The sequence below is a fragment of the Panthera pardus genome, unplaced genomic scaffold, assembly GCF_024362965.1.
Source record: "Panthera pardus isolate Hobbes unplaced genomic scaffold, ASM2436296v1 HiC_scaffold_1, whole genome shotgun sequence".
NCBI lineage: Eukaryota > Metazoa > Chordata > Mammalia > Carnivora > Felidae > Panthera > Panthera pardus.
Window position 1 is genome coordinate 18,112,832 of NW_026526654.1, and position 144,179 is coordinate 18,257,010.

At 42.4% G+C, this 144,179-nt stretch overlaps 2 protein-coding genes across 8 annotated transcripts; one reads left to right on the plus strand and one right to left on the minus strand.

Moving 5' to 3' along the window:
* The first annotated feature begins 31,943 nt into the window (after window positions 1-31,943).
* Window positions 31,944-41,913, plus strand: METTL21C (methyltransferase 21C, AARS1 lysine). Its single transcript, XM_019443938.2, has 5 exons — window positions 31,944-32,118; window positions 32,347-32,481; window positions 35,791-35,942; window positions 38,899-39,016; window positions 40,029-41,913. The coding sequence occupies exons 1-5, from the start codon at window positions 32,040-32,042 to the stop codon at window positions 40,421-40,423; spliced, it is 879 nt and encodes a 292-aa protein (XP_019299483.2). The 5' UTR covers window positions 31,944-32,039; the 3' UTR covers window positions 40,424-41,913.
* A 4,874-nt stretch (window positions 41,914-46,787) lies between these two features.
* On the minus strand, window positions 46,788-114,581 carry TPP2 (tripeptidyl peptidase 2). 7 transcript variants are annotated; one of them, XM_019443942.2, is made up of 31 exons: window positions 114,335-114,581; window positions 107,036-107,164; window positions 98,313-98,408; window positions 96,456-96,560; window positions 94,408-94,532; window positions 91,334-91,497; window positions 88,079-88,233; window positions 87,382-87,458; window positions 85,281-85,408; window positions 83,083-83,182; window positions 79,643-79,791; window positions 77,763-77,878; window positions 77,087-77,255; window positions 76,246-76,403; window positions 75,887-75,963; window positions 73,818-73,924; window positions 71,692-71,846; window positions 70,465-70,581; window positions 70,123-70,223; window positions 69,409-69,505; window positions 68,249-68,386; window positions 66,698-66,942; window positions 66,363-66,441; window positions 64,139-64,177; window positions 58,530-58,681; window positions 57,325-57,421; window positions 56,142-56,272; window positions 51,703-51,865; window positions 51,538-51,609; window positions 49,860-49,979; window positions 46,788-47,761 (listed from the first exon to the last, which is right to left on the minus strand). In XM_019443942.2, exons 1-31 carry the CDS (start codon window positions 114,497-114,499, stop codon window positions 47,672-47,674), a joined length of 3,816 nt encoding a protein of 1,271 aa, XP_019299487.1. In that variant the 5' UTR covers window positions 114,500-114,581; the 3' UTR covers window positions 46,788-47,671. The 7 variants fall into 7 exon arrangements, with proteins under 7 accessions (XP_019299487.1, XP_019299484.1, XP_019299486.1 ...); XM_019443939.2 differs by having other exon boundaries at window positions 51,703-51,910; window positions 114,335-114,580; XM_019443941.2 differs by lacking the exon at window positions 64,139-64,177 and having other exon boundaries at window positions 51,703-51,910; window positions 114,335-114,580.
* Window positions 114,582-144,179: the final 29,598 nt, after the last annotated feature.

A 144,179-nucleotide genomic window follows, 5' to 3' on the forward strand; every position in this document is an offset into this window, starting at 1 on the left:
TTTCTTTTAGATACACAAAACTCTGGGGGAGCTGAGACTCGTGTATTTCCTTTTGGATTTAAATACCCGAGTTATAACAGATGCTGATGGTGCATTGACATGCCGCTACAACTGGGGGGAGAAATTTAAGCTCAAGTTTTAAGGGAATGAGGAAGCTTGAAAGGACAGGGTGGAAGAAGGGTTTTTCATAAGCTATCCTGTGCAAGATTTAGACTTAGTTCTGAGAAGTTCCTAGTCCTACTGCACACCTACATCCCTCGAGGGCCTTGACCCATTACACGGAAGAACTAGAGGAAACAACAGGAATTCATCCTTAAGTCAGAAGTTCCCAAACTTTCTCAGTGCCCTCAGTGTCTCTGATTGTAAACCTAGACCAAAATAAATAGCCAATAATTCTTCATATTAAGTAGCTTAGGTTCAAACAACTTAATTATTATTCATATCTTAAAAACTTAGCAGTTGTTTGAAAAAACAATATAAGTTTACATTTTATTAATATTTATTTTTTGAGAGAGAGAGAGTGCACACAAGTGGGGAAGAGAGAGAGAGAGAGAGAGAGAACGCCAAGCAGGTTCTGTGATGTCGGTGCAGAGCCTGATGCGGGGGCTCAAACCCGCTAACCGTGAGATCCCAACTTGAGCCAAAATGAAGAGTCGGACACTTAACCAACTCAGGCAGCCATGTGCCCCAAAACAATATAAGTTTAAAAATGCTTTATTTTAGAGGTGCCCGGGTGGCTCAGGCTTCAGTTAAGTGTCTGGCTTCAGTTCAGATCATGATCTCATGGTTCCTGGGTTCCAGCCCCACATCAGACTCTGTGCTGACAGTACAGAGCCTGCTTGGGATTCCCTCTCTTCCTCTCTCTCTCTGCTCCTCTCCTACTCACGTTTGCTTGCTCTCTCTCTCTCTCTCTCCAAATAAATAAATAAACTTTAAAAAATGTTTTATTTTATTTTTAAATAACCACAATTACTTGCCAAGGGGATGTGTGCCTATTGGGTGCTGAACAACTTTGCAATCTTTACAATCAGATTGGAAATGCCACACTGATTTTTGTGCAGTGTTTTCTTTTAATTCAGCAAGAGCTAGAAAATCAGCTTCACAATACATCGAGGAACGGAGAGGAATGTAGCACCATCTGATAATGTAACTGTGCACCACCTTGAGCTAGTAGTTCACACAGTGTCCAACAGGTGTCGCCATGTTTCCCTCACGACAAAAATATTTCATGCGGCCACAGGGCACATGGTTGGAACTGCCACCTCAAGTTTGTTGCAAGGCTCTATTTTTCTAGTTTGTTCAAAAGCAGGTCTCCAAGAATAATAGGACAATGAGGGCAGTGTGAATGGGGCAAAGGAACAGAGTCATGAGACACTAAACCTGGATGGATTCATTTCTTTCTCCAAGCAGATAACCGTACATGCACATAGTGGCTCCAATTTGTGTCATCTTACTTTTTCGGCAAGAAAACTCTGGTGGGCCTTAGAACATTCCATAATCCATTCACTCCCACCTCTCCTAGCTATTTCATACCTTTACTTCTCTCCTCAAACCTCTAATACCTCCTACTCCATCCTCACAAGCAGATGAACTTGCTTCATACTTCACTGAGAAGAGAAGAGAGACCTTTCACTGACTCTCTTCCCATCTGTACCTGCCATGGATGGACAGTCCTCGCTGCCATTTCAAGCCAGTGCCTCTGCACTGATCCCAGTCCTCATCTACTCAAGGAATCATTTTAACATTCTCCCCTCTCTGTACTACATCATCACTTTTTCTCTCTCTACTGGATCATTCCCAATAGCATATATGCTATTATTTCTTGATCTAAAAACAAAATACTAACAGATAAAAGTCCCCAAGTTATCCTTTAACCTCTCTTCTGCTGCCAGCTACTTCCCCATCTAGTTTTTTCTCCTTGTAAGAAAAATCCTCAAAGAATTCTTCACTCGCTTTCCCATTCCTCTTTTCCATTGTCTTATAAATCCACACCAATCCTTTTCCCCACCACCCCCACCACCTAAACTTTTCTTACAAAAGCCATGGGTAACCTCTGCACAGTGAAATATAATATTTTAAATCTAAATCAAAAACCATCTTCAATTAGCAATATCTGACCTAGGTGAGCTCTCCCTGTTTCTTCAAGCAGTTTTCTTCTCTTGGCTTCCATGATACCACAGACTTTTGGTTTTCTCCTTGCCTCACTGGCTTCTACTTCTCAGTTGCATCTGCTGGTTCTTCCTCACTTCCCTGATCTCTTAACGTACTTGGTTTCCTTCCCACTCCCACCATGTCTTGGAAGAACATCTATATGTTTGATTACTCCAAACTTACATCACCAACTCAAATATCTCTCCTAAACTCTAGGTGTAGATCTCTAATTGCCCTCTCAGTTTCTCCACTTGTTTGAGTAGTAGATGTTTCAAACTCAATATAACCAAAACCGAAGTACTGATCTTCATGCACAAACTTGTTCTGTCCATAGCCTTCCCCATCTCAGTTGATGTCACTCTATTCTTCTAGTTGTTCAGATAAAAACCTAGGGTTCATGTCTTCTGGTTCCAGATAAGATGCTATAACACCTGCCACCCCGTTTCTTCCTTTGGCTGTAGATAAAAACTCTGGGCAAAACATATAAAATAAATATGAGAAGGCTCTGAAAGGTAGACAAAATAATGCAAATTAGCCAAGGACTTCAGGACACAAAAAAGGGGGGGGGGGAGGTGAGTTCCCTGTTTTATATTTCTGCTTATATATCCTCTTCTGGGGACTAGAGAATGTCAGAACCCTGAAACAAGGAGCAGACAAAATAAAGACCTTAAGAAGAGACTTCTTCCTGTAACCAAAGGACCAGGAGAGGGGAAGCTGAGCAGGACAGAACCCTTTGGAGAGTACCCATCCTACTCCTCACAAATACCACAAAAACCCTAGACCCACTCCACTCTCTGTTGAGTACGATGGTCAGCACTGGTGCCGTGAGCCCCGACTTCCTTCCTGTCCTCTGGTAATGGGGTGTCACACCTTCCCCTTCCTACCAGTTAGGGGTAAGTTTTCCATGGAGACTGGGTGGCATCTTGGCTTTCATTGCCACCTTGCAATAATGAGGTGGTGCTTCTCTCAAGCAGAAAGTGGGGAAATGATTACTTAGAGAAAGGAGCATGAGAAAAGAATTCCTTACCTTTGCATATGAAGTACTGGGGAGACTCTCAAGCAACCTAGGCATGAAACAGACCAGAATCAAACAGCAAAGGTTTTAGAAGTGAATTACAGTGTGAAATGCTAACTAGGATGCAGATTGGCCTCTAAATAGCACAAAAATGGGGCAGACCAGTATAATGCAGCAAAAGCTTTGAAGACTAAGTTGACATTTCCACAAAAATGTAAGGGGGGGGGGGGAAGCAAAAATGGGCCAGGATGTATGTTCTAAAGCCAAATAGGGTAACTACCTGCCAACATAGAAGAGTTAAAGAACTGGGTTCTCACAATATCCAAAAAGTCCAGAGTGCAATCAAATACTATTCACCACATCAAGAACCAGAAACATCTCATCTCAGTGAAAAAAGAATCTGCCCAAGACTTTAAAGTATTCATCCCCAAAATGCTTCAATAAGCAATTAGAAACAAATGGAAAAAATGAAGTCTCAGAAAAGAAATAGAAGATATAAAGAGCCAATTGAAATTTTCTAAGCTGGAAAATTAAATGAAGTTAGCAAATGCATTGAATGCCCTCAATAGCAGAATGGAAATGATATACAGAACAATCAGTGAACTTGAAGGTAGGTCAGAAATCTGAGAATTCCCAAAGAAATTCATGCCAAGATACATCACCATAAAAATTTTGAAAATGAAAGACAAAAATATTGAAAGCATTCAATTCAGAGAGAGATGAAACATTTCCTTTGGGGAAGAACAATTAGAATAGCAGTGTATTTCTCATCAGAAATCGTGGAGCCTGAAGGTAATGGCACCACATTGCCTAAGAAGTGAAGAAAAAAAGAGCTTTTAATAGAGAAGTCTATATTTAACAATGTTTTTTTTTAGAAATGAAGGTGAAATACATTCTCAGGTAAAGGAAAATGAAAATAATTTGTCACCAGTAAACCTTCCCTAAAATAATTGCCAAAGGAAATTCTCCAAACAGAAAGGAAATGATAACAGAAGGGAACTTGGAACATTGGAATGAACAAAGAACAACAGAAGAGATGAGTATATGAGAAACATAAGAGACTAGCCTTTGATGGTTGAAAGCAAGATGTGATTCTTACAAGTGGATTTTAAAAGGGGGATTTGTAAAGGGACCTAAATGGTAAGCATTCTATAGTCCACTGTTAACTACTATTTAAATATGTTTGTGAAGTTCCAGGAAGACTCCTGAATGACCAATGCATGAAACCAACCAGCATGAGCACCAAAAATGTTTTAGAAGTGAACTATGATGTTGCAAACACCCAGAATCAGATCCTGAAATCTGTGTGTGTGTGTTTAAAAATTATATATACAATAATATATTTTTAAATTATATATGTGTCTATGCATACACAACCACACACATATATTATATATTCAAAGTCATCTTCAGAGAAATCAAAACTGATTACCAAATATCTTGCAGGCAATTCCCCAGGGGAATGCAAGAAAAGGGAAGCTGGAACAAAACACAGAGGGAATAAACATTTAAAAAATATAATAAAATGGTAGACTTCCATCCTAACATATTATCTCAGCCATAAAAAAGAATCAAATCTTATCATTTGTTATAACACAAATGGATCTTGAGGGCATCATGCTAAGGAAATTAAGTCCAACAGAAAAAGACATTGAATGGTCTTACTTATATGTGGAATCTTTTTTTTAAGTGTTTTCATTTATTTTGAGAAAGACAGAGACAGAGCGAGTGGGGGGGTGGGAAGCAGAGAGAGAGAGAGAGGCGGGGGGGGGGGGGGAGAAAGAGACCCCCAAGCAGGCTCTGAGCCTCATGTGGGGCTTGAACTCATGAGATCATGACCTGACCTGAAACCAAGGGTCAGATGCTTAACCGACTGAGCCACCCAGGTGCCCCTATATGTAGAATCTAAAAACAAACCCCCATCCCCCCCAAAAGGAGCTCACATTGGTGGTCGTCTGAGGCATGAGGCGGACATGGGCAACATGGGAAGAGGGAGTCAAATGAAATCCCACAGGGGGAGGGAGATGCCAGCACATGAACTGTGTCCTGCAACACCCAGTAATATCTCTATGCGATTTGCCATGCCATTTCTTCTAGAATTTACCACGCCATTTCTTCTAGAATTCACTACCACCAAAGGTACATCCCTATATTTTCCCCAATTTCATTTTAAGATGTGTATAAATTTCATAGTTAAGATGTTTGCTGGTTTTCTTAAAACACTATCAAATATCTATTCCCAATCCCTCCTGCACAACATATAAATAATTCCATGGCTTTTCTAGCAACTCAGATACGCTCCCAAAACACCCAGAAAAGCATAACACCACATCTCAGCCGGTTCATTAGTAGATTTAGAACAAGCACATCATCATAGGATTACAAGGATTATTACAAAATAAGCCATATCACCTCTCCCTGCTGACAAAAATAGACTGGAACTCTGGAAAGGAAAGCTTGCCCTTCATCCAAGAGTCTCAACTGATTGTGAACTACCGCATGGTTCATTTACCGGGCCTCAGCATTCCTCTGTGTTCATTCTAAGGTAACATGTCATGAATTCTTCAAAACTCAGCTGTTGCTGGCATATCGCTTTCCAAAGGGAGTAAATAAGTTGCAACATACATTCTAAACACCAAATAATACTGCCCTGATGGACAAAGCAAAGCCATGGACCATATCGTGAGTGGCCATTCCATTAGGGAAGTTCTGTTCGCACACAAGCCAGGGAGAGCTCATCAGCCAACACTTATGAAGCACCAGGGACACTTGATACACATCGGATCATGTACTTTTCACACAGACCTCGTAGTACGACTCTTCCCATTGTACAGATGTGGAAACTGAGGCCCAAAGTATCAATAACGTGCCCAAACTTACCAAGGAAGGGACAGAGAATATACAATTCACAACATTTTTAAAGATCAGGTTTGAGATTTCAAAGGTGGCCACTTCAGGCTGGGGAGGCATTCATTTGCATCTGGTTAGAAAAGTTCGGGGAGCTCTGGCCTTCTCTCTGCCTCTCCCTGAACCCCATCCCCCGGCCTCTACACTCGTGTTTTTCCAAAGCTGCTGTTCCTCCCAGGCCAGCTGGAGTGAACAGGAAAGTGGAGAAGCATGGAGTTGACAGCCAGGAGACGTGGGGTCGGGCCCAGTTCTGTTACTATCTGCAGAACCCCCATGGGCTTTCCTTTATAAAATAAGCCAGATTTGTGATCTTCCCTGTCTCTGTCCAAGAGCCCTCTCCAACCCCAAAAAAAGATACTTGACTTTTTAGTTAGCATAATGTCAGCTGTCTCCTTTCGGTCTAATATTCCATGATTTGCCGCGAATTCTCATGAAGCTTTGCTTGGCAGCTCATACCATCCCAAGTGATTTCTCTCTTCTCTGAATGCAGGGCTCATCATTTGCCAGATGAGTGCTGTCCTGACATTATTCTTGCCCCAGGACCTGAGAAGAATTCAAAAGGAGACCCAAATACCATTTGTCTAAATATATAAAAGTTATAAATCAAACTAACAAGCTGTTATAAAAAATATGTTCTATCCTTCTGCTGTGACAAATAAATCTTCATAATACCCTGGAAGCCCCGGCTCAAATTTAGAATTCTCAGACTTCTTGGAGATCTGCTCTGGAAGGTGACAGTGCAGGGAGGGTGACGCTTGGTCTAGGATGCTGGCCCCCAGCCCACCCCCCTTCCTTCTCAACCTGGCTCCATGCCCACAAAGAGCATCATGCTTGTGGGTGTGGACACATCAGCACACATGTACAAGCTTCATCAACCATTCCCAACACACACACACACACACACACACACACACACACACACACACACAGAGCTGTCCCTTGCCCCACCACTGAGTCCTGCCTTCTGTGATCATTCCCTAGGGAACAGACTTGGAAAAAAACATGTTCAGACCTCAGGAGTTGGCTCAGGTCTGTTTGGACGAGATATTGTACAGTCCCAGGAACCCAGAGCACAGTCCAGAAGGAAGTGGGTGGGCATGACCCTTACTCCCCACCCTCCTCCTCCTCCCAGTACACACACCGGGTACTCCTTGCCTGGAAGGTGGGCTCTGCATGGAACAAAGTTGGGGGCTCTAAGACCTGGACGCAGAGCACGGGACCCTCCTATGGGCATCTAAGGGTGGTACTAACTTTGTGACATTGCTTTTATCTGTTCTTTTATCTCCCTTATTGTCTTCTTGTTAGATAAGATCTTCAGACAGCTTTGCTTCCTGTGGATCCCAGACTTTTCCTAACTATCATTTAGGTAAGGTAATTGGATCTTTTACTTCCAGCCTATTGACAGGGTTTTCTTTGCACAATACCTTTTCTGTTCCGAGATTCTTTATTGAGCATTTGTGCAGAATTCTAGAAATCTAAACAATGAACCATTTGGAGTTAACCACATATCTCTAGAGTCCTGGTTCAAAAGCATTTCTTCTACACTTCATGTTTCTCCATCTTAAAGTCAGGTTTTTTTTTAATGTTTATTTATTTTTGAGAGAGAGAGAGAGACAGACAGACAGAGCATGAGCAGGGGAGGGGCAGAGAGAGAGGGAGACACAGAATCAGAAGCAGCCTCCAGGCTCTGAGCTGTCAGCACAGAACCCAAAGTGAGGCTCAAACTCACGAACTGTGAGACCGTGACTGAGCCGAAGTCAGACGCTCAACCGCAGAGCCACCCAGGTGCCCCATAAAGTCAATTTTCTAATTTATTTGTCATTTATGGTAACTAGCTTTCTCTAGTATATTCATCACATGGACTATGACCATCATGGCCTCGAAACCATGCGTGTCCCCATATGTGTTTCTGTTGCCACCTGGTTAAATGCTACTTTGGCTGGATATGGATTCTTGGGTTGCAACCTTTTTTTAGCCGCAATTCATAAGCACTATCTGTTTCCTAGCCTGAAGTGATGACAGAGGAGACATTCAGTACTATTCTAAGTCTTTTTCTTCAGTAGGTTTATTTTTTAGTTTGGAAGCTTTTCAGTTTTGTCATTAGCCTTGGAGTTCAGAAATTTTCCAGGATATGGCTGTGTCTAGGTCCTCGGTCTTCTCTGGAGTAGCACGGCCCTCTCAATTCACAATCTGGGTCTCTCTCTCATTTAAGGGTATCAATGTATAGTCTATTGTTTTTTTTTTTTAATTTTGTAATGTTAATTTATTTTTGAGACAGACAGAGACAGAGCATGAGTGGTGGTGGTGGGGGGGTGTGGCAGAGAGAGAGGAAGACACAGAATCCAAAGCAGGCTCCAGGCCCTGAGCTGTCAGCACAGAGCCCCATGTGGGGCTCAAACTCACGGACCATGAGATCATGACCTGAGCAAAAGTCAGACACTCAACCAACTGAGCCACCCAGGAGCCCCATTGTATAGTCTATTATTGCCCTGCTATTTGTTTTTTGTCTCTTCTGGAGCACTTGTTATCTGCACAGAATGGTTTTGAGATGTGTTCTTCCACATTTCTCATCCTTCCCTTCATGCTTTATATTTGTTTTTGAGATTATCTTCCACTTGATCTCCTGGGCCACAAATTTGTGTCTTAGCAATGAATAACCTCTCCTTCAATGCATCCATTGATATATTTTTTTTTTGTAAAGGAATGGTTATTTTTATTTGGATTTTATAACATTTTAATTGAAGGATCACACATAAACATGCACAGATTATAAGTGTCCGACTGAAACATTTTTCCAAGAACACTCTCATTTAACCATCATCCAAATCAAGATATAGGAAGCTGCCAGCACCTCATGGAGATATAGAAAGGGGTCTTCATGACCCCTTCCAGAAATTACCACCCCTACACAGAATCAGTCTTCTGACTTTCATCACTATAGATTTGTTTTGGCTTCTTTTGAACTTTATACAAATGGAGTCATAGAATATGTACTTTTTTAAAAAAAGCAATCTCTACACACAACGTGGGACTTGAACTCACTACTCCAAGAGCAAGAGCTGTGTGGTCTACCTACTGAGTCAGCCAGGACCCCCATAGAATATGTACTTTTTGTGGGAGGCTTCTCTTGTTCAACATGTTGTTGTGACCTTCATCCATTTAGAACTGGGTGGTTTACTCTCATTGTTGTATAATATTCCATTGTCTGAAGGCACCCCGATTTATTTATCCATTCTACTACTGATAGACAAACAGGTTGTTTGCATTTGTTGGCTATTTCACTCCTGTGAAATATGCTGTTATATGCATTTGTGGAGGGGTACATATTTGTGCACGTCTGTAGCGCATACTCAGGAATGGAGTTGCGGGCGCAAAGGGTACACGTAGGCTCAGTTTCCCTAGATACTGCTAACCGATTGTTCAAAGTAGTTGTACCAGTTCATCCTCCCACAACAGTTATGAGAAATCCAGTTGCTTCACAGCGCTGCTAGCCTTTATATGATCATGTTTGTCCCATTTTACCCTCCCGATGGTTTATGCGAGATATTATGACTTTAACTTGCATTTCCACGATTGTTGTTTACTTAATAAACTGGTATCCAGTAAACTTACTAAATTCAGTTATTAATTCTAACACTCTGCCTGTAAATTCTTTTGTTCCCCGCCCCCCACATACACAACCATATCTGAAAATAATGGTAGTTTTATTTCCTCCTTTCAACGCTATATATTTTTTATTTATTCTTGCTAGAACTCCTAGTGCAATGATGATAGGAGTGGTGATAGTTGGTCTCATTGCCTCATTCTCAATAGCAGAAGGAAAGCCTTCAGTATTTTACTGGGAAGTATGATGGGTGCTGGAGGCTTTTTGTAGACGCTTTCATTGGGATGAAGAAGCGTCATTCTATTCCTAGTTTCCAGTAGTGTGTTTAAATCACGAACAAGTGTTACGTGTTATCAAATGTGCTTTTCTACATCTATGAGATGATCATACAACTTTTCTCCTCCCCACCCACCCCCGCTCCGTTACTGTAATTTTGAGTATTAAACCACCCTTACATTCCTGGAATAAAACCCATTCGGCATAATGTACGCTCTTGTCATGCATACCTTGATATGTTATCATTTCGTTTCCTTCAATACACTACTGATTGTTTTAAATTTGAAAACAGCATTTTTTGGGTTTTGTTTCTTAGTTCCGCCGTGAATCTGTATGCTATATTCGAATCTCTCTGAATGTTCTTTTTATGCACTTATGTCAGCATTACCATCTGTGCCCCTTTAGAAATAGCTCTCTGTCACTAGGCGCTGCGGGCTCAGTGTGTTCTCCTGGTTCTTCCCATCTTCGGCTGCTGCACCCATAGCATTTTCTTTTGCTCCCCTGTGGCTCTGGTCATCCCGGGGGACTCCGATCCAGCGCCCGATGTGCCCTGAGCAACAGTTCTGTATGTAGCGGGAAGTGGAGTAGCTTCATTCCCAGTGGCAACTTGGCCATTCCCTGCTGAGATGGAGAAGTCTATCGTCTCCTACTCTTCTCAGCTACAAGGCCAAGGCTCTCCAGCCTGGGAATTTGGGAGGGTTCAGCCCAGCTCTGCTCTTCCTCTGCAGGTCCCCAGCGGCAGAAGCACAAGCAGGTAATCCTACGAAAAGTAATCTTCCCCTCTCAGATCTGTAGATCTGCACCAGCCATGCTTTTTCCATGAGCCCGTTCATCTAGACCATCTTGCACTCTCCCTGCTAGTCCTCAGGCTCTCTTGTAGACCAGTGAGGGGGGAAGCTAGCAAGGTCCCTCCCCCTCTGCACCCTGGCAGGTCCCAAGTCCTCTTCAGCATATCAAGGCAAACCATGGAGTCTGGATGCCCAGCAGCTACTTTGCTCAAAAGACGTAGTTGGTGGGGCACCTGGGTGGCTCAGTAAGTTAAGCGTCAGACTCTCGGTTTTGGCTCAGGTCGTGATCTCACAGTTCGTGAGTTCAAGTCCCTCATCAGGCTCCGTGCTGTCAGTGTAGAGTCTGCTTGGGATTCTCTCTCTCTTCCTCTCTTGCTGGTCCTCCCCCACTTCTCTCTCTCTCTTTCTCTTTCTCTGTCAAAATAAATGGACTTAAAAAAAAGAAGTGGTTGGAAGAGGAAGGTGGCAGGGCTGCATGTAGGTCGCCACCTTCCCAGAAAGCCCCCTACCAGCACTTTTTTAATGAACCTACTAAATCTTGAAGGATTTGCATGAATCACTCCCCCAAATACCGTTCTCTATTCATGTACCATAAACAATATATGGTAGTGTTTTCTTTCACACCCTCGCAATTATCACATACCATCAAATCTCTTAAAATTTTTCCATATTAAAAAAAATTTTTTTTAAATGTTAAAAAAATGTTTATTTATTTTTGAGAGAGAATGAGGGGAGTGGGGCGGCACAGAGAGAGAGGGAGACAGTTTCCGAAGCAGGCTCTAAGCTGCCAGCAGAGAGCCCATGTGGGGCTTGAACACACTGCGAGATCATGATCTGAGCTGAAGTCGGACACTCAACCGACTGAGCCACTCAGGCACCCCTTAAATTTTTTCTATCTAATGAATGTTAAATGGTATCTCATTGTTGTTCCTTAAATAGCTTTACTGAGGTATAGTTGAAGACACTAAACTACATAATCTTAAAGTATAACATTTTCTAAGTTTGACCTATTTATGCACCATGGGCCATCCTCACAAACAAGGTAATGAATATATGTGTCACTACCTAAGTTCCCTTGTGCTCCCGTCTAGAACCCCACCGTGCCCTCCTCAGCCACCCGCCCCCATTCTGCAGGGAACCAGTGATCTGCTCCCTGGCACCATAGATTAGTCTGGGTTTTGTAGAATTTTATGTAAATGGCATAATTATTCATCCATGATGTGGCAGGTATCAATCACTCACTCCTGCTTATTGCTAAGCTGTACTCTGTTGTATGGATATACCATAATTTGTTTATCCATACCTATTTCTAGATACGAAGTTATGTTCATTTTTTGGTTACCATGAATAAAATTGAGCATTCATGTACAAATCTTTGTATTGACATATTTTTTTTAATTTCACTTATAGAAACACCTGAGAGAATGGCTGGGTCTTATGTCAGTCCTATTTTAACTTTTTAAGAAACTACCAAATTATTCTCTAAAGTAATTGTACCCTTTACGTTCACACCAGCAATGTATGAGAATTCCAGTTCTCCCACAGCCTCAGCAACACTTGGTAGTATCAATCTTTTCTATTTCAGCTGTTATAATACATGCTTAGTGGTATTCCTTGGTTTGAGTTTATAGTTAATTAGTGACCAATGATTTTGAGCAAATTCTCATGTGCTTATTTGCTATCGGTATATCTTCTTTGGTAAACTGTATTCAAATCTTTTGTGCATTTTTTACTTTGTTTTCTTCTTACTGAGTTTTGAGAGTTGCATTTTTTAGAATATTTTATAGAAGTGGATCTTCTATAGAAGTGGTCTTTTATCAGATGTTTGCTTTGCTCGTATGTTCTTTCATCCAAGGCTTGTATTTAATTATTTTACAGTGTCTTACAAAGAAGCGAATACCACTAGTCCTACCACTTAGAATTTTAACTTAACCTTTTGTCATAATCGTTCCCGGGTTTTATTCAAGATAGAAATACAAATAAAGGTCTTTTTCTTTAAAAAAAAAAAAGTTTATTTATGTATTTTAGAGAGAGAGAGAAAGAGAGACAAATCCCAAGCAACCTCCTCTGCACTGTTAACACAGAGCCCAATGAGGGGCTCAAACCCGCAAACTGTGAGATCATGACCTGAGCCAAAATCAAGGGTCTAGCGCTTAACCAACTGAGCCACCCAGGAGCCCCAGTTAAGGTCTCTTTGCACAGATATAGTATGGCAGTCTCGGGCTTTCTGCCTCTGAGCTCCAAATCAATCATTTCTTGAGTGCTTTGAAAATATATGTGGGTCCTTTATAAATCTTTCCTTCTGCAGCTGGAACAGTACTGAGCTTTGTCAGTAGAGAAGGCAGGAGGAAAGAGTTGTGCCTCCGAGTTCGGACGTGCCCAGCAGCTGTGGGGACCTCCCTGGGGCCCAGCCTGCCGCTTCCCCAGGGCTCTGCATACAGTGCACACACTGGAGCTCACAGCGAACACGCGGGTGGTTTTGTAGTTCGGCCCTTCCCCGCAAACAGCTTTCTGTGGCACCGCTCGGGGCAGATGTCCAACAATATGCCCAGCACAACAGTGGGGCCACTTTCCTGCCATCTAGCCACAGCCACCTGTGTCTTCTCATGAAAAGCTCTACCTCAGCGCTGTCGGTGCGTGTGGGCGAGCAGCGTGGGAGGGAGTTCTATCTCAGCCCTCGGTGTCTGGGCAGCTCCTTCCCTTTGCCATTTCTACATTCTTCAGAGTCGCCTTCTTGCTAGCCAATGCCTATTGTCCCACTCCCCTGTTACAGTTCTTAATTCCGTACGTTTAGCTTCCCTGTTAAAGTGCTGTGTGGTTTCTTTCTCTTTATTGCACCCAGCCCAACTAGGTACCAGCAAATGTCCTTTTCAACAAGAATCTTAAATTTTTCTTTTTCTTTTCTTTCTTTAATACTTATTTATTTTTGACAGAGAGAGAGCATGAGCAGGGGAGGGGCAGAGAGAGAGAGAGAGGGAGACACAGAACTCGAAGTGGGTTCCAGACTCTACGCTGTCAGCACAGAGCCCAACACGGGGCTCAAACTCACAAACTGAGAACACGACCTGAGCTGAAGTCGGACGCTCAACCGACTGAACCACCCAGATGCCCCTGTATTTTTCTAATAAGGTATCAAGCTAATTAATATTGCTGGTGTAGCTGCTTTACATCTGGATATCTGGTAGGAATTTATATGTTCTATGCTTGTATTTCCCATCCCGTCAGTGCCAAGGGGGATGATTCTGACCAGGAAGAGCTGACGTGGAGAAGTGACAGTACTCTTGGGGACTCGGCCTCCCAACTCCTCTGAGTTGTGTGTCACTGTGGCCAATGGTGATGCCCAATGGGCAAAGGGACACATCCCACTGCAATGCCCAACCTAGTGGTGTTGGACTTGTGGTTTCCCTGGTGTGACCACCAAGCACACCCCCTTTGAAAACCACTGATGACTTGCTCTGGGGCTCTGACTGAAGCTGCTCACCCGACTCATGGAGACCTTATGGCTCTCCAGCTTGAAATTCCCATCAGGGCGTGTGTAAACTCAGATTCGGTGACTAACAGGGTGGGAAAGACCCAACAAGCCTCGCTCGAGAAGCAGCATCCAGCCACCCTGGCTCCAGCAGCATCTTGACCTTGTCTTGATGGCTGCCGGCCCTCCGAGGGAAACGTTATCCCCCACTTCTGGAAGCAGGCCTCTGGCTCCATGGGGCTCTCAACTCACAAAGGGGCACAATTGTGGAACAGGCAACATATTCCTTCAATTCATTTAATGAATGAATATATGGGGGAGAGAGAGAGAGACCCAGCTCATTGGATATCTCTGGAAGTGCCAGGGTACCAGTTTCTTCCTCTGGAAATTGGCAGTTAAAAGGAAAGAATTGGGGCACCTGGGTAGCTCAGCTGGTTAAGCGCCTAACTCTTGATCTTAGCTCAGGTCTTGATCTCACAGTTCCTGGGATCAAGCCCCACATCAGGCTGTGCGCTGACAGTGCAGAGCCTGCTTGGGGTTCCCCCCCACTCCCCCTCTCTCTGCCTCTCTCCCCTCCACAAGATAAATAAATAAACTTTAAAAAAAAAGAAGGAAAAGAATTAAGCACTCACTTTGCCTTTTAGGATAATCCCTAGTTGAAGAGAGAAAGTTCTTATTTACAGAGGAGTTCCAGCTAATAATTATGTAAGGAATGACAGAAGGAGAAAAACATCACTTTGTCATCCCTAACGAAATAATTGAGTCATGCAACAATCATCAAAGGATAATAACACTTGACCAATAGTTGGTGGAAAGATATAATGGAGGGATCAGGCTGTCACCACCCAAACTCTTTGATCAATCTTAGCATCACTAAAAATAGAAACCAGGTGCCTCCTGATGTAATTCAATATGAAGAACACAGCACCAACTGTAACATATTCTTGCTGGAAAGAAAAAAAAGGTTAAAACTGAATCTAGTCAAGTCTCTAGGGTGAGCTAGAAGAAATACAGGGGATAGATAATAAAGTTAAGTAAAATCACAAGGAAGCAGAGAAACAAATCAGAATGTGGGACATTCTATGGGATGACTGATTGAGCTTACTGAACAAGCCAGTGGCAGGACAAAGCGTGGAGAGGAGCTCTGTTTGATTAAAAGAGACTTAAGAAAGCACAACAACCAAGTGTAATGAGTGGACCTTGATTCAATCCTAGTTTGAATACACCATGTGTACAAATATTTTTGAGACAACCGGGAGAAACTGACCATGGTCTGATTAGATGATGATTCTGAAGAATTATTGCTAATTCTGTCAAATGTGATAATGACATTATGGTTAAGGAAAGTAAGGTTCTTATATTTATGTGTTTGTTTGTTTGTTTGTTTGTTTATTTATATCCAAGTTAGCATATAGTGCAACAATGACTTCAAGAGTAGATTCCTTAATGCCCCTTACCTATTTAGCCCACCCCTCTTCCCACACCCCCTCCAGCAACTCTGCTTGTTTTCTATATTTAAGAGTCTCTTGTATTTTGTCTCCCTCCCTGTTTTTATATTATTTTTGTTTCCCTGCCTTTATGTTCATCTGTTTTATATCTTAAATTTCTCATATGAATGAAGTCATATGATTTTTTACTTTCTCTGACTAATTTCATTTAGCATAATACCCTCCAGTTCCATCCATATAGTTGCAAGTGGCAAGATTTCATTCTTTTTGATGGCCAAGTAACACTCCATTGTATGTATATGTATATATATATATATATATATATATATATATATATACACACACACATATATATATATATATATATACACACACACACACACCACATCTTCTTTATCCATTCATCCATCAATGGACATTTGGGTTTTTTCCATACCTTGGCTATTGTTGATAGTGCTGCTATAAACATGGGGGTGCATGTGTCCCTTCGAAACAGCACACCTGTATCCCGTGGATAAATGCCTAGTAGTGCAATTGCTGGGTCGTATGGTAGTTCTCTTTTTAATTTTTTGAGGAACCTCCATACCGTTTTCCAGAGTGGCTGCACCAGTTTGCATTCCCATCAGCAGTGCAAAAGAGATCCTCTTTCTCCACATCCTTGCCAATATCTGTTGTTGCCTGAGTTGTTAGTGTTAGCCATTCTGACAGGTGTGAGGTGGTATCTCATTGTAGTTTTAATTTGTATTTCCCTGATGATGAGTGATGTGGAGCATTTTTTCATGTGTCCATTGGCCATCTGGATGTCTTCTTTGGAGAAGTGTCTATTCATGTCTTTTGCCCATTTCTTCACTGGATTATTTGTTTTTCGGGTGTTGAGTTTGATAAGTTCTCTATAGATTTTGGATCCTAACCCTTTGTCTGATATGTCATTTGCAAGTATCTTCTCCCATTCTGTTGGTTGCCTTTTAGTTTTGCTGATTGTTTCCTTCGCTGTGCAGAAGATTTTATCTTGATGAGGTCCCATTTGTTCATTTTTGCTTTTGTTTCCCTTGCTTCCAGAGCCGTGTTGAGTATGAAGTTGCTGCAGTTGAGGTCAAAGAGGTTTTTGCCTGCTTTCTCCTGGAGGATTTTGATGGCTTCCTGTCTTATGCTTAGGTCTTTCATCCACTTTGAGTTTATTTTTGTGTATGGTATAAGAAAGTGGTCCAGGTTCATTCTTCATGTTGCTGTCAGTTTTCCCAGCACCATTTGTTGAAGAGACTGTCTCTATTCCATGGGATATCCTTTCCTGCTTTGTCAAAGATTATTTGGCCATACGTTTGTGGGTCCATTTCTGGGTTCTCCATTCTGTCCCATTGATCTGAGTGTCTGTTTTTGTACCAGTACCATACTGTCTTGATGATTATAGCTTTGTAATACATCTGGAGGTCTGGGATTCTGTTGCCTCCACCTTTGGTTTTCTTTTTCAGGATTACTTTGGTTATTTGGGGTCTTTTCTGGCTCCATACAAATTTTAGGATTGTTTGTTCCAGCTCTGTGAAGAATGCTGGTGTTATTTTGATAGGGATTGCAAGGAAGGTAAGGTTCATATATGTTCTGATATATCTGGGAGGGAAATGACACAATGTCCAGGATTTTCTTGAAAATAACAAAGAAAAAGAAAATAGAAATGAAACGGTGAAACAAATGTGGGAAAATCTTGATAACTTGAATCTGGAGGAACAGTATATAGGGATTCATTGCACTAGTCTCTGCAATTTTGTGCATATTTTATAATACAATGATTCAAAGCCTTTTAGGCAATCGATTAAGCAATATAACAGAATAGAAATTAGAAACTTTGAAAATGAATAACAAGGGAACCAGATATCAAAATTGGGGGGGAGGTGTGGAAAAAATCTTCACAGGAAAACTTGTAGCCTTAAATGTTTATATCAGGAAAAAAATAAAGAGTGAGAAAAATAAATAAGCATTTCAATTAAAAACTTAGGAAAAGGCATTCTTCTGCACCTCGCCCAGATGGAGTAATGGGAGCTGGACTTACCCTTCTGCCTGAAACAACAGACACTGGACAGCATACAGGACAGAGTGACCCCCCAAATACTGAGCATCAGGCCACAAGAGAAGTAATCCCGGATAGACAGCAAACAAAGAGGTGCTCAGTATGCTTAGCCCAGCTCACTTCCCGCATCAAATTGCCAGGCCGTAGGGAAGAGAGGGGAAACCAGGTGGAACACTACCTGCGCCCCCCACCGGTCTCCATGAGGTGAAGAGAATGGGAGTCACCAGAGGAGACAAGGCAGCTAAATCTCAAAGAACAGAGTCACAGAGAGAAGAGAGAGCTGCATGGAGCTGGCAGGGGACAAATAGACAAAGGGCCCACATCCATCCTCACAGAGCAAGTAAAGAGGGGTGAATTTGGAGCCGAGGGGCAGAAAGTCCATGATCTGCACAAGGTATCTGTTGAAAGGGACCTTTATTTGCATCTCTCTCTTGAACAGTGACTAGAAACAAATAGGATAAAAGGTAAAGTTAAAACTCTAAGTGGTGGGACTTTGGGTGTGTGTTATTTCAGCTTTGTAACTTTCTGTATATTTCAAGTGAAGCAAAGAAGTCTTTGAAAAAGGGATTGATCTATTAAGCTTGAGAAAAGCTGAGCTGGTAGTTCAATCCCCCTACATCTAAAGAAACTGATCTCCATCAACTTTTTACATTTGTATGACCTGATATCTGTTGGAGAAGTAAGATGTTCCCATGGTTCACTCACCGATCATTTATTCATTAAACATTTAATGAACATCTCCATTCCTGTAACCGTACCAGGTACAGGCTCTCTACCCTCAAGTTCCTCACAGCCCAGTCTTTGTGCAAGACGCAAACCTCAGACAGTTAAACTGGACCATAAGGGAAGAGAATGTAAGCGTGGTATTTGCTGGGAAGGCGTTCTGGAAGTCTTCCCGGCACAGGGACATCTGAACTGTGCTGAAAGAGATAATATGAATTATCCAGGTAAAGAGAGGCTGGAATGATTTTTTCAGAGGCAGCAGTTGTTTGAAAAAAATAGAAAGTCTAGCTCAATTTTCACCTATAAAATAATTAAACCAAGAGAGTGGAAAAAAATTGATCCTACATAAGAAATGTCTGGAAGAAAGAGCTAAATAAAATAATAATTTTGATGGAGTTAAGGCATTTATTAACGATCTCTGGTCCTACAGCTCTCATAATGCCAACAGAACTTTACAAAAGGTTGTATTTGGGGCACAGTCCATTTCTGGCTATCTGCGATGTTAGCAGTTTGAAGTGGTTCAGGTAACTCAGCATGCATTTCAGACTAGAAGCAAAGTATTCTGGGACAGGGGACACGGATCTCTTTCATGAAATATGCACTTTATCACATTCATCTCCTCAGTGAAAGTAATATGGCATTTGGCTGTTCTCCCCTGTTTATCCTGGGTTTTTCCAAGAGATACTGCAAGGGAAGATTGCTGTTTTCCATGGATGTGTAATTGAATATTTCTGATCTTATTGTCTATTTGTTAAGTCATGCTGCAAACCTTTCCCTTGGGAGAAGGCACTGTGTTGTTGTTCCAATACCTGAAGTGATTCATATGTCTGGAACGAAAACATGATCCCATACTGGTGCCACTGATAATGCCATCATTATTGCTGTGCTGGGCAGAGAACCAAGCCTGTAACTAAATCAGCTGATCTTTGACACATGTGTAAAGCACTTAAGCTACTGTGCAATTCAGGGTTTCAGCTTGCACTGACTTGACGATTGAATTCTGATTTCCACTCAGGGTTTTCTATTAACATTGTGAGACGGGATTGGAAAAGATTGACTTGTGACATGCTTTGCACAAAACAGAGATGGACCCCACCCTAGTTGTGGCAGTTACAGTCCCTTAACTAATGTTAAATCTTGAGGACTTTTGTTGCCATTTACTTTTTTAAATTAGTAATTGAATTTTTTAGGGTAGTTTTAGGTTCACAGCAGAATTGAGGGGCAAGGACATGGATTCTCACATACCCCCTGTCTCCACACATGCGCTGACTCCCCTACATCAACATCCCCATGGAGTGGTACATTTGTTACAACTAATGAACCCACATCAACACATCACTGTCACCCAAAGTCCATAGTTTACGTTAGGGTTCACTCTTGGTGTTGTACATCCTATGGGTCTCGACCAATGTACCCATCATTATAGTATCGTACAGAATAGTCTCACTGTCCTAAAAATCCTCTGTACTCAGCCTTTTCATCTCTAACTCTCCTGCAAACCCTCAAAACCATTGATTTTTATTTTTACTGTCTCCATAGTTTTGCCTTTTCGATAATGTCATATAGTTGGAATCATACAGTAGATAGTCTTTTCCGATGGGCTTCTTTTACTTAGTAATATACATTCAAGCTTCCTCCGTGCTTTTTCATGGCTTGAGTATAGTTCATTTCTTTTTTGTTGCCGAACAATATTTCATTGCCTGGATGTACCGCAGTTTATTTGTCCGTTCACTTACTTAGGGGCATTTTGGTTGCTTCCAAGTTTCAGCAGTTCTGAGTTTATGTGTAAAGCCGCGCTATGCGTGTGTAGGTTTTGTGCGACATGTTTTCAGCTCCTTTGGGTAAATACCAGGGGGTACAAATGATGGATCCCATGGTAAGAAGATGTTTTGTAAGAGACGCCAAACTGTCTTCCAAAGCGGCTGGACCATCTTGTGTCCCGAGGTCCTGTTGCTCTACCGTCTCCCCGGTGTGTGGTGTTACCACCGTCCTAGATCTGGCCGATTCTCATAGATGTGTAGTAATGTCTCGTGTGTAGTGATACCCATAGTTGTTCTACTCATCATTTCCCTGATGACAGATGGTGTGGAGCATCTTTTCATATGCTCGCTTGCTATCTGTAGATCTTCTTTGGTGAGGTGGCTGTTTAAGGTCTGTGGCTCATTCTTAATCAGGTTGTATTTTGGTTGTTAAGAGTTTTTTAAAAAACATTTTGAATACCAGTCCTTTACCGATATGTCTTTTGCAAATATTTACTTCTAATCTATGGCCTGTTTTATTTTTTGACCTATATTTGTCTTTTGCAGAGCAGATGTGTTTAATTTTAGGGAAGTCCAGCTTACCAATTGTTTCCTTCATGTTTGAAATCTGTTTTTTTGACTCATTGTTTTCCATTTCACTCTGCTAAAGATTGCCGTCCCCTAAGCATCCTGCTGCCTGGAAGAGGTGACTAATTGGAACTTCCCTCCTGTTCTTTCCCCTGGCATCGATGCCGATGCCTTTTCTATAGATCCCACCGAATTGCTATTAGCATTAAACAAGGTAATGTTTTTGAACAGATTTTGGAAACTGAAAGCAGCTGTACACGTCAGGTGGCATTACCAGTCTCTTGATAGTACACACACAGTCTCCTGCACATGCAAACACTTGCATGTTAAAAAGAGACTAATTTCCCATTACAGTTGATGCTAGTTAATTTCAGGATACTAGTTAAAAAGAGACAAATTTCTCATTACAATGGACAGTATTCTTTGGAATCTAAGAGATAAGAAGCAGCAAACATCATTTTTAATTCCAGAAGTTGTCAACCTTCACTATCTTAGGGAGAGTGTGGGTCTATTTCAGTGCCTTTGTCTCTGCAAGCACCAAGAATTATTTTGTGATTTTGCACGATTTCCCCAATTTATGTTGATCTCGTGCTCCAGGTTTTTCTCTCCATTTACTTTGACATAACTAAATAACACTGCAGTGTACTTGGAATAATTGAAAGCAACAAAAGAAAACAGAGAGAAATGGAGTGGGGGAGGGGAGAGGAAGAGGGGGAAAGGGGAGAGAAGGAGGAGGGGGAGAGAGGGAAAGGGGAGGAAGAGGGGAAGAGGGAGGGAGGGGAGAAGAGGGAGAGAGGAGGAGGGAGTTTTCTTGCTGCAGATGTGGTCAACAACTATAGAAAGGAAGGTATCATTATTGGCAACTGTCATAACCAGGTGGTTTGTGATATGTCACCTTTATCCCGTCATCATGGGAGTTTTGTTGAAGGTCAGAGCCAGTATTTCGGGGAAGTTGGGACAGTTTGAATCTTGTTTGAGTGACTATGAGTGTTTGGGAACTGTGGCCCCCTGTGTGTTTTTCCTTTAACAACATCTCCATTTCCAATATTTATACTCCTCATATACACGAGTATGTGTGCGTGTTCCCTGTGTCCATTCTCCCTTCGTCACACATGTCCCCTTAAGTGCATTAATGCCTTCTCTGCTTCCTAGAGTCCAAATGCACAAGTACCTGGGGTTCAAGTCCTTAGACATAATGCTCCTACCAGTCAACAAAAAGGAATAGACAAAGTGAACACATTGGGGGAAAAGATTAAACTTCTTTCTGTTTCATATGAAATACTGACGCTGAAGAAGGACAAAAGTAAAACTTACAGCACACTACAGAGACAAGGGCATTGATGACATCCAGCAGGTGATGGTCATCCATTCGAACAATATTTATGGCTCGTCTCAATAAGAAAAATTTAATGCCCTGTGACCTTACAACTCATAAGTGAAAAAAGCAACTTTTACAACAGTGCTGAAAACTCACATGGCATTGCCAGATATGGGTTGTAAAGATAAAAGAAACTTTATCGAAGTATCACTAATTACAATACACTTAAATAAACCATGACAGGAGAAAAAAAACCTTCTTTAATGGCTTATCTTTCCTATAGAAATAGGATGATATAGGGTCGCCTGGGTGGCTCAGTCGGTCATGCATTCGGCTCTTGACTTTGGCTCAGGTCATGATCCCACGGTGGTGAGGTCGAGCCCTGCGTAGGGCTCCACACTGAGCATGGCTCCTGCTTAAGATTCTGTCCCTCTCTCTGCCCTTTCCCCACAAGCACGTGTGCACTCTCTCTCTGTCTTCTCAAAAAAAAAAAAAAAAAAAAAAAGGATTATAAATTATTATCAAATAAAGTAATCAAAAGTAGGGAGTCAGAATTTTAGGAAATAATATTTTTAAAGTGTTGCAGAAAGTTAATTGATATAATGTTTAAAATACTATTAAGTAATAATTATATTGTCATAATAATTATGTTATATAGTTATACTGTTTATTTGGTAATATATTGTTAATATATTATTTTAAAACTACTTTGTTATTTTTCAGCTTTTAAAATTTTATTTTTGATGGCTTCTCATTTTAAATAAATATTAACTTTTGTATCAAATTCTGTGTTTGCAATTTTAATTTTTTTTTCTTAAAGAGGACACTCCCTATAGGTTTGTATAAACTTCAGGTTCCCAAAACCAGGATTTACTCCGCACCCAGATCTCATGTCCCGTCAGCCCAAGGACATATCTTTTGTCCGTCATATGCATCAAAACCCCAAAGCCTTTGGATTCCGGGGCCTACACCCAAATCTGATATACCCCAGGCTTGTGGTGGCATGAATTCATTCACTTACTAATGTGACTCTAATTCCCTCTGTGATGGTATCTAGGGCCTTCCTTCCCATCAAGGTTGGGCATGCATTTTTAACGCATATTTGAAAACAGCCTTTCTTCTTGGGGCACCTGGGTGGCTTGGTCGGTTGAGTGTCCGACTTTGGCTCAGGTCATGATCTCGTGGTCCGTGAGTTCGAGCCCCGCGTCGGGCTCCGTGCTGACAGCTTAGAGCCTGGAACCTGCTTCGGATTCTGTGTCTCCCTCTCTGCTCCTCCCTCACTTGTGCTCTGTCTCTCTCAAAAACAAAAATAAACATAAAAAATATTTTTAAAAAATAAAGCATATTTGAAAACACTTGATCCAGTGTCTTATGTGTTCAGAACGGGAAGGAATGTCTTGTATCAGCTTTGTCAGCTGCATGGCTGGAAGTGAACACTTATTTTCTTCTGTAACTTAATTGATGCTCACATATCATACATAGGGTCCAAATTCCTCTTGAATAAACTAATGACAACGCCTACACAGGTCCTGTAATTTCCAATATACTTTGTCTCACTTGACCTGTACAAGAACCTGGGGCATGTTAGAGGTGCCATCGTCCCAAACAGACGAAGGAAGCAGAGCCTGGAGATGTGGCTTCTCTGAGATGATGCAGCTGGAGCCTGGGAGGGCGAGGTTCCCAGGCAGCTGCCCATTCCTCTCTCGCTGCTTTCCACCTGGATAGCTACTGAAATAACTCGGTCTAATTCTCCCAATCCATGACCGCGCAGCCGCAGACCAAAACACGTGTTTCTCAAGCTGAGTCTGCCCTGGAATGGGGGGAAGGAATGAAAGGAATTCCCCCAGTATGGCACATCCCAGAATAGTCCCACCAGGTAAACATTCTTTCCTAATAGAAATCCGCTGGGGTGAAAAATTAGTACCTTCCCCAACGCGAGTCAACTGCTGTTGCTAAAATCAGAGCATGATGCGTTACCACTAAGCCCCTCTAAAAAGTGCCGTTTCCAAGCAGCTGATAGCTTGTGGAAAGGACAGATGGCACCGGAGGCATCCGCCTCTTGGGGAGGGCTCGAGGGCTGGTCGTGGTCACGGCTGCTTCATGGGTCTGGCAGGAGCCCTGGAACCCAGGGATCATCTCTCACCCTGAGTCTGGAAGCTGAGTAACTGAAGGGAGGTTTTTCCATACTGACAGTTTCGCTTGGTTCCATAAGCCATCATTTATTAAATTTTGAATTAGGAGGAATGTCAGAATCTCTTAGTAAACCTGTTTCCCAAGCACAACGTGTCTCCCTGTAATTAATATCACAGGCTTCTTGCTCGGCTCCACGGCCTTCTCGGCTGTGTTGCTGACATGAAGCCTGGCAATTACAGTTGTGATTTATACGCAGCTGCAGTTGAAGAGGCTTCTAAAATAAATACAATTTCTTTGAGGGGAAATCTGTTTTAGGAACTGGCTTTGGGGGGAGCCTGGGTGGCTCAGTCGATTAAGCATTCGACCCCTGATTTCGGCTCAGGTCATGATCTCACAGTTTTGTGGGTTCAAACCTCGTGCTGGGCTCTGTGCGCTGACCTCGAGGAGCCTGCTTGGAATTCTCTCTCTCTGCCCCTCCCTCACACTGTCTCTCTCTCTCAAAAAAAAAAAAAAAAAAAAAGGAACTGGCTTGGGGAAAACAGAGGGGTGCCTGGGAGAGGTTCAGTTGGTTAAGTATTCGACTTCCACGCAGGTCATGATCTCATGGCTTGTGGGTTCGAGCCCCGCGTCCGGCTCTGTGCTGACAGCTCAGAGCCTGGAACCTGCTTCAGATTCTGTGTCTCCCTCTCTCTCTGCCCCTCCCCCCGCTCAAGCTCTCTCTTTCTCGCTCAAAAATAAACATTAAAAAGTATATTAAAAATAAACATTTAAAAATTAAAACAAAATACAAAGCAATAAAAAACAGAAACAAACAACTATGTATCTCTCTTCTCCGAAATGCACGTAAGGCCATTGAGGCCACTCATGGGTTTGCAGTCAGAGCGACTCCACAAGGCAGATACTTTAGCAGAGCTGTGCCTTCAAATGTGGTTGAGAACAGCCTCAGGTGCTGGGGAGCAGATATGCACTTTTTTTAAGATGAAATGACTATCGCATCACTTGCTGGTTCCAAATGTATTGGATTCTTTCACTCATCCTCTTTCCCCTTCACTGGTAATGTTTGTCATTACTTAAAAGGCATTTAAAATGAAACAGAAGTAAATTCTTCTATGTCCACAAGCCCGGCGAAACAAGTGTTGCTGGAATGGATTTGGAACACCTGCTTCAAAATTTCTGACGGTGGTCTCGCTTTGGCACAAGGAAGCCACTGTCTTCGTGTCCCAGCCAAATCACAAGAAGAGTCCTGTTAATGTCTTGCCACACAGGCTTTCTGCGTCTGATGCTTCCACACTGCTGCGTGGTCTAAATCCTTCCATCCCCCCGGCAGCCTCGGTGGACCTTTTCCCCTGGTCTCTCAGGGCAGCTTTGAATCACTCCACAGAGAGGGTTATGGACTCAGAGCCACTGTGCTACCAGACAAAACGAGGGGGCAGAAATTATAGAATTACATTTCCCTTTGACCAGACATTTTATGCGTTGCACACTGAAAATCCCACACATTCTTGGGTGTTGGTTGGCAGGGTGTTCAGGGAACATCTAGTTCTGCAATGAAACCCCATCTCTCTGGAAGGGAGTCTCGCCGCCGTCTCCCCTGTAAGTGAGTATGGTGGGCATATCTTATATTTGTCTGGTCAGCAACCCTTCCTCTGCAGAATGTTGGCGAAGGGCATGTGCAAAGCAGCTGTGCCTGTTGCCTAGAAGGTCATCAATAAATAAATGTCTTGTATTAAATTGTATGCCATTGCAGCAGCCCATGGCAGGCAGTGATGAAATCGCCGATCAGGGTATTTTCCGGGAGCGCATGCCCGCTGAAGGAGAGGCATGGGACTAGTGAAGAAACGCACGTCATCTGGAGGTTTCCAGTTGGAGGGAAATGACTCTGTTCCCTCTGGACGCAATAGCCAGTGAGACTTAGGCTGTCCTCTGTTGTAGAGAAAAGGTGTCCAATTTGAAACTGTATTTCTGGAAATAAGAAAGTATGTACATGCAGGGTGGCCAGGAAGGGGAAGAGGGCCATCCATAACTCTTGCTTGTTACAGGGCCAGCATCCATGATTTTGTGAGACACTTCTCACATCACCCATCCCTAACTATAGGGAGAGCTTATGAGCAGGTTAGATCAATCAGAACTTTCCCCCAGATCTCGAAGCTCAGCCACAGCAAAGGCTGTGACTGCCGTTGGAAGCCCCCAACAGCACTATTTGTGGAGAAGGCCCCTGAATCCCTGCTGCTGAAATCTCTGGGGCCAAAGCAGCCCTGGGTCCTTATTTCTCAAGCCCCAAACTCAGTATTTGCATTTGATTCAGTGAGTGAATCCTTCCAAGGAACCCTGCTCATTCAACCCTCTGCTGCAATGGCATGTGATTAACACAAGACATTTATTTATTGATGACCTTCTAGGCACCAGGCCCTGCGCCAGGTTCTTCACATAGAAAATCCATCACCTTCTGCAGTTGTGGGAGGCCTCTCTCAGACACACCTGCAGCTGCTGGTTCCTGCATCCGGGCTGAGGTGCTGGTGTGGGAAGAGCCCAGAAGCCCTCTGAACCTGGAATGGAATCATTCTGAGCTGTGTGCTCTACATCATCTCCCAGCCTTTCCCCTCGGGCCGAAGCTTTGATTGCCCACCGCAGCAGCCAGCTTCATGGAACACCTTTTGCTGGCTGCCACCCTTTCCCTGAGTTATTCTTCCTCCCCCACCACCCCCACCACCCCCCCGTCCCAAATCCTTTCTCTCAAATCCTTGTCTCTAGGTCTGCTCCTGGGAGAAACCTGAGGAAGACAGAGGGTGTGATGTTAGATCTGTCTATTAGACAGTCTGCAAATGCTAATCGACCCCATTTTATAGGTGAGGACACTGGGGCTGAGGAGGCAGGGATCACTGGGCTGGTAGATGGGTGTGTGGAGGATGGAAATTAGAATCTGCCCTGTGGCTCCTGGCTGGCTCAGTCAAGAGTGTGACTCTTGATCTCAGGGTCATGAGTTCGAGCCCCACATTGGGGGTAGAGTTTCCTTAGAACAAAAAAAACATGCCTTGAGAATTTACCCTGCAACTCCAGCCCCCCACCGGGGCAAGGGGTTCTCAGCCTTGGCACTGGTGACATTTTGGGCAGGATTGCTCCTTGCTGTGAAGGGCTGTCCCACATGACACACAATGTTTGGCACCACCCGTGGCCTCTACGCACACCAGGAGCACCTGCCCTAGTTGTGACAAGCAAAAAGTCTCCAAATTGCCACACATCCCTGGGGGGGGGGGGTTCCTCCGTGGTGAGGACCACTTGGCTGAGAGAGTCAGCTTCAGCTGGAAAAACGCTGTGAGAGATCTGGGGTCTACACCATTGGAGAAAAGCGAGTGACAGCACACTCATGGCCTGTTTATTGACCCTGCGTAAACCTTTGGTCCAATCGCGCGCTTTCTGACTCCAGATCTGGCCCACTTTCCATCATGCTGGCTCCCTGAGATCAATTGTTCCACTGCTCTGCTTGTTAGAAAGTTCTTTCCTATTGAGACCAAATGCATTTGCCCGGCTCTTACTTCATCTGTGTGTCCTGCAGAGCCACGCCCAAGGCCTAATCCCCTGTCACGGGCTGACATCTCAGCTCTGTGAAATCACTCATGTGTCCTCTGCCCTATAGATCAGCACCGACCGTGTGCCAGGGGACAGCTGTGGACTCGGGCTTCAAACCTCTAGGCTCTTTCTCAACCTTTGAGCAGGAATTTCCAGGGGCCTAGAGTCTCTGTGTTTCAAAGCTTCCAGGTAATTCTGATGTAGACAGTATTTAGGGATAGTCCAGTATTTACAAACCTTGGACCTAACTCATTCCAGCTCTGGGCAATAGAATTCTGATTTGTTTCCTTAAAAAAAATTTTTTTCATGTTTACCTATTATTATTTTTTTTTTTTTTTGAGAGAGAGAGAGAGAGAGAGAGAGAGAGAGCATGAACAGGAAGGGAGAGAGAGAGAGAGAGAGCAGAGAGAGAGAGAGAGAGGGAATCCTAAACAGGCTCCACACTGTCAGCATGGAGCCTGACACAGGGCTCGATCCCATGAACTGTGAGATCATGACCTGAGCCTAGATCAAGAGTCAGAAACCCAAGAGTCAGAAACTCAACCAACTAAACCGCTCAGGTGCCCCCTGATTTGTTTCTTTTTAAATTTTTTGTTAATGTTTATTTTATTTTTGAGAGAGAGAGAGACAGAGTGTGAGTGGGGGAGGGGCAGAGAGAGAGAGAGAGAAAGAGAGACAGAATGTGAAGCAGGCTTCAGGCTCTGAGCTGTCAGCACGAAGCCTGATGGGGAGCTTGAATCCATGAGCCGTGAGATCATGACCTGAGCTGAAGTTGGATGCTTAATTGACTGAGGTAGGCAGGCATCCCCTCTCCTGTGATTTTTTTTAATGTTTTTATTTATTTTTGAGAGAGAGAGACAGCATGAGTGGGGGAAAGGCAGAGAGAGAGGGAAACACAGGATCCAAAGCAGGCTCCAGGCTCTGAGCTGTCAGCACAGAGCCTGATGTGGGCCTCGAACTCACAAACCATGAGATCATGACCAGAGCTGAAGTCAGATGCTCAACCGACTGAGCCACCCAGGTGCCCCTGCAATTTGTTTTTTAAAGCAGTGATGCAGTCGATGGTTTTTGAAAAAAGTATGAAAAGAAACTCTTAAAATAATAGGTTATTCCATACAAGGTCAAAGACGTACCTGTTTCTGTCCAGTTTCATTGTCAGTAAAACAGCTTTTATAAAGTTTATACAAAAAGAGCCTAGAAGTTGATATAAAAATTGTTATATCAGGCTTACTTCTCCAAATAGTGGGATTAAAAGAGATTTTAAAATATTTCTTCTTTGCCCTTTTCGTCATGTTAAAGCTTATCAAACGAGTATCTGTGTGCATACATATATATACATACACGTACGTGTATTCATATGTATTCCAATCAGTTTTTAAATGTTACTCACATAATTGTAAAGATGACCACCGTTTTGCTATTGGTCATACACAGGGGTGCTGACTCTTGGTGGAAACAAGTTACAGAAGGGCCGGGCACAGAGACCTGGACCACTCCAGGAATACGAAAGCATTGGAATGACCGATCTGGGCTAGACTCCAGGTCACCTCCCTCATTTCAGGGAGTGGGGAAGCACACCTAGCGGTCATGGGACCACAGCACATTCAGATGAAGACCTGAGTTAAAGAAAAAGTGATAGCAGGGAAGAGAGTACCAAGCCTGGGTGAAAAAATAAACATAGGCTGTTGTGTCCACTCAAGCCAAACCACCGTTCGTTCAGGTTGCCGGCTAAACGTCACCCCTCATAAATTGCGAGCGCTTGTTTGATTCCCATTTGCCCAAGGGTTTGATTTACATGCCCTGTATTCTATTTTAAGGGTTTGAGGCTTCCCAAATGAGCACACGATTTTCCTCTTTCCTTTGTAACTGCCCCCTTCCTTTTCAACGCAATATATTGCAATGGTTTGCGTTCTTCTTGGAAGAGTTTTTCCTGGTTTCCACTGGGGCCCCAACTAAATACCCCAAATGCAATGTTAAGGCCTTTAACTCACCTCCCTTCTAGTTAGATGTTCTGTCTTCTCTTGGTAGAGTCCTATGTTGTTTCCGGCTGCTGGAAGCAGGGTCCGGGACAGTTCACTCCTCAGCCACAGACGGGACTTTGGCTAATGAGCACAAAGAAAGTTTGCAGGTCTGTACAAAACCCCACCGACCCAACCCTCACTTCTTTTTAAAGTGAAATATGTCTACATTTCAAACTACATCACAGCAACTGGATACCATAGAAGACAGCTCTGTTCTGCTGGAGGCATTTTCTGGATCTTTTGAGGGTGATTCCATTTCATGTTGCAAGGAGTGTGTGTGTGTGTGTGTGTGTGTGTGTGTAGCACAGAGGGGGAGAGAGAGAGAGAGAGATTCAGAGATAGAGATGTGTCTGCGTGCTGGTGGGTCATGCTACCCTAAATAACTTGGGCTTCCACTGGCTGGCTTTTGTTCATAAAATGCTAATCCTTTCAGGTGCACATCTATATAAAACATTGGGGATTAAAGGGTGCACAGAAATCTCAAATCTCTTCTGCTACATAAGGTAATGTTTAAACTAACAGTTTGAAATGATTCTGAGGGTACTAACAAGAAGTCATTTTAAAAACTTCCCAAATCTTTATTAGATAACTAACACACGATACATACCACATGCTACGTCTGACTAATAACACTAGGTAGATTCCTGTAGTTATTTTCTAGAATAACTACAATGCATGGTGCGTTACTTTCAGTGCAGAGATGTCTGGGAAAAAATTAAATTCTCATGTGAACTACAATGATGGGGGAGGGAGTCATTTCCTTCCAAAAGGAAAAGTACAGCTGTCATTTGGAAATAATTCTCCCTCGCTTGCATGCAAAATGGGGAGATGTCTTAAATTTAATGCACAGAGTCCCATGGTGCTGGATGAGGGTGGTTTGCGTGGAGTGTTGGATTTATCGCACGACCACGCTCTGGCTTCGGACAAAACGGTTGCTGTTGTACGTGAGACGCTCTGCGTAGCTTACCTCTGTTAATTACCACAGCCTCCAGAAGAGGTAGGTACCCCCATCATGCACAGGGCAGAGCCAAGATTCAGATGCGGGCACCTCACCACGGTGCCAGGCTTCCTCCCTGAAGACGCTGTGTGTACTGATAAACAACCGGGCAGTATCTTTTAGGGGTAGGTTGAAAGGAATGAACAAGTAAGCACCCACAAGAGAAAGAACTTCTGCTCTGACGCACAGCCCGGTAGAGCACTGTGGCTGGCGTGGGGAGTTGGGAGAATTGGGGCAAATATTTGGTTATTTGATTGCAGAGCCAAGGAGCATGTTAAATTACTTTCACAGGAATCTCATTTGTCTGAAGCCCTGTGGCACACTGATGCGAGGCACACACAGCCTGTCCCGGGTGTGCGATGCAATGCCATTTGCTTCGGGGGCTGTGCTTTCTTGCATTTTGTCTGTTTGCTCACTGGAGTAAGCCGTTGCCCCCAGCTGGGATGACAGGACAGGGTAGCTCAGGTGTGCAGAGAGGAACTCAGGATGGTCAACGCAGATGAGGCAGACCGTTCACGTTTTGTGCAAAGGACTCGAAAGTGTCACTGTGACAGTTGAGTGTTATGAGTGATTTCAGGGCAGAGGGGGCAGGGAAACCCAAGCCAAGCCCGCTTGGTGGGGAAGCCCGTAGATTCTGCTGCACGACGTCCTGGGTTTGACTCTCGGATCTGCCCCTGCTCTTGGGCTGCCTCTCAATCCGGCTGTGCCTGGCCTGCTCGCATCTGAGAAGAGGCATAATAGCATCTACTTCACAGAGACTATTGCCAGGACTGGAAGAATCAATGCACTGCACCAGAGCAGGGCTTGGAACCAGTACACGTCCTGCAGTTACTATTTTGATGCCCATCAGTGATCGCAACAGCCAGCTCTCCTTTTCTAAACCTGGTAGTTTTCCTCTCCGGGCTCATCACTTTCACCCTCCTGCTTCTCACCTCGGCCCGAGGAAGCAGGCAGATACTATCATTGCTGATGAGGAAACGGCAGGCAGGGGGGTGGGTGGGCTGCCAAGCGCCCCAGCGGGGAGCCAGGTCAGGCGCCTGGCTCGGGCCCCCAGCGCTTTCTAGATCTGGCGATAAAGCCTCCGCTGAGAAGGGAGCAGCCCTGGGTTTGGTTCAAATCCTGCCTTCTCATCCGTGATGTCATTGAGCCCTCAACCCACACGGTACCCGTGACGGTACGATGCGCTGCTAGATCAGATTGTCTTCATGAAGATTCGGTTCCAAAAGCTATGAGATGTGGTTTAGAACCCAGCCACGTCGTGCGTGTCCGGCTACGCTCGCTCTGTGTTTGCGTTTCTTGATGCACGGAACAGGTGCGGGGTGATGTTTGAACGGTCCCCCTCTCCTTTGCTCTGCGAAACCAGGATGGCAGCGCCTTGGGGCAGCTGCTTTGCCGACGGGGGGAGCTAAAGCTGAAAAGCAGGGGTTCTTTGCGGCTCAGCAGATGCTAAGGCGATAAGCTGCACCTTTTAGAGCCTCTGGGAGGCTCAGCCAGCCTGGGCTGAGCGCGCGGGGGGCCTGTCCGCTTCTCTGGTCTCCAGCAGCTGCGGTCATGGACGCGTGTCTGAGCTCCGAGCAGCGGTCCCAGCACCTGCAGGAAGCACCATGCACCCCGGATGGCTGCTCCGCGCCGGAGGGGGCTCCCCGGGAGGAAGACACCGGTGGCCCTCCAGGAGGTAACCTCCTTCCAGACCGCAGCACCTTCTCAGCTGTCTCCCTGGCCACGGCATTTTCCAGCTAACTTCCGTGACAAGAGTTCCCGTTTCCTATTAACTCTAGATGGTTCCTATAGTGAAGCGTGGTAGAAAAGTGCCTTAACGCGAGCAGAAGCATAGCATTAAAAGCAATCCTTGTTTTTGTTTATTATGCACTTATCAAAGTCCACAAATTTGTTTTGGCGTGTCTGTAAATCTCAAATGGTTATATTTTTTGTTAATAAGAAATTTTATTTATTTATTAATATTTTTAAATGTTTATTTATTTTTGAGACAGAGAGAGACAGAGCATGAGCGAGGGAGGGGCAGAGAGAGAGGGAGACACAGAACCCGAAGCAGGCTCCAGGCTCTGAGCTGTCAGCACAGAGCCCGACGCAGGGGCTCGAACCCATCAACTGTGAGATCCTGACCTGAGCCAAAGTCGGACGCTCAACCGACTGAGCCACCCAGGAGCCCCTAGAACTTTTAAAAAGAAACAAAATCTTGATTCGCTTCGGCTTTTCGCCAGAATGTTCTCCCCGGCAACTGTATCATATGTGGGTTGCATTTCTGCACAGAGGGACTCAGTAGTAATAAATGGTAGACGTAATGATGAATGTCAGAAAAGCCAAGATACAGCATTTCAAACCTTTATAACCATTTAACATGGTAAAGTTATGTTCCAGCTCAACTAAATCAGGACTGTTTATTTTTGCTAAACTAGTTTACAGAGAAAGGCATTTGTATCTCTAAATCCTGATCTAACACTCTCAGACTAGCATCGATACAATAAGTGAAAATGTTTAATGTGCAACAAACACAAATTATCTTTGTAGGATGTGGAAGGGTTTTAGGGGACAATATTTGTACGCTCGTGTTACTGTCCAAGGTTGATTGGGAAAACAGGACTTATCAGCTCATTAGCCTATGAACCGGAGAGCTGTTCCCAATCAGCCCATTGACTTTTCCTGCGGTCAGTGAAAAGTAAGTCCCCAGCTGGTGAGATGCAGGAGGAAGGGAAGGAGCCATCTGAGCCACAGTGGCGGAGGGAAGCCTGCAGGAGCTGGCATGAGTCCCTGCTGGTCTGGCTGCTCTGAGTCACCTACTCCAGTGACGAAACCTCAGAGGAAAAAGGAGTTGCCCTGGACTGGCTCCTTGTACCGACTGGCCTGTACCAGCTCCTGAATTTCAGGGATTTTTTTGAGGGTGGTTGTTAAACATGGCCATTACTGAAATGTAAGTTATGAAAACTTACCACTCAATAGATCAGATAAAAGCCAAGGGTATATTTAAAGGCTAAGGTAATAAATACAACTCATCATGACCTATTTTGTTACATTATAAGATGATCGTTAAGATTATCTATGCGCTTGAGGTTATTGGTGTCCATCGCTCTGCGTGGTGGAAATACTCTGCCATGGTCAGCAGGTGCACAGCTTTCCCCAGGGCGTCTGCTGAAGGCTGGAAATGGCCACGGTGGGAGCATCGACACCATGGTAATCGTCAGACCCTAAAGTTGGTGCTTCCTCCCCTCGCCCCACACCGACTGTTAAGCATTTACCAGCAAACCACGGTCTAGTCCTCTGCCTCTTCATCGTCTCTGCAAAGCCCAGTCAGCCTCCGGTTCCCTGGGAGAAGCTAGGGCCTCTTTGGTCATTCACAGATAACGGGTTGGTGGTGTTAGATGTCAGGAGCTTCCCATAACAAGAGGCGGGTGAAGGCCATAAGTCTCCTTCCCCCACTACCAGGGTGCGGGACAGGAAAGGATGACGTCTCACGACTGACTTGGCCACTGTTTATTAGCAGGTTCTTGCTCGGTGAAGCCCCAGGTCTCTGGAAAGCTCACCTTTAGGTCAGGGCGCAGAATTCTCCCCTGGGGGCTGGAGCCCACGCTCCATCAGAACCGGGGGCCAAGAGCAGTGCTCCCAAAAGGGCTGTGGTCGCCCGTCATGCTAGTCTACAAACCAGTCCCCGTGCTCCGCTGGGCTCTGAGACCATTTCTCAGTCCGCTGCACGCTGACCCTTTTTGGTAAAATACCACAAAAATTAATTGCTAGAAAAACAAAATGAAAACACATGCGAAGACAAAACGCCAGCCCTGTTTTGGGAGGTTTTGTCAGTTTGCTTACAATTGGATTCAACAGGCGTGGTCACACGGTTGTAAACATTTGGAAGAGCTGACTCCAAATGTCTGTGGTCTTCTGTGAGCCTGTTCCAGTGAGCAGACCAGCAGCACAGATCTGCCCCGGTGCACCCGCTAATCAGGGACACCCCAAATCGCTTCCGTCCCCGCCTGCCTCAGAGGGTGCGCTCCTCACTGGGTTTCTCCAAAGACCCTTGACCCTTCACCTTGTATTCGCGCCCTGCCCTCACCTCCTCCTCTTTCGCCTCGAGTGCAGATTTCTGATGAGAGCAGCTCAAATGTGAACCAACCGCCCCTGTCATCTCCTTTCCAAAGCCCATCTTCCACCTGTGGTGACAAATGTCCCAGGCGAGCCTCAGGGAGCCAAGGCAGATTTCGTGGGGGTCTCCCCCCGGCTCCTTGCTGTTAACTCCTGCCCACCGCTGGCACTAGCAGCTTCCGTTCTGCTGTGCGTGTGCTTGGCATCCCCACTCCTGACATTTTCGCGCGCTGCTCTTTTTATTCTGGAACTCTGCAAAATCTGCACGACCTGTGCTTCCATGACGTTAGCCGCGATCAGGTGCTCTTTTCTGCTCATTTTATGTGATATTCGAGAGCTGCTCATGAGTTTAATGGGTATTTAAAGCAATAGTAACTTAATAGCCAGGGTTCATCTGACAACCACCCCAGGACCGTGGAGCTGGCTCGTCTTCGGGTGACCTGTACCTTTTGCAGAGGAGCCGTAGGAAGGATTTAAGGAACACGCTCCAGCCAACACGCGGGAATGTTACTTCACTTCGAGACCTAAAAATAGTCGGGTCCGTGTTTGCCTAGGTCCTCATGCAGACAGCTCGTCCGTGCCATTCTGCTGGTTGGCTACAGAGGGCCTCAGAACAGAGGGGTGGAGGGGAGCCACGCCTCTCTGTCCTCTGCTCCATGGAGGAGAGGACCCAGGGCATCCTCTGGCATCTCGTCGTGTCACAAACATGTCGCGTCCGAACTCGGTGTCCCTATCACCCCAGATCATTCGGGTTTGTGCCAGTTTAAAGCCACGGTCATTGCCAGCATCTGAGGGAAAACTGCCCAATCTGTTCCCGACTTATCAGCTCTACTTAGTATTTGTGCTGGATCCACAAATCACGGAACCTATTTTATTTTCTGCCCCACAGGCTCTAACAAGATAGAACCATCCCTTCACAGCCTCCAGCAGTTCGTTCCTACAGACTATGAGAGCTACACTCAGGAGCACTATCTGTTTGCAGGCACGAAGATTGTCATCCAGGAATCGATAGAGAGCTACGGCGCGGTGGTGTGGCCGGGGGTGAGACAGCCGTCACCTTCAGGATGGCGGGGTTTCTGGGGGCGACAGTGACAATCCCATACGTCAGGGTCACCTGGGACAATGTGCCAAGTGCTTTTGCATTCTGTGCTTCCCCAGTGGAGGGTCGCTTTGGGCCCCCAGGGGTGCGGGGGTGCGCCGGGACTCCGCAAAGGCACAGCATCTCCTGCAGGAGTCATCACTTCCCTCCAAGCCGTGTTTCTTGAAACAGTATTTTCTACATGAAGATAGGCTTGAACATGTCAGGAAGATGAAAAATTCATATGAACGTTGAGGGAAAAAAACCAAAACGATCAGAGCCCAGTGCTGGCTTCCCTTCCAGGCCGTGGGTGTTCCAGGGGAAGCGTGTGGAGGCCGGGCTCCCTGTCCTTCCTGCAGCAGCCTGCGAGGGCGGCATGGAAATGGGGCAGATGCTGTGCATTTCGAGTCAGGAGCCCCGCTAGTTCCTGCTGTGTGGTTGTGTATGCCCACTTACCTCCCTGATCTTCCTTCTGCACTGGGCATGCTGGGCGGAGTAAGGGGCACACTGGGCGGTGTACTGGGCATGCTGGGAGGTGCACTGGGCATGCTGGGCGGAGTATGGGGCACACTGGGCAGTGCATTGGGCATGCTGGGAGGTGCACTGGGCACAATGGGTGGTGCACGATCACTCTGGGAGGGTCCTGAGTACTCACTGAAGTAATTGCTAAGGCAACACTGTTTTCACCTGACAGCCAGGGAGCTGAGGGCTCGGAAATGTCGACCCGCTGGGGGAAGCTGTGCCACCGGGGCTCGGGACAGTGGCCCTCCAATGCCAGCTGGTTGTGCTCCGAGAGGCTCCGGATCCAAGCTGCTCTGTAGTTACTGGGGGATGGCACGGGGGTCTGGGTTCAAAGGCAGACCCGCATGCTGAGCTTTGTGTGGGTGGAGGCGCCATGGGGCTCCCTGGGGAGGGCATCCTGGGTCCTGGGGGGGGGCAGGTGAGGGGGGGCCAGGAGGGTGGTCCTGGAGCTGCTCTCCCCCAGATAAGGAAGCTCGGTGTTCATCCCCTGTGCATGGGAGCCCGATGTGCTTCCCAGGAAGCTTTGGCTTCATAACACGTTTGAAAACCGCCAACTCCCCGCAGCTTCCTGGTGTAATGGATGCGGCGAATGGACAGCTGGGGGGGAGGGGGGGAGACAGGAGGGCAGGGGGTTCGGGAGATCGGGGCTGGAGGAACATCTGCCCCCGGGGACTGTTTCATTCTCAGTAAGGCCTCCACCTTTCACACACAAGCCTGGCCTCTCTTGGCACCTGGGTTTCCTGAAAGCTGGGAAAGCAGGCTTTATGGGAGGTGGGAGATGCCTTGTGTGACGCCCAGTGCAGCTCTCTGCCCAAGAGCCCACATTTCGGAGTTTGCTAGCAGGGCTGGGAAGGGGGGTGTTCACCACACAGGGGTTCATCAAGCTGGGTCTCCGGATGGCACCCACAGGGGTCAGCTCCCAGGGCAGGGCACGGAGGGAAGCCTGCAGCTTCCTCTTCAGAGAACCCCTCCACAGCATGCCCTTGTGATGGCTCTGGGTGACACGTCCTCATGTCCTCCCTGCACCACAAATCATTATCCGTCTTCAGCCGGAGAGCTCCCTTCCCAAGTCCAGAACTCTGTGCCGTGTACCTGCGATGGTGCTGTTCCACCTGCCGCTCCTCGCTGGAGGCCCCCCCCCCCCCCGCCCCGTCCGTGCTCCCTCATCCTTCAGCACTGAGGTCACCTCTCACTGGACCCCTGGGTCCCTGGAGGGGGCCTCCTTTATACCCCTCACCTGTCTTAGGATCCGTTTACATGTCCTTCCCCCAGCCCCGCCGAGTCCCTAGAGAGGAGACACGGAGAGTCACATCTGTCTGTGCGTGTGACTATTCACTATGAACAGATGGGGGGGATGAGAGGGAGCAGCCTGTGGGGTAGGTTTCTGGGGCCCCTGCCCTGGCCACAGCGAGGGGCACGTCTCACACAGTCCGGGCCGCCCCCACTCCAGCCGGGCCCCAAACAAAAGTGGCATCATAACGAGCCCAGAGCAGCCACAGGAAGAAGAGAGCTAACACCGTGCACAAACTGGAGTTCAACTTGCTTCTTCATCCCAGGATTCACGTTCCTAACTCGGGGGACTTCCTCTGCGGAGGCTTCCTGATCTCTGGAGTCCGTGGTGTTGCTAACCGAGACCCCTCAGAGTAAACACCTCACCCGTCCATGCAGACCCAATACCCTTTATCTCTTCGTAGAAAGGTGGGGAGAAGGTGGAGGCAGAAGAGAATGAAGGAAGAGGGAAAGGACGTCTGAGCTGCGGTGTAAAAAGTCACATGCTTTCTAGAGTCTCGTTGCTGCGACTCAAGGCGTGGCCGTGGACCCGCAGGGCCGCCAGGGCCCCGAGGCTCGCAGACACGCAGTCTGGACGTGGGCACCCTGGCCGGGCCCCAGGTGGCTGTGGCACACACTGCAGCCAGACAAGCCCTGTTCTGGTGTCTGTCTCTTCGACGCCCGCTTACGGAATGAACACCTGCCCCGCCGTCCAGAGCAGCAGAGGAAGCCCCGAGCAGCCTGAACTCGCTGAGCCTGAGGCCGCTCACTATACAGCAGTTGCTCCTGAGTGGACGGCCCGGCCGGACCAGAGCGGTTCTGGAGGCTTCGTCTCCTGGACTTGAGAGCTGAGTTCATCTGCCCGTTGCTGGACACGGACTGACCCAGGGTCTTCTGAGAGAGGCAATCGAGAAAGTCTGTTTCCAGTTCCTGTGACACCTGTTGTACCTTTCAGGTTCCAGAGGTCCAGATATGGCATCGAATGTAGATTTCAATCCTTACGAACCCCTTCATAAACTGAAACTATTAATAACGTCTCTTTGGGTATTTCGCAGGGGTAGGGAGGGGAGGGGGGTTGCTACTGGTTTCCAACGCTCTGATGGTCAGGTGACAATTGTATTCTTTTAGGCTACGGCTTTGTGTCAGTATTTGGAAGAACATTCAGAGGAACTGAATCTCCAAGACGCTAAAATTCTTGAAATTGGTGCTGGACCAGGCCTTGTTTCCATTGTGGCCAGTATTTTAGGTTTGTCTGTTTATTGCTCACTTTGTTTCAGAAAGACCCTCACTTTGGCAGCAGTGATAGTGAGGGCCCCCTGTCCGGCCAGCTGCGATTCAGGTGCCGGGTCACGATTTCACTCACTGAGTCCCCCAAAATGTCACGAGCGAGGAGTGAAAGCTGTTAGCCCAGAGAAAAGATAACTGCATCTGAGAGAGGTTCGTTACCTCGCCCAGTCCACCGATTACCAGGTGATGAAGTTCAGATTCTGGAGGTATGACTGTCCAGCCCCTGTTGGGAACATGTCTCCTGTTTCTTGCCGGAAATGTTGTAACTAACCCTTTGAAGAGACACAAGTGAGATAATCCAAGGCGAAGACAGACTTATACCCCAAATGCGGGTTGTGAGTTCCTGAGCACTGAGCAGGGGGTGGGCACAAGTGCGGCATAATTCTGCCGACGCCTTTACAGTTCTCCTGTTCAAGCCAACCTGGGAAACGTGGCGGTCCGTTGTGGGGACTCCCGTCACTAGCTTAAGATGCCTAACAGTTAACTTAACAAGTTTAGGTTGGGGAGAGTCATACAACACAGAAAGAAAACTGGGTGCTGAATACTTCATATAGAAGAAAACACAAATCTTCAGATAAAGAGAATTGTAGAAGGAAAAGCACTATGAATTCTTCTATTAAGCAGCTCATTATCCTGAAATCTCCCAACACCACACCACTGTTTCTTAAAATGTGCTAACATTATTCTATTTCAGTGGTGATTTTGCCCCACAAATGTCTAGAGACGTTTCTGATCGCCAGGAGTTGGGCTTAGAGACCCGGGTGCTGCCAAACGTCCGGTGCTCAGCGCAGACCCCCCCACAGGCAAGAGTTACCGGTGGGACTGGGTCAACTACGTCCAGCCCGCATGTCAATGGGGACAAAGCTGAGAAGCCCAGTTACATTTCTTGTGTTCTCCCTGAGTGTACGTGTCTGCTGTGGCTGCCTGAACGTTTCTAGGTGATTCCTACAATTTTTCTCTTTGTCTCTTAGGAGCGCAAGTCACGGCAACGGATCTGCCCGACGTCCTAGGAAACCTTCAGTACAATCTCTTGAAGAACACGTTAAAACGTACAGCGCATCTGCCCGAAGTGAGAGAACTGGTTTGGGGGGAAAGTCTGGAGCAACGCTTCCCCAGGTCATCGTTTCATTACGACTACGTCCTGGCCTCGGATGTGGTTTATCACCACTACTTCCTGGACAAGCTGCTCGCCACCATGGCGCACCTCTGCCAGCCGGGGACGGTGCTGCTTTGGGCGAACAAATTCAGGTTCAGCACCGACTACGAATTTTTAGATAAATTCAAGCAAGTTTTTGATACAACGCTCTTGGCTGAATTTCCAGAGGCATCGGTCAAAATTTTCCAAGGAATACTAAAATGGGATTAGACAGAATGCCTTTCAAAACGTTAGTGTGTCTGTTGAGTGGTGGTAGAAATTGGACTGTCAGTAAAAGAGCTTTTATAAGACTGAGAAGCTAATGCATAAAACCGACCTGTATGCTTCGAATAATGGTGTAGCAGCTTTCTAAAAGAACCTATTTAAGATGAACTGGTTAATCTAAATATCTACAAAGGATAATATGAAAACGTAAAAGTACCTTTGTTGGCTTCCAAAAGGGCTCAATTGTTTAATACACTTCATACGAATACATTAGTTAAGCAGTGGATTTCCCCCTTGTTATTTCTACTGTGAATCTGTCAATGCACCTTTGTCACGTGCCTTTTGAAACTGAGCTTGACAGGGTCCTTCTAACTTAATTTTGAAGAATCTACTTATACAGATTTCAGCTGCAGTGAAGGGAGAGGATCTTGAGTGACAGTGAACTTAGGCTTAACATTAATTAAAAGTGAAAAATACTGGATCGTGGAAAGGGATATTATCTTAGGAACTTCATAAGATAATTTACTTTACAAATATCCTGCTCCTGTGCCAATTAATTGCCTGCAACCATTTCAAGTTAGATTTCTGGATTGTCTGCTTTTTTCCCCCCTCAACTTTGATTTATGATTAAAATTCCTAGAAGGGGCACCTGGGTGGCTCAGCCGGTTAAGCGTCCGACTTCTGCTCAGGTCATGATCTCACCGTCCATGAGCGCGAGCCCCACGTTGGGCCCTGTGCTGATTAGCTCGGGGCCTGGAGCCTACTTCGGATTCTGTGTCTCCCTCTCTCTCTGCCCCTCCCCCGCTCCTGCTCTGTCTCTCTCACTCTCAAAAATGAATGTTAAAAAAAAATTTAAAAAATAAAATTCCTAGAAAAGTAGGAAAGAATGGGATTTTTGTTTGTTCTGATAAAGGAAGGCTACGAAAAATCTAAAACAAACATCACGACTATAAAATGTTAAAAGCTTCTTCTCTGAGATGGGGGAAAAATGAAAAATTCAGCTACCACCATTTCTCAGCATTATACTGGAGGTTTTAGCCAATGTAATAAAGGAGAGGAATAAAACATGCACATTTAGAATGGAAGAAAGAAAAGGGACCCTATTCGTGGGTGATATGATTGTTGATAGAGGCCAGGAGCAGCAAACATTTCTCTGTAAAGGCCAGCTAATAAATATCTTCAGGCTACATACCATGTCTACGGAATATACACATACATATTTTACAACCATTTATAAAAATTCAAGACTCACTCCTGGCTTGTGGACCCTGTGAAAAACAGGCTATGGATTAAACTTGTGTAGGCCATGGTTTGCTGGCCCTGGAACGACAGATAACCTACAGTGGAACAATTGGAATTTATAAGAGTTTAGGAGGGGCACCTGGGTGGCTCAGTCGGTTAAGCGTCTGACTTTGGCTCAGGTCATGATCTCACAGTTCCTGAGTTCCAGCCCCACGGACAGCTCAGAGCCTGGAACCTGCTTCCGATTCTGCGTCTCCCTCTCTCTCTGCTCCTCCCCCACTCACACTCTGTCTCTCTCTCAAAAGTAAATAAACATTAAAAAAAAATTAAAAAAAAAAAAAGAAAGAATCATGAACCCGCATCCCCACATGGATTTCAACTCCTGGCAAACCTTGTTTCATCTCCACTTCTGTGTTAATTTGAAGCAAATAGCAGATCTCCTTTCTTCTATATATTTGGTTCATATACACACACACACACACACACACGTATATATACATATACATGTACTTCTATATATACATGAATATATATACACGTATATATGACACACAACCACAGGACTTTATCACATCCAAAAATATATTCGATGTAATATAAAATTTTATACTAAATAATTTAGTACTGTATATTCACATGTTGAAAAACCCAGTGTTCCAATTTCCAGTTGTTTGCTAAATGCCATGACCTTTACTTTTAGAGTTTGTTTGAAGCGGGACCCAGCCAAGGTCCACAAATTTGATTCACTGACTGGCATGTACCTGAAGTCTCTTTCCACCTGTGGCTTGAACCTCTTGCTTTTTCCTTGTGCCACGTATCTGCTGAGGAATCTGAGCTGTGTGTCCCGTAGCATCTCTACCCCCCCGCATGATGCTGACAGCACCACCAAGGTATCCCTTCCGTACGTCCCTCTATCCGGTTCTTTGTGTAAATTGTGCATTTTAATGGCTCCGGTGTGGAACCATCCAGGCCAAGCGCGGCTTGGATCGAACTCCAGCCGAGTCCTACTCATGAGTGAAAAGAGAGGATCGCTGCCTGGATGCTGAGTTTTGAGGTAGCTCAGTACACGGAATCATTGAGATATAGGGGAGGGACTTTAAAAATCACACGTAAAAGGAGAACTATGGAAGACAGGTCCAGTCACTTGATATTCTAGCCCCATCTTGGATAGGGCTTGGCGTGGTCAAGATTCTAGAATCACTTCCCTTTCAGGACTGGAAATGCAGGTGGTCCTAACTGCATCGTGGAAACTGACATCTGCCCTTCCTTGCTTCTGGAACTGAAATTCTTCACGTGTGACCCTCGAGCGGACACGGCTTGTGTAAATTATACATTTGCTGGTTAATTCTTTGGAATCCTCTCAGAAAAGCAGGGGTTCTAAAGGAAACTAAAACGATACCTTTGCAGGAGCGTGCAGGGGGTTCGTGCCGCATGGCGCAGGGGACCGTGTCTGCTCCTGCCTGCTGTCTGTGGGCTCTCCGGAAGGCTGCTCCTGCCGGTGACACCCTCCACCCCCCGGCCCTTTACCTTGGAGCTGTACGCCCACTGCCCTCTTCGTTCCTGGCTCCCTCGTTCACTTATCACTAATGTGGTTTTCTCCTCCGGTTAATTATGTTCAGACCAATGAAGGCCAGCGCTTATTCTTTACTTTCTTATTCCTTAAGAAATTCTCTCTGTTCAAGAGGATTTTTGAAGAATGGGGAAATGAAAAGGATTTCATTTCCTTCCTCTCCATCTCTCTATGCATGCTTCTCTTAGATCCTGCAGAGAAAGACAAAAACGCATCTTTAAATCCTGGACCATTGAGAGTATGAAACGCTGCAGAGGAAGACTCGAGTTAATTCAGATTCAATGGATTTTGAGTTGAAACAGACACACTGAATACACCAGCTGAATTTTCTAGATGAGACCCATGGGGGTCAAGTGATGTGGCTCGTCAGTGCCTGAGCCAGGACCAGAGAGCAGAGACCCAGGCTGGGATTCCAGCCATTGCGTTTGGATGTCTCACTGTCACAGGGGAGAAGCAGGAGAGGGACCAGGAGGGAGGGACAGCACCGGGCCATGCTCTTCCAGGGCAAAGAGAAGTTATCTGAGGAAGCCGCTACTACAGGAGGGGTGAGAAACCCCATGATGGCAAAGCTCCTGCCAGTGACAACTGGAAACAGTCCCTTAGCACTGGGAAGGGGCCACAGACCTAGTACTGAGCACGTGCTCTGTATTTTTGAGAGAGCGCGAGTCGGGGAGGTGCAGCAAGGGGGACAGAGGATCTGAAGTGGGCTCTGTGCTAACAGCAGAGAACCCAGTGTGGGGCTTGAACTCACGAACCATGAGATCATGATCTGAGCCGAAGTCGGAGGCTCAATTGACTGAGTCCCCCCCCCCCCGCCAGGCGCCTCCTTCTCTGTTTCTTTAGAAAGTACCTCTTTCAGTTGCCTTCAGTGGCTGTGGAGCAAAAATTGGCCACCATTATCAGAAAGGGGAAACAGAAATAGTGTACCTGGCTTTTTTTTTTAAATTTACTTTGATAGAGAAAGAAAGAGATTGCGGAGGGGCAGAGAGAGAGAGGGAGGGCGAGAATCCCAATCTTCACTGTCAGCGCAGAGCCCGACCCCATAAACTGTGAGGTCATCAAGAGACAGATGTTCAACCCACTGAGCCACCCAGGCGCCCCCTATCCCTGGCTTTTTAAAGTACTATTTTCCTCCTGTATTAACCAAATCACAAAGAAACAAGAATGACTTTACTGAGGACACTTTCTTCTAGAGCTTATGTGGGTGCAGCTGTCACCATGGAGACAGTGTGATTGGGACAGAAAGCAGAGGCTGACAAGACAGCTTTGTAGGGCTGCCCCCCCACCCCCCATCATGGTCACGGCCTCTCACCCAGGTTTCACCCTCAGAGCTGGTCTATGAATCACACAGTTCAAAGCAGATCCTGCCAGTCTGTGGATGTCTAACTTCCACAGCAAACTAACCAATCTTCATTGCAAAATTCTATCATCTGTGGAAGACGTTAGCTCCAACAGAAGACATACATAGTAATTAGATATAGAAGTTTTTGTTCGAACTGAGAACAGGTAGGGCTTATTGACCCTTATAAAAAAAAAACCCCAAAAACAAAACTTCCCCGAAAATATTCATGCTTTACTGTGTACTATTAAAAAACTCTGTTATTTTGCTACCTCCCCCTGAAAACACGTAATTCACTTGTTTGCTTTTCAGTACCAAAGGGAGGCCAGCAACTCACAGCATCACACACACACACACACACACACACACACACACAACCAGTAACCAGCCTGTTGGGAGGGCCCGGCCGCCTCCTGTACCTGGAGCTCCACATTGTGTTTGAAGATTAGGATAGCGAAAATCCACCATGGGCTGAATTCTTCTTCCACATTAAAAAATATAGCCAAAAGACCCAAACCTGAGGGATAAAGTGAGAAATCTGAAAGCTCTGGAACAATGGTATTTTATGTAAAAATAAGTCACATTTGAAGGATCCTAGGATTGCATCTTCACATAACTCAGCAGGTAGTACTTCAACATACCACCCGGGGGGTGTCTGGGTGGCTCAGTCGGTTAAGCAGTTAAGCATTCAACTTCTGCTCAGGTCAGGATCTCGTGATTGGTGGGTTCGAGCCCTTGCGTTGGGCTTGGTGCTGACAGCTCCGAGCCTGGAGCTTGCTTCAGATTCTGTCTCCCTCGCTCTCTCTCAAAAAGAAATTAACATTAAATTAAAAAAATCAAAACGTACCACCAGAAAGTTTCTAACCTTAAATTTATGTTAAAATTTAAACATGGATTCTAAAAAAAAGTGTGAGGTCCTTGAAAATGGGGGACAATTTTGTCAGTGAAAAAGCACTTGAAGATTTTCTCCATTACTAATGAGAAACTGGCAAAAATTGAGGCAACTTTTTTCAGAACTGTGAAATTAACCATGTCGCGACCCGAGACGTGTTTGCTCGGAGGTGGCCGGACGTCAGTCAGAACAGCATACCCTGTGACGTGTCCAACTGCCCCGTTCCCATCGCGTCTCCAGCTGCATGGTCGCCTTGAACACCAGCAGCCTGACAGTCACCTGAGGGGGCCGAATAGGGTTGGGAGCTCCTTCAAAGCTTGTAACGCTTATTCCCCAGAGAACCCCGTGTGCAAGCCTATCTGAATGTAACGGGGCTCCGATCTCAGGCCCAGAAGCCTTTTCCCAAGGGGAGGCCGTCTGGATAATTACAGGCAACTGTGTGATTTTTGTGGCTGCCTGAGATGGCAAACAGCTGGGGCTAATCAAAAGGCTTAGGAGGAAAAGCTGGGAAAGGAGATGTCACACGGGCTTCGAGACCTGGGTATGTAGAGGACCCCGTGCATTCTAGGGCTGTGCGCATCCTCACGAAAGACCTGAGAAGGACCCAAGCTTCCACCTGTGGCTGCCCCGCCCCCCCGGCTCTGCGCACGCAGGCAGCACTTACTAGGAACGGCAAGACCTGGGTTTGAAAACGGATTCTCTAATAACCAGTCAGTCAGTCACCCTACCCTTTCCGAGCCTCTCCATTTCCTCACGGACTGTATGGACACACGGGAACCCGCAGGAGTGAGCATGAAAGCACGGGTGTTGGCGAGAATATGCATGTGGCTGTTCACTGATGGGACTTTGAATTCTAGATGGCTCAGAAATCATGTGGAAAATGTTTGCAAGCATAATTGTAGTTTTCCTAAAGGCTCTGTTTTTATCAGATAAAGGGGTCAACTGCCCCAAACCAGTTATGAGTGACCAGACAGGATGAACTGGGAGGCCTTTTGCAGTAGTACATTCTAAGGGAACAAGATTTAAAAACCATAACCACACACACAAACACGTTTGCTTAAGTGAGTAGAGGCTTTTCAATATCGTCTACGTGTGTCTTTTTATTTTATGGAGAGAGGATGGATGAGAGAAGCAAGTATGGTAGCCAGAAAGATAAATAAAAAGCCAAAAAACATACACAAAAGTTAGTCACATAATAAGAACTGGCAATATATTCAAATAATTGCAAGCCTATAGGAAATATAAATTACCTCACGTTGAATTTTTTTCTGTTGATCTAATATATTGTCTTAACCCCAAATTTTATTTATGAAAAATTAAGACCAACTTTAAGAAGCTTCAATATTCACTTTTATTATTTATAAAAAAAATCAAGGTATCAGAATGCATATGGTATATACTGTGATCTTGGTTTTGCACAGGTATTCACGTGTTTACATTATTTCAACTTTAACAAACATACCATATGTGTATCTTTACAATACCTGATAAAGATTTATCAGTCTGGCACTTATACACGTATTAGTTCATTCTGATGCTCTCTGCACGTCAAAAGGATGTTAAAAATGACTGACCTGAAATAACTCCAAGATGAAGACTGATTTAGTGAGAAGCAGTTATGCTCCAGCAATTGCCACACACTCATTTGTGCCGGTTTTTTTCCCCTTAATCAAATGTAAACCTTTACCAAAAGAAAAAGAAAAAAAAAGAAAAAGAAAAAAAAAAGAAAAAAAAATCTGGAAATGAAGTTCTGCTATTTTTTTAGTCCAATAAATAATTTTAGCTACGCTTAATGTAGCTTTTTAAGGCCTTCATACAATTGAAAAAAATTAAAGTTGAGCATGTTAAAACCCTGTTTGTTTATAAAATAAAAAATAGAATTTTACAGGTTTGCAGTTAAAAGTCACTGTTCAAAACCTATCATGCAAGTGATATCTGCAACCCAACCGAAAGTCCTTGGTGCTGGCAGTCAGGGCACAGCCCAGTGCCAGCCATGTGAGGCATTAAAAAAACACCATGATGTCAGAGGTCTAGATTTACATGTATTAAGCCACACGCCAGCAAATTCTCTGATAAATACACATCATTTTAATAATCAGTATTTGATAGCGGATGAAAACATGCATTAGACTAAAAATGCCACAAATTTGTTTTTATATCCATTCACTATAAAACTTTCTTTTTTTAAAATTTAAAGTCTTGGTTCCTATTTTAGAATACACAATAATCAGGAGGATACATGATGGGAAGCCAGTTTTCAGTAAAAGATGCACAATGGGTCCATCCAAGTAACTTCATCAGCTAGAACAGAACACAAAAATTTATTATTAAAGAACAGATTTTTCAAGCTCAATATTCAGGGTAAATTCTGCATTAAATATTTAATGATAATAAAGTAGCACATAGAACTTTCCTTCCATCCCAACCCAACCACCCACCACCCTTCCTACCAATTGTTCTTCCTTACCATCAACTAACCTACTCATTTTCCTACCAACCAACCTAAACAGGTGATTATGACCATCCCGCCCAACCTTCCTTCTTTCCTGTCTTTCTACTAGCCTTTCTGTCTTTCTTTCTTCAATCCTGACACACTTGTTCCCTTCCTTCCTACCAACCTAGCTGCCTTTCATTCTCTGTCTGACTGGAAGTCAAACACTATTCTAGACCTCGGGAAAACAGCACTGAACAAACTCACTTCTCACTTTCAGGAAAGTTCTGTTCTGTTCAGGAAAACCAAAGAGTGCCAAAGCAAATCCATGAGCAGATGAATAGGCGAGTCCATAATTAAGATGTACATGTCAGGTATACAATGGTGACATAACAGAGGGGCTGGGAAGTGAGATGGTCACAAGTGGGATCTCCGGGGAGATGACATTTAAGAGGAAACCTGAAGAAGAGACCTACTCTGCCAGTCGGGGAAAGAGCTCTCCACACAGCTGGACGAGCTGGGTCCCACGGTGGGAAGGGCCGAGGCTGCTTCGGCCAGGCAGAGGCGGCTCTCGAGATGGGAGCAGAGCCATTCCAGGGAAGTGTGATGAGATGTGGCTGGGGAGGAAGGCAGGAGCCACATCACATGGGCCTTATGGGCCACGGGGAGGAGTTTGGATTTTATCCTACATGCGCCCGGGGCCTCACCAGGAGGTGTCAAAAGCCATCTTTCCCAGCAGCAGTGTGGAGGGCAGGCAGTACAGGAACAGAGTGCAGGGGACACAAATTATGAAACACCCCCTGGTGTCAATGTCTGGGTGAGTCACGGGCTTTACGGATGTGAGAGCTCACAGATTATAGTTGATGTGATAAGAATCACACTACACACCTTATGGTGAGTTGCAGAAAGATTTCTCTTAACCTGTTCAAACATCTGAAGAACTGAGTTAAAATGTCTCACAATTTGGACTGGTGAAGGTATGCCAGAAAAGGTCTAAGAGTAAAGATAACCTGTAGTTTCCTCTAATTATAAAAAATTTCCCTAGGAACCTACTGATTAGTTTTACATTCAAAGAATACCTTGGGTACGGAGACCAGAGCCTTGGCCACATTTGGCATGACCAAGCTGCCCAACCCCATAATATCCTTCAGGAACAAACCAGGCCCAGAGACAGGATGAGGCTACAGTGATTTCTCTGGAATTCAGTAAACTTTATACTTGACAATTAACTTGTACAGAAAGAACAGCATTTCTTACCTCCTGTTTCTAGTATCAACCACATAATTTCTCTGCATATAATACAGAATGTGGTAAAATCACAAAATGGCCTATCACTTCAAATGAAGAATATTGAAATATAAACTCTAAAAATTCAACCATTTTAGAACTGAGCCAACATGTATTGAAAAGCAATTCTGTTTGTTTTCTTCATAAAGAAAACTGTCTTCTGACTATACATCTAAAATTCATAATGCACTTTGCCTACGTTGTAAACATCTGAGGCTAAGTACAGCCCTTCTATCCTTTCTGGACAGGAGTTTTAAAAATTTAATAATAATGGGGCCCCTGGGTGGCTCAGTCAGGTAAGCATTCAACTTCAGCTCAGGTCATGATCTCGAGGTCTGGGAGTTTGAGCCCCCCATCAGGCTCTGTGCTGACAACTCAGAGCCTGGAGCCTGCTTCAGATTCTATGTCTCCCTCTCTCTCTGCCCTTCCCCTGCTCACGTTCTGTCTCTCAAAAATGAATAAACATTTAAAAAAAATTAAAATTTAATAAGAAAAGTTTAAAAAATGTAAATAGCTTATTGGCGGTCTCTCATGCTTTCATTTTATAGTTCGCATTACATTAATTGGAGTAGCAATCTGTCATGATAAAGTCAGTATCGCTAAATCACTACCATAAGGCTCTAATTTGTCACTATGCAATATGGAGGGGACACTTAACAGTGACGATTTTATATCACTTACTTGAATACAATTTTTCCAGTTTTCTTTTGTTGGTTTTTCTTCCACAAGTTTAGTTGCAAATTTAAGGCCTCTCCCATACATTTTATTTACTAATGCATGCTTGTATGCAAATGTTAAAACCTATAAGGTAAAACAAGATAAAGCTTATCTATGAAATATTTACACTGTATGGCTTAGAGCTTCAATAAGGAAAAGATGAAGGCCTTAACAGAAGTGTAGCTTTTAAAATGAACATTTTCCATCAAGCAAATTTCAAAAATGTTTTGAAAGAATAAAAGTTAAATATGCCACAAAACAGGTAACTTGTGTTGGGGAAAAAAATGAAGCTCTGATGAATCACTAGTTCTTGGCATCCATACCAAAACATCTCCTAATGCAAAGGGGAGCTGACAGAAGTGATCACAAAAACGCGAGTAAGGAGGGAAGTACAGAACTATGAAAACCTCGTTATAAATTACCAAAACTGCAAAAGGGGATAAAAGTAAAAAAAAAAAAAAAAAAAAAGTGTTCTATTATACAAACACGTTCTTACGCTGTCAATTCCTTGTGTATACGTTGGTGCCTTTAATTACTGCATCTGTCAAATATACCTGTAACCATTTATTTACGTTTTTGGTCTCCACCTTCAGAATATGGAGAATTACCTCAAAGAAAGCAATCCTATCACATTTATTTGTGTTCTAGAGCCAAGCAAGGTGTTCAACTGTAACAAAGGTGCTAAACGGACAGGTAATACAGTGCCTGGCCCCTGATACAGCAGTATTGCGGCAGATACGGAGATACGGGATTATTCGTAATGGTTTTATTACGGGGCTCGTCAAGTTTTTATCCACCAGGCTCTTATCTTTTCCCAGCAGCAAGCACAGCACTGGGTGGGGAGCAGACGTGCAACAGGTGTGTGTTCAGAATAAGAGCAAGTATCACGGAGGCCCTTCCGTGTACTGAGTACTCATTCAGCAGGTTTCAGAAACTTGCTGAGGGTCATACAGATAACAATGGAAGAAGTGGGATTTGCACTCCAGGGCCTGATTTCAGATCCAAATTCTCAAGCTCTGCTGTGACACTGGCTCCTGCAGTTTCCTGCCTAGGACTCCGTTTCCACGGCAGGAGCACGACTGTGCTGTGGTGAAAACTTTTCTCCTATCTCAGAGGTCTGTACTACAAATGATCACAGTGAATCCAGAAAACAAGCATCTGTCTAGTAAAACACAAACAAGGGCTTGTGCTGGGTCAGGAGATTTCCACTGATTTCATTTAGTTTATTTTTATCTCCAGAAGAAAGGAAGACTGACAGCAACTTGGGAGTTATATAATCCCTACCGTGAGAATTCTAGTAGAGAGCTAAAAGAGATTTAAAATGTTTTTATAACCCACATCCAAAAAGTTCATCAATGTGACTTTTTTTGAACTGGATTTTAAAGTTGATGAGCTATAAATCCAGGTGATAATTATTTAAAAGTCAAAGAGGTTTTGAGAAAAATGACATGTAAAGTAACCAGCAACCCCCCTCCACCCCCGACAAATCAGCACATAGACAGATGCAGGAAGGCACAAACACGACCTCGAGATGCTCTTAATTCTAGCTTCGTAAGTAACTGCCTTCACCAAAAGGCTGCTATGCAGACAGAGAAGAGAATGGTAGAACGGTTTAAAACAGGCAAGACAAATGAGGTCTCACTAAACACAGAGTCTTCTTCAGAGCCCAGCTTAGCCACATTCCATGTATTGTCTTCCTCTTCTGGCCAGGCAGCTGGGGAACGGCAAAGAGGAGGCAATGGGGCCCAAGAAAGGTTTGTGAAGCAACCCCCAAGAACTGCGCCCAAACAAGAGGCAGACAGGTTACCTTATTGTCAAAAAGATCAGTCCATTTTGTAGTTTCCCAAAAAGTTTCCGTCAGAGAATCCAGAGTGCTCTCTCCTTCCTCCTCTCTTCCTTCCGTATCACCTGAAACGGCCCCATCTTGATCTTGTGCGTGAAGCAGGTGGTCAGCTAGGGCACATCCTTTTCTACAAAGGGCATCCACGAGGGTAGATTTTTGTTTGTCCATATCACTGTGTTCCAAACCAAAAAATAACTCACAGATCAGTAAATCATTTTTTAAAAGTACAGACTTATCTGAAACTGAATTCATGCGTTCTCTGCCTCAGATTTACAACGCAGAGATATTGTACAGCTGTGTATTTACACCTGCATTATCCATCAAATAAAAGTCCTTATTTCTAACAAACATCAAATGAGCCACTGCATTACACATACAGATTGAGTCACGACAGCTGTATCTGGCTGAAACAGAGGCCATAAACCAACAGAAATGAAGGACAGTTCAGTTCTAAGTTCTGTCAGCTAAGGAACTCTTCTATAGATTTCTTATAAATAGCAATCATTACAGATTTATGTACAGACACACACAAGTTCTTTCAGAAGTAGACTTTCATTTATAAACAGAGCAAACACTGTATGACGCTTACCCTGGACGTGCACTTTTATATACAGAACTCATCTGCAGTCAGAATAATTCTATGAGTAAGATACTAGTTAGTAATCATCCCCATTTTGCCAAGGAGGAAGCTGAGGCACAGAGATCTGTTCAAGGTCCTACAGTTAGGCAGTAACAGACGCAGAACCTGAAGCTACTTCTGGACAGCCTGCTCTTAGTCGCGATGGTAACATGGTCCTGCTTCAGGGCGGGAGCCATGTCCTTCTGATGTATTTCAAGTGCCCAGACAATGCTTGGCAGAGACCAGAAACTCAATAAATCATCGCTGAATGAAATACAGTAACAACCTACACTCCAGGGGACAGTGTGAGTCTTTAGGATACTTGCTGATCTGGGCATTTTGTCCAATTCATGTCCCGCACATGTGAGGGCAATGAGGACTACAAGCGCTGGGCGCGTGTCTCCGAGGCACTCAGACACCGGTGAACAAACTGTGTAAGAGTGAGAATGATTCTGAAGGACCCGGAGTGGAATGTGCAACATATGAAATCTGCAGGCACTCTAAAATCAACAGGAATTATAGCGTGAAAGGCAATTAAAATAAGAAGCCAAAACAACCTGTTACAACCCAACAAAGTCACCCTCCTTAATACATCTGCAAAGTAGATAAAACTTTGCCAAAAAAGGTGCCTAAGACTTTGGAACTCAGCCAAGAGTTCCAAAGCTTAAAAGAACCAACTTTCACTCTCTCTGTGGAAATGCGCCTGGGAACTGCTTGGTTACTCTGGGCTCAGGAACAAAAAGATCTGGGAGCTGTAGGGCATGGACGCAGCTTCTCCTCTACCGGGTGCCCGACCAGCCGCCGTCTGAAATGTCTTGCCACCAGCACCGCATTTATGCTTTTACAGCAGCCGAGGAGTGGGACACAATCACCGTCCCCGTCTTGTGCCGGAGAAAGGGGGCCTTGGAACAGAAGTGGATCGGCAAGGCAGGTTTGATCGTTCACGGCAGTCCTGGCTGGACCCAGCTGCCCCAGGAAGGGCTGGAAGGAGGCAGAATTTCAGGGGTGGCACAGGTGTGCTGTACTTGCCAGGCCTGGATTAAGTTACCCACAAGACCCCTATTTCAGTGTTCTCTGATCCAGTAACCTGAATCCCACATATCTAGAATATTCATTTCCCACCCTCATCTAATTTAGTACTGACTACGTACTTTCATCCACGAGGCTTTCTCCACTCAAAAGGAAGTCAGCTCTGCTTCCAATGGGCTTTCACACTTTAAAGTATTCATTGTAACTGTCAATCTTACCCCACCTAGCAACTGCATCTTCTGTATCAGAGCGCACGCTTTCTAAGAGCGTCCTGTTCATTTTTTCACATTCCTCTCAGTGGTGCTTTACTGCAGTGTTTGCTCCACAAACATCTTTGAATCAAATCTAGTTAGGTACCGATCAAAGTGGCGATAGCCATATTTTAGGAAGAGCTTCAATCAAATACTTTAATGGCCTAAATAAATTAAGTTTAACTGAAACTTGATATCGGATCACCTGCGAAAAGCTCATATCATTTTTAAGATCACAAAATGGCTATCGCAATTTCTGACTCATGAGTGACCGCAGTAAAAGCAGTTTTGCATGGAAATGAGAAATGAATGCTGGGCTGCTGCTCCTGCTCTCCGGCTGCTGCTACAAGAAATGGAAGAAATGCGGCCCGCTCCTGAGGCCCTCGCCCCAGAACAAGGAGCCCCAGGCCTGGACGAGGCCCTCTGCTCAGCGTGGCATGTCTGAGCCCATCGTGGTTTGGCCAAAGCAAGGGCCACGGCAAATACCTTAATTATAAGCGTGGACAAACCGATCTAAGGTTGCTAAAGACTAACCAGCTTCTCTTAATTTTCACATCTGACACCTCCTTTCTAGTTTTATCCCAGCAGGTGTGAAAGTCAAAGTCACTACAGCTACAATCTTTAAAGCCAGGATCCTATCAGACTGTTACTTTTTGACAGTCACTGGAGTCAGCACCTGAGATAAAAACTGTGAGAAAAAAGGGACTAACAAGATTGAAAACACAACTACTCTGGGTCTTGTGAGCTCACTTTAACCGCGAATTAAGAGCTTCCTTCATGGACAGGAAGATTTAGGAAAGACAGGCCAAAGTATGAGCAGGGATAAATGGACCTTAATATTTACTGAAATTTCAAAACGAGCCCACGCATGTTATTTCCTACACACACGAATCTGAAGAGATACTATTTTCCCAAACTAAGAAACAACAGATGCTAGGAAGGATGGGGGCAGCTGATAACAGATACCGCAGTGAGGTCAAGGCAGCCTCAAAGGGGCCACTGTCTCTGGCAATGAGCTTCTCACAGGTGATCAAGCCCAGACGACTCCTGAAAGAGGGTTAACACGGAGTGTAATTCAGGTAGTAGGGTGCAGTGTAGACTACTCCAGTGAGAAGCCAGGGGCCCCACGGGAGACAGAAGACATTGGGATATGGCTGTGGGCTGAGATATGGATGCCTGAGGACCAGGAGAAAGGGGCTTGTCAGCAGACAGCAGTTACGAAGGAGATGGAGGGGAGGGGTCGGGCCAAGAGACAAAGGTCAGTGGCGTGGGAATCTTCTCACGACGAGTGGGAATGCAAGGGGCTGCTTATCAAGACATGAAGGGGCCCAGGCCAGGGCAGAGCAGGTGTGATCGGCTCTCCCACTTCCGGCTCCGGCACCCGAGGCTGGCCACGCAGTCTCTGAGCCTGTCTGCTCTTCTGCAGATACAGGGTAAAAACACTCCTACTTGGTATGTCTTTTAGAAGATTAAATGAGGTCACGTATTTAATATACCCCAAAGATTTCCCTGTACATACCTGGCACTTCAGAAATGGACAAAACAGCACCCTTTGAGACTGTTCCCTTAGAAGGTGGGAAAGGGTGCGCACAACGCCAACAACCTAACCTGAATAAATCTTATTCTGCTTAAAAACTGTAACATTTGTAAGAGCTACAGCATTAGTACTGCCAACAGTTCTAGCAATTTAGAACGTAGCGTAATGCCAAGAGTTCCGGCAGTTCAGAATCAGGAACTTCATGTAGAAAGAAGGATTCTGCCTAGCAGACGGAATCCTGAAGAAGAATCGCAGCACTTCCTGGGCGGACTCAACACTTCTGGTTCATTCGTTACAACAGCTGTAAGAGGAGGCGGTGTTTCTCCCCTTGCAGGTAATGACCCTCGGGTGAACATGAACCAAAGTGACAGAGAGGAAAGTGGTACAAGAGAGTTCAGGGAAGGCAGAGGTGAGGCTGAGGGACCCTCACACAACACATGGGGGCCACATGCTCACCCACCACAGAGCGGTGCCTCGCACTGGGTTTTATTAAAGCTAAACCTCCCTTTCCCTTTACCGCACAGAATACTCTAAAGCCGGTTCCTAACTCAAGTGGCTATGATGGTTTCAATCTAACTTTATTTCTATTTGGGTTACCAGGCATTACATAAACCTGGGCTTTTCACGCTATTGGTCAATAAGCAGTTTAGAAACTGATTTTGCAGGGTGTTAGGTGTTTGCCTCTGCACATGTCACATTCACACCGATTCCCAAATGGGAGGACCGCTAGGTCACAGCTACTCAAATCTCTCCAGACCAGCAGCACCAAAAGGTAGAGAAGGCAAAGTCCTTTTCTTTTGCTTAAATCTGCAACAACTGGAAAGAATTCTTACAAACTGTCTACGGGTGGATATTCAAATACTGATAATTCTAGGGACACAACAATTCTCAGAAAAGAATATTGTCCATAATTTTAAAAAGTAACTAAGAAATGAGATGCAAGAAAGATTATTTACTGGTTAGGTACTTTTTTATAGTAGCTGCATCGGGCCTGGGGTCAGTCTTCATCGCAATATAAACTGCAAGGGCCGTCTGGTCTATGTGAGAAATGACAGCATTTGCAGCCTCAACAATTTCATTAAGTCTTTTCATTCGTTCCTAGGGAGGAAGAAAAAGAAGAAATCAGAAAAGAAATGGTGTCAGCGAGTCCATCCAAGTCCCTTCGCTTCCGTCTCAAACGCAAGGGTGGCGGCTCCAGAGTCAGGGGCCCAGCCCTCTGCTGGCAGTGGTTGTGGGGGGGGGGGGTGTGTGTGTGTTGCCTCATAGTGTGGGGGCTGCAGTGTCAGCATCTCTAGAAAAGACCTCATTCACATTCCCCACTGATGTTAAACGGTGCAAATAAAGGAGGTAAAAGGTGGTCATAGAAATGTAAACAGCTTTCTACCCAGGCAACTCCTTTTCTGGGCCTCTTAGAAACATGACCTGCTTTGTTACTCCAGCCGCACACCACACGGAAAGAGAAGTAAAACAAAACAAAACAAACCCAAAAAGACCCCCCAAAAAACAAACGGCTGATGAACAAATTCTTCCTAACTTATTGCTAAAACCATGAAGGTGAGAATAAACGAGAATGCACCCAACAGTCTAACTATACGGTTGCCATGGTGCTCCAGGTGCTCTCAGCAGTCTTCTCCTCTTTTGCTAGTCTCAGAGGTCTCCCTTCAACACCTTCAAGTTCACTCTGCACCCTTGACAATTTCTGATTGGCCACGAGCACCTTCCTACCGGCCATCATTACCAGCGAGAGCTGGTCCGTGTTAAGATAGCTTGGAACTATGGCCAATTTTAAAAATGAGCAAAGTTCATGAAAAGCAGGAATTCTTTTGCTGACGGTGTTTAGATCTGCAGCAGGCCAGGACCACTGCTCCTGAGGTGAATGTCAGAAAAGTGATCCTTAGGATTTCTTTATCTATTCCTCCTCCCACTGATGAAAACTGTGAGCGGGAGTCTTAGGCTGACCTCACAGGAATGAGTACGTTCTGTAATTACCTTCATGAAAATAGTCAATACAACATTCAATTTGAGGAAACATGTTTTCATTTGGCAGAAGCACAAAACAAATACAAAACTGCATTTTCACTAAACATACGAACTGTATCTCATGTTACAAATAAAATAAAATACTCCTATTAAGATTGAACACGTCCAACCTTTTCAGCATCCAACTGATGAAGTCTTGCAACGTACAGAGGAAGATAATTAGGATATGTTTCTTTCAATTCATTATAAATGTCACTAGAATCCAGCCTATGTATAGAAGAAAGAGAGAAACATTTCTTTTAAAAAGAAAACAATTTGTCTTCCCTATTATTTAACATTATTTGAAGTCCCAATCCATAACATAAGAAAGGCATCAATCTGAAATGTAATCACTGACAAGGATTATCATTATTTGCCGGGAGTATAAATAAAAAACAAATATAAAAAACCCCAGAGAAGCAAATCAAATTGAAAATTATTTCAATTAAGAGTTCAATAAGAGGGGTGCCTGGGTGGCTCAGTTAATTAAGCGTCTGATTCTTGATTCTGGCTCAGGTCATGATCTTGCAGTTGTGAGTTGGAGCTCCACATCACAATTGCGCTGACAGAGGAGACACCTTGGGGAATAGGGCTCTGCACCTATGACCTATGATCTTTAAGAATGATCCAGGGTCACCTGGGTGGCTCAGTGGGTTAAGTGTCTGACTCTTGATTTCGGGGAAGGGCAGAGAGGGAGAGAGAGACGGTGAGAGAGTAATCCTAAGCCGGCTCCATGCTGTCAGCGCACAGCCCAACCTGGGGCTCAATCCCATGAACTATGAGATCATGACCTGAGCTGAAGTTGGACGCTTAACTGACTGAGACACCCAGATGCCCTTAATGGATTATTTTAAAACACTGTATGTATAAAAATGTCCGGCACAGCATTATGGAGAAAAGCTATAAATGTATATGCCAAAGTACATGCCAAATAGAGTATTTAAGTAGGTTACATTTCATCAACAGGACCACCTCCTATGTGGTCATTAAAAATGGTATTTTAAAGGACTATCAAATGACCCAAGAAATGCTCATCATCAAACAGTCACTGGAACACAACATCATTCATACTGCTACATGTGTAAATACGGAGAAAATAATGATAGGACAACGACCACCCCTGGAGAGTAGGCAAAAAAGTGATTTTTATTTTCTTCACACATCCTAATAAAATTCTCTTCTGAGGGCAAATCAAAATTAAGTGATTAAAATAAAAGCACGTCTAACCCTTCCACCCACTGTTAACATTCCTGAATATGGCCTATGAACCTGTACGTGACACTGTCGTAACCGGAAAAATAAGTAAACAGAGGATCAAAATCCATTAAAAACTTACTTTGTCATCCACTGAATTTTAAGATCTCGTAATGCTTCAGTAAACTCTTCTTTCAAGTCTTTCTCTTTTTCTGACTCTTTTTCTTTATCTTTGCCGCCATTCTTAGTCTTTGTTGGCGGAGATATTAGGTAGTAATGAACAGGGATCACATCCTATGAATGTGGAAAGAGTCTCAGATTAACATGTTTCATTTTACATAATTACAATCATCTTCAATACCTGAATATCACGTAACACAGGCTGCACTGAGTTGTACTACATTATATTCCAGATCCTAAGGGCCACAATACATAAACATTTCCAATCTGTGGGGCTCCTGGGTGGCTCAGTTGGTTAAGCATCACGACTCTTGGTTTCGGCTTAGGTCATGATCTCACGGTTTGTGGGACTGCACCCCACGTTGGGCTCTGTGCTCAGTGTGGAGCCTGCTTGGGATTCTCTCCCCCACCCCCCGCCCTTTCCCCACTTGCTCTCTCTCTCTCCCTCAAAAAAACTCAAAAACAAAATCCAATCTGTGACCAAAGGAATTTTCTCTCAAACTTTAAAGTACTGTTGCTTCTAAATCTCCTCTAAAATAAAGGAGGTAAAGGACACTTGGCTTGTTCAGTCTGTGGAGCATGCAACTCTTGATCTTGGGGTTGTGAGTTCGAGCCCCATGCTGGGTGCACAGATTACTTAAAGATCTTTAAAAAAATAAAAGAGGCAAGAACAAACTTTCCTCCATTTGAGTGTTTTTGTATTCTTAGTTTTACCTAAGAGACTAATTACAAAAAGTACTAATTATGAAAGTCTACTGACCTTTCACATCTTATACCTGAGAAGGGAAGGAAATAACTTAGAATTTTAAAAAAGACCCTCTTTTCTAAGAAAATTTAAAGAAAAATTTTCTTTTTTCATTCAATCGACAGGACTTATTGAGGCCCTGTGAAGCTCTACAAGGTGAAGAACAAAGCAGACAAGGCCCTTCCTTGCCCTTGGGGAACACATCCCAGTGGGGCAAGACAGACACATACAAGTAATGAATAGTTTCGGCTAATCCCACACAATAGGAAGAAAATGAAACAGAATGCAGGGACAGAGAGCAGCTGCTCAGTACAGTGGGGGAACAGCACAGACACAGTGGTGCTGGAACAGGGACTACCCTGTCTAAGTGAACCCACATGACCTAAATGGAAGAGCCTCAATGAACCTAACCGACCCAAACGAGGAGAGGGAGAAGAGTCTGAAGACAGAAGAGGAGGACGTATAAAAACCCGAGCTTGTGGACACAGCAAGAGCAAATGGGCAGCAACCATAGTAAGTGGGGCTGATGGAATATGGCACAAAAATACAGATTTTATTCTAAATGCAAGAGGAAGCCTACAGGACAGTTGTAGGCAAGGCAGTGGCATGATTAAAGACTTCTTTCTGCTCTTTATTTAATGACTTTGGATCCTACACATGTGAAAAATGTTGGTTTGTTTTTAATAGCTCTTCATACTATTTGGAGAATGGATGATAGATGGCCGAAGTCAAGAAGGAGGGAGACAAGTTAGGGAGCAAAGCTAGAATTCCCAGCACCGCCCTGATGTGAAGAAGAGGCCGTAGAAGAGGAAGAAGGGGACGGATTAGAAATCCATGATGCAGAATTGACAGTGGTGTTGATGGGGTTGCAAGTTGGGGACAAATAAGACTGAGCAGGGCTGAGGGAGGGGAAGAGGAAGCCCAGGCCTTGATCCAAAGCATTCTACGGTTTCAAAGATGCTTGGGAGTGAGGGAGACGGGCCCCAGAGGGGCTGTGAGGACAAGTGGGCAGAGAGGAGTGGTCAACCAGGGCCTGTAGCTGGGGCGGGGCCTGCCACAGAATCCCGAAGAACCAAACGGCAGCAGTGGCTGTTACCACGGCAAGAGATGACAAGAGAGTAGCTGTTTCCATGGACAGCGGGGGATAAGGGCTGCCTGGGAGAGATGCAGACAGAGTGGGAAGTAAACAGGCACAGATGGTTTGAGAAGCTTCGCTTACAAGAGAGCAGAGAAATGGAATTCTAATTACATCTATTTCCCTCTATTCTATGAAAGCACAGAAGTCTTTATTGGTGGAAACTAATGCATTATCTGGGAAATCAAACCCCATATTACGCTGGCTAATCTGTTTCTGGCACAATAACCAGGTGCCCTTAATTAAGTCATTATTTATTAGGTCAACTTCTCCAACTCTATCTTCAGGTTTATATTAAAAACGCTGCTAAATTCAAACCTTTTGTTTTAATTAACAAAGTTTCTAAAACTGAAAAAATTATGTTATCAAGAAGACTTTTACTCCCCTAATCACAGGAATCTCAGAAAAAAACTTTACACGGGTTAAGTCAAAGAAAATAGTATTGCAAGCCCCCACGTTCCCCCAAATAGGATTTTCAGGTGTAAATACAACACGGATATCCCCACGTTAGCAATTCTCACAATTAAATTTTATAAGCAACTAGTGCTGCAGTTCTGACAGCATTCCGACGTCAAACGGGAGCCACACTTCGACAGGACCCGTCTGAAGCCCGCTAGGACCACTGGGAGGACGGAACCACACACATCCACCTGCAGCCATCTCAGGGCCCCGCTTGGAGGCTGGGAGCCAGCACTGGCAAGCCAAGGTCGCGTGTGCAGAGTGAGATGGGGGAAAAGAAGCAGGGGTTCTGCTTGGGCCAGCTCCTCAGGACCCTGCTACCCATCCTTCCCCCCTCCTCCTGAGGTCGCCTTCCTAAGTGGGCACTGCGCGGGCAAAACCGAGTTCAAGCATCTGCAAAATCTGAGTTGCTAATTAACCATCAGGTTCTTCTGGGAAAGGATCACTCACTCAGTGTCATCCGTGCAGCACAGACAATCCACTGAAGAGTTAAGGGGCAGAGACAGCCTCAAATGCTGACCCTCTGACTACAGTCCTATTCTCTTTGGAACCCACTGCACTAGAATGTGGACACTTGCCTGCAGGAGGCAACCTTGTTGGCCGTGTTGACTCTACTCTAATGTGAGCCTCCCTTAGATCCCCTCCTCCTTGCCTGATTAGGGACAGGGGCAACTGTCAGGATGGGAAGGAGTCTCTGCTGTGAGGCAATTCCTCCTCTGAAGCTCAAAGGTAAGGCATTTGCTATTACATTTTAGTACAGAAGAGAGAAAACAGAATTGAATTTAAAATGAGCAATCCATTAACTTAATGTACGATTAACAACAAACTCTAACAAAGATCTATAAATAGGAAGAAATGGAGTACCATGGCAACCATAAACTATCAGTAAAAGCACGAGACGGAGAATTTATGAGGAATGACCTTGAAGTGGGGGGAAATCAAGCTTTTGTGATCAGCATTTTAATTATTAAATATTAAATATGTCAAATTAGCTATTTTAAGTGTTAATAAAATCCTATAAAATATTTTGGGACAGTAATTTTTTATTACTAAAAATTATGAACATGGCAGTTTTAATTCCTAATCAACAGAAAAATTGAGTTATTTTTTGTTTTATCATGTTCACTTGTTCTTTTTGTCAATATTTTTTTAACTCACTTCTCAAGGACTTAGTACAGGGTCAGTTTAATAGAAATCATTTTGTGCCATTAAATCTTGAGAAATCTTGATTATGCTTTAAAAAGGTACGCAAGATGAATCTTCAGAGCAGAAATGCTGAAGTTCTCTATAGTTGATACTTAACAATTTTTTTAAAAAAAACATCCATTTCAGCTATTCACCAAGTACTTTGACAGTGTCTGAAGTGAACCATTTCCTTTAGAAAGTCCAATCGACCTGCAAAACCGGTAATTATTCTCTGGGCAACATAACTGCCATTTAAATTTTGGTTCAAAAATTATAATTTTCTTCTTAAATTATTAATGGCTAAACTCAAAACTTTAATGCCTTCACACAAACTAGCTATTTTAAAATTAGTATCATATTTGAATGCTATTTATCATCTGTTGAAAGTAACCATATTCTTTCATACGACAATGAACTTAAAAAAGGTAACCTAGATTTTCAAATCAAAAGTCACTGAAATACAGAGGAACTATACACTGAGGGCTATGCACCAAAAGCTAGCTGGTATTTTGTTCAGGCAATAAATTAACATATACATCTTTTTGGTAATGGGACTATAAAACTGTAATAATGATTTTTTTTAAAATAAGAGCTTCACACGTATTTGCCCTGAAGACAGGGAGAAATGGGAAGAGGCAACTCTAGCTGCCACGTCCTTTATATAAAGCTTTCCTAACCAAGTAATAATAACCTTCTTACTCATTTAATGGTTTCCTTACACAACCGAATCCAAACAAAATCCACCAAAACTCCCAGAAGAGCAACCAAAATATACAATAGAAAAAAATCCCAGCTATGCCTCTGTGATAAGCACCTTCTATTTTTAATGGGCTTCTAGAAGACCTTTTTCTCATTTTTTGAAGTAGTGGCTCTCAAGCCATTTTCAGGACGACCCAAAGAGAAACAATCTATAGATAAAAAGAAATTCATTTTAGGAGACTGATGAACGGCACTTCTTACTTTATTCTGTTTTCATTTTGAAGCTGGCTACGTCATTAAATGAATGTACATGGCCCACAGATGGGTCCAAGATCTCAGCTAGAAATACTGGTCTACAGTGAAGTAGATAGTCCTCTATCCGGAAAGACGACTCCCAGTGGGGCGTTTTGTTTGGACAAAGTGTTTACCATTGCATAATAACATATACATTTCATAAGTCTTTTTAAATGAAAGAATTTTACCTGTTCTAAAATGGTGATTTCGTTTCACATCACTATGAATTAAGAAACAGTGTTATCTTTTGTTTATATCTTAAAATACAAGTTCTCCGTGCAATGCTTCCTGCCTGAACATGAGAAATCATGAAAATGCTGACTGAGGCCAGTAGGTCTTCATCAGAGAGCTCACTGAATACCTACATCCTTTTCTCTAAGTACACCCCAAGTTGAATTCTGCCTTTTTTGAGTTCAATTTGGCTCCAGCAGTCAATCAGACATTGTCTAATAAGTTGCAGGGAAGTCGATCAGTCACACACGAGTTATGGTCTTAAACCTGCTCATGCTCTTAGCATAAGTTTTAATTTTGGGTCGATGGTCCGTATTTCCATTCCTCCTGCCCACTGCTCTGTGTCTGTTCTTCCAGAACTAAGATGACACCAGAGCAGGGAATACACTTTTTTTTTTCAAATACCTTAATATTTTAATGATCAAATCTAATTTAAGAATGTTTTTAGACTTTAAAAATAATTGTTTTGGCTTATATAACTACAAAAAACAATTACATTCATTTCTCTGTAGGATTTTAGATATGCAAATTTCAAATATGACCATTTGGTATCATATCTGTAGTTAAGAAATGAATAGCACTAATTTTTTTTCTACACACATATAAAACAGGGGTCTTCCAGCAACTGATGGCAGGAAAGAAAACTTCAGGAAGGTAGTATGTCAACACTGATAAGCTAAAAGCACTACGCCGCAGAACTTAAAGAAAGGAAACTAAGGGACAGATTTTTTTTAAAAAAGATTACAGTAGTGACAGAAAAAAAGTTTAATTAATACGCAAATAAGGCTTTAAGACATCTTTTTTAAGAACTGACAATCAGTACCTTTTTAAATTTTCCTTGTCGTTTTGCTGCAGACTGCCCCTGGGAGTTAGAACGACATTCTGTAAGAAAACATGCACAGTCTACACAGGATGGAGACACCACCTCGGTCTAATTGTCTTCCGGTTTACGTCTCACCTGCATGTGTCACAGTGCTTAGAAGGGTCAGGTCTACGATCACAAAGGCAGGCTTTTCAAGAAAGCAACACTGCCACTCTCATTTTAATAAAAACGCACTCCAATACGTTACTCCTAAGGGCAAATGTTTTTCAACTCTGTATTCAAAAAATTGAGGACAGCAAAATCCATTAGTTATCAAAACACTCTTGAAAAACATTAAATTTAGTGGACGGTCCAGAGTCTGATTTCAAGGACATCACAATCACACACGCCCAGGCATCCTCATTCAAGGTGACCATGAAAGGCAGAAGTGTAACAGCAGTCACCTTCCCAACTACCACACCAGCGAGCAACGCGACTAGGGAGGTAAGAGTATAAACAATGTGCTACGAGTATATGAACTCTGCACCTTTAGGTTTTTGCTCTCTTTCAGAACCATCGACCCCTCAAGTAATTACCTCGTAAGTAGTAAATACAGTTAATCCCACACTTTGATCATTTAATTTCACAACTGCCTCTGAAAGGATGTAGCCAGGAAGTACTATATCTCTCTGAACTGCTAAAAGTGCATTTTTAGTAACAATGGTTTTCCAAGGAAGCAGATGTCTGAGAAGAGTTATGTGGGTGAGCATCCCAGTCTCCCCATCTGGGGAGCCCCACAGTGGAAGCAGCCCTGCTGTCCAGGAAGCGAGGCCCACAAGAAAAGACTGAGCTAGGACTTCTTAAATCTGCATCTATGAATTCCAATGTCAGTGACTACTGATTCTCTTCAAATGACACTTAAGTGTATACATAAAAAAGTACAGTTGACCCTTGAACGACAGGGGGCTGGGGGCACCAACCCCCCCACCAGTCAAAAACCCTTGTATAACTTCTGACTCCCCCCCAGAACTTAACTACGAACAGCCTTCTGTTGACCGGAAGCTTTAATGATAACAGAAACAAGTAACATATCATTTTGTGTATATTCTTACATTAATGTAAGCTAGAGAAAAGAAAATGTTACTGGGAAAATCATAAGGAAGAGAAAATATGTCTACAGGATTGCACTGTATTTAGTAACAAAACAAAACAAAACAAAACAAAACAAAACAAAACAAAACACCCACAGAGAATTTGACCCGTGCAGTTCAAACCTGTGTTGTTCATGGGTCAACTGCAGTATCCACTGAAATGAGACTCAAGAAATATCAGGGCAAACGAGTTTTTCAAAGCACAAAATTCCTGAATTATGCTTCTGTGACAGTGATAAGTGACCTTTGGTTCAACAGTGGCAAGAAGTTTAAGTACACTTGTTAAGATGCATGAGATCTATTCATTTTGGTAACGGCATTTATAGACTCCAGTGTCAGGTGGTAGGCTACTATAAAAGAACTAATGCTAGGGAGAAAAGCAAAACTGTAAGAATGACAACTTTCACTGGCACTGAGCTAACATGATGACAGAAGGTGACAGACCCATATAGATAATAAATTTGTAATGAAAACAGATGGAAAAGTTAAAACAGGTACCTATCAAATTGTAACATTTATCTCTAAAATGTAACAACCAGAAGCATGTCTTTAATAACATAATTTTGAAACTATAAAGGCAATGCCAAAAGAAGTATCTTGTAATTATTTAGACAATTACGCAAAATTCCAAGAAAGAAAGGTGTGTACTACTGAAAAAAAAAATACTGTTCATTAGAAATAATCATTCTGTTTTCTCAAAGTAACCCTAGAAGATCTGACTTATTTCTAGATCCACAATATTATGTCGGTTAAGATCATATAAAATGTTCTAATTTTAAACGTCCCATTCACTTAAGCCAAGTTTAACCTACATGAGTCACAGGAAATTCAAGTGTATTAGCCATGCAACGTAGGGTCAGTTCTGAACCCGAGTACTTAGGCTTAGGAAAAAGAATACGAAGTATTTTAAAATATAATCAAGTATTAATTGACTTTTCCAGTAATTTGGGAAAAAAACTACCAATTCCCCCCCCCCCCTCCCCAAGGAGATCTTCTCTTTTACCCATTCTAAAGTGTGGGATTAATTCCCATCTTTCAAAGAAATGGAAATTTTGGAATAGGTAATTTCAGTATTAAAAAAAATGGATACTTACAGCTTTCTTTCCAAGTTCAGTCTTTGATAACGTTAAGGATCCTGCAAGGTAGCATCCAGGTCCTGCCCCTTTAGGTATTCTAATACAAAAGTTTAAAAGAGAAAAAAAAGGAACTAAAGAAAAAGTCTCACAAAGATAATCGGAGTAAACCATCAAAACAACTGTAATCTGAAATAATTCCCGTAGCTCAGATTTCAAAAATCAAAGGGAGAAATCATCTTAGTCCAAAACAGTATGCGACAATATACCGTAAATTTAGCCCAATGTAATGAACTCACATAAAAGCAGTACAGTATTTAGGACAGACATTAACTGTAAGCAACACTGCCACTTACTTGTCATCGGGTAAGGAAGTAACAAAGAATGGTTGATTATATTTGGGTGGTAATGTCAAATTACTTGATTTCTTCTTTCCTAGAAGTGCAAGGCTATGATTTTCATGAATATCTAAGCTCAAGGTATTAGACAACCTATGAGAAACAATAAATGGAAGATCTTTAAGACGTTCCAAATCACTGATCTGCTCATGACGGATCTGTAGTCGAATTGTATAATCTCCTTTTTCCAGTTTCAAAGAATACTAAAAAAAGACAAAGAACATTGGGAAAAGTACGGGTTAGCCAAGTAAATGGAACTCAGAGTAAGAGAATAAGCAGGAACAATCAGCACACACAGAGCATGCACACACCTGCCTGCACACCAGGGCTGAGAGCACCATGTGAACCGTCCACGGCCACGTGCAGACTAAAGGGTAAGGGAGCTGCGGGCGGGAATGCCTCCCAAGCCCTCACTTTGCCACGACAACAGGCTATGCCCATTCTCTCAGCTACACCAGTGTCTGCTCAAGGCTGATGAGAGCCATGATTTTCTAGTTTGTGAGTCTTTAGAACATGGATAAAATGCCACCAAACCTAGCAAAACTGAGGTGCCGTATGATATCTAAGACCGATAACGTGCACGTGTGTGCGTATACAGCGGGTCGTCTTTATCTTACAGCCAGAACGCTGCGCCTCTTTATCCCAAACAGGGAGAACAGGGAGCCAGCAGAGATCGAGGAGTACGTTTCACCCAGTCAGCCTGTTCAGGAGCGTGGAACGCCATATCCTGCATCAGCACTTTCTCTCGAGGAGATTGTAAACAATAAAGTAATGGCACCGTGTAACCCAGTCTGCACTGAGGAGGCGGGGGGGCTGGGATTGCTTTGAGAAAAAGGAAATCATTTCCTGACTAGTGAACTGAAAAAAACCTGCACAAATTATTTTCATTATCTGGCATAAGATTATAGATGTTACAGGAAATACCTCATTTCTTGGTAATGATATTTTAATCGGATGAAATTTCTACAAACTGTTTGAATAAAAGATATTTTCCCCTTGAGACAATCGTACCAAGCACAGTGCTTGGCATACAGTAAGTGCTGAGTAAACAGCCATGTCAGGAAGAAATGAACGTCAAAGTTCTAGTAAACTGAAGACACTGCTGTAGTGCTTTTCACCAAGTTCAGACCTGGGATCATTTCAAGATGTTCATATGACCTTAGATGATCCGCTTTCAGCCTTCAGATGGGTGGAAACAGTGGGAAGGAAGGAGAAATACTTAAAATAAAAAGCTACGCTGGCCAGCGTCTGCAGGCATCACCCATGCCCTCCTCTAGCCCAAAACTTGAATCAGCTGACTTTACATGGCTGAGAGGTTGTCACAGTCTATTTTATACAAGACAACTAACTGAGCCTCGACTGGTATGTCAAAGAAGTAAATACAAAACTATATGATTAAAAAAAAAAAACAAAACAGAAAAACAAAAATTACCAGACACAAGAAATCAGAGATTCATTATCTCAGGAAACAGCCTCTGTTAATTCTAAAAATCACTACTGATTTCATACCTGATGTGGATAGGCATCTCCCGAACCCATTTGTCTTTTGTTCTGGTCAAATATAATCCACAGTTGGCTGTCAAATTCTGATTCATACAATAGTTCACAAAGTAGTGGGCAGCTTGGAGTTACTTCCCCACTTTTGGGCTACAAAAAAAATACGAATGATTACTTGACATGATTTACATGATTTCTGATGTAGATCTGCAAAACTGTTATTGATGAGATTTTTACATTAAAAGTATTAAAAACAGGGCGCCTGGGTGGCTCAGTCGGTTAAGCGTCCGACTTCGGCTCAGGTCATGATTTCAGTCTCTGAGCTCGAGCCCTGCGTTGGGCTCTGTGCTGACAGCTCGGAGCCTGGAGCCTGCTTCGGATTCTGTGTCTCCCTCTCTCTCTGCCCCTCTTCTGTGCTCTCTCAAAAATAAATAGACAATAAAAAAAAAAGTATTAAAAACATTTCCTTTTGGTAACCGATTTTTAAAATGCAGAACATCCAATATTTTGGCAGTAATAGAAAATATTTCTCCTTTACGAGCTTTTAAAAATACAAACCCAGCCATTTGTATGCATTAATGAATACAATATGTATCCTTCAGGACCTCTAATTACTTGATAAAACTGAAATTTGACAATTCACCGAAATCAATCATCTCCTAAACACTAAAACCAAATTCATATTATGTTCCAATAAGCATTCTGCTGAAATCTTACTGGTCCTACATAAATTCTCAGATCCCACATTTACACTAGTTTCAACTACCTTTTACTAGTCATTCAACCCAAGAGTTATTCCGACTTCTCATGGTTTTAATGTATGCTTCAGAGAAAGCAGTCAGGCCATCTGCCATAATCAGAAGGCATCTGGCATTGATGAGACGTCTAACCACTGAACAGTTATCAGTGATTACAAACACTAAGGTTCAAAGGCAAAATTACCAGTAAATTAGAGTTTATGACTTCAGACCCAAATGGGACTTAGATCGTTACAAATCATTACTTTCCAAAGAATAATTCCAAATTAACCACAGTTAATTACTTGACTCTTTCATACACACACGCACACACACACACACTCAATCCCTTGTCCTTCCATTTTTTACTTTATGATTCATGAACAAAACCCAGAAGTTCATTTTAAGGTTATACTTCATTATATAAACACTTACTTGATGAAAGTTATAGGTCAGGATCATCTCATAAAGCTGACGATTATTTGGCAAAACATCTCTTGATCCTAAAGGTTTTGTTTTTGCACTTAGTGGTCTGTAATTAGACAAATGGGTAACTGATTTAAGAGTTCATTTACTGAGACCAATGAAACTATAATCAACAAAATCTATGGCGTGTCACAATAAGTGACAATGAACATTCCTAAACTCTGTATATTTTATTATATTTTCAGTATATTTTATAGTATTTTAATATAGTATTCACGTAGAGAATTCTCTACTGACTGAACCACAGCAATACATAGTTTAAATCTTGTGAGGTTACAAAAACATTTTCAAATGTCAACACATAGTCAACACGTAACCAGATCCCAATATTGGGGCAACTGCTAACACTGTCGAAGTGGAGACAGGTTTTGACTCGCACCCTCCTGTCCAAACTGCAGATGGCAACGCACACATCACAGGCTGGGTCCTGTAGGGGCCACACCCAGAGCTTTACTTCCATGTTATTTAAGGCTGGAAGCTACTGCTGGGGCTGCCTCCTTGAGGGCTGCCAGGATTCCTAGGCTGGAAAGTCAGAAAGTGCATTTGTATTTCCAGCACTCAGATGATTTAAGAAGATGACTCCTTTCAAAGAGTGTAAGAGATGTCCCCACTCCCCACCACACCGATGCTCAACATCTGTAGCCCTAAAACATTTAAAGATACCGCAGTGTCTGGACCCAGCTCTTCAAGGTTATGCAGGGAGCCAGATCTTCATACTTCAAGGAGGACTGAACATCAAAACGATTGATTCCTTCCGACGCATGCTACAAAGGATATTTATCAAGTTAGATTCTCAAACTTTGTTGATAATAAACCATATTTTTAAACATTTGGACCTAAAATAGACATGTCTAACACAAAGTTTGTAAACACCTATGAATAAAGACTACCATTATTTCCAGAACCATAGGTAATCTGCGCGTTAACATTTAAATCCAACCAGTGAGATTATTTTTCCCTAACGCAAATAAGTGACGTTAAAAATGATGGAAACATGGAACTTACAATGTTTAACTGAGGAGCAGTACACACTATTCCATGGAAGGAAATGGTGTAATCGATATTGACATCACTAAGACTTGCCCACCAACGAGCAATGCAAAACTCAATTGCTTTCCCACCCTGTGAAGAAAGATGAAAATCAGAGATGTGTAATTCCCTTCTCTCACTTTCCTTCAAAGTACACAATATAACTAGTAGGTGTTTTAAAGCAATTCTGGCTTTCAAACTTTTCCTATTTGTACAGCTACGTGTGGAGTTAGAAAATTATGGTTGCAGAGATAGAGTACAGGCATTTAAATACACAGTTATTTACTCAGAATCCTACAGTGCTTGTCATAAAAGATCTGAGGCAGCTTTTCAGAGTACATGAAATAAAACAGTGATGAAAACAAACTGGAATAAAAACTTAGGGCCAAAGGAAAAGTTATAAGAACAATGATAAGAGGGGTATTTCAGCTTTGCAAGGCCTATTCAATACCCACAGTTGAGTTGCAGGCTCAGAGCTGCCTGGCAATCAAAGCAAAATGAAACTACGGTCATTTACATCTTTCTCTTAGAAAAATTAAAAGCAAAAACTATTTGAAGCACTGAGTTTTAAATTAGGTTTTCTAGTACTCGGTGCGTCAGAAAGTTTAAAGATGGGTCACAGGACACTAACACATACAAGAAAAAGTAATCAAAAACATAAGATCCGGGAAAGATGATACAACTGAAAACACTATGGAAGCAGATCTGAGAAAGAACGCCGGCTCCTGCAGAGGACAAACGACACCACGCAGGAGGGGCCCTGCCACGCGGCAGCCCTGCGGGTGGGAAGCGGCAACAGCTTCACCTCTACAGCAAAACAGCCTCATGGATTCTTAACTACGGGGCATTAATAATGCAACAAGTAGAAAACATGAAGAAAAACGTAAATGAGGAAATAATCTGTGTGACGAGGAAAACAATCCACTTCGGGGTCCATGTCGCAAGGCATCAGAACCTAGCAGACCAGCACTTTTCTTCACTAAGTTATCGAAGAGTTCAAACAATATTTACCTCCTGCTTGGTCTCCACTAACCCACCAAGACTACCCACCTTCCTACTTTACTTATTCAGCATCAATAAAATATGCAGTCCCAATATGCTCTATACAAACTATAAAACCAAATTCAAATACTTAGGTTTGGCCCATACCAAAAATAAAAAAAGACATCATTTTAGGATTTCAAACTATTAATTGAAACTTACTAAGACAGGAAAAGCTTCAGTCAGTGTCCCTTTTTCTGGAAGGGAACAGAACTTATAGAATTCATGACTTCGATACGCCCTCTGCTTCACCAGCTGCACTGCGTGGAGAACAAACTTGGCCGACACCTCAGAAGAGCACGAACACACAGTCACCTCTAGAGTCAGATGGGGGGGAAGCAAAGCTTTAAACTGATCGGATTTAAAAAAAGACATACAAGTATTTTAATAATGCCAACTTTTTAGAAAACGACATATTGCCAATAAAATAATATGCTCAAAGGAAATGCGCGGATTTTCTCAAAAACAAAGAATCAACAGAATGAATAAAGATAAAAGGGTAGAAGACTCGACTACGGAAAAGAAACAGAACAGCATTAAAATGAGCCGCCGCCACGCCGCAAACTCCAAACACCGCGGAACAGCAAGCTGTCCACAGATGGACACGATTACACAAAACCCTGCTCCCCTCTGTTGCTATGAGGAAACTTGCTTTAGCTGAGGACCAATCAATTCCTGATAAAGGATTTTAATTTTGGAAACCTCTACTTGTTACCATGCCTATTAGTATCTATTAAATAGGATCTATTAGTATCTATTAAATTAGTATCTATTAGATACCATGCCATTAGTATCTATTTCTTCAACTTCACTGACAACTTTTCCTAGTCTCTCCCTCCCGTCTGCTTCTAGAAAGTATGACTGTCAGAACTGCATGTGCTTAGCTTTATTCTGAGGCCGAGCTGGAGGCAAAGCCACAATCCCTGTGAGGCAGAATCAGCATCTTACCTAATGAACACCCACTCTAATACAGGGAACTTAGAGCAAGGTTTAGCCTCTGGTTCCCAAGGTCAAGTGGGCACAGAGCTCTGTGAACCTAATCAATTGCTAAGAATACAAAACCTAGTGTTAGGATAGTATTTCTAATTACTTGAAATAGGAATCATCTGTTGCACATTTCTGGGTTTTGTTGTTTTTTTGCCCCCCCCCCCCCCCACCTCCCACCCCATTTTACTGAGATGCAGTGTATTTGTTATTGACAAATGACATTGTGTGTAAGTTTAGGGTGTACACTGTGGGGATTTGATATACACACATGTATTGTAAAATGGCTATCACAATAAGGCTAGTTAACACATCCATCACTTCACACACTTACCAATTTGTTTTGTGGTTGTGAAAATATTTCAAACCTGACTTTTAGCAAATTTCAAATACATAATAAAGAACAGTTCACCACAGTTACTGTGCTAGACATTAGATTCCTTGAACTTATTCACCTTGTAAGTGAAAGTCTGTACCCTTGACCGCCATCTTCCCGTTTCCTTGCCCTCCCCCAGCACACTGCTGATCTAAGACTGCTATATGCTCTGAGCTACTTCCATTCTGGATCATCCAATAAATTCCTATAAAAATAACCCTGTTTTCAATAGCAACCTGAACAAATCATAATTAGAGCATTATAATTACTGGCATTAACCGTTAAAAAGATATCAGATTCAATACTAATCAACCATAGATTTTCCTTTAGTATTATTAGCATACATTTTATCAGAGTTCAGTATTAGACAATTCCATGGGCCCTATATGGGCGGTAGCCCAGAGTTCTCAACAATACAGCTCTGACTCTAATCATTAATTGACAAAGTATTATTCTAAACTAAGTTAAAAAGGGGCACCTGGGTGGCTCAGTCAGTTGAGCGTCTGACTTCGGCTCAGGTCATGATCCCACAGTTCGTGGGTTCAAGCCCCGCGCTGGGCTCTGTGCTGACAGCTCAGAACCTGGAGACTCCTTCCGATTGTGTCTCTCTCTCTCTCTCTCTGCCCCTCCCCTGCTCGTGCTCTGTCCCTCTCTGTCTCTTAAAAGAATAAAAAATGTTAAACTAAGCTAAAAATTTGAATATTAAAACATCTTAAAATAGCCTAGATAATTTGATGTATGAATCAATGCAAAATAGTACAAGATCTTATTAATGTTTTAAATCTAACAGCAAATCTAGAGTGTCAGAGGTAGTACTGTCAGGAGAAAGGCCCATACTAGAGATACACAAACTTTCTGTGGTCCAATCCCAGCGAGGATAGAACGTACATAAAGGTAAGTGGTCAGGACGGACTCAAATGTTACTTACCAGCCCATGTTGCACCCTCAGGAACCTCAATAAAATGCCTTCGAATTTGACCAGGTTTAAAATGTATATCTGTCAAGGCTAGATCATAATGTGATGATTCGTTTACTCTGAAAATAAAAATAAACAGCTAAATGTGACACTGTCACAAAAATGTCTTTATATTATAAGCCCACCGGTACTCTAGATTTTAACATTAGAAATAAACACAGCTCATTGGAAATAAACACAGGGATTTAAAAGCTGGTTACAAAACAGTTCGCACAGTATTCTCATTTTTGCAACATGTTAGTAGTGATAAGCTCTGGATAGCCCAGGATAGTGATTTTTCTCCTATTTACTTGTCTGCTACAATCTGTCTGGAAGACACACATACATGGATCCTTCATTCACAGGATTTCCCAATTACTAGAATCTAAACTATCATGAGTTCTAAATATTAAAATCAAACGTAATGTTTTGTGTCACTGATACGGTCTTTTTTTTTTTTTAAGTTTATTTATTTTTGAAAGAGTGTGTGAGTGAGGGAGGGGCAGAGAGAGGGAAAAAGAATCCCAAGCAGGTTCTGGGCTGTCAGTGCAGAGCCTGATGAAGGGTTAGATCTCACAAACCATGAGATCATGACCTGAGTGGAAATCAAGAGTCGGACGCTTAACTGACTAAGCCACTCAGGTGCCCCGTCACCGATACCGTGTTATAGCTCTGAGACTGGTATTAAACCTCTTTATATAGCTTCAAAATACGCCATGCTATAATGGCACAGTAAAGAAGAAAAGTACTTTCACAGCATTTTTGTAAGAAATCAATGACACAAAAAGTCAAATATGTAATTACCCACTATGGAAACCTAAAGAGTATGCTAAGGATAAATTGCAGTCAGTGTGACAAACATTTAATGAGTGCCTACTATACCTATGGGGTCCTGTCGTTAGAAGCTTCAAATACGACACTGAATAAAATATTTTCCTTTGCCCTAGTCGGTCTGGAGGAGACAGAAAAACCACCAAAAACACTTAACATAATATGCTTGGGATAGATAGGAAGTGTTAGCAGTAAAGAAAGAAAAGGTACTTGGTTCGTGGAAAAGCTTCCTGAAGGAGATGATATCTCAGCAAATTCCTGAATCTTCTATATTATTTTGTCTAACTTCCTACTGGACTTCCAGGGAAAATCTGAGAATTTAAGTGTTCTTTAATTTCTCCATGTGTATGTCACTTTTTATCTCCAGAATCTCATCCTAGGTTTCTTACAGGCTGAGACCTAGGGCATATTTAATATTTACCAGTGTAACTAACTCAGTAGAAACCATTAACTGAGAACTTCCCATTGTTTCCAGAATTCCCATCTCAATCTCATACTTCATCTACTAAACAATCTGTTTTGTTCCGAATATACTATGTAATGGGCTCCACACAGGAACTTGTAGGATACAGTCCCTGTGTCTTCAGCGGGCTCACAGTCCAACGGGGTAAACTAACATTGACCATAATGGCTAAAGTCTGTACCGCAGGCAAGTAAAAAGTGCCATGAGGCAGCCAGAAGGGACTGCCTTCGACTAGGGATGACCAGGAACATGCCAGTCTGAGGAAACCTGGGCGCCGGCAGCAGTGAGTGGAAACGTGCAGCTGGGTGGATGGGGTGATAGGAAATGCTGGTTTTGAAGGATCACTGTTTGCTGTTTTAAAGAGCATGATCCTTGGGAATGCCACCAATGTATCTTAAACAGGAAGCAGTATGATCAGATCAGAGTTCCTCGGTTCTGGGGTGAAAGACAAGATGGGAAGGGAAGAGTCTGGAAACAGTAGGTGAAGGGACGAAACAATACCATCAAATACCGCAGACGGATCAGACCGGGCACAGTGCTGGGGCAGGGCACGTGAGACGTCCCCAGGTATTCTCATAGTCAACAAGCGATACAAAGACTATGTGCCACCCTGAACTTCGAGCAAGAAGCAGAACTAAAGCCCAGTTACCTGATTCTGGTCTATCAATCCTTTAAAAGTTCACACTATTTCCATAAATAGCCATGAAAAAGTTCCATGTAACAGTAGCTGCTGTAACTCGTTACTTACTTGGCCGCGACCACTGCAGTGATTGGAACTCGGAACAGAGGACCTGCGTTAGGGGAGGCTATGTCATAGCCACACACCTAGAAGAAAAGAGGAAGTTTCAGTATCCATAAACCTTTACAAGAGAAAAAAAGGTAAAATCTATTCACAGAGTAGAGTAATCTAATATTAAAATTTAAAAGCCTTAAGCACAAGCGGACACCATTTTTCTGATGTCGGGTCACATTATTAATGGCAAAATAACAAATGCATGCATACCCACCCTTAACTAATTCAGACCAATGGGAACACAGACTGCCACATAAGGTACTTTTACACATTTTAAAGAGTATTTAGAAAGTAAAATGGAGATGCACCAATACCTCTGTATAATGCAATCCTTCTCTTAAGCCCCTGGGATCCACACGTATGTTTATGTGTCTACACTGATTCATGAGTTCCAAATGGCTGGGACACTGAACCCAAGATGAATTTGAAGTTAAAGCTAAATGAAGCTGAAGGGATATTTTTTCAGAGTTTTCTAGCATTAAAAAGACCAAAAATTAAAGATTAGTACTTTTTTCCTTTTCTTCCATTTTCAAAAGTTCTACCTTTTCTTAAAACCTAACAAATGAGTTTAATCAATTGTAAAAACGCACTAGGACATGGGCTTCTAAAACACAGCTTAAATAACAGCCACAGGACCTTCCTAGGCTGTAGTGCACCTGTGATCTGTTCACGTTTTACCTGCGTGGCCACAGCCTCACAACAGGGTGTTTTCATGACTATGTGCCATCTGACCCAAAGGAAGATGCCAAGGATACAGTGATGACCATTCTGTTCCTACCTCCAAGAGCTGTGGTTCTTGCTGGCTGCTTCTGCCACCCACTCTCTGACCGAACCTCTCTGTCTTACACCCAAGCAGTCAAAGTGGCAAAGAAAAGGAACCTGATGCTTTATTATCCACAATTTAATAAAACCCTGGGTCACTGAAGGCCTAGGCTACTGTTTCCCTCCGCAGTCACCAGACTCACTGAATTGCCATGATATCAGGACCCTACCTGCGATCGCATCTCCCTAAACTATGTAAGATTTAAGATAATAATATTGGCAATTCATGTTTTCTCTTTAGAACGTTAACCCAAATGACCTTTCTCTCGTACGATACTATTCATTCAAACCACAAATGTGAGCACCTCAGCTTATTGTCCCTTTATTACTTACCGGTATTTTCCGGAAATACAGGTTCAATGCCAACGCCATGATCTGAAGGTGCGGCCACCTGAACGGGATCTCGGAGGTAGATGCCTCGATTATTTCCAACAGTAACAGTGAAACCTAATTTATTAGCAAATGACGTATTCTGAATGAGGTAGTCATAGGCTTTATCAACCTAATTAAAAAAAAAAAAAGTAAAATATCAATGGTTGGGTCAAGAAAATATTAACAAATCACCAACTTGATTTCGGTTGTAGCAAAGTACAGGCGAAAAGTTAGTCTGTACATTTGCCTAAGAGGACAAGTCTACCTTTTCAGACAAAACACCAGTTCAACCACCCCCACAACCCCACTCCACTCTCTGGACTCACATCACTATTCCCAAGTGACCAAAGTTAGGGACTCCTCCATACGCCGTTATAGTGACAGCTTCTGCCCTCGAGCTCTTCGCTTTGAATTTCTACCCTGTGTGTCCTACATCTACTGTATTTCTCTTACTGCAACAAATCCGTCTTAGCTACAAAATCTGCTTCATACCGTTTGCTTACCAGTTCGGAAACTATTACGATCACGTAACGTAGAATTAGATCAACTCAATCACTGTTATTACATCAAATATTATCCAGTAGTAGCTAAGACTGCATCTTGATTAGCAATCCATTTTTCACACACACAACACTACCTGAATAATACCATGTCCTTGGGCAAATACTTCTATATTGTCAGCCTTCACGGCAGTGTTTTCTAGAGCCCTTCTGACTGAATGAACCGTGTAGTTAACATTATTAGCTTTCAGACCTGAAATGACAAAGCAAAAGCAAGAAAAGGAGTATTAGAGAGTCTGCTACTTGAAATCTCTTTCCCTCACCAGCAGCAATAACACACACATTTCCCGGCTTTAACGTGCCCATTTCTTAATCTTTTTTAAAAACCTGAACTACAACAGTCTGACTCAAGCTGCTGGCATCACGCACAGATGTCATTCAACAAAAATCACTTGATGCCCATTATGCTGTGGCATTAGTGCCCTCTCTGCAGAGGAGATGCCAAAGGCATTCAGGTGACACTTTCATTAAAACACTGCTGGTCCAATGCTCGCCAGCAGTACCAACACTCACCAGCCTCCCTGCGTGTTACAAACGCCAAGGGAGCTTAAAACAAACAAGCGAGAAAAGATGCTGAGGCCTCACTACAGCTCAATTACTTCAGCATCTTTGAGACTGGATCCCAGGCACTGATACTAACAGCCTCCCAGGTGATGCCAGGAGTAGCCAGCTGGGAAGGACTGTTCTGTGAGAAGGACACGGAGGTCACCAATTTGTCAGCTTTGTGTTGAAGATTGTTGTTAGAGATAAAAGGTGAGTAATATAGCATTCCTTTCCCCCCCCCAATGTGTATTTATTTTGCAGAGAGAGAGAGAGAGAGAGAGAGAGAGAGAGAGAGAGAGAGAGAGAGAGAGATACAGACAGAGCATGAGCAGCAGAGAGGCAGAAACAGAAAGATAACAGAATCTGAAGCAGGCTCCAGGCTCCAAGCTGTCAGCACAGAGCCGGACACAGGACTCGCACTCACAAACTGCAAGATCATGACCTGAGCCGGAGTTGGACGCTTAACCAAGCCACCCAGGCACCCCAAGTAATATAGCATTCCTGCCCACCGCAGAGCTCATCAAACATGTGTGCGCTTATCATACTGCAGGAGATGAGAACGTGGAAAGATGCTGCTGTCAGAGCAAATCAAAAAAGTGGCCAATTTTGTCAGTGAGAATCCAAAAGAAGGTGAAGCTCTATCAGGCGAAGGAAGATGTGAGTTGAATCTTATCAGAACGCACAAGAGTCTGCAAGGCCAAAACATGGCACAAAGGAGTTCTGGGCAGAGAGAATAATACGTGCAAGGACCGGAAGTATGGAGCAAACTTAAATACCTGATGTGGTTGAAAGGGGCTAGAAATGAGGGCAGAGTGTCCTTGGACTTCATGAGAGGAGCACTCCTGAGGTGGAATCTTTGCAACAACCCGGTGAGCATAACTGAGTCCCAGTCAATGCCAATGCCACCCAATTAATCCTGTGAGCCTCTGACCACCACCCCAGGAACTCCTATCACCCTTCCCACTTTACTTCTTTCCATAGCAATATTCATTACCTTTCAACACATAAGATAAACTACTGGTAATTCTGTTTATAGTCTATCTCCCACAGCTGTAATATAAACTCCACAGGGGCAAGTACTTTTGAGCCATAATAATGCTCAATAGTCATTAACAGCCAATAAATATATTTGTTGAATGAACAAATGCACATTTAAATAATTATAATCACATAATTTTTCTCCACCTTAAACTTTACTTTGGGCCAGAGCATTACCAATTCTACACAATTTCTCACCACGAGAACTTCAGAAAACACAAACATCTGTCTGCAAAAAGGTAAATTTATTCAATTATTTTTTATGGCTAATACCTGACTTCATATTATGCCATAGACTTAAGATTCACCATCACTTTACTGGAATTTAGAAACAGTACCAAGTCAGACCAAGCAGAGCACTAAGCAATGTCCTTACCAGAAAGTATCAAGGCGATGCCTCCACACGCATTAGGAGAAGACATGGATGTCCCATTCATTAGCTGAGTTCCTCTCAATGTCCAGTTAGGGACAGAAGCAATGGCTCCTCCTGGTGCACTGATACTCACTCCTAGGGCCCCATCGGCACTGAATGAAAAGCCATTAAAGTTTGCTTATGATGGTTGAGGACTCGATAAACATGGGCATTCATAAAAATGCCAGTGGTCAAATAGAGTACAATACCATGGATAATTTGTAGTATCAGAATCAATCGGAAAAAAAATAACCAGCACAGCTATTTCTCCATTGTATAGCAATTATTTTCCCTATAAATGAACAAAATCTGTGTGTGTCCGTGTGTATCTGGGGTTATGTGTAAAAGATATCAGGTATATTTACAGAGGGAAAATAAATGTCATTGCTCAGATTCCTTAATGAATGTATTTTATTGTCTGCAATAAGTGGAAGCTTTGCCTTTGTCTAAAATTTAATACATCATTGTCCAAAAGAATTATGTGGGACACATGGGGCATTTAAAACTTTCCAAAAGCCCCACTTAAAAAAAACTAATGTGGGGCGCCTGGGTGGCTCAGTTGGTTGAGCGTCTGATTTCAGCTCAGGTCACGATCTCACAGTTCAGAAGTTCGAACCCTGTGTCGGGCTCTGTGCTGACAGCTCAGAGCCTGCTTTGGATTCTGTGTCTCCCTCTCTCTTTGCTCTTCCCCCACTCACATCTGTCTCTTGAAAATAAACAAACATTAAAAAAATTTTTTTAAAAAGCTAACAACTGGTGAAATTCCTTTTAATAATGTATTTTATTTAAACCAATGTATCCAAAATATAATTTCAGTATGTAATTGGTAGAAAAAAATGAGTTAATTTACATTCTTTTTTGCACTAAGTCTTGAATAGCTGACACACACCCTTCCAGCACATCTCAATTCAGACTAACCTTGTGGGACTCGTGGCTGTCACCCTGGACAGCTCAAGTCAACACAGCCGCCTTGTTTAGGGCTTTGACTGCACAAGATCTAATGAGATAAAAAATCCACAGAGCTCATCGCACAGTCGGCAAACACAAGCTTTGCCCTGTGCCCCAAGCAAAGGAATAACATGACACACTACTGTGTCCTCCCTGGAAGAGTGGCCATAAATTCCCCATAAATTGTTGGCCTCTCCCTCCTACCACCCTTCCTCCCACTGACTGAACTATTTTTATTCCTGGCTAGGAATACTAGTGCAATTTGGTTTCAAATTTATACAGAGCTGAAAGCAATGCAAATAAGATCCTCCTCCTGAAATAGGCCGGTGCCCGCCCCCCCCTTTAGTGAATACCTTAAAACAAGCACCGCCAGGTAAATAAATACCTGTTGACCTGGAAAGATTTTCATATGGTATTACTGAGTGACAGAGGTTATGGGGGTGCCTGAATCATGTGATCTCGCATTTATGTACAGGATGAGAGTAACTAAAAGAATGTCCTTGAAAATGTCCCCATGTGATCTGCACCATCTATATTGTCTATCGATACTCACAACGAGCAAGTGGCATTTCACAACTGGAAAAAAGAACTAGGAAAAGTCATGAATTCTAACTACTTCCTGCTTCTCTGTAGTCATTTCCCACTACTCTGTTAAAGTGGCTAATCATAAAACATTTAATAAGTATTCCAAAAAGGGTTCCATGATATGTAAATACAATTTTCATTAAAAAAATAAAATTTGGGGGCTCCTGGCTGACTTACTGGGTATAGAGCGTGCAACTCAATCTCAGGGCTGTGAGTTCAAGCCTCGTGTTGGGTATGGAGTCTACTTTAAAAACAAACAAATATTTTTTTTTTTTAATTAAAAAAAAATTTTTAACATTTGTTAATTTTTGAGAGATGGAGAGAGACAGAGCATGAGTGGGGGAGGGGCAAGAGAGAGGAGATGCAGAATCCAAAGCAGGCTCCAGGCTCTGTACTGTTAGCACATAGCCTGATGCAGGGCTTGAACCCACGGACCGCAAGATCATGACCCAAGCCAAAGTCGGGCACTTAACTGACTGAGCCACCTAGGCGCCCATATAAATATTCTTTATATAAACCTTACATATTCCTTACCAAAAAAAAACTTTACATAAACATTATGTAAGTATCCTTAAAAAGTGATGATGTTCTTCTAAAATACAATAGGCAATACAAATTCAAAACTTGCTTATGTAGACGTTGTTTGGTAATGTGTCTTTTAATAAATATGCCGTATTTGGGGCACTGGGGTGGCTCAGTCAGTTAAGCGTCTAACTCTTGATCTCAGCTCAGGTCATGATCTCACAGTTCATGGGATAGAGCTCTGTGGAAGGGCTCTGTGCTGACAGCATAGAGTCTGCTTGGGATTCTTGGTACCCCCCCCCCCCCCCCCGCCCCGGCCAACTTGCACACGTGCTCTAAAAATAAACTTAAAAAAATTTGTTAAGAAAAACCAAATGTGCCATACTTGCAAATACCAGGAAGTCAAGTAAATTCTGTATGTCTAACAACCTTTCCTGACAAAGAAGATTTTTCAAATAGTACACAGAATGTGTTTCATTCAGTGATGATGAGTCAATGTTTTAGACTTCATATCGTAATAATTAAATCTAATAGTTAAACCATGTATTTGAAGTACGATTCCATGTTCATAGCACAGTAAAAACATGAAACAAATTCTTTCAATTCCTAGAATAACTGGGTTTGTGAACCAGTATCTCCCTAATCCAAGTTTCCCCCATAATTGACTAACTCATTTTCTTAAAATAATTCTTTAATTATTCTATAGTTCTATGGGCAAATAAGACTAACAACAAAGTCTGGTTTAAACATTTTCTAATACTTGGTGTGTTATACTGACTATAAGATAAAACGTTTCGAAATCACCTTTAGAAGAGAATTAGTAAATTTAATAATACTTTTATTAACTGAATGTAAAACACATAAACCTTAGCCAACTGTATCCCTAGTTGCTCTTGTGCAGTGATGTAGTGTTTAGGCCAGTTAGGTAGGCTGATGTGATGGCACAGGCAAAGCTTGCTGATCCCCATGGAGACCTACAGCCCGACTGCTTTCAATGACCGTTACACTCAACCATTGAAATAAGCTTATTTTTTAAGAAGAAATTATTGAGAAAAGACTACGAAGATTCCTGAACTCAGAGGATTTGAATCTAGCATTACGACATTTGACCAGGTTCCAACCAATTTTTCTAATCTTACACTCAGAATAGGTATGTCATACAGCTAACAATGAAATAATTATAATTTGTTCCTTGAATGATGTTTCCCTGAAATGAGACTGTTTATCAAAATGATAATCTTGAAAAAGTAAAAACCCAGAGAACTGGTAAAGTTATCAAAACTCTGTTCCTCCCCACCATGTAGTTCAACAAAATATGTGTAACAGACCGTGTACCACTCTCAACCCACCTGGGGCCTCTAGAAGACCACGTGTACTGGTTGGCCGGTAATTTCTCTCTCAGGGAATACTCAGCAACCATCATGTCGGGAGAAACATAAGCACCAACACCTACGGGATGAATTTCATCGTTAACAAAAGGACACAAAATTAGATGTTCATTCCAAATCCACTGTTCACTCGCTTATGTGTTCACTTGCTTCGTTCCAAATCACTGTTACTCACTTGGGTAAATCCCTTAGTCACCCTGTACCTAGTGCTTGCTCATAAATGGAAAGAAAGAAAATCTGATAAGGAAAGTTTACTATGTACCAGATGTTAAACGAGGTGCTTTGGTTTTGACCATAAAAATATCTACCAGGGTTATTATGTGAATCAAATATAATAATGTACCTAAAACTGTGTGTATGTATAAGATAGAAAGATAAATGTGTTATAAACTATAAAATATAACTTTAGGAAAGTAAGGGAATTAGTTGGTCTTCATTTTTAAATGACCACTGCATCCAATATTCTTACCCATAAAGTTCGCAGTACCCCCTCCCCCGAAACGGCTGTAAAAACAAGCAAACAGCAGAGACATTAACATGCTTCGGTGTTTCAGATAAATGTGTAAAGGCAGACTAGTCACAAAGACTCTAAATTCATAGACCTATAGGGATCAAACTCAGTTTCCTCATTCTAGAAATCTGGAAACAGAGCCTCGAGAGGGCTGAAAAAAATTTACTAAGCTCACAGGGACTGGTGGAGAAAGACTTACAATCCAGGTCCACCAGCTCCTAATTCTTCTTTATAGCAAACACAGACACAGAGTAGAAGACTGGATAAAATAGGTGAGTTAACAGGATTTAGGTTAACAATGCAGACACACAAAACTGTAATCACTTTGTAAAATTTAGTTTACAAATTTCCAGTGAATCTGGGGGTAAGAACATGACAAAATACTGAGTATTGTGGGAGAATAATGTATTTTGATCTGTAGGTACCTTTCAGACCTATTTGGTTTCATTTTATTTAAAATATCTCGAGAACTAAAATACAAAGGACAGATCACTGGTAGGTACTGTTGTCTCAACACAGGATTTAACAGAACTACTGAACCAAGAAGTTTTAAATCACACAAAATAAGCTATACCTTGCTTGAGATTTAGAAGCTACAAATAAAAGCACATCCTATAATTGAAGATCACTATTATTTAAAAAAAATTTTTAAAGGACTAGTTTCTGAACTTTGATGCCCAGATGTTACTATGTATCGATAACATCTACAGTAACTGTATGCCTTTAGTAACAACTATAATATGTATCTATTCAAGCAGTTATTGATGTATACACCAGAAAAATCATTTGGGACCAAACAGTTTCTACTGTCATGCATCCAATTACAAATGCTAAGAGGTATAAGCCTTATAGTGCTCTCAATGTGAAAATAAAGAAAATAATTCCAGGTATCACTTACTACCTATTTGTTCTCTCGGTTCATCCTCCTCATTCATGCCTCACATTAAAAAAAAATAAATAAACAGGGGGAGGGCGTTATGTTCTGTGGGTGTTTTCACACAGGTTGGCAGCTACAGCTAATTTTACCACTTTAATATTATGAGCACAACTCATTTTGATTTCCCTTAATTCTTCTTGTTGACAGGCATTTTTTCCCCTCCAAGGACAGCGAAAAAACAACTGAGTGCATCACATCCGACAGACCAAGTAGCGGGAAGGAAGTCACATTCATGGAATAAATGTGTTTCAACTGCTCTTATTAATAAAGCTCCCTTTCTCAACATCTGACTATTCCTGTATGTCCCACAAGAAATGAAAAGGAGGAAACCACACTAAAATTAGCCGCCATACACCGTAAATAAAAAGTGAAGCAAGCATCTGTGTTTACGTTGTTCACTCAGTCTGGAAAACCCTTCCCTTGCTCATTTCTGCCTACTGAAATCCTCACTGCCACACTTCAGAAAGCCTCACCTAAATTCTCAAATCAGAAGCAACTGCACTTCTGTGAGCCCCGGCTGTGCCTGTACTTTCCATAAGCCACTCACTGCAGTCGCCTTCGAACCAGCAGGTCTGACTACACCTGTGCTTCCTGAGGGCACACACGGGAGGTTCCCGGTGTCTTGCATGCAAAAGAGATGCGATTAACATCACATTCGCTGAGGGGTTTGCTGGCTTGTTCTTAAGTCCAGCTCTGAAACGGGAAACTAACCTATTACACTCGATGTAGTTCCACCGGGACAACCGACGGTAGAAAGGCACGGACCGTTATTTCCAGCACTGGAAACATAAATTATGTTATGCTTCCACACTGCTTCACTGATGACTTCACAAATTCTCCTGAGAGAGAGAGACACAGAGAGAGAGAGAATTCCTTTGGACATAGAAAACTGTCCCACTTTTCAAAAAAATGTCTTAGTATACTGTGAAGATGCTTTCAAATATGGCGTACATAGAAACCAAACTAGAATATGGGTTCCAAGTAGTAGAACTCAAACAGTGGCTACAAGAAGGCGTGCATGAGAATCACTCGGGGACGTTCTCAAACTATACGTGTTTAGCCTTATTCCCACTGTTTATAACACCCCACGCTGTTCGAATGCAGGGCAAGTAACCCGTGGCACACCCAGCCCCAGAACGCCGGAACATGGCACGGCCAGTCCAAGTGGTACACCCCAGCTGGGTCTCAGCGTAAGGAAGGAGTTGTGAGACCGCGGTAAATGGGGAAGAGTGCTAGACACGACGGTGAATAGATGGAGGGACAATAAACCCAAAGGACTAAAAGCAAACACTGAAATACAGGCAGGGATTGGATCAGACGGTGGGGCAACAGGCAGCTGGACTCCCACCTCCCCTTAAAATGATCTGGTCAGAAGTGACTCCTCAGGGGATTCCTATGCAGATCTATGAGCAGTGGCAAAGATGAAAGGGAAACGGGCAAGAGGAAGCACTTAAGAGTAAGATTTAAAATAAAGAATCTGGCGAGAACTTGACAGCAAACAAGAAGCAAACTGGTATTAAATAAAAGAAACGAAGTTAGACAGTTGGGGAAATGCAGGAAATGGAAAAAAGGCGTAGGGCCAAGATGCAACAATCACGGGGTACGAGGGGAAGAGTATCAGGGAAAGGTGGCTTTAATAGGATGAAGGTCAAACAAAGGAAGAGAGAAAGAAATACACTTAGGTGAAAACGGTACTGAAGCAAGAGAAGAAGGCAAGATTACATTCAGGAAAGAAATGAGCACGACAGGCTGACTGTTATGGCGGTGGGGCGGGGAGGGACATGTCACAAGAAATCTAATACTGGTTATCTGAGAAAATTACGTTGCTTGAGGACAGCAAACCAGGCTCGGTAAAATTTCCCGTTTGGTAGGGCTTTATGAAAGAGCTTCAGACACTGGGTGACATGCAGATATGGATGGGCTGGTGATGGGAATGGGGGAGAGATGATGACTAGGCAAGTAAACACTTTAAATAATTTCAAAGTTATTACCCTGGGGGAAAAAAAGCTGAGGTAACAGACCAAGGCTGAGCCACTGGATTTGGCAGCAGGAAGACCTGGGACACACGTCAAAATGTGCTGAGGAGCCTCAGAAGTGGCGAATACACACCATTAACCAAGTTTTGTTGGAGGAGTGAGGGAAAGCAGTGTGAAATGAAGAGATCTGTCTGTTTCAAAGGCAGCAGATTGTAGAGCGTGCCTGTGGAGTGGTATTAATCCAGGAAAGGAGAGGGATGTTACGGGAGTTTTTAAGGAGAGGGGAAATGGGAACCACACAGCAAGTGCTTGAGGGACTTCTGACCCCGGGCACTTCATTTACTACAAGAAGGGAAGGCAGAGGGGCTGGGGTCAGGGTAGGCTGCAGGAAGGACAGGAGTCCCCTCTCAGGGCTTTTATCGTCTCTGGGAAAGGAAGAGGTGAGAACATCAGCCGAGGGAAGAAAGGAAGGGTCGCTGAAGGTCTCTGAGGAGAACAGACGGTGTCAACGGCCATGCAGGCCATGTAAGAGTACATGCAGATGATCAAAGGCGACGCTGAGCGACCGAGATGCACGGTCTACGTTCCGTCAGGTAAGCACACTGTTTGGGAACGCGGAAGTGCAGCAGTGGACGGGTGGGCCGGCGGGTCTCGGTGGCTGGGAGGGAATGACCACATCACACACAGAACGGGGGCCGGGAGCCCACGAGACCCGCCCTTATTACCGAGCCAGGGGAATGCCCGGTTTCACCTGTGGCGTGCCACCCAGGCACAGAAACATCTAATGCTCTTCGTCAGCTCGAGCCTGTGGCTCACGAGCGCCTGAGAACACTCACCCAGAATTTGGCCAGTGAGTAGCTTCTCCATAGCTGTAGTTGACAAGATCACACTTATGATTGATGACTTCTATCATCTATTAAAAAGATGAAGAGTCTAGTTGAGGCAGCAATTTACAGAAAGACTGACCAGTAAAATAAAGGCATGGACTCCCAGTTTCTTAACCAATCATATTCTACTTCCACTTCCATTCTACTTTGAAGTTGAAAAACTTAAAGGGTAGGTGGAGACACAGTATAGTAAGTAGTCAATAAAAACACAACTAGCAGGTGCAGAATGGAATGGTTCTGACTGAATTCTAAAATCACTGAAGTTCAAGTAAAATCTAATCCATACGTTAAAATGAAACGCAGACTATGAGTTCGATTCTTCCTAGACCAATGGAGCAAGCTGGTGAAAAGGTCTGTTTGGGGTTTTTAAAGTATCTCAAAATAGTGTGTCAGGGGCTTAATGGAAATGAAAAGTAAAACATAAATAATATTTTCATATTTTCCAAAAAATTTTATCGAATAATTTTTAATAAAAATAATTTAAAACTGAAATAAGCATTTTTGCTTCTTAAAACCAAGTCCTATATACCAAATACAGTCTAATGTATTCCTAGTGAATTGAAGAACACTTTATAAGACTAAAAATATCCAAGACTATCCACTATCCCTCATTAATCTTCTAAATCAACACCTCACAAACACTCACAGCTCTTATGAGGCCCGTGCCTGTTTCCATTGTGCTTAGTCTTGTATCGCCAATCTTGATTGAAAGAATTTGAGCACCGGGAGCTACACCACTCCGTTCAGGTTCTTCAGGAAAATGCCCAGCAGCTATACTAGCTACGTGTGTCCCATGAGCTCCTACAGGCAGCAAGAGGGGAAGATGACAAAATATTTTCATGGGTTCCAAGTTTTAAGCATTCAATTTATGTATTAAGCATAAAATAAAATAATCTAATAAAAATACTCTCATTTTAACATCTAATTGTGTACTATCATCTTAAGTCTCTTCTCAATAATTTATAAAAAAGTGAAACCTTGAATTACTCTGCTACCCTGGATTCTATCCCGTCCATTGAGAACAAGATCCAAGTCTCAAAGGTGAGAAAGTATCTGCAATACACACAGCTGACAAAGAGCTTAAATCCATATTATCTTTCAGATCCGAGAGAAAAATGGGTAAAACACTTGAAAAGCATTTCACAAAAGATGATAACCAAATGTCAAATAAATATACGAAAAGATGTTCAACTTCATGAGTCATCTGGAAAGTGCAGTTCAAAGCCACAATGAGAGGGCACGTGGGTGGCTCAGTCAGTTGAGGGTCCAACTTCGGCTCAGGTCATGATCTCGTGGTTCGTGAGGTAGAGCCCCACATCAGGCTTGCTGCTGTTAGCAAAGAGCCCACTTTGGATCCTCTGCTCCTCTCCCTTCTCTTTCAACCCTTCCCCCACTCACACCCTTTTTCTCAAAAATTAAAAAAAATAAATAAACCTTTAAAAAAAAAAAGCCACAATGAGATATACCTCGGCATACCTTTCAGAATGGCTAAAACTTTATGGCTGATAACAGCCACACACTACTGGCAGGATATAGACCAGCATTACAGAAAGCTGAACACAGGAATACCCTACAATCCGGGAATTCTACTTCCAGCTATACACCCAACACAAATGCGTGCACATGTACACTAAAAGATACGTGCAAAAACATTCACGGTGGCATTGCTTGCAAAATTCAAAACCTGAAATAACCCCAAGATCCATCAATGGTAAATGGATACATAGTATATTAATGAATTGAATATCACACAGCAATAAATATTAAACTACTTTTTTTTAAGTTTATTTATTAATTTTGAGAGAGACAGTGCAAGCAGGGGGGTGGGGGAGAGAAAGGGGGACAATCTCAAGCAGTTCTGCACTGCCAGTGCAGAGTTCGACATGGCTCGAACCCATGGAACTGTCAGATCATGACCTGAACCAAAATCAAGAGTCAGATGCTCAACCGAATGAGCTACCAGGTGCCCCATTATCAACTACTTCTAAACACTATGAGATGAAGCACACAAAAATAAGGTTGCTCTAAAGAAACCACATACAAAAGGATATATACTGAATAATTTCATTTATATAAATGGAAACACATTATGTTAGACTGAACTACGTGAAAGTGCCACTATTTAATCACTTCTGACCTATAAAAACAGCAATAATGGATGGTTCAATCTAATGCGGTGATAAAAAAAAAATCAGGACCATGGTTAACTCTAAGAGGATGCATGTTTAGGAACAGACATGATGGGCTTCGACAATGTTTTATTTCTTGATGTGTTTACGCAGAAGTGTCCCCTTTGTGACCCAATATTACCCATTCTTCCTTTCTCATTTTTCCCAATTAAAAATAGGGAAGCTTGGGGCATCTGGGTGGCTCAGTCGGTTAAGCATCCTACATTTGATTTTGGCTCATGATCTCACAGTTGTGAGACTCAATCCTGTGTTGGGCTCTGTGCTGGGATGGAGCCTGCTTGAGATTTTCTCTCTCTCCCTCTCTCTATCCCTCCATTCCCCTCCCCCACTCTCACATGCACTCTCTCAAAAAAAAAAAGGGGAAGCTAGATTTTAATGTAATCCCCCCCACCCCTGCTCCTCCCCAAAACACCTGACATCACCACTTACAAGTCAGAGCATCTAAATGTCACAGGAGGCTGACTACACCACATGTGCACAAGAACGTGGAGCTGTTGAGCCCTCGCACCCCACTGGTGGAGTATAAAAGGGCACAGCTACTGTTTCTTAAAAGGTTAAACATATTTACCATACCCAACTGGTTTGTCTAGATACCAGTCCAAATTAAACAAAAACATATTTGCACAGAGACCTACACACCAGTGTTGGAAAAATCTGAGTGTCCACCAGCAGGTGAGTGGGTAAGTCCTGGTGTATCCACACAATGAGCCACTACTCAGTGATAAGGAATTAGCTATTTATAACCATAATATGGATAGATTTCATACCGGAACTATTCTACTTCTATAAAATTCCAGAAAACACGAAGTATCTGCACTGACAGAAAGCAGTTCAGTGGCTATATGGGGCGGGTACATCAGGGTGGATTACGAAGGAAGACAAGTAGACTGGGACGGGTGATAGATATGTCCATTACCTTAACAGTGGTGATGGCTTCCTAGGTGTACATGTCTATCAAAACTTATCAAACTGTGTATGTATGTGCAGTTTATTGTACTTCAACTATAATTCAGTAATACTGTGAGAGGGGGGTAAGAAAGGGTTAAAGCTATCCTGGCTCCCTTCCTAGAAGTAACCACTATGTAGAAGCTGGTGTAGATTCTTCCCATCTGTATTTTTATCATACAAACACATACACCCATGAACACTGTGCGGTATTACTTGGCATGTTTTACAATTTTACACAAATGTTTTATCAATATATTTTTATTTAAAATTTATGTATTTGAGATTTATGAATATTGGTATATGTAGATTTATTCATTTTGCTATATAATAGTCCCCAACAATACACAGTTTTAAACAAACTTTTTTGTCCATGGGTATATGGATAGTTTCCCACTTCTTTGAAATTACACAGAATGCCACATGAGGATCTTTTTACCCGACTCTGTACTTGGTGAACTGCTCAAGAGTCAGCAACACAGAAGTAAAATTCCTTCCAAAAGAATTTTCATAAGATGAATTATGTTGGGTGTTTTTTTTTTGTGGCTGGACTACATCTGTATTCTTGGAATAGATCCTACATGGTTACAACTTTAAAGAAAACAACACCTTGCCAGGGAATCAAATCCCATTTATTATCACACACCTAGTTCTTTAGGTGGAATCTCTAAGTTAAATTCTCTATAAGGCTTCTTCTTGGCTACAGAAATTTATCACCTTACCACGTTACAAGTTTATCTCTAGTTACCAAATCGGAAACAAAATACCTCCACTGGTCACAATGGACAGCAGGTTTCCATCGTCATATATGTTAACAGAGTAATTTAACATCTCAGCTGTGCCAAAAGAACCATATTCTTGGGCTTCTTTGTAGTTTCTCAACACGGTAGATTTACTCAAGTCCCCATCTTCATTCGAATCAATGCAGGCTCTGTAAATTGAGAATAGTGAAACTCATCTATTTTCTCGGCTTTCCAAAAATAATGTGGTATGGTCTATTAGGTACCTTCTTACTGCCCTGTTTTATGACAACAAACACAGTAACTGCCAGGTTTAGAGTCCTCTGTCTCAGAGTCATCAGTAACGATTAAGTAAGAAGCTTAAAGGAACCAGCCCTTAAATGAAGCCATGGATAAAAGGCTTTAGGAACACTGTCCATCACAATAGTCCAGGGAGAAAACCATTTAACTACTTAAGAAATTTCACCAAAGCTTGGCCTAGAGTTTCAGACTAATTCAGGATGATCACGACTTACAGCCTAGGCCTTACTCCCTTCTTTTAGAATTGGCTTAATGAATCCAATGGCGGATGCAGGTTTTTTGACACTAGATGAACGACAAACTGCCTCATCCCCTCCCCACAGTTGTAACAGCCTCAGGCAAACATTTACTTTTTACAAACAGCATTTTCTACATAGTTTTATGGTTGTCCTGTCTGCTCTTTCCCCATTTTATTACCTCTGTAGTTTTTACAATATGTATTCCAAATACTACAAAATAGTCTGGTTAAAACTAAATAAATCTAAAATAAAAGTCATAAGTGGAATGCACATCATTTAAGGTCAATATTATGTTTTTAGCTATTAGGCCTTTGTGTGCATTTTCTAGATAAGAAGAATTGTGTTTTAACAAGCTAGAGTCAATCACAATTGCTACAATGAATTAATGGAAGCCCACTAGTACAGACAGGACATTTATTATAAATATTAAGGCAGATATTTCATTAACAAACTTTGACAATTTAGACAGAAGGATCTCTGAAACTGTTTGTTTTTATGTATACCCAATCAGTGTGCGGCTAAAATGATTTATGGCATTTCAAAAAAAGACATACAGTAGAGCAAGACAGAGGAGACTGAACACTAATGGAAATGAGCAAGCAGGAAACAAGTAGCATGTCAAATGGAATCTGGACTGAGGTCAACAGGTAAAACGTATGCCACCAAATCCTATTTGCCAAAACAGTTAGCACCTGGGGTTCTTAAAAGTTACAGATGTAACTGGCCAGTTCTCCATCCCGGCAATCATCTCGGAAGTCCTGCCCCATTTTCATCCGGCCCATGAAACATTCTACATCCCTGGAAGTCTCTCCATCTCCTCTGGGCCTTTTCCTGGACCTTTAACCCCTGCCCCTTCCCTGTCTGCTAACTTGAGCTGATCCTTCAATAAAATCTTTCTTGATGCTTCCTGGACGGGCTCAGATGTTCTCACACTGGCTTTCACAGAGTCTAGAGTCCACGGAATAGCTTCTTTAGAGTCTACCTGGCACGAAGAAAAGTACTCAAATATTTGCCCAATGATGAAAGAATGAATGAATCAACATCTTTGACAACATTCTCATAGCAAATACAGTGACACATTCCAAAAATCAGTTTCTTGTAACCACCGTCAACATGCAGTGACTCAACACTTCAAGCACCATATCAAAATATCAACATAAAACTGAGTGACTCCCCTAAGTAATTCCACAGAGGCCAAGTATGCATATTGGTGCAGGGTATAACTTTCTGAAGGTGGTTGGCTCAGTTCAAGGAACAGGTGTTAGCATACCAGAAAGGGAACATGGAGATGAGGTTCACGGATAGGATTAGAGTACTTGTGGAAGGTAGGGGGCAGGAAAGGGGGCATGGGTTATAAATTCCTGGACATTTTTAATACATTTCTTCATCCTATCCTCTATGAAAAAAGTCCACAGCTTTCATCCAACTCAAAGGAAACCTGAGAAAACAAGGTCAAAAACCACTGAAAAGAAACCAACTAACAGTTCTTTCCTTCAAGTAATCTTCTGTAAACAGTTTTCTCAACAGAGAGTGACTGCGTTTGACCCTGTACATCCTGACGAATACTTAAGAGTATGGTTCTATTGGGTTCCCTGCTAAGGGTAGTGATATGGGTTCAACAGTGGAAGCGTGGCAGGAGGAGGGCAGCTTTGACAGTCTGTAGAAACAAAAACCAAGGCACTTAAGGTCACTTTACCTCCCCTCAGAAGTGGCCGGCATTTTTGAAATGACAGTGCCAAGACTCGCCTTAGGTAATTTGGGGTCTCTAAGATTCTCCTCAAAAAATTCTGTGTCTAACCCTGAGATGGGGGCAGGGAATCGAAGCCCTACACGATATACAGTACAATGCAATCAGAAAAATTATTTCCAGTAGCACCTGAAACCACAATTCTGCTGCATTTTTCATCAATTATAACATTTTCTAAAGTGTTACTCCAGTGACTTCAGATTTTATTTCCTCTAAGTTTCATTTGCAACGCAAAAATTCTAAAAGCTGTCTTAGAATAATGTCGACAAACCGTTGCATGGATCCCTTCCTTTGTCAACTGCCTTAAGGACCTTGGAAACATATTTTCCTCAGGACAAAGTTGGCAGTGTTTTCAGTACATGCAGGAAACATTGGAACTGAACCACCTATTGTCCCACTACCCCATCCCTGCGAATATTAGAATATTTCCTTAAGTCCCTGTCCAATATTTCCCACATACGCTCAGTTCTGTATCCAGTATTCTCTTGCAGTTACTTTCCAAACTGCCCAGCTCTGGTCAGGAACATTTCTATGTCTACCAATGATTAACCTGCTATTATCTGGTTAAGTTACTGTCTGGTTAATGAAACAAGCTTCTTTAAAACACACAAGGGACAGGTTTAGCACCTAAAATACCAAGAAGTTCAAAGAGCTTATCCAAAACTACCCAAAAGCCAATTCGGCTGTCCAACAGTTTTGCTTAGGGATATTAATGTCACTTAAACCAATTCTCTGGACGGTTCTGAGAATTTAATGTTCTTCAGAGTAGATAAAAACAGCTTTAAGTGAAGATCTATATAATACATGATGTTTACCTCCAGGCTTCACCATCATGCCACACCAAGCAGTCATACACAGGGCCAGGATCACTATATTTTTTCTCAAAAGAATTTAGCAATTCCACTTGACTTTGAAGTTCCTCCTTGATTAGTTTATTTGCCTAATCAATAAGAACATATATTAATATTAGTACATTTTGTGCTCTTGAAACACACAACATATTAACATGTAACCAAAGACACAGTGTGACCAACAGGAAAGCCATTTTACTCTGGAAAAATGTAAGAAATTTTTTCTATATCTATGCAACTTGTAGTTCAATTTAATGATGCAGATATTAATTAATATATTGAATACTTTAAAAATAATACTTCTTTTAGTCAATCTCTCATTTATTTATTCCAACCGCTTTGGGAAAGACACAGTGTTCCATGTTGATGGTATCATTTGACCAAGACTTATGTTAGTCACATATCTATAATCTGCACAACTAATTTCCAAAATTAACTCTAAAATGGCTATAAAATAGGTTATCTATTGACCTTTAGATTTTTTTTTAATCAGGATTGTTTCCATTGAAATCTGTTTAAGAATCCAAATAAATAAGAGAAACCACAAATTACCTTCTGTCTTTTAGAACATGCTAAACACATACTATATTCCTGACCTTGTATAGATAAGCTATTTAACCATTCTGAGCCATCACCATGAGAACTGTTACATGCCAACTATTTTTGTTTAAACTACGTACTACATTAGACTGCTCTACATTCACCTGAACAGTCTTACTGAATTAAAATGTAATTTCCATATGTTCCAAAAATCTGGTTATGCTTCATTTTTAGTTATTCAATATATTCAACATTTACTCCTCCTTAAAGGAAAAAAAACAATTATACAGACATTGTTGGTAAACAAAATCAAATGGATAATTAAATCTAGATCCCTCCTTCTATAAAGTTGACTTGATATGCGTACTGCCTGAAATACAACATTTAATGTGACTAGTAAGAGGCTGAAGGACAAACAGTGACCTAACAGAAAATAATGCAGCTAAAGAGGGTGAATTACCCAATTAAAGGGGATGCTGTACGCAGATTAAGTAAATGCAAGTTAAATGTGTATGTAGATCTATTGAGGCCAGTAGTCCTCGCCCCTAACTGTGCATTAATTAAAGCTCCAGGGAGCTTTAAAAAATGCCAGCCTTCCTCCAAGGCTTTGATTTAATTCCTCTCTAGGGCACAAAGCTCTTCATGTGATTCTAATCTGCAGCCAGGGCTGACAACCACCAATACCATTCCACTTTTGATTAAGAAAAGGTACATGTATGCATTAAAAGAAAGATTCAGAAGGATAAACATCAGATTGTTGGTACCATCCCTGGGGAGTGGCACTTTGGAGGCTCTTGCTTGTTACTTTACACACCTGTGTTATCCAAAAGTTTCTGCAACTAGCACGTATTGTTTTCCTTATAAACCAAGACATTATCTTCATTTGATTAACTGATTAAAAGAAATGTAACAGCTATTTAACGATGTGAAATAATGGGAGCTCTCATATCCTTCTTGCGGGAATATGAACTGAAACTACCCCTTTACGACCCACCAAAGACATGCGCGCGAGAATGTTCAAAACAGCATCTTCCACAAGAGCCAAGAACTGAAAACAAAGTATTGATCTGCAGAATGCACGCATGAATTGTGGTGCATCCATCATAAGCAAGAGAAATGAACAAACTCCTTCCACACTCACACATGGATGAATGTCGCAAACATAACACTGACTGAAAGTAGTGATGTATAAAAGGACACACTGTATGATTCCATTCTGCAAATTTAAAACAGGCAATGGTGGTTGCTTTTGGAGGAGGAAGGGAGCAATGATTAGGAAGAGGTATGGGAGGGAGTGTTCACTTTGTGGTAATTCATGAGAAGTTGTGAAAAATGTGTAAATTGATTTCAGAATAAAAGAAAAATTACTAAAATTAAACAATTTAAAACTTGTGAAAAAAGTCTGCCGATTCTCTGAGAACTCTGAAATATGGCTCTGTGGTAACGTGTAAATAAAAGCCACTGGCACCAACTTGAGAAGGGCAATTGTTGGCAACATCAAATTCTTCTTGTTTTCTACAGGCTTCTGCAAGGGCCACCCTGTGAACAGGATCCCAGATTTTTTCCTTCCGTTCTTTCTGCAAGACAGAAAAGTTACCTTACAACGAGGCTGACAAATACCCAGGTAAACCTAGCCAGTCATTTATATATGGACCTAATTGTTATCAGTTGTGATGGTACACAATTTTCACACAGAGGCTAAAAAAATCATTTATCATCAAGTTGATAAAGCAATGGGTCAATTACTAAAACTATTCACTACACGTGGATTTTAAGAGAACACATTTACCAAGGCACAACCAAATGTATTTTGATAACATCGTACGTCCCAATCTCAGCCCATCCAAGGATTAATAACAGCATGTCAGGTAAAAAAACTGAATTCCCAGGCATTTACAATAAAAGCAAATACTACACACTGGCCCTTAGGGAACTGAGGACTGCCTTAAGCCATGCAGGCGGAACACAAGAGTAAGACTGGCCGCAAGAGAGACATGCAGGCTTCCTAGACTTCCTCCCTTCCTGGCTTGTTTTTTTCCTGTCTTGGATTTGACAGTGTTCTTTGTTACTGCAATTGGTCTCACCTTCATCTCTGCTGTCTTTAACCCATAGTGCCACCCAGTGGAGGTCTGCTAGTTTAAAAAAAAAAATCCTTTCCAGTAAAACAATCAACTCCACTGAGCTAAGGAGGGGGTCGATATTAACTTACTCTATATTTGCATGTTAATTTGCATCTTATTGATACAACTGATTAAATTTAAGATAGTGCATAATACCGTTATGTGTATTTCGGCCTGAAATTTTAAAATAAATTAGTATCCAGTAAGTTATATGCATTTTTTGTAACCTTATTTTTTGCAGAACGATGAGAATCAAATAAGTAAAGGTTATATATGCAACATGCTGAGTAGTTCTTATGGTTCACGGACCCCGTGGAGAAGCAAATAATGCTATGATGAGATGAAACGTTCCATAGGTCTTACCCATCAGGCTCATTTTCAAGGATCACATCTTCCTTTGCAGTTGCAACTCTGAACCTGTATCAGCTACCAGTATTATAGCAATCTACTAAAGTGGTACTGGCAAATATGGGAGCCATGTGTTGCTACTTAGATTTAAATTTTAAAATATTACATAAAATTACATTTTCCTACTAGTCACATTTCAAGTTCTCAACAGCTACTTGTGGCCAGTGGCTGCCATGATGGACAGATACTGAACACTTCCATCATCACAGAAAGATTTACTCAGTAGCTCCGTTTTAAAGCAGACTCCTCCTTCTTCAATTTGCAATTCTTATTTCTCTAATGACAGACTTGTGTTTTCCACACTTTAGCTGCTTTGGTCTGAGTAACCCTTTTCTTAGTACTGAATGATGACTAACTGAGATCAAGAAGCCTAGTTAAATGGTTAAGAAAAATGGGACAAATTATCATAGAAGCTACAGGACCAGGAATAAATAAGTTGGCCAGGGCTTTAAATCAACTTTAAACAGTCTTTAGCCTTTTGGAGATTAAAAAAAAAAAAAAAAAAAAGTCCTTCAAAACTCCAATGAAAGCTATATTCGAACTCCCAGAAAAACACAAATATACAAAAACTTGAATTTCAATGTATTCACAACATTCTCTAAACTTAGCCATGTACCCAAGATTAAGAATGGTGACTTTAAATGGGTAACATTCCACTGACCAGAACCTTTAAGCAGTCATTGTCTGAAAGGCTCCCGGTCTCCACAATAATTAAGAGTTAACAGGATCTTATGAAAAATTTTTTCCTTCAGTAGGAAAAAAATTTGAGGAAGAAGTCATTGATTCTAGACTGGACATTACCTGTATCCTTTCCTTGAGCGCCTTTGGATAGAAGTCATAGCCATTTTTAATGCCAATATGATATTTGCCTGAGGGATTTATCCAGCTCACAGGAATCTATAGAAAAAGAGCAAATTGTTGACTCACTAAATGCTTCCCAATTCCAATGATTTACTACTGGGGAGAAAGGTTATTTCACTTCTATCCTAATGGCTCAACTTGGATAAGCAAGGTTGTGTATTAGAGCAATATTTCTCATATTCTAAGATGCCACTTAATATCTCTCTCGAGTTTTTCTCATTAATAAGTAAGATGTTTCACTCAGGATATCTTTCTTTTTCTTTCTAGAGAGAAAGCAGGGGCAAGGAAGAGGGGCAGAGGAAGAGAGAGAGAATCCTAAGCAGGCTCCATGCTCAGCCCAGAACTCCACACAGGGCTCAATCCCACCACTGTGAGATCATGACCTGACCTGAAATCAAGAGTTGGGCACTTAACCCACTGAGCCACCCAGGCGCCCCAAGATACCTTTGAATTACAATGTTTCATGGTCTATAAAGTGCTTTCAACATAAGCTACCTCATTAAACTGCTACAATCTTTAGTTCTCAAGCATCAAGGAAACCTCACCTCTCCCTCCCTTCTCAGACCTACTTACTGCCCAACTAGGGGCAAAGAGAAGCAGTTAACAGACCCTCTCCATGCTTAGATTTTCTGTTAAGAACTGCATTCTCTACAATCAACAGGGATAATGCCTAGATACTTAAAACAAGCTCTTTAAGAAAAAAGTTATATAAGATTACATTAATTATATATAACATAATAGTCTTTCTAAATATCTCAAAGTATTTAAAAATAACACTTAAAGCCTCTAATTAACAGAATGATGTAAATAGCATGCCCAGTGTGCAAATGGAAAAAGCAAAGAAACAAAAAGAAATCACACTGCTTGCCCAAACCACAGGAAGGCTGAAAAGAAAGCCAGAATCTAGCTCTATCATGGAGACCAAAACATCCAGTGTAAAGATAAACCTGGCTGTGAACCCAAACTCTACCACTAACCAGAGTGGACCCACAGGTTCCTACTTCCCGGTGTGTAAAAGGAAAAAAATAAATAATCTCCACCTTATGATTTGCACAAGTACACTGAACATCAACCAACTTCAAATGTCAATCAAGAAAATGTGGAATGTTCACTCTCTTTGTAATCACAGGACCCCCGGTCATCAAAAACAGCTTTCAAATGTGTATAAAACATGAGGTTGAACTATCAACCACTCAGAGTTGGCTGACTCCTGAGTTCTCACTCGGGTAGTTATCTGTAACTGGCTCACCCCTGGTCCCTCATCAAGTTAGTCCCCGGGAAAGAAACTTTTGGATGAAATTTTCTCATGACTGAATAGAGGGAAAAACCCACCATTCACAGCACTTCAAAGATCGACTTTTTAAAAGTCTGCATATGTCAGTAAACATTTCTGAATCGAATGGATGTCTGGAGTATATGATGGCATATAAACTGGTGCTTTTCATTCACAATTTACCGATCTCTTTTAGAGAACAGGAATTCTTAACTCTTAATGTTCCTGCAGCAGCCCTTGACATCACAACAATACAGTGTTGCAACAACAAAAAAGTAAGTAATCCCTGGCTGGCAAATTCAAACACTATTTCATCACAGGTGTCCCACTACACAGGTCTTGTAACCCTAGGCTAGTGGCAACTTCTCGTACAAGGAGATTATAAAAGGCCGTGAAATGCCGAAGGATTAAACGGAGTGACTGACTGAAATAACAGCAAGATCAACAGGTGCGAACACGTATTTAACCACAATTACTTACAATATATGTAACGCAATAAAAATAATACACTAGACATAATTTATACTTAATCATAAATGAGACCAAAATCTGCAGTGTCCACACAACCAGATACTTTTCAAATCACTACTATGTATTTTCCTCACAGTAAAGGCAGACTGGTTATTTATTAAAAATTCAACTACAAAAATCATAAATGTTATAATCACAGTTCTGCTATCTAGAGTTAACCAAATTTGAGTAAAGCTAACTTTATCCTATGAAGCAATTATGGAGTATGTCATTTTGCCTATTTGAGTATTTTATACACATGAACTTATTTTCGGTCTCTTTTAAGAATCCAAGCTTTATATTTTGACCACTTAAGTGGGTTTCTTTAAAATGGTTTTATTACATGGTAACTACTGTAGAACTAGAGACCTGCTCGCATGGAGTCAGGCGGCCAGCAGGGGGTGCTCTCATGCACTACCACTCATGGAGGGGGACCTCGCGGGTGCACAGACTTTCCCATCCAGGCAGGAGGCAGTTTACTGCAAGGGGCGCTTCGTGTCCACCAGGCCTCCTGCCTTCCCCTCTTTCCTCTATATGAAATAGCAGTCCTCTCCTTTGTTCTGGGGACTTGTCTACGATTTTGCCAAAGGCTGCTCATTCCGGATTGCAGTTCTCTGCTATTCTGGAATAAACCCACTTTTGCTGGTAAATAACTGGCAGTTTTATTTTTAAGGTTAACACTGCAATGGAATAAGATCATTTTCATAAAAGAAACAGAGTCTCTTTGATTACTAATTACACCTCTTTTCCCTGACTCTTTTAAGGGGATGCCTAATGAATTGAACATTTCCTTAACAAGCCAAATGTCATCATAAGTGTTAATGTCCCATTTTTTTTTTTTTTTTTTTAACTTCAAACTTTATGTCAGCCTTGTCAGCCTCATGGACCTGCCAGCTATCACTGCATCTAAATACGGTGCCACATTTGGCCAAGTGATTCACTAGGCCTGGACTTTTTTACATACACACACACACACACACACACACACACACACACAAGAATAAATATTGATGATTTAAAGACTGACTTCAAGTTAAATGTGGTAAATTTTAAAAAGCACTGTGCTCCCTTCCAAATGGCTACTAAAGTTAGAATAAGGAAAATGAGGAAAAAAACATCCAAAGGACACAGAGAATTGGAAATGAGACTTTGAAACTATATCACCCCACTGTGAAGGTTGCAAAGTAAAAGGCAACACTGAAAATTTGTGGGGAGATTATGGCAACTGGTCTTCAGATGGAAAAACAGATACAGCCTAAAATCAATACCAGCTGAATTATCTAGAATAGGAAAAGAAACATGGCAAAAGTTTTTAGAAAATAATAGAGGAGAATACCTTCTTGATCTTGGGGTCAGGAAGGACATGCAAAGGTCATTAAGACATGAAAAACCCTAATCAAAAAGGCAAAGACTAATATCCAAATACATTAAATTTAACGACTTCTAGCTCTCAAAGGGCACCGCCCAGAAAGTGAACACAGACATACAGAATGGGAGAAGACACCTGACCCACAGTCCATCACAGGACAGGTTCTCAGAATACATAACGAAATTCTGCAAATTAGTAAGAAACAAGACAACTCACTGGGGGAGAGAGGGCAAATGGACTCGAACACGTACTTTCCAAGAGAGGAAATCCTCATGTCTAATCAATATATAAAAAGGAGTTCAATCTTACTAGTAATTAGAGAATATGAATTAAAACCACAACATGATACACCTAGATTCCCCACATATTTGCAAAGATTTTAGCCTAAAAATACCAAGTGTTACCAGTGCAGCTATCAAATGTCTTGGACACTGCTAGTAGAAATGCAGGTTAGTGCAAATACTTGGAAAATCTGTTTGACATCACCTGGTTAAGTTGTATCTCTAAGACTCAGCAATTCTAGGTATGCATCCTGGAGGTTATCTACACACATGTGCAAAAGATACATACACATGAATGTTCTCTGAAGAGCTGTTAGTGACTCCCAAACGGGAAACAACGGCTCATCCTCAGTGGAGTGGACAGAACTGGTATATACAAACCTCAGTATCTCGAACAGCAATGAAATTAAACAACTCATTACTACATGCAACATCCTGGCTTGAGTGGCAAGAATCTTGCAAACAACTGATATAAAATGATACACAAATGAGGTCATTCATATAAAGTCCACAAACAGGCAAAACCAACAATGTATTTCATGTATCCACACAGAGGTGGTAAAACTATAAAGCAAAGCACAGATATGATCATCACAAAAGCCCAAGTAGGTTGTGATCTGGGAGAATGCAGGAAGCTTCTGAGGTACGGTCATGTTCTTTGTCCCATCTGGGTAGTAGATAAAGCGGCATCCACTTCAGTGTTCATCAAGCTGTACGTATGTGTTTTATGCACTTTCCTTTATGCCTGTACATTTCATCATAAAAGATTTTAAGCTCCTGTTCACTTTTTTGCTTCTACTTGCTCATAGGAGTGTCACTTTCCAAAGTAACTGACCACTAGTTTCTCAAGAAGGCCTAGGAATGGCCTCCTTAGAGAAAGAGATTATTGGAATGTTCAAAGCACTTAACCAGTAGTTCATCTCAAACAGGGAAAGCAAGACATTAACTGTCAACAGTTTATGGACGATTTCGAAGAAGCTGAAATACAGCTATTTAATTCATCTTAAGGCATGGTCAAGTCAAAGAAACCTGAATACTTCGCTACGTTGCTAAGAACTGTGTGCTAAAGAGCTCTGAGAGATCTGAGCTAGCCAGAATACCAGTGACTAGCAACACTATTCTTTCTGATGCCCACTGCAAAGTATCTGAACACCTGCACTTCCTTGAAAGAAAATAAGCTGAACATGTATGTGGGTATGTTCTGTGTTCAGATAAAGAGCTAACACCAAGAAGACTGGTGGAAAGCCTGTATGAGGAACAATCAGACACCTGCTGCACATCCCATGGGCTGCCCAAACCTGACCAGCCAGTCAACTGGACGTTGAACCAGAGACGTGGAAATGTCAGCTTTCTTGAGGGATTCACACAGCAGAGCGGAGAGGTGAGACATACTTAAGAGTCTGCAAGAGATCTCTCCAGGCACCTTTCCAGGCATGAGCCCCTGAGAGGCTTCTCTCCCTCTCCCCCAAACCCCAGGCCGAACTGGCCAAGTCCTCTTGGAGGTAAATGAGCATATCTCAATGGGAAAAAGTATGCCATATACTGTCACTTTGGAGTCTGTCACAATAGCATCACTGAGACCCACACCCCAAGGCCCTGCAAAGGCAGAGAGCACCTCTGTCCCCTTTAGGTGCCTTGTTAACCAAGAGACAGCCAGGGTAGCTAGACAGCTGGGGGAAAGCTCTCAGGTAGAAAGTAGAGCACAAGGAAGGGGGAGAGGTAGAGGGAGCAGGAGAAGAGGAGGAAGAGAAAGGGAAGAGGGAGGAGGGAACAGGAGGGGCGAAGAAAAAGGAAGAGAAAGGGGAAAGGAGAATGGGAGGAAGAGGAAGGTGAGTAAAGAGAGGATGAAGAAACTAGAAAAAAAAAATTTAGACAATATTCCCACATAAAATGTTGTATACATGACACGAAGATATGCTCTGAGTGGACATGAACAGACTTACATTTAAAAATAATAGGCAAAAATTAACAATATTCAATTTGAGAGTTAGCAAAGAATACTGAGAAATCTCAGAAATCTCTCAGGAAGGAAAAAAACAAACACAAGCAATAAGGGTGGAAAAACATAAGAAAATTGGAAGATCAACTCAAGAGGTCCAATGTCCAATTAACAGGATTCCAGATAAAAGAACAGCAAAAACAGTGGAAGGAAGAACCCCAGAGACAATACCAGGAAACTTCTCAGAAATGAACGACCTGGAAGGTGAACTCTCTTCTTCCACACTGCTAATTCCACAGATAAAAATTCAAGAATTAAGAAGAGTATGTTACTTAAAACCCTGAAGAAAATGTAACATCAAAGACTTCCCTCTCGGAGAGTGGGAATCAGTGGTGAAAGGGGAGACGCAGGGCACCGCACTCGGCTTCTCCTGTTAGAAGCTGTGGACAAGCATCTGTCCTTTTAAATTCTGAAGATGCATTGAATACAAAAAAAATTAAGTTAAAACCTCCCGCTATATTGATGGGCAGAGAATACTTAACAGTAGAGCTAAAGAAGTAGGTCATCAGGTTGAGAAAAGATTTAAGTAGTAATCTGTCGATTTTCTGATCTTATTTCCTACCATATATACATGGTACATCCACTTCTGCCTTTGAGCACGAGTGGTATTATCAGTCCATGTGAAAGCATGGGCTATTACAGTTATTTAAAATAAACAACTGAGTGGGTGCCTGGGTGGCTCAGTCGGTTAAGCATCTGACTCTTGAATTCAGCTCAGGTCATGATCTCACAGTTCACGGGTTCGAGCCCCATGTCGGGCTCCACAATGTGCGGAGCCTGCTTGGGATTCTCTCTCTCTGCCCCTCCCTGGCTCACGCACTCACACTCTCTCTCTCTCTCTCTCTCATAAAATAAACTTATAAAACAACAATTGAGGACAAAACTTTACAGGATTCTAAATCTTTGGAACCTACTAGAAGCATTCCCTAATTTCCCAAAGAATGTAACTCACAGGAATCCCAATGTGTCTTCTCTGAAATATAGTCTAAATAACAACACAGACTTGGGGAAGGCAGGCAAAACCTCAGAATAATGCAGATGTGCAGAAATTCCTTTCCCTCTAGTTTACAATCTTCCTTCCTTCCTTCCTTCCTTTTTCTTTCTTTCTTTCTTTCTTTCTTTCTTTCTTTCTTTCTTTCTTTCTTTCTTTCTTTCTCTCTCTCTCTCTCTCTCTCTCTCTCCTCTCTCTTTCTTTTCTTTCGGCAGATGGTGTCTTACTTCAGGCACCGTAAGAAAATACCACAGAATACTGGGTAGCTCAAACACCAGAAATTTATTTTCTCAGTTCTGAAGGCTGGGGGCATGGGATTAGAGTGCCAGCATGGTCAGGTTCTGGGGAGACTCTTCCTAACTTGCAGGCACAGCCTTCTCACTGTATTCTCACATGGTAGAGGGGGAGAGGGAGGGAGGGGGGAGAGGGAGGGAGGGAGGGGGGAGAGGGGGAGAGGGAGGGAGGGAGGGAGGGAGGGAGGGAGGGGGAGAGAGAGGGAGAGGGAGAGAGAGAGAGAGAGAGAGAAAACGGACTAATCCTGTCATGAGGGGCTCGCTCCCATGAGCTCACCTACCCCTAACACCATCTCCAAATACTATCAAATTGGGTGTCAGGGCTTCAACATATGACTTTTGGGGTCATACAAACAATTCAGTCGTGGATGTTAATGCCTGCTGTGTGCCTATGGTAGCAGATTCTCAAGAAGACCCATGCCCTTGTATAGCCCTCTCTCCTTGGTAAAGGCAGGGCCTGTGACTAGCACTCCTGTGACTGTATTATGGTAAGTAATATAGCAAAGGTGAAGGCATTGTGCAGATACAATTAAGGTCTGTAATTAGGTGACTGATTTAATAAAAAAGGAGACTGCCCTGGTGAGCCTACCTAATCAGGTAGGCTCCTTAAAACAGACAGGGGCCATTCCAATGGTCAGAGAGATTCTCCTGCTGGCCTGGAAGAAGCAAACTGTGGTGAGCTCAAAAGCTACAAGAAAAATATATTCTTCCAACAAGAAGAATGAAGTTGGAAGAGGATCCTGAGCCTCAGATGAAACCACAGTTCCAACCAATACCTGAGTATAGTCTTGTGAGACACTGACCAGAGAACCACAGAAAGCAGTGCTGACCCGTGGAAACAGTAAAATAATAAATGCAGGAATGTATGTAGCTTTAAGCAGCTGAATTTGTGTTAACTCACTACATAGCACAACAACCTTATCCAGAAGAGGATGCCTAAACATAATTCAGAGAGACGGTAAAAGATGGCCAGAGTTAAATACAGCTCTTTAAACATACAAATAAGCACAAATTCATTTTCCAAACTAATTCTGCTTATTGGTTTAAAATACCAAACCACAAATTCTTGACATCTATAAGCTCATTAGCTAACATCTCATGAATTGCTTTATGTTAGCAATCTAATCATTTTTCATGTTAGCTCACCTTTCTACCAAGCACAAGGAGTTAACACAAAGCCAGTTACTTAAGTCCACAATGATTAAATTCTAAATATTTCCTGTTCAAGTTCTCAGAAGGAACAGGAAACAAGGCAAAACTATAACCTGGTCACTTTTCCCATCTTTCTATCCAAAATTTAAAAATTTTTGGAATTTGGCAACCACAATGAAAAATATATCCTAATTCTAAGCCCACTGTCACACAACAAAACAAATGACTTCTTCTAAGATGACCCCTGGTCCTCATGCTCTTGTAAAATTCCCTTCCCCTTTAAGTGTGTGCTGGGTTTCATGGCTCATTTCCAATGAAAACAAAATGGCAGAAGCAATGGAATGTGAATCCCAAGATTAATATGTAAAAAGACCACGGCCTCCATCTTGGGTACTCTCCTGGACTACTCACCCACGGGGAAGACAGCTACATGGCGTATAGCAGCCCCGTGGAGAGGACCCTAAGCCTGCCAATAACCACTCGAGTGAGCTTGCAACAGATTCCCCTTCCCCACTCAGGCTGAGCCTTCAGATGAAACTGCAGCCCTGGCCAAGCTCAGGAGAGATCTTAAACAAGAGGCACCGAGCTAAGTCAAACCCAGATTACTGACACGCAGAAATTGTGAGATGATAAATGTTTGTTGTTTTAAACCATGAAGTTTTGGGGGTAATCTGTTAAACAGCAACAGGTAACTAGTAACCTACCAGTAACCATAAGCTAAAAACACTAAATGCTTTGAGGCAACAGTACAAAAAAAAGGAAAGAAAAATTCGATTAAAAGATTAAAGCTCTAACCTTGAGCACTCTTCCTGAAAGACCAACAATCTCACCATCTTTGGTCTCTACTACTGTAGCAGTATTCACATCACCACTTCCTGTTGTATCAATGATATCGATGATTTTTGGTTTTCCATCAGTTGTGACCTGAAAATGAAGGGATAACTGAAATATGAATTATAGATTTAATTTCTTAATCATTATAAAAAGCAATGCCAACCCCCATATATGTGTGCACACATGCACACATACATAAAATACCCTATAAAATCTGCATTCATTTAAAAAAGAAAATTGAGTTGTTTTAAGCCAAAAGCTGGAGATATACTTACAAAAAAATTACTCATGAAAAACAAAGAATCCTTCAAGTGATTTTACACAGTTAATAAATACTTACTAAGCATTTACCACAGGCCACTCGTTTAGGTGTTGGGGACACACACACAGTAATGATCAATACCTCGAAGTCCCTGGTCTCACAGATCTTCTGTTCTACTCAATTAACATGTCAGATACCTAACACCAGATGGTGATAATTATTATGGAGAAAAATTAAGGAGAAGGAGGAGGTAGCGTGGGGTTTTCAGTAACTAGGTTGGTTAAGAAAGATCTCACTGAGAAGGTAACTTCTGAGAAAAGATCTGAAGAAGGTAAGCTCTGGGCCCGACGAGCACAAACCTTCAGGGGAAAACATGTAATGACATTTCATTACAGGATGCCCACCGGCACTCAAACTTCGTTAAGTTCAAAGTTCAAACTTAACAATCGAACTTCCTTCCCTCCAGGCTCTGCCATCTCAGGAATCGGCACGTACCCAGTTGCTCAAACCACAGAGTTCAATGTCCTTCTCGGATTCCTTTCTCTGGTTTGCTGCCCACATCAAATCTGTCAGGAAGTCATCTTCATTCCACCTCTAAAATACAGTTCGAGTCCATCTTCTCTGGATTTTCGCCACCGCTATCCCAACCCTCTCCCCACCACCACCCTTGCCTTCGTGACACTGATGCTCTGTGCAGGTCTCCCGGGTGCGTTCGTGGCCCGCACCAGAAGCAAGAGGACAAGCTGTGCGATGGCAGCCGCCAGCTCCCATGCGGCCCCCCGCCATGGAGCTCCCGCACTCAGCACAAAAGCCTCTGAGCGACCCGTTCCACCGCGGCCCTGGACCATTGTAACCACACTGGCCTCCTCTAGGTTCCTGCCATGTGCCAACCTTTCCCTGCCCCACGACTCTGTGCACACAGTCCTTCCGCTTGGGATCCTCTGTCTGTCCCTTCAGCTGTTCCATAGAAATCCCCATCTCATCTTTCGGCCTTCTACTAAAATGTCACCTCTTCAGAAGGCCTCCGTGATGACCTCTTCTGTGGGCAGTCACCACCCTAAACCTGAGCCTTACTCCTCCTCACTGGGCCTTGTTTCCTTCACAGAATTTGTAATTCTACAGTTAGCTGATTCCTCACCTATTTCCACTATTAGAAAGTAAGTTCCCTAAGGGCAAGGACTAGGTCTATTTTATTCACCAAATTCTCCCAAACCTAGCAGTGCCTGGTTGGTGCTCAATACAGATTTAATTACTGAACGATCTGACACAAACTGCTCAGCATTAAGACTGATTTTTCTAAGGCCTGGTTTCTTGGCCAGTTCACAAATTTTCTTTGGGGCCATGCAGACTACTACAGGTAACAGCAGTCCTATATTTCCACACTGCTTTCGTTGGAAAAATCACTTCTTGGCTTGCTTTGCAAAGGGAATCTGTAGCATTCAAGATAGAGGTACTGAGTTACCAGCAGGGAATCGTCAGGCATGGAGACACAAAGACGACTGAAAAAAGACAATCCCCCAGGGCGCCTGGGTGGCTCAGTTGATTGGGTGTCGGACTTCGGCTCAGGTCATGATCTCGCGGTCCATGAGTTCGAGCCCCCGCATCGGGCTCTGGGCTGACAGCTCAGAGCCTGGAGCCTGTTTTGGATTCTGTGTCTCCCTCTCTCTCTGACCCTCCCCTGCTCATGCTCTGTCTCTCTCTGTCTCAAAAATAAATAAATGTTAAAAAAAAAAAATTAAAAAAAAAAAAAGACAACCCCCTACCTATCCTCAAGGGGGGGGGGGGGGGGGCGGAGAAAAAAGGGAACGCAAAAAAAATGCCAAGAGCATCAGAGAAGCACAAGGTCTTCCAACTCCTTTCCACCCAGAGAATTCACATTCACACTCTTTAAGATCAAGCTAAGTGTCCCTCTGTGTGTCTTTCCAGGCACTTTTCCCACTGTAGTGTCCTCAAAGCCCTGTAGGTAAGGGTTACCAAGGGAGGAGAGGGAAAGTTACCACTGTAGAGGAAACAAAGGCACAAGTTTTTCTTTATGAGGCAGAAGCAAAGAGGTTCTTGGCGGGCCCCAAATCTTCTTCCAACAACATTGCTATAGAACCACCTGGGGCCATAAAGGCCTCCCAGATACAGCTGCCTTTTTTTAAATTTTTTAACGGAAACTTTAAGCTGGATACTTATTTCTTGGAAATTGTCTATACTAGTAACAAAATAATATACTCAGGAGGCTCAAAATCAGTTTAAAAAAACGACTTTGGAAGTCAAACCAAATTCTGATAAGATCATGATAAAATTAACTGATTAAATCCGCTACTGGCTTTGAAGGGATTGGCTAAGCATCTTTGGAAATAAAATAAATGAAGGAAAATATAAGAAAATCAACCACAATACAAAATGGAAATACTCCCTTATAAAATTAAAACTAGCTAAATCACGTAAGAAAATAATCGATTTCAAAATGCATTCCAAATAAGTCTGTAACTTGAAAGCTAAGCCATAGCACTAGGAACACAATCACCTATCTTTATCTTCTCAATGAGCAAACAACTTCAGTGACTTGAGATCAAGAATCACAAGAGACCACTAACAAGCCAGACAACAGATCCCTCTCACTAGAAACCTCATTATCAGTGTGTGAACAAAGGAAGAAAACCTAATGGGATTTGGTGACTTATTTACCATCTACTATTGCCACCAGCTTTACTTATTAGTCTGTCTCTTTCATTACAACTTCTTACATATGCACTTTTCTATCCCTGTACTTCTTTCTCCATTAGGTAAAGGAAACCACGCCACTGGAGACAATAAGACACAAGAGGGAATTTGGGGTTAGGGAGGAGAGGTGTTAAAAAAGGCAAACCGGCTGAGGATTTTGCAATGGAGCTTTGGGAGAAGTAGGACAGTGAACTGCTACCATCAGAATGAATTCCCTCATCTTTGCAGGGGGAGGAGGAGGATGTTATGAGCAGAGCTAGGGTAGTACGCCGTGTGCACTGGGGTGGGGGACTGAGAAAGGCCTAGGGGGCTATGCTGGACAAACAAAACAGAAATTGTCTAAAGGTTTCCCCCACATCAAGACTCGAAATCACTTTGTGTCTCCACTGAATTGATTATGGTGAGGAAGCTGGTGAGGAAGCTGGTGAGGGCTGGGAGCTCCCGTCATTAAACACGAGGATCAGAAGAAAGCGGGAAAGGGGAGTTGCAAATCATCCTGAGCAAAACAAGGTGAATGTAGAAGCATTTACTTGAAAATACTCTTTTAAGCAAGGGAAGATATTTCATAAGCAAGTACTATCAAATGACTTATTCTGAGGACGTAATGATGAATGAATCGGACAGGCTCCGCTTTCAGAAAGCTTACAATCCAGTTGGAAAACAGATTAGTAAAGAGATAACTGCAACACAGGACAATAAATAAAAAAGGTAAGGACAGTGTGTATGAAAGCATGTAAGCATATAAAACCCAGCTTGGGGGAATTAGGGAAGACTAACCGAGAGAAAGGTAATAAAAATTAAAAACCAACTGCATAGCATCCAACATTTGTAACCAATTATGTATCTATGATTTACTTTATTACTTCAGGAAATGTAAAAACAAAGATTTTTATAGGACTACTTGTAACCTTCCCCAAGCCATTTTTTTCTCCATGAGGAAATTATGCACGCTGTGAACACATTTTTTTTTTTCCTCATTCAACAAAAATAATGTGATAGGCACGTCTCCTACAAAATGCATTTGGACATATGCTGTCAAAGAATTTTAACTTATGCCGGAAAAAAGGTTACGTAAACAGAAATACTAAAATGAAACATTTTAAGCGCTACGGGGGGGCGGGGAGGGGGGATATGAACACATTGCTAGGAAAGCAAAAAGAAAAAAAGCACCCAAATAACTGTTGGTAAGGATGGGCCTTATTCATCCTGAAGCCTCGGGTCAAACACAATGCTGGGCACACACGTGTAGATATATGCTGGGGTCTTAATTCAGCCAGTAGAGGTCCCAAAAGCTAATAGGGTCAAGACCCAGGTGGGTCTTAAAGGATTACGCAAGTTACAGGTGAGGGTGGAAGGCTTGCGGGCAGATTAACTCATGTGTTGAGGAAAGGCCTGAAACACGGGGGTGAGTGGAAAGGGTGGAATGTTCTGGATGGAAGCATAGGGCAAACAGTGAGAAGCAAAGCACCACGAGGAGGTCAAGCTGCACGGAGAAGCGCCACACAATATTCAAATTCCGGAATTTTTAGGCAAAGGCAACTAGAATGCCAAAATTAAGTGCTTTGTTTTGTATTACACAAGGGTGTTACAGAAGCAGTTTCTTATTTTTTCTAAGGAAAATAATCTGGCATTGTAAAGGGTGGAGCCAAGAGAAGACTGGTGGCAGGAGACCAACTGGCCACTGTGTATTCTTTCCAGGTCAGTGCAAGTCCCATCTCGGCCTCAAAGCCAGCTCTCACTGGCCCCTGATCAATCCTGGTGACGCCTGCAGGAGGAAGGCTTTTAACTCACCCTTGGGCACCTGCCAGGTGCCTGGATATTCGATGAGGAAAGATGTAATCATTTATGCACTTATTACTCCTTTCATGCTGTCTGCCCTCTTTTTTTTTTTTTTTTGAAGTTTATTTATTTTGAGAGAGAGAGAGAGAGAATGCGCAGGGGAGGGGCAGAGAGGGAGAGAGAATCCCAAGCAGGCTCTGCATTGTCAGCGCAGAGTCCCATGAGGGGCTCGATCCCACGAACTGTGACATCGTGACCTGAGCCGAAACCAAGAGTCAGACGCTTAACCGACTGAAGCATCCAGGTGCCCACCACCCTCTGCTTTTCACAAGCCCAGACAGCTGTCACAAAAGACCACTGGGCCCAAAGCACTCACTGAAGAATGACACCCCACTGCCATCTCCAAAGGGTTTATTTGTATCTCTGGTCCTCCATGCAGACCCCACCTGGCATTCTAAATGTCCACTCCTTTTTTTCTTTCCTTCCTATTTCTATCCACTTTCTTATCTTAATGATGTATACACAGATCTACAAAATAAATTGGCAAAAGCAGGGGAAAAAAACCTTGACAATTCACTCATGTGCAAGCCACTGTACTGAATTTCTTTAACTGGTCATATTTATGTCAGTATCTCAGAGTTAAAGTTGTTGGAAGACAAGAGTTACGTTTTCATTTTATTTCAATATTTTACTGCTTGAACATTTGTTATTACATGCCAATATCTAGTGTGTATTTATACTTCACACAGTGGGTGATTTAAATCCTAACCTCAACTTCTAAATAAACTTGCTTTAAAAAAAAAAAAAATCAGTGTTTGCTTAATACTCTGCTTGAGCATTTGAAAAAGTCACATGTAATTAATCTTCTCAATCAATGTCCACAGCAACACTGTGTTGAGAACTGCTGTTACTTTACAGAGAGTAACGGAACAAAGTGATAAGCAGACTGGGAAATTCTACAAAAGCATTTTTACTGAGACAGTACTCCTCCAAACTCTCCTGATCCTTTTATTATCCTGACAAAAGAACCAGTGAACCACTTACCCCAGCTGTTCTCCTCCCACTTATCCCTATAAAAAGTAAACATACACTAGGACAGAATGGAAACCATGACCACTCTGCAATCAAGCCTCAATGAGGTGATAGCTGTCACTGTTGCAAAGCTTCAGAGTTATTAATGCAACAACTGTATCACTAGAGCTACCAGGAGGGAACAGTATGACTCCCTATTCTGATTCACCAAAGCTTCCTGGTCCCAAAAGCCCAAGGTGTGTTGTACTCCAGAGTGCTGCTGAAGACTTAACAGGAGAAAGCAAGATTCCTAAAGGGATCCTGTACAGTCAGACTGGTTCCCCTTCCCGCCCCCTCCCCAGCAGGACATCTTAACCTCCAAAATGCTACCTCGATTATTGCAAAGTACAATAAAGGATCCAGAGGCCAGAGGGGACTTGGGGGAGGGAGAGAATTACTAAACTTCAGAGTATAGTGAAGAAAGGAGAGTAAGATACACAGATGAAGGGTTGATCAGAGGGAGAGGATTACATCCAGATTAGATTTTTAAAAGATGGATCTTCAACAGTGATATTTTGTTTATGACTGTATTTCATTAAATGCTAAGGTGAAATCTACAGAAGCCAAACTTCAAAGACTTTAGACGGAATACTTTTAATCAAGAGACACATTTTTAAAAAAATTACCTTTTGGCACAGTACTTTAAAGATTTCAAAGGTGCATCTGGCAAAATTAAGCAATTTTTTAAAATCGTAATTAAAGCATGTTGTTTTATATTTGGAGATAAAAAAAAAATTAAAGAAGCCTAATTTAATAGAGCCTGAAGAGTTGGCCAAAAACAAACTAAATTGGGTTCTTATGTAAAACAAAGACGAAGCCATGCGCTTCAATGACCCTAAACAAGTACAGTGCAGAAGATGGTTTAAAAATAGAACACATAAAACTACCAGAGGAAACTACCAGAGGAAGTTGACCGAGTTATCTTCTCGAAACCCGGCTTTGGTGCTAAAGACCAACAATTCTCCCCAGAACCAAATCCCCCGAAAGACAGCAATAAAAAGGGTCTGATAGGTCGTTCGCCACTGTTCTGTTTCCTCCCCGCCCCCACCCCCGACAACTAATAAAAATTGTAAAATCCCCGTCAAAAAACAGTAGGCACGGGCCGGTGCCCGAGACGCTACGGACCTGCGGAGGAAGGCAGCGCGGCAGGAAGCGGCCCCGGGGCCCGGGCCTGGCAGCACCTGGGCAGGAAGGGGCTTCCTGGGCGAAAGGCGGACCTAGGCACCCCGGCCGGCCGCGCCTGGCACGCCGCTTTTGTCTGGGCCGGGCTGACGGCCCAGCCCGAGCCCCCATGCCTCCTCCCGGTGCCGGCTCCCGCTCGGCCGCCGAGCGGGCTTCGGCCTGCCGCGCTGCGAGGCTGCGTCCCCTCCACGTCCCCCGCCAGCCCGCCGGCCAGCCGGCCGCCCGCGCCCCCGCGCCCTCCGCGGCTGCCGCACCTGCATGCCAGGAGCCCCGGGGTCCACCCCCGTGTCCAGGACGGCGATGAGCACCCCCCGCCCGTCATACTCTGGGTAGCGACAGAGGAAGGAGGCGGCCCCGGTCTCTTTCTTGGGCAGGAGGCCGTGGAAGGGGAAGGGCTCCTCGGCCGCTGCGGTGGCCATGGACGCAGGCTGCAGGACGAGGAAGAGGCAAACTGCCAGGCTGCGCGTGGACGAGCGGCGCGAGGACACCCGGGCGGCCGCGGGCCTGGGCGGGGGCGAGGGGCGGGGCCGGGCGCCGGCCAATCCCGGCCCGCCAGGGGCAGGCGGCCAATCACGTGCCGCTACGTAACCCAACGGCGCCGCTCTCAGGACCTGGGCCGGAGTGTTGCCCGGGCCGCAGAGAAGGAGGAGGAGTCTGGCTCCGGTGCTGGAGATTTCGGCTCTTAGACTTGGGGTCTTAAAGAGACCTGCACTGGGGATTTTTTTTTTAGGAGAGGGCTGCGCTCCGAGGGAAGGGTCTGTGAGTCCCGGGAGAAACCCTCTCCGAGGGACAGGGAAGGAAATGAGCCGCCGGCCGGAGTAGCGGAAACCCTTCCTAACTTCAAGTTGTGGACGAAAGTTTTCGGTCCGCTGCTGCAGGAGTCCCAGCTGCCCCGAGGAAAGGGAGCCGACTCTCGAACGCTAAACCCCCTGGAGTCGTAGGATATCGGCGATTTGCCCCGATATACATTTTTGAAGGACAGTTTTTTGATTCTGTGGTGTAGGGTTTGTGTACCCCTTTGATCGCGGCCCAGACTGGGAGGAACAGGGTGGATTAGACCCGAGCCTCTGTCAACAGGAAGTGGGTTCTTGGCCATTGAGTCGGCCTCTTCGGCAGTGACAACGTAGGAGGCCGAAGCGGGCCGCTCCTATCATCATTGCTAACCTTTGGCTTCCGAGATTTCTAAACAACATTCTTTTTGGCCCTTTAAATTGAAGTTCCTGGTTGTTCTTTAAGGTTCACTCAATTATCGAAACAATTTGCATTTTTTCAAGTTCACAGTGGCTGTCAATTGCTTCTTGCAGCCCGCGCTAGGGGTTCTTTAATGATCTACGTCTATATTCACGCCTGAGTAATCTTAGACTTTTAGTTTGTGCCAAAGACTCTTTTGGCAATCTGGTGAAGTTTAGGGACTTTTCAGCAACGTTTTCAAACGCATAAAATGAAATATATAGGATTACAAAGAAAATTATGTTGAAATATAGTTATCAAAAGTATTAAAACCGGGGTGCCTGGGTGGCTCAGTGGGTTAAGCGACCGTGCCACTCTTGATTTAGGCTCAGGTCATGATCTCATCATTGGTGACATGGAGCCTCACTGGGGCTCTGCACTGACCGTGTGGAACTTGCTTGGGATTCTCTCCTTCTCTATCTCTCCCCTTCCCCTGCTTATGCTCTTGCTCTTTCAAAATAAATAAACATTAAATAACAGAGCTAGCACTGTATACTTGTGTTGGTGACAAAGTAACAAACAGTAACTGCTAATAACTACTCTGCGTATTGCTTACATGTGTAACCGAAGAAAACAGATTTAAGAGGCTCATGAAAATAAAGATGTATTTTTTTCCCTTTTTCTTACACAAGTTTTTGAACCCCTTGGATTCCATCATGGACCCAAGGCTGAGAATGCCTGATGGAAAGGGAAGCCAGCCCTGTGTATGTCGTTTTCCAATCCACAGGGTTTAGAAAATCTTCCATGCACTCCCAGAAATGACTACAATGGCTGTGTGACTGTTTTAATGATTATTTGACCATTTATTCATTTCATAAGTCTTAGAGAACTGTATTCTCTTTAGTGGTGAGGAAGAAAAGAATAGTTAACACTTTCCTTCCTGTTCTCAACTGTGTATGCTACCTCTAGAAAAGAACTTCAAATTAACAGGAAAGAAAAGAGAAAGACAAACTCTAAGAATATAACCAATGTAGAGCATTTGGTGACAGAATGAAATAGCTCCCAGTTTAAAATGAACCATAGTCTAGTTCTGTCATTTTACAGATGAGCAAACAAAGCTGGACTGCAAAGGTTGACTGCAGTAAGTAACAAAAAGAGTGAGAAAGCTGGATTTCTGTTCTCACAGTCCTCGGTATTTTCTCTCCTATCACATTGTTCTTTACTGTACCACCCAACGACTGGATGGGGAATGAACTGTTCATTATGAGATGGCATACTTATTAGCCTCCTGTACCAGTGTTCTTTAATTTTTTTTTCTTATGAGTCCTAGAAAAATGTTTTAGAAAAATAATGTATCTTCTTGTATAGTTTTAAGATAACATTTGAAATTTGTCATAAGCTTAAGGAATTATAAAGAATGTAATATCTAGGGTGCCTGGGTGACTCAGTTAGTTGAGTGTCTGACTTTGGCTCAGCTCATGATTTCGCAGTTCGTGGGTTCGAGGCCCACGTCGGGCTCTGTGCTGACAGCTCAGAGTCTGTGTCTCCTTCTCTCTCTACCCCTCCCCCGCTCTCACTCCGTCTTTGTCTCTCTCAAAGATAAATTAACATTGGGGCACCTGGGTGGCTCAGTCGGTTAAGCGGCCGACTTCGGCTCAGGTCACGATCTCGCACTCTGTGAGTTCGAGCCCCGCGTCAGGCTCTGTGCTGACAGCTCAGAGCCTGGAGCCTGTTTCAGATTCTGTGTCTCCCTCTCTCTCTGACCCTCCCCGTTCATGCTCTGTCTCTCCCTGTCTCAAAAATAAGTAAACGTTAAAAAAAATTTTTTCGAAAAAAGAAAAAGATAAATTAACATTAAAAAAGTTAAAAAAAAAAGAATGTAATATCTGACATGTTAAAGTTTTGGCATTCTTTCATGAAACTTTTTACATCACCCATTTAAATATATCCAGTTGAATGCTACTCTTTGATACTTACCAGTGTCTGTTTATAAACTATCTGGACATATTCAAAGACATATTCAAATATACATATATATATATATATATATATATATATATTTTCTTAATTTTTTAAAATATTTATTTTTGAGAGAGAGAGAGAACCAGAGCATGAACAGGGGAGGGGAAGAGAGAGAAGGACATACAGAATCTGATGCAGGCTTTAGGCTCCCAGCTGTCAGCACGGAGCCTGAGGTGGGGCTTGAACTCATGAACCGTGAGATCATGACCTGAGCCGAAGTTGGAAGCTTAACCGACTGAGCCACCCAGGTGCCCCTCAAATGTATTTTTTTACATAAGCTCTTCACCCAAAATGGAGCTTGAACTCATGAACCTGAAATCAAGAGTTAGTTGCCAGCTTTACTGACTGAGCCAGCCAGGCACCCCCAAAACATATGTAAAATCAGTCATTTTACATCACTCTTTCTTGAAACTTTATTTCCATTCTGTACTGAGTTTTCTAATGAAATCTATATTTATAATGCAAAATCCTATTGATCATTTATGATCTATAACAGAAATGTGTGTTAATATTTAAATTTTTTTCCTGGACAAAAGTGTTAACATTTTTCTTTTGGATTAAGTTACCTTTTAATTACTAGGAAGTTGATCAAAATGATATGGATACATCTTAAGCTTTGATTACAAATTACAGAACAAAAACAAAATTGTTATTTAAAATGTAGCTTTTAAAAAGGTGCATGACATACATGTTATTGGGCTTTGGTTAAAGACGCTTTCACAGACAATATTTCAAACTGTCCCCTTATTTGATGCCTCACCGTCTATTTTACCTGTGGGCACTGCCCAATAGTAAGATGCCTTTACTACTAACAAGTGAGAGAGACCCAGATGTGACACAGGTGCAAAGGAGAGTAGGTATTACCTTCCACCACAGGCAGATCAGTTTTAAGCACAGAAGTTTAGAAAAGAGTAGACATGACTTTTCAGTGTCTAGATATTGATTGTGTTGAAATTATCTGTGACTTTGCACCACAGTTGAAAACCACTATCTCATATAACCCCTGAAATCACTTTAACTCCAAACAAAGTCATTTATTCTCTGTCGTCACATCCTTAGTATTTGCACTCTGTGTTTACGCTCTTCTTCCTTTGATTCAATGACATTCTCAGTCGAGAGGAATCTTTCAATGCTGAGTCAGTTTGCATCACTTGACAAACAGCTTGATTCTTTGGATGTGGGAAGGAGACAAGTAGAGGACACTAGGAGGGAACAATGAAGATACAGATAAATCAAATAAGGGCTTAGGAATGGGAGGAGGAGGAGGAAGGGGTGGACAGGACACAACAGGGTCAGACCAAGGCATCAATTACCCCATCTGGGGTAAAGCAACAGGCTGCACACACGAAACCCTCCCACACAACATTGTTGAGAGTAGGAAGTGCTAAGCCAGGTGTTCCTGCCGTCTACCTCCTTGCTTTCCCATCACCCAGCCCATCCAGGCTGCAAGCCAATGCAAAGGGGCCGTGAGAGGCAGTAGTTTCCCATGACTCACCTTCTTTGCAACTATTGTGGCACCACACCATTTAGAGAATATTTTTTAATCAAGTTTCCAAAACTGTGTTGAGATTTTGAAAGCATCCACCTTGTCCCAGCTGCTGGGTTTTGAAATCCTGGGCAGCATTTGCAGTGACATTGCTCCTCCCAGGGGCTCAGACTTGGGGTGCCAGAAAAACATGTTAGCCTTAGCATTCCAACGAAAGGTGAATCCTAGCGATGATCCTGAATATCCTGACTTGAGCAAGAAAGGCAGAAAATAGGCTGGGAAAAGCACTTAGAAGTTAAGGGAGTGTCTCTTCGAGGACTAGTTCTGCCACTAATTAGCTTCATGACATTTAACAAGACCCCAGGGTCCTCAACTACAAATCTGAGGGTTCTATCAGAACTAAATGGGAAAATGAACCCCCCACAGTGCCAATAAATAACTGCTGTTAGTATAGTGTAGCTGGTATGCACTAGGCCTGGCTGTCTCGTTTGGCATCCTACTACCTAACGTTGGGAGTTAGAGAGTTCGATAAAGTAGACAAAGCAATTTTTTCCCCAAAGGATATGTAGTTTGCAAGAACTCGTTTTTGAAAATCAAGGTAGCGTATAGTAGAACCTTAAAGCCTGTTTCCTTGAGATAAGGAGGTCAGTTTGTGAATTTGTGAAACACAATATAGACACAGAGAAAGAACATGAACAGGGGAGGGTCAGAGAGAGAGGGAGAGGAAGAGAATCCCAAGCAGGCTCCACACTGTCAGTGTAAAGCCTGACTCAGGGCTTGAACTCATGAACCGTGGGATCATGACCTGAGCCGTGATCAAGAGCTGGCCACCTAACTGAGCCACCCAGGTGCCTCTGTCTCTCTCTTTTTTAATGTTTATCATTTTGAAAGAGAGAGGAGCGCATGTGAGCAGGGGAATTTTCTTTAACACGATATATTTCCAATCTTATTGAGCTATTCTTTTTCCTCTAATAAGAAAACACAAATGGAGAACAGCTTATAATAATCCTTGTTTGGGTGTGTGTGTGTGTGTGTGTGTGTGTGTGTGTGCGCGCGCGCGCATGCACCCACATACACTGGTGGTAGCATTTTGGGATGTCAAACTGAGATTCTTTGAAGTCTTCTGAAACTGACTAAAATCTGGGGGAAAAAAGATTCCCAATAAATCACAAAGCAATTTTAGCTTTTCTGGCTAGCTTTAGGGAATATAAAAGGCTTTGAGAAGAAAATAAGGTGGAAGAAGAGACTTTAAGAAAATTAGTCTTTTGAGGCACCTGGGTGGCTCAGTTGGTTGGGTGTCTGACTTCGGCTCAGGTCATGATCTCATGATTCATGCATTCGAGACCCACACGCAGCTCTGTGCTGAGAGTTCAGAGCCTGGAGTCTGCTTCGGATTCTGTGTCTTCCTCTCTCTCTGTGCCTACTCATGCTCTGTCTGTCTGTGTCTCTCTCAAAAATAAATAAAAAACATTAGAAAAATTTAAAAAATTAAAGTCTTTATTGAGTTCCTAAAACTTTTAAATACATGTTTGTTAGGTTGAGATAAAGATTTTAACGAAAGCACATCGTATGCATAATACTTAAACACACACCACATACACATTCAAAGCCAGGAAGTAGTAATCACATGAAGACCGAAGGAAAAATTTCTTCAACCGAGGTCTCTAAACTGGTCCAATGATCCAAATCATCCAGCGCCCCTGATAAAAATGCAGATGACCTGGTGTCTACCTCAAACTCATTGAATCAGAATGTTTAGTGGGGAGGGGGCATTTGGGGAGGTACCCATGAGAATGTGTATTTTTTTTTTAATTTTTTTTTAACGTTTATTTATTTTTGAGACAGAGAGAGACAGAGCATGAACTGGGGAGGGGCAGAGAGAGAGGGAGACACAGAATCTGAAACAGGCTCCAGGCTCTGAGCTGTCAGCACAGAGCCCAATGCGGGGCTCGAACTCACAGACCGTGAGATCATGACCTGAGCCGAAGTCGGACGCTTAACCGACCGAACCACCCAGGCGCCCGGAGAATGTGTATTTTTAACAAAGACCCAGGCGATTCTTCTCATCACTAAAGTTTGGGAAACTCTACTTCTAGGAGATTTGCCCTATTCTGTTCTAAGATAGCTCAGCAGCACAGAGAATTAAAACTGAAAAGTTTCTTTAAGCTGTTTTGTTTCACTGGGTAGGGGGCCAACTATCAATGTATTGCCTCTCAGATTCAGACCCACCCTGCTCTGCCCTGCTTTGCGATAAGGGAGCTGGGCCCCGGAAGTGTGCCTCCCCTGCCGGTTGCCACCGTTCCAAGCTTTGCTGGTTGTGTATGTTTGTGGTTTCCAAGTGAAGTCCTCCCAGCTTCTTAAGAACCCACTAGGATTAGGATATTTCCCCCACTTTTGAAAATGTACTTCAAGGACCTCCACACGGCTAACAGAAAGTGGCTTCCTTTTTCCTTGACCATCAACAACACTATTCAACACAGCCAAATGCCGTGTCCCCCTTGACAGACTTTGGTTTTCAAAACACAACCTTTGGTTTTATCTTCCTGGCCTTCCTGTTTCACTATGTCTCCTTTGCTGGTTCCTCCTTTTCTCTTGACCTCTGGATTAGAGATGCCAGCCCACTTGGTCCTCAGAATTCTCTTTTCTATTTACACCGAAGTCCCTTGATGATGAAATCTTGTGGCGTGGCTCTCTATCGTCTACTCACTGAAGATTCCAAAATCTGAGTTGTCAGCTTGGCTCTCTCTCCTAAATTCCATCTGCCTGTTTGATACCTACTTGGTTATCTAACAAAACATCAACACTTTACAAGCTCCAACACTCAGCTGCTGATCTTCCTCGGACCTGTTCTTCTCCCAGTGATCTTTGCAGTTATTGGAAACATCATGCTTCTAGTCGCTTAGGTAAGAAATCGTGAAATCTTCCTTGTCTCCTCACTCTTCTTCATGCATCCAAGTCGTCAGTGAAACCTGTTGGCTTTATCTTCCAGATCCACCTAGAGTCTGATCCCTTGTCATCGCCTTCACTGCCAACTCCTTCATTCGAGCCAACAGGATGTCTGTCTGGGTTACACAGTAGCCTCCTCTATCATGATAGGCTAGATTCTGCTATTGTCAAGATGACCTTCTGTCTTCGTCTGTGCGGGATGCTATGACAAGATAACAGAAAACCACAGACAGCGCAGCAAAGGGATGGCTTCTGTACTGGCAATGGTTTCAAAGCTGGGGCAGAGGCATCACATGTATTGGATGCTCAGAGCTCACAGAGAGGAGAATGTGTCCCTACTACCAGTGGGACTCTCCTCTAACCTGGCAGTCTGGCCCGTCCACAGAAAATGCTTTACCCTGAGTCAGAGGCTTCACATAAAGGAAGACAGCTGTGACTGGTACCTAGTAAGTAAGTGCTTGGCAAATGGTAGTTATTATTGATGACAAAGTTAGAACTGAAACCTAGACACTGCTTTCTGCTATCACTCCATCTGGGGCATCCTCAGCATCTCATTTAGAACTGTTCCGAGGGCAGACCTGTCAACAGATATTTACAGAACGTCTACCATATGCAAATGTTGCATTAGGCACTGTGGGGAACACGACAGTCCCTGTCCTCAAGAAACTGCAGTTTCGTGTTGACCGCCACACGATGTGAGGCGTTGGGGCTGTGAATTAAATATACTGTTCAGCGAGGCAGAACCCTTTTCCTTCCTTTTGTCTCAGCCATTAGAAGGTTCTTTGTGAAACAGCTCTAGGAACAAACAGAAACTGCTCTAGACAAGGTCCAGAGACCTGCTCAACTGTCTTTACAAGTTGATAAGTGTGCAGTACCTCGCTGTTGACCAGAAGCACTATGTTGGACAGCACATCCCTGGAAAGTACTCATCTTGTGTAACTGTAACTTTATATCCGTTGAATAATAGCTCTGCACATCCTCCTACCTCATCAGACAACCACCATTCTGTTGCTTACCTCCGTACCTTTGACTGTTTTAGGTGCCTCATATAAAAGGACTCATGCACTCATGCAGTATTTGTCCTTCTGTGATTGACTTATTTCCGTTGGCATAACATCTTCCAGGTCCATCCATGCAAATGGCAGAATTTCCTTCGTTTTTTAAGTCTGAACTATATTCCGTTGTATGTTTATGCTACATTTTCTTCATCTACTCATCTGTCAATGGACATTTTGGTTATTTCCATATCTCAGCTATTGTAAATAATGCTGCAGTGAACATGGGGTGTAGGTATCTCTTTAGGAACCTGGTGTTAATTCTTTTGGATATATACCAAGAAGTGGGATTGCTGGTTCATATGGTAGTTCTATTTTTAATTTTTTGAGGATCTCCATACTATTCTCCTTAGTGGCTGCACCATTTATCATTCCCATTGAGCATGCACACAGGTCTCACCCCCGCGCACTGTTGGTGAGAATACAAAGAGGTGCAGCCACTGTGGAAAACGGTATGGAGGTTCCTCAAGAAATTAAAAATAGAATTTCCATGTGATCCAGTAATTTCACCACTGGGTACTTCCCAAAGAATACAAAAACACTAATTTGACAAGAGATAATGCACTCCTGTCTTTACTGCAGCGCTGTTTACAATAGCTCAAATATGGAAGCATCCAAGTGCCTATCAGCACATGAATGGTTAAAGAAGAAGTGGTGTACATATACAATGGAATATTGCACAGCCGTAAAAAGAATGGAATAACCTTGCCACAACACGGATAGATCCAGAGGGTATAGTGCTAAGTGAAATATGTCAGTCAGAGAAAGACAAGTACCATATGATTTCACGCATATGTGGAATTCAAGAAAAAAACAAAGAAAAAGAAGGGACACCCCCCCCCCCGACCTAACTATAGAGAACAAACTGATGGTTACCAGAGGGGGGGGGGATGGGTGAAATAGGTGAAGAGGACTGAGTACACTTACCATGACGAACACTGAGTAATGCACAGAATTGGTGAATGCACTTGAAACTGACAAACCACTGTTCGTTAATTATACTGAAATTAAAATAATAGGGGTGCCCAGGTGGCTCAGTCAGTTAAGTGTCCTGCTTTTGATTTTGGCTCAGGTCATGATCTCATGGTCCGTGGGATCAAGTTCTGGGCTCTGCACTGATAACATGGAACCTGCTTGGGATTCTCTCTCCCCCTCTCTCGGCCCCTCCCCTGCCTCTCTCTCTCCCCCTCTCTACTCCCTCTCTACCCCTCCCCAGCTCACACACACGTACTCTCTCTCTTTTCCTCAAAATAAATAAACATTAAAAAAAGAATAACAAAAATCTGAGAAACAGAAGAGTATCCATGGCTTCCAAAGTCTCAGCATCCTTGCCAACACTTACCTTTTTTTGTTTGTTTGTTTAATATCCCAACAGGCGTGAGGTGACATCTCATTGTGATTTTGATTTTAATGAAAAGCATCCTAAATCCACTCCCCTGAAATAGAGATCAATGACCAAAATTAGACTTCTTCTTAGACCAAAATTAGACTGTCTTTAGAATTTCATATACAAACTTTTCATCTAACATTATATTATTCACATTTGCAGTTTTAAAGACTTATTTATAAACATGATTTACTTATAGTTCAATAAATATGTTGAAAGTTTTAAAACCATTCCCTATTTTTGAATATTTACATTGTTTCTAAGGTTTTGCCTTTATAAGCAATGCTATAACAAACATCCTTACAAAACCCAAATCTTGATTGTATCTGTGATTATTTCCTTAGAAAAGGTACCAGAATTTTGGAATTTCTCACAGTACATACATTTTCACATTTCCTACTCAAAATGCGTGAAAAGATTTTTCAGATTTGAATTATGAAAACCTGACCTTGTGGGAAAAAAGCGTTCAAGAATCAACAAGAAATGAATATGGAAGCATATTGGTTCTAATTAGGTGACTCTTCTCAAACAACCATGGTGGCCAGCTTTTTGAAAGAATTTCAAGCCAAATGGACCAAGGTCATTTTCAGATACTAGAATACAGCTCGGCAGGTAGAGTGGAGAACGTGGTAGAAAATAGCCACAGTGTGTCCTCACTCGATGCCTCCAAAAAAAAGAGTGTCCTCAGAGTGGCCCATTAAGATTAATTGACTTTGTGTAAGGTGCTTAGAACTCTTCCCGGCACATGGTGAGAGATTTCTAGAAAAGTGTTTACTGCTTTGCTTAAATGGTGGTCGTATCTACAACTAAAAATTGACTACAGTGGAAAGTAGACTGCAAATCTACATATTATAGGAAAGCATGCTTTTGGGGTTGGAAACTATATGTTCAGTTTTACAATTATAATTCCTTTATAATTAGCCTTAATGGGAGTAAAAATTTCTGTTTTCTTATCCATGTAAACTTTGATTCAGTATCTATTTGTGTGAAGTGTGTGAGTAGCTCCTAGAAAAATATTATGTTTCAAAAGTAATTTGTTGGGGGGGGGGGGGTGGTGGTGTGGGAGGGTTTTCTACTCAGCATCGGTTTTGCAATAGTGCCATCTTCTGGTAAGAGTTTGCCTTTACAAGCAGGCGTCTTGTTCACGCTCGTTCCATCCTGCCTGGTAAATTGTGATTTTGTTCCAGGGGATACTTGAGTGAGCCATGGTAAATCAATCTCCGGAGACTACCCACTAAAGATGCTGCTCTGATAGGTGCTAAATTATGAAAAAACATTCAGAATGCAGGAAACTAAGCGTATAAATAAACCAAGAATGTGTCTAAACTTGGAATGGTTCTTTGCTTCTGATTTGCCAATTCTCTTTTAGAAAGATATAATAGGGGGCGCCTGGGTGGCTCAGTCGGTTAAGTGCCCAACTTGGGCTCAGGTCATGATCTCACAGTTGGTGAGTTCGAGCCCCGCGTTGGGCTCTGTGCTGACCGTTCAGAGGCTGGTGCCTGCTTTGGATTCTGTGTCTCCCTCTCTCTCTGCCCCTCCCTCGCTCACACTCTGTCTCTGTCTCTTTTTCAAAAATAAATAAACATTAAAAAGTTTTTTAGAAGGATACAATACAACTGAATAAGTCGCAGAAGTGGCCAGATGAAATGATTATATCCAAAAAACTCTGTCTTAAAACCTTGCACATGTGGAGGTCAGGAACGACCAAGATAGGTCTTTTGGGCCACTACGGTATCTACTGAGCTTTCATAAGAGCATTTGAAGATAGCCATTTGAGTCCATCTACAGTGACAGTGTTTAAACCTACCCCCTCACCTTTCCCTTTTGAAGTATGAAGTTAAAATTTTCCATAAACTTACCCAGATTTTCACAAAAGCTTCTCCCACTTTTGGTAAAAATAATGCATTACAGCAATTTGTACCCAACATAACTATTCAGATTCAATAGTAAAGGTTACTTACTGCTAAATTCAGGTACAAGATATGTTTAGTCCCCCAGATTTCTCACTTTCCTTCACTTTCTCAGAGACACTTGTAGAATGAATGGGAGTCTCTTTGTTATAGGAAAACCCTTGAATTCCCTCTAATGTGAAAAGCTCAGGGATGTTTTCACTGCGTTTGTTCTTGGATCCAGTCTCTGGGTAAACATAAGAAACTCCTTTCCTATCAAGCAGCCCCTGGTTAACATAAAATTGGCAATTTGTTAGCGGTGACAATTTATTTGTGACAAACCTCAAATAATCAGGACAACTCACACCAAGACTCTCAGGCTGAGAATCTCCTATCTTGATGCCTCAAATTCAATGACTGTAGCTACACTATTTACTCCCATTTATTCAACCTTTCACAATGTACTGAAAGCAAATTTTCCCCATAGCTAAGGCCACCAACAGCTTACCAAACTAGTATCTAGGTGTGTGAAATCCTCTGTCATATTGTGATACTTTTAAGCAAAAGACATATACCAATTCTCAATTATAGAAAATAATTCAGAGGTCTTTTCTGAGGTAAAAATGAACCTAAAAGACTTAACTGACCTTTCTGTTGTTGCTATTTTGTGAACTTGTCAAACAAACTTCTCAACAGAAAATAAAGCTGACTTAAAGGGCCAGCTGATCTCAGTTGAGGCACAGAAACCAAAATTGAGTCCTGAATTGATAAATGAATATTAAAAAATTGATAATTATTGTTTCCTTTTATTCCTTCTCTAAATCTAATGGCAAGCAAATCTCTTAAATCTGTCTCTCTCTGTCTTTGTCTCTCTCCCTCTCTGTCTCTCTCTCTCTCTCTCTCTCTCTCTCTCTCACACACACACACACACACACACACACACACACACACACTTGTGAAAATTGTTCATGTTATCAGAATCTCAGTTAGTCACCTCAGCTAAAAGTGGATTTGACAAACCAGATCTGGGAGCATGTAAATATAGGTTTCTCTCAGAGAAGTAGGACCTGAGCCATACTCCAAACACAGAAGAACCTACAGGCATATCCAGTTCACCTGTTATGTTTGGATTTGTGAGATCATTAGTCAGAGGAGGTCTTACTTATCTCCTACACAAAAGTATTTCAAGGTCTGTGGGAGTTTTTTCCAGTGAAGGTTGATCAATCTTTATTACTTTCAATTTATAGCTTCCCAGATGCTCAAGTTGGCGAAGATTTTTTTTTTTTACTTTAGAAAAGCGAGTTCCTTGATTATAGTTAATAATACTGTATTCTATACTTGAAAGTTGCTGAGAGAGTAGATCTTAAATGTTCTCACCACAAAAAAGAAATGGTAACCATGTGATGTTATGCAGGTGTAGCTAACGCTAGGGGTGCAATCATTTTGCAATAGTGTATCAAATCAACACCTTAAAACCACACAATGTTGTATGTCAACTAAAAAAAAGAAAAGGAAAGCGAGTTCCTTATCTGCCCTCCTTTAACCATTCTCAATGACTTTAACCATTCAATGATTTCATGTGGCTAATAAAATTAATAACAGAGAGACTTAAAGAGATTTTCTTTGAAAGTCTCTGAGAACATCTACAGTATAGCATGATAAAATAAGAGTGACAGGTGCCTGGGAAGCTCAGTTGGTGAAGTGTCTGACTCTTGATTTCTGCTAAGGTCACGATCTCATGGTTTGTGAGTTCAAGCCCTGCATTGGGTTCTACACTGTCAGTGCGGAGCCTGCTTGGGATTCTCTCTCTTTCCCCGCCTCTTTGCCCTTCCCCTGTTTGCTCTCTCTCTCTCTCTCTCTCTCTCTCTCTCTCTCTCAAAATAAATAAATAAACTTAAAATAATAAGAGTGAGAAGGCACAGGGGGAAAATACTGTATGGGGTGCCTGACTGGCTTAGTTGGCTAAGTGTTCGACTTTGGCTCAGGTCATGATCTCGAGGTCTGTGAGTTCAAGTCCCACGTTGGGCTCTGTGCTGAAAGCTCCAGAGCCTGGAGTCTGCTTCGGGTAATAAACATTAAAAAAATAAAATAAAGGGGCGCCTGGATGGCTCAGTTGGTTGAGCACTGACTTTGGCTCAGGTCATCATCTCAGGGCTCATGAGTTCAAGCCCTGCATCAGGCTCTGTGCTGACAGCTCGGAGCCTGGAGCCTGCTTTGGATTCTGTCTCTCTCTCTCTCTCTGCCCCTCCCCTGCTCGTATTCCTTGTCTCGCTCTCTCTCTCAAAAATAAAAAAATAAAAAATAAATACCGTATGTGTAGAATGTTCTTTTGCATAACTGCCAAGAAAGAAAGAATGGGTGAAATTTCCGGAGAAATTAGCTCCGCCCTTCAATGGAGATTGGAGGAGAAACTTTCTTCAAATACAGTAAATAGGCTGGAAAAGTGTTATTTGTAGGGACTTTTTCTTTCCTTTTAAAAATAAGACATTCAGATGCTTGTAAAGCAGGTCCATAGGTGCCGGTTAAGGGCTAAAGCTGAGGAGAAGTAAGGAAAGTGTTTAACAAGTATGGGTGCCCGAGGGTGACTGCCTGGGTGAGGCCAGCATTGATTGGAATGCTGTGCTGTGTTATCTGGTATATAGCTCCCAGGGCAGAGGGAGGGGCTCAGTGTCAGAACTGGGACCAACAGTCCTTGAACCAGAAAGGGTCCCTGTGAGATTTCCATGTACTTTCTGCACGTGCTCCTTTGTAGACTGTCATCCACAGTTCCTATGTCTTTTCTGTTGTTTACAGCCCTTCACTGCTGGATGGTTGCCTTCCTCCCTCCCAGATTTGACCATTTCACTGAATTTCTGAGGTTGTACAGGCTCCCATACTAGGTTGGGAAGTGCCTTCCGTGGCAGATGGCATGCACAGTGAAGACTCTTCTTTGCTGTTAGGCAACACCACTCTCTGTAGCAAGAGGGGCTGTGTGTTGTAAGAAGTCTTTGATGTAAGAGATTTTCTGAGCCAAGGGATTTGAGCACAATAGATACTTCATAAATATTTGTGATTGCTGGTTTCTAGGACTTACATTATCAATGCAAGCCCACCATTCTGGCTGGAGAAATGGAAGTTCTGACAAAACTGGCCAACTCTGTATTTCTAAGTCTGAAAATACCCAAGGAAACAATCTAATATCATAAATTTCCTACCAGACTGCAATTCCCCAATTGTTTATGCTGAATTCTGTTGAGCATACATACGTGACGATGTGACATCGTCTGACTGCTCAGACGATTCCCTGTGACACCCCCTCAAATGGGAAGGCATCTGTTTGGTCTCCGTTGGGAAAGCATGCTAAAAATGTCTCCACTTTGGCATTAAATCAGCTTATTGGAACAGGGTATACTCTAAAGTAGACATTTCTTCCTCTTCCTTTTTAGTAAGGTATTTCACATCTATAATCTATCTCTGGAGGATCCCAGGACTTAACACAAGGCATGTTTTATTTTATTTTAATTAAATGTTTATTTTTGAGAGAGAGAGAGAGAGAGAGAGAGAGAGAGAGAGAGAGAGAGAATCCGAAGCAAGATCCAGGCTCTGAGCTTTCAGCACAGAGCCCGATGCAGGGCTCAAACTCACAAACTGTGAGATCGTGACCTGAGTTGAAGTCGGACGTTTAACTGACTGAGCCACCCAGGCGCCCTATACGTTGCATTTTTTAAATGTGAAGGTAAGGACATATTTTTGTTAGCTTAAGATAGAAATTGTGTTAATTATCAGAGATAAGAGTGTAACTAAATATTTTAAAAAATGTATTCCCGAGATCATGAAGACACATGGATGTATTAGTTTAGCAGAAAAATCAACTCCCACCCTAAGCCAAAAATATACCACTTAACAAAGTTTACCCCAAAGGAGGATTTTCATAATTTGTTTTGTAATAAACTGAAATTTTACTTCTAAGCAATAGAGAATGATTCAAGCTCTTCATGTCTTCACAAAGTAATAAATTCACTTAGAATATATGACACTCTTTGATAAGGGAGCATTAGCAGGTCACTTTCCAATGCTTTAGTGACACAAGAGAATTTACTCCAAATTGCTATCTGCAATAGTAATGTTGGAGCTTAGTGCCAGATGAGTTATTCTGTGACAAGGAGAATGTTCATAAACTAGTAACTAGTGACATCACAGGTGTATATGGTGGGTAAAATAATAGTGTTGGAGTAATGACATCTTCTTCGTGGAAGGTCTCTCTCCAAGATGGCCCTGGGAGTCTATTTTTGTTTGCTATCATGAGAAAATACTCAATGACATAGAACCGTGGCTTACATTTTATAATTTGTTGGGTGATTTCACGCACTTGTGGTGTTCCTACCAGCTTTGGAGCAGTTATTATTTCTCCCATTGGGCGGATACTGCTCTTTCAATACTGGGATGAGTGTCCTATTTGCTAGAGTTGAGAGGTAGGGACCATGTGCAGCAGTAAAGGGCAGGTGCAGGGCAGGAAGCAGAATGTTATGGTAGGGGTGGGGGGTGTGTTGAGATGAGGGAAGCAATGGCTGGAGTCTGTGGGAAGAAACTTGCAGAGGGAGGCCAACTTGTCTGGTCTAGTTGTACTAGGGCACAAGCAACCCTTGTAATTTGCGGTGCCTTCAACCATTCTTGATTTCCCTAGCCACCCTGGGTGTCACAACTATGGAGAGACACCCCCGGACATGCCTCTGTTTACTGAGGTGTGCACAAGAGGACTCTGAGTTACTTAGGACGTCATTAGATTAACGAGAAAATGGCTTTCAAGTTAGTTGAGGGATGCAGGACCCAAAGGAATCTAAGGAAGTGTCAGCCATATAAACCTTGGGAAAGGAAGAGACGCGGTGGGCCTGAGGACTGACCAGAACCAGGGACACAAATACCACCAGGGCCATTTTTGCCAGCTCTGGACTCTGTTTTACTCAGTATGTTGGCTTCATTCTCCTCTCTTATTTCATATACTTCCTGCATTTGATGGGTACATGGCCATTGAGTTAAATGTCTCATGGTTCCACTGAGGAAAGATTATCCTTTAGTCTGTCCAGTATTAAGTTGAATGTCTTTGGATAATAATGCTGGGGGAATGGGAAGGTGGCCATTAATTTGTATTTCTGAGTCAGATGGTCAAAATTCCCAAGGAAATCCCACTGGACAGCTCAACACACAAAAGCACCCTTGCATGCATCAGCTGTGGTCTGATGGGAGGCGTTCCTGAGAACATGGAACCACCACCCTGGCCAGCTCCCTGGGAAGAGGGACATGGGTTTGCCAGACACATCACGGATTTTGAGCACAGAAGTATCAAGTCATGAGGCAGGAAGTCAATTCCTTTCATTATTGCTATCTGAATGCCCTCAATTTTATTTTCACTGAATTCTAAGTTTTAATTTTTTGTTTCTTTTGTCCTTACCAAAAGCCATAGTGTATAATAGATACTTAAAAAGATCTTTGCTAAGTTGACTGGGATTCGTTTTCGTGTCAATTATGACAAGCAGCTTCATTTACAATTTTCATATACATAGTTGAGAACTCCAGAAATTTGTATTCCAAATTTCCTTTCCATATCTGTCACAAAAATTTTGTTTTGTAAGGAGCCATAGTCACTACCCCCTGGCTTTTGCTTTATGTACACCAGCGAAGTGCAGAGATTAAGGAGAGTATATACCTACCTTTTTTTGAAATCCACAGTAGGTGGTTGTACCAAGTGCAAAGTGGTTAATAGGGTGGTGCCCCACACTGGATGTCACTGTCATACAACAGGACTCATAATGAATTACATGATGGCTCTTCATATGGAACAGACTTTAGTAAAGGAAACAAGGCAGTGTCATCATGAAGAGAAGGCATGAGTCTCCCATTCATCTTTCTCCAATTATCCCAAGAGAGATATGGACCACAGTCCACTGGACACACACCGTGGGTTTGAGGTTCAGTTCAGAGAGCATCCTAGTAGGGGTTTTATGAGGCCAGAGGAAAAGCAACCATGTCAATGAGGAACACAGCATCTGTTTGGAAGCCAAGCAGTCTGGATTTGGTTGCCAACCGGTTATAGGAGTTTTCTAAGGAAACTGGTTGCTGGTAACTCTGGGAGGCATGGAGGAACGAAGCCACCAGAATTATGGGAAGATGTGCTCAGAAACAGCTCTTCCTGCTGGAAGAAGGGGGCACTCTTGCTGCTTGTTGAAGCTGGTTCATTAACCTTAGAGTCATTTGGGGGGGTAGGGACTTTAGGGCTCCAGAGAAGAAAGATTGCTTTTACACTGAGGGGTCAGTGTGCACTGGATATTTTCCATTTACTCCTCCAAGGCTGCTTTCTATTCTTCTTTGTCCTTCTCTGTGCTCCAGGAGACAGACCTTGTCACCCATGGGCCCCTTTCCTCTATCTTTTGGCCTCTCTCCCTGGCAGGGATGGGATGGAGAGAGGAGAGGAAGGCCAGGGTACCAACTTCCACAGCTTCTGTCTTTCTGTGAGTTGGCCTTGTCCCTCTACTGAAGGAAGAATAGAATACTCTTCTATTATACTTATTCTTTCTGGTTTTCAGTACATGATCTCTGACCTTGCCCCTTCGACTGTGATGATGACTACTCCTAAAATGTGACAGCATTGCCCTTGGCTGGGCCACAGTTTCTTCACTGAAAGGGGACCTTGGTGGTGCATTTGTGTGTTCACCACAACGCTTATGGCTTCCACACCTGCATCCAATGTCCCCCCCCCCCCCCGCCCCCGCCCAGTCTTCCAATGAAACTTTAATTACTTCTGATTTTAACTTTTTATTCATACTTAATAACCTGAACTTCTACCCTAAACCTAAACAAATTTAATGTTTATTGAAGGCCAGCTATGAGTCTGATACTATATTAGACATTTTCATAAATCATTGTCTTTTACTTTTTTCACAATAACCATGCAAGGTATATTATGAATCTCATTTTGAGGTTCCGAAAGATGGAGCTTAAGACATCATGTCTATTTGGCATGGATGCCTACACCATAACCACTATGCCACACTTCCTAAATCCTTCATGCAACAAGGCAAAAAAAACCTGACTGATTAAAGTAGAAATACGAAGGTGCTCCTGGGTGGCTCAGTCAGTTGAGTGCCGACTTTGGCTCAGGTGATGATCTCATGTTCGTGAGTTCAAGCCCCATGTCGGGCTCTGTGCTGACAGCTCAGAGCCTGGAGCCTGCTTTGGATCCTGTGTCTCCCTCTCTCTCTGACCCTCCCCTGCTCTCACTCTGTCTCTGTCTGTCTCTCTCAAAAATAAACCTTAAAAATTTTTTTTGAAGTAGAAGTAAGAACACAACCCACTCTATTCTTTGTCTGTTCTGTCCATGTGATAAAGATGAAGTTAGGGCCAAACAACCGTGTTAGAATCAGTCAGTTGTGAGCTACTAGTTTAAAAATGCAAACTATTTTCTTAAACTCATTTTGGGTTTTTCCCCTAGACAGTCCTCAGCTGTTGCTTCTGACTTTCTTGGCTCCATCCTTACCATCTATTCATCTGTCTCAAAATCAATTCACCATGGCTTCTGGATTTCTTGGATCCTTTTCTTCTTTCTTCATCATAAACCCCCATCTGTTAATTCCAATCCCTCTCCCTTCCTTGGCTTTGCTCTGCTTTTGCAGTCCTGGATTTTCAGGTCTCACATCAGCCAGTCTGACTAGCCCCCCTTCAAGCTTTGGAGGGAAAGAAGGCACCTCACGGGGGAGATGCGTTCCCCTTGGCACTGGGCTTGGTTAGTGGATGTTGTCTTTGTGCAAATAAGGTACAGCCTTGAGCTTGAATGGCACGTAGTGTGCCTGGAGGACAGGAGCTGAACAGAGTATTGGGATATTTGGGGGAAAAGCAAAGGACTTAATGTAACCAGAGCCTACAATGTGGGATTGTGGGATTGGGGTGTCAGGGCAGGCAGAAAAAGCCATAAGTAAACCATAATTAGGGTAAAATCATTTGTAACAAAGTGCTCAAGTTGGCAAGGATATGGATCAGTAAGCGTGAATCCTAAATACATTTTGATTGTGTTGGTGAAAGTTATCTTCAGCAGCCACTGCCTGTGTTGTGGCCCCTTCCACCCACCTGTGTTTACACATGCTTTTCCCACTGCATGGAAGTTCTAGTTAATACTAGGATTTTCTGATTCCTACACAGATAACAGGTTGCTATTTTTTGAGACTTCTGCAAAATAAACTACTCAATGTGTTAAGAGGGTATATGTAAATAAGAGCAATATGCCAAGGTTCACTAGAAATGACTTGTAGTCGGTTGAATGGTGACCCCCTACAAGGTGTGTCCAAGTAGTAACCCCTGGGACCTGTGATTTTGACCTTATTTAGAAAAAGGTCTTTGCAAATGTAACTTAGTAAAGGATTTGGGGATGAGGTCATTCTACATACGAGGGGCCCTAAATCCAATGGCCCATAAAGAGAGGGAGATCTGACATGGGGACACAGGGGGAACACTATGTGTAGACAAAGAAAGGGACTGGAGTTATGTAGCTACAAACCAGGGAACATGAAGGAATTCCAGAACCACCAGAAACTGGAAGGTGCAAGGAGAGAATTTCCTCCAGTCTTCAAAGGGAGTGTTGCTTTCTGACACTTGATTTTAGACTTCGGGTCTTCAGAAGTGGGGGAGAATACAGTTCTGGTATTTTCAGCCATCGAGTTTGTAGTAATTTGTTATAGCAGCTCCAGGGAAGCAATATATAGCTTTTGAATAGAGAAAGAGTCTTACCCATAATCATATGTCTCTTTAAAATAGAGTACCATTTTCAGAAGTATACGGACTTGTCATCATCATGGCCATATTCAGAAGGTATAATCTCATGATGAAAGTCATTTTCTTGATATGGCCGACAAGTCTTTTTGTAACAGTTTAATGTTTAGCCAAGCCTGGAAGCGCATTAGACACTTTGTGTCTTTGATCTCTGCAAAGATTTCAAGGTGGTAATGACATTTTTTTCAAACGAACTACATGGTTTTGCTCAGGTTTCATCTCAGTAATTCATACAGTCTACTCAAATTGCTAGCCAACATTGATCTCCCCTTCCTAATGGCCTGTAGCCTCGCAGTTTTCGTAGAAAATATTTTGGGGTATCAATTAAATTTGATCCCACATTATGTAGCCTGGTACAGGTGAATCCTGATTGTGTAATAATAGCTACCACTTCCTGAGAATATATTTTTTGTGTGTGCATCATATATATCATCTCTAACCCCTTCAGAAATGCTGCAAGGTAAGTATTAACCATATTTTATAAATGAGGAAGCTGCAATTCAGGGAAGGTAACTGACAACGAATACAGGGCAGAATCATAACTGGAATTTGCTCTCTTTGACTCCAAAACCTGAAGACTTTTTACTGGGTTATTCCACTTTTTCAGAAATTTCTAAAAGTCAGTAATTTGAAATTTAAACAATTTTTTTCATTTTTTAAAATTCAATGAACTTAGGTCCTCCTACAACCATTCAGTTTCCCTACTGTATTTCTTTTTTTTTAAAATATAATTTATTGTCAAGTTGGCTAACATACAGTGTATACAGCGTGCTCTTGGCCTTCAGAGAAGCAATATCTGCTACACACCTATTGAACCTACAGTGTATCTGTACATCAATCTACACAGCCATAAATGAATGTTCACGTATGAATTCCAATTTGATGAAGTTTGAATAGAGCCTTTCCAGTTGTAAGAGCAGAGTTTAGGAAAACTTGAACTCTGAATTACTGGAAGCCATCTGAGAACTTGGTAGGATTGGCTTGGTAGGATTTCTGATGAGGCAGGGGCTTAAAAATGAGGTGAAAGAGATCCGAGGCTTTGGGGAGCAAAACGCCTATTTTTTCGCTAGATTGGACACCTAGTGGACACCTAGGGGCCCAGACTTTCTTCCTTCTGCTTCCCATTTTAAGAAGAGCTTTGTGGTTCAGGCTTCTGTGTGCAGGCTTTCCTTTCCAGTGCATTCAACAGTTGATTTTGCTGGGGGTTTCCCTGCTTTGGCCTACTGCTGAGTAGAGCAAAGCTCACAGCTTTTCCCAAAAACACTGAAGCAAGCACAGAGCCCTCTAGCTATGTTTAGTGGTTGCTAACCACTAGCATCTGTGGAGAAATATGAAGCAGAAGCAATAAAAAAGTAAACATTTTCAAGTTAATAACCCCCCCCCCCCCATTGCCCCTGGTGTTCATTGGATGCAATGAGCAAAAACTTTTGCTTATTTTTCCTTTGCTGTAAACACTTCTTCACTCTTAGGGGAGCCAAACTTCCCTTCCTTTTTTTTTCCCTCCAGAATAGTGGATTTGGGTCTCACTCCTGTATAAAACGAGTCTCATGCTCTGTCATTCCTTCTTAATTGCTTGGCTTTTGATGATTAAATGTCATCCTTTTAATTTTGGAGTTTTTTGATTGACCTCTAGGGGGCAGCAACTCCTTAGTACTTAATGTCATTTTCCCAGATGGGATGATGTAAGCTTCCAGTGAATCCACGTTGGCTGGTTTGCTCTGTCTTCTCTATTCAAATGTGATGTGATGTCACTGTTTTAATTCTATGCTTCCTTCCATTAACTAAAATAGTAAACATATGAATCAAAGTCAGATGTCTTTGTAAATTAAAAGAGGACAGATTTGCATGTTCAATGAAAGAAGCAGTTGATAAACTGGCTTACAGCTTAATTTAGCTCACTTCCACTTATCTGAAAATTATGGTGAAAAATTCATTTTTTTCCACTAAGTCACCCAAAAAATGGAGTGTTCTTTTTTTTTAAATAAAGTTTTTATTTAAATTCCAGTTACATAACATACAGTGTAATATTAGTTTCAGGTGTACAATATAGTGATTCCACAATTCTGTAAATCACCCAGGGTTCATCACGTGTGCAGTCTAATCTCCACCCTCTATTTCACCCATCCCCCACCCCCGTAAGAGTCTGTTTCCTGGTTTGCCCCCCTTTCCCCCCCTTTGCTCATTTGTTTTGTTTCTTAAATTCCACATAGGAGTGAAGTCATACGGTATTTATTTTTCTCTGACTTATTTCACTTAGTATAATACTCTCTAGTCCCATCTGCATTGTTGCAAATGGCAAGATTTTCATTCTTTTTGATGGCAGAGTAATATTCCATTGTGCGTGCGTGTGTGCATATACACATATATATATGTATATATATGTGTATATGCATACCACATCTTCTTTATCCATTCATCAGTCAATGGACATTTGGGTTGTTTCCATAATTTGGCTATTGTAGGTAATGCTACCATGAACATTGGGGTATATGTATTCCTTTGAATTAGTACTTTTGTATTCTTTGGGTATATAAAAATTGTATTGTTGTGCTCGCTTCGGCGGCACATATACTAAAAATTGTATTGTTCTTTAACTGTTTTATGTGTTTGTTTCCACACCTGTACTGTAACCTTCATGAGGTCAAAGGCTACAGGTTACACTTTTCATGTATTATTTTTAATTTTGCCCCATGCTTATGAATGTATTTATATAGGTACTTAATAGCATGAAAGCTGTTGGCTTAAATTCAACTAAATTATTTTAAGTATAATTTAATATACTTAATAATATAAAATATAAAAAATATATAAAATATAAAAATAAATAATAAATATAATTTAAATCTAATATTTAAGTACCTGTTTTAGAGAAGGCTTAATTCCAGATAATTAGGACACAAAGATAAATGAGATATAGTCTTTTTATTCTCAAGGACCTCACATGTCTTTTTTTTTTTTTTTTCCCAAGTTTTTATTTAAATTCCAGGTAGTTAACATACAGTGCAATATTAGTTTCTGGTGTAGAATTTAGTGATTCATCACTTACATACAATATTGGGTAATAAATTTTAAAAAATGAAATCCTCACTCTTATAAACCCGAAACTCCCTCAATATATTTATTTATTTATTTATTTATTTATTATTATTTTTTTTTAATATATGAAATTTACTGTCAAATTGGTTTCCATACAACACCCAGTGCTCATCCCAAAAGGTGCCCTCCTCAATACCCATCACCCACCCTGCCCTCCCTCCCACCCCCCATCAACCCTCAGTTTGTTCTCAGTTTTTAACAGTCTCTTATGCTTTGGCTCTCTCCCACTCTAACCTCTTTTTTTTTTTTTTTTTTTTTTTCTTCCCCTCCCCCATGGGTTTCTGTTATGTTTCTCAGGATCCACATAAGAGTGAAACCATATGGTATCTGTCTTTCTCTGTATGGCTTATTTCACTTAGCATCACACTCTCCAGTTCCATCCATGTTGCTACAAAAGGCCATATTTCATTTTTTCTCATTGCCACGTAGTATTCCATTGTGTATATAAACCACAATTTCTTTATCCATTCATCAGTTGATGGACATTTAGGCTCTTTCCATAATTTGGCTATTGTTGAGAGTGCCGCTGTAAACATTGGGGTACAGGTGCCCCTATGCATCAGTACTCCTGTATCCCTTGGATAAATTCCTAGCAGTGCTATTGCTGGGTCACAGGGTAGGTCTATTTTTAATTTTCTGAGGAACCTCCACACTGCTTTCCAGAGCGGCTGCACCAATTTGCATTCCCACCAACAGTGCAAGAGGGTTCCTGTTTTCACATGTCTTTTTAAAAATCTTTATATCCAAATCTTTATGTATTGTTTTAAATAGGTACAAGAGACATGTGGTTCCAAGTTAAAGCAATGTATTGAGATTTACATTGAGAAGTGTAGCTCCTACTTATGTCTCCGCTCATCCCGGCTCCAAGTCCCATTAATCCCAAATTGGTAATCATTTTTATTAATTTAACATGTCCTTTTAATGTTGCATTATATAGATGCAAGCAAATACACATGTACACATATTTTCTTATTTTCTTTTTCATAAAAAGTTAGCACATGGGGTGCCTGGGTGGCTCAGTTGGTTAAGGATCTGACTTCAGCTCAGGTCATGATCTCACGGTTCGTGAGTTTGAGCCCTATGTCAGGCTCTGTGCTAATAGCACAGAGCCTGGAGCCTGCTTTGAGTTCTGTGTCTCCCCCTCTCTCTGCCCCTCCCTCACTCATGTTCTGTCTCTCTCAAAAATAAATAAACATTAAAAAATTAAATTAAAAAAAGTTAGCACATAAACCAGTCTTACCTTACTTTTGCCACTTAATGTCTTCCAAAGATCTTTTTATTTCTGTACATAGTGTTCTTACCCTATTTTAATGACTGCATATATCTGACAAAGGGTCAGTATCCAAAATATACAAAGAACTTATACAATTCAACACCAAAAAAGCAAATAATCCAATTAAAATGGGCAGAAGGCACGAAGAAACATTTCTCCAAAGAAGACACACAGATGGCTAACAGACACACGAAAAGATGCTCAACATCACTAATCATCAGGGGAATGCAAATCAAAACCACAATGAGATATCACTTCACATCTGTCAGAATGGCTAAAATCAAAAACAAGTATTTCTGACACCAAAAACAAGTGTTGGTGAGGATGCGAAGAAAAAGGAACCCTTGGTGGGAATGCAAACTGGTGTAAGCACTCTGGAACACAGTATGGAGTTTCCTCAAAAAATTAAAAATAGAGTTACCATATAATGCAGTAATTCCACTGGTGGGCATTTGCCCAAAGAATATGAAAACACTAATTTGAAAAGATACATGCATCCCCAAGTTTACTGCAGCCTTATTTACAATAGCCAAATTGTGGAAGCAACTCAAGTATCCACTGGTAGATGAATAGATAAAGAAGATGTGATATATGTACACAAACACACACAGTGGAATGGAACATACAATGGAATCTATAATGGAATGTTGCTCAGCCATAAAAAAGAATGAAATCTTGCCATTTGCAACAACACGGATGGTCCTAGAGGGTATCATGCTAAGTGAAATAAGTCACTTAGAGAAAGACAAATACCATATGATTTCACTCACACGTAGCACTTAAGAAATAAAACAAATGAACAAAGAAAAAAAAAACCAACAAACAAAAAACCCCAGGCTTAACTATAAAGAACAAGCTGAGGCTTATCAGAAGGGAAGTGGGTAGGCGGATCGGTGAAAGACGGAGGGGACTGAGTGCATTTATCATGATGAGCGCGGGGTGATGGTGTTGCATCACTCTATTGTGTACCTGAAACTAATATAACATAACTATTACTATAACATACTATAACATAACTATAACCAGAATATGATTTTATATATTAACTATATTAACTATACTAGGATTACATTTTTTAAAAAAAGCTGTATAATACCCATTCTGTGTATGATTCTTTAACCCGGGATTTTCACCCTTGGCACTACTGAAATTTGGGGCGTGATAAGTGTTGTTATGGAGGTTGTCCCTTGCAATGTAGAATACTGAGCAGCAGTCCTGGCCTTTGCCCACTAGATGCCAGGACCACCTTCTTCGGTGTGACAGCCAAAAATAAATCACCTTGGTTGAGAACCTCTGGGTTAAAGTCTTCTAGTGAGGACCACTTGGGTCACTTCCAATCTTTTATTATCACAAACCATGCAGGAATGAGCCATCTTATACGTGTTATTTCATATGTTTGCAGGATATAAATTATTAGCCATGGGATTACCGGCTGAAGTGAAAAGTACTTTTGTAAATTTGGAAATATTGCAAAATTTCCCACCATAGGGCCATGCTGTTTTAGAGATCCAGCAACAGTGGGTGAGATGGTGACTATCTTTCTGTGTAACAAGTGACAACATAAAGAGACATGAAGAATTGTGACAGGGGCACTCAGATTCAGGTGTGGGGGCACTTAGTGCACAGATTGGGAACGGTCTTCTCTGAGATAGAAGGTAGGATTTTATGGACTAGAACATGGAGCTCACTCCAGCTGGTTAGTAGGAGAGTGGGGACGGGACAGAGTTCGGTCTGTGTTAAGACAAAGCTGGGGGCACACGGGAGACTCACTGGAGCTGCGAGGGATGTGTGTCTGGACCTTGAAACCCACCGTGTGCAGTCATCCAGAGAGAGCTGGTGGGGAATGGGTTGGCATAGGGGATGGACAAGGGCAGAGCTCACGTCGTCAGGGAGGTTCCCCTAACTCTCCATGCTCTGCCCTTGTTCCCCCTCCATCTGAGGTTGCCTCCCTTCTCTGCTTACCAACCCCCCCCCCCCCCCCCCCCCCGCCCAGCATTCTGAGCAGACACCTAATTGCTTAGAATGGCCCACAAGGCCCTCTGTGACCTGCTAGGCTGTGACTCCAGGGAGAACTGAGGTGTTTCAGGAAATAGGGATGCACACAGGCTCGGTTTCTCATCCTCCCCTGGCTTCTCTCCTCTTCTATCCTTCATACACCAGGCCTGGCAAGCTGTGGGGGACTGGTTTCTGGGCCAGTCAGGGCAGAGGCGCACAAGGCTCGTCAGCAGGGATGGTGTGTGGCAATTTCATGCGTGTCTATAGTTCCGACCCTAAACTTTAATGTAGGTGGCATTGATGAATGTAGCAACTGGAAGCAAGCAAATTAATTCTGCTTCTGTAATTGTTGAGTTTCTTGGCATGTTATTCCAGCTAACAAAATACAGTATATTTTCTTCTGCCTTTGACTGCTACTAAGTCACCAATATATATATGTTTATTTGTAGAAAGCTTCTTACCCAGGTTCCTCTTATATTTGTCTTCTTTCGTTGTCTATGGTTTGTGATCTCTTTTATCTTTATTGTCCTTTTGTGATACACTGAACAATGGCCTACCAAAGATGTCCACCTTATACCTGAAACATGTGAGTGTTACTTTATCATGGCAAAAGGGACTTTGCAGATGTGATTAAGGATGTTGAGATGGGGATTGTCCTGGATTATTCTCATGGGTCCCGTGGAATCACAGGGCTCCTAAGAGTTGGATGAAAGAGTCAGAGAGAAGTCAGAGTCAGAGAGAAGATGATGTGACCACGGCACCAGAGGTCTGCGTGATGCACTTTGGAGAGGAAGGGGCCACAAGCCAAGGAATACAGGCAGCTTCCAGAAGCTGGAAAAGTCAAGGAAAGGGATCCCCTGCTTAGGTCTCCAGAAAAAATCAGTCCTGCTGACACCCTGACCTTAGCCCGGTGAAACTGACTTCAGATTTCTGGCCTCCAGAATGTAAGATAACACATGTGCTGCTTTCAGTGAACTTTGGTTGTAATTTGTTACGATAGCAACAGGAAATTAGTAACTACTAAAAACACCTTTCATTATCATCAATCCCAGGACCTATACTTTGGTGATCAAGAGCATAGGCTTTTGTGTTCAGAGTGAGGTTTTATCTATTGAACAGTCCACTCAGTTCTATGGTTTTCAGGAACTCAAATAACCTGCAGCTGTGTTATGTTTCAACCTGTTATTTCATAGTTTCTTCTTTTCTTCTTCCTTAGTCATGAAAATGGAGGGCACCTGGGTGGCTTAGTCTGTTAAGCATCTGGCTCTTCATTTCAGCTCAGGCCATGATCTCTTGGTTCATGGGTTTGGGCCTGCGTAGGGCTCTGTGCTGATAGCTTGGGATTCTCTCTGCCTCTCCCCACTCGCGTGCACGTACGCACGCATGCGCACTCTCTCTCACTCGCAAAATAAATAAACTTTAAAAAAATCTGTAAAATCTTCTCTGTGCAACTGATCAGTGACATGATAGCAAGATATGTGTGTATATATATATGTATATACAATCTATACATACACACAGACAAATGCATTATATATGTTATATATGTGTGTGTGTATGTATACATGTGTGTGTGTATGTATATATGTGTGTGTGTATATATATACACACACACATATATACCAGGGCACCTGGGTGGCTCAGTTGGTTAAGCATCCAACTTCGGCTCAGGTCGTGATCTCTTGGTTCAAGGGTTAAAGGGTTCGAGCCCCACAATAGCTCAGAGCCTGGAGCCTGCTTCAGATTCTGTGTCTCCCTCTCTCTCTGCCCCTCCACTGCTCACACTCTGTCTCTCAAAAATAAATATTAAAAAAATTATATATCTATACACACATATGATGTATGTGTATAACATATATAATGTATATGTCTTGTGTGTATGTATAGATTGTAATATGTAAATAAATGTGTGTATATGTATATAGTATATATAGTTATCTATTCATGTATATATATTTCTGTAGAGAGAGTACATATGTATTTCTGTATGTATGTTTACATCACTGTAATTCCATCAGATCATCAGTAGGACTCTATGTTCCCATGTTGATAAAATAGTATTTATTCTCTCAGAAAGCTCTCGTAAAACTGGCAAGTTTAATTTTCTACTTAGTGATTTTTTTTCTGGAATTATTCCTCCCATTGCTTCCGGTCTTATTTGCCTCTATCCCAATGCTTGCTCCCTTTGGACTATATCCTAAGGCTATTATGGTTTTTTAAAGAGACATAGAAAGTGGCTATAACACTCAGGAAAAACAATGTTAAAATGCCAGGAAATATTAATGGGAATTGAAAATATGTTGAAAAAACATGTTTCAGGATATTGTTTTGCTTAACTTTGCTAGCAGCCCCCAATTATTCTTCATTTTTCTATAGAGGGATTATTTAATCACAATAATTGAGATTTTCATTTCCAGGGCAATTTAAAGTGTTTTGTGAAGGTTTCACATCGACTCATTATTATTAACCTCAGGGAGCAGAGACATGAAGAGAAACAATGTGTGAAGGGAGAGAGCTTTTTAATGGCAGAGAGACTTAAATATAGGAGAATATTAGCTATTCCAAAACTAAAGTGTTTAATATAAACAGCCTTGAGAGATCCATAAACACAGAAACTTGATACATAATAAGGCTCACTTGGGCTTTAAATATTAAAAGGGTAAAATTAACATGTTTAAACACCCCTCAGGTTCAAGGATGTCTTTAAATCACTTTACATGTACTTTCCCTTCTTAAAACGAATTAGCCATGTCAATACATACATGACACCCCCTTATAGTCACTACTGTGAAAGCCTCAAGGCTAATTACAGTTTCTATATCCTGCCCTTGATCTTCAAGTTCTTTTCCCCGTTCTCTACTCAAACCTCCTTTTCCTCAACCGCCCTCCTGCGTAGAACACTTTATAGAGACCTCCAAATCTACTCCTAAGGCTCTCTGGGAATTTTTATGTATACTCGTAGTCAGCATCTGCAATGATTGGTT

What these genes read in the sequence shown, in the direction of transcription:
- TPP2 (XM_019443939.2), bottom strand. Translation starts at nt 114,499, where the DNA reads ATGGCCACCGCAGCGGCCGAGGAGCCCTTCCCCTTCCACGGCCTCCTG. An exon ending in ACTCACTGGCCAAATTCTGG is followed by an intron (nt 85,409 to 87,381) that starts GTGAGTGTTCTC and finishes TCTCTCTCTCAG; the next exon opens with GAGAATTTGTGAAGTCATCA. An exon ending in AAGGACATGGTATTATTCAG is followed by an intron (nt 77,256 to 77,762) that starts GTAGTGTTGTGT and finishes TTTTTTAATTAG; the next exon opens with GTTGATAAAGCCTATGACTA.
- METTL21C (XM_019443938.2), top strand. Translation starts at nt 32,040, where the DNA reads ATGTGGTTTAGAACCCAGCCACGTCGTGCGTGTCCGGCTACGCTCGCT. An exon ending in TTTCTTGATGCACGGAACAG is followed by an intron (nt 32,119 to 32,346) that starts GTGCGGGGTGAT and finishes TCTGGTCTCCAG; the next exon opens with CAGCTGCGGTCATGGACGCG. An exon ending in GCGCGGTGGTGTGGCCGGGG is followed by an intron (nt 35,943 to 38,898) that starts GTGAGACAGCCG and finishes GTATTCTTTTAG; the next exon opens with GCTACGGCTTTGTGTCAGTA.